General features: G+C 40.3%; 12 protein-coding genes across 21 annotated transcripts in view; 4 read left to right on the top strand and 8 right to left on the bottom strand.

The window, feature by feature from the left end:
• The first annotated feature begins 4,936 nt into the window (after nt 1–4,936).
• On the top strand, nt 4,937–9,078 carry LOC306927583 (uncharacterized protein). Of its 2 annotated transcripts, XM_079507379.1 has the most exons (5): nt 4,937–5,038; nt 5,474–5,570; nt 6,586–6,933; nt 7,016–7,138; nt 7,240–9,078. In XM_079507379.1, exons 2-4 carry the CDS (start codon nt 5,525–5,527, stop codon nt 7,120–7,122), a joined length of 501 nt encoding a protein of 166 aa, XP_079363505.1. In that variant the 5' UTR covers nt 4,937–5,038; nt 5,474–5,524; the 3' UTR covers nt 7,123–7,138; nt 7,240–9,078. The 2 variants fall into 2 exon arrangements, with proteins under 2 accessions (XP_079363505.1, XP_079363506.1); XM_079507380.1 differs by lacking the exon at nt 4,937–5,038 and having other exon boundaries at nt 5,405–5,570.
• A 5,198-nt stretch (nt 9,079–14,276) lies between these two features.
• LOC306927710 (forkhead box protein O1-A-like) lies at nt 14,277–31,673 on the bottom strand. Its single transcript, XM_079507542.1, has 3 exons — nt 30,739–31,673; nt 16,261–16,452; nt 14,277–15,922 (listed from the first exon to the last, which is right to left on the bottom strand). Exons 1-3 carry the CDS (start codon nt 31,327–31,329, stop codon nt 14,738–14,740), a joined length of 1,968 nt encoding a protein of 655 aa, XP_079363668.1. The 5' UTR covers nt 31,330–31,673; the 3' UTR covers nt 14,277–14,737.
• A 1,178-nt stretch (nt 31,674–32,851) lies between these two features.
• Nucleotides 32,852–38,700, bottom strand: LOC306927474 (uncharacterized protein). Its single transcript, XM_079507232.1, has 7 exons — nt 38,481–38,700; nt 35,723–37,954; nt 35,472–35,624; nt 34,986–35,123; nt 34,831–34,901; nt 34,357–34,497; nt 32,852–34,217 (listed from the first exon to the last, which is right to left on the bottom strand). Exons 1-7 carry the CDS (start codon nt 38,579–38,581, stop codon nt 33,982–33,984), a joined length of 3,072 nt encoding a protein of 1,023 aa, XP_079363358.1. The 5' UTR covers nt 38,582–38,700; the 3' UTR covers nt 32,852–33,981.
• A 100-nt stretch (nt 38,701–38,800) lies between these two features.
• On the top strand, nt 38,801–45,495 carry taf6 (TAF6 RNA polymerase II, TATA box binding protein (TBP)-associated factor). 2 transcript variants are annotated; one of them, XM_079507233.1, is made up of 15 exons: nt 38,801–38,973; nt 40,291–40,448; nt 40,579–40,665; nt 40,874–41,027; nt 41,140–41,196; nt 41,326–41,445; nt 41,532–41,647; nt 42,346–42,423; nt 42,582–42,683; nt 42,791–42,973; nt 43,205–43,279; nt 43,365–43,490; nt 43,671–43,844; nt 43,944–44,135; nt 44,981–45,495. In XM_079507233.1, exons 1-15 carry the CDS (start codon nt 38,898–38,900, stop codon nt 45,263–45,265), a joined length of 1,983 nt encoding a protein of 660 aa, XP_079363359.1. In that variant the 5' UTR covers nt 38,801–38,897; the 3' UTR covers nt 45,266–45,495. The 2 variants fall into 2 exon arrangements, with proteins under 2 accessions (XP_079363359.1, XP_079363360.1); XM_079507234.1 differs by lacking the exon at nt 38,801–38,973 and adding an exon at nt 39,294–39,476.
• Nucleotides 45,496–45,706: 211 nt separating this feature from the next.
• Nucleotides 45,707–56,800, top strand: sat2b (spermidine/spermine N1-acetyltransferase family member 2b). 3 transcript variants are annotated; one of them, XM_079507236.1, is made up of 7 exons: nt 45,707–45,892; nt 45,995–46,046; nt 47,762–47,845; nt 48,832–48,933; nt 49,133–49,173; nt 49,462–49,644; nt 56,683–56,800. In XM_079507236.1, the coding sequence occupies exons 1-6, from the start codon at nt 45,830–45,832 to the stop codon at nt 49,639–49,641; spliced, it is 522 nt and encodes a 173-aa protein (XP_079363362.1). In that variant the 5' UTR covers nt 45,707–45,829; the 3' UTR covers nt 49,642–49,644; nt 56,683–56,800. The 3 variants fall into 3 exon arrangements, with proteins under 3 accessions (XP_079363362.1, XP_079363363.1, XP_079363361.1); XM_079507235.1 differs by lacking the exon at nt 56,683–56,800 and having other exon boundaries at nt 45,712–45,892; nt 49,462–50,583; XM_079507237.1 differs by lacking the exons at nt 48,832–48,933; nt 56,683–56,800 and having other exon boundaries at nt 45,708–45,892; nt 49,462–50,583.
• LOC306928076 (claudin-15-like) lies at nt 51,320–59,723 on the bottom strand (the record flags this gene model as incomplete). Its single annotated transcript, XM_079507995.1, has 5 exons — nt 59,465–59,723; nt 56,676–56,840; nt 51,786–51,867; nt 51,571–51,681; nt 51,320–51,431 (listed from the first exon to the last, which is right to left on the bottom strand). The coding sequence occupies exons 1-5, from the start codon at nt 59,679–59,681 to the stop codon at nt 51,320–51,322; spliced, it is 687 nt and encodes a 228-aa protein (XP_079364121.1). The 5' UTR covers nt 59,682–59,723.
• Nucleotides 59,724–69,666: 9,943 nt separating this feature from the next.
• On the bottom strand, nt 69,667–74,362 carry grk1b (G protein-coupled receptor kinase 1 b; the record flags this gene model as incomplete). The annotated part of the gene is made up of 7 exons (XM_079507394.1): nt 69,667–69,950; nt 70,098–70,299; nt 71,513–71,637; nt 72,239–72,322; nt 72,444–72,601; nt 72,970–73,097; nt 73,664–74,362. 7 exons carry the CDS (start codon nt 74,360–74,362, stop codon nt 69,667–69,669), a joined length of 1,680 nt encoding a protein of 559 aa, XP_079363520.1.
• Nucleotides 74,363–84,492: 10,130 nt separating this feature from the next.
• slc25a35 (solute carrier family 25 member 35) lies at nt 84,493–92,379 on the bottom strand. The gene is made up of 5 exons (XM_079507435.1): nt 91,866–92,379; nt 91,459–91,524; nt 91,188–91,340; nt 88,502–88,636; nt 84,493–86,633 (listed from the first exon to the last, which is right to left on the bottom strand). The coding sequence occupies exons 1-5, from the start codon at nt 92,235–92,237 to the stop codon at nt 86,463–86,465; spliced, it is 897 nt and encodes a 298-aa protein (XP_079363561.1). The 5' UTR covers nt 92,238–92,379; the 3' UTR covers nt 84,493–86,462.
• Nucleotides 92,380–96,143: 3,764 nt separating this feature from the next.
• Nucleotides 96,144–101,361, bottom strand: LOC306927916 (mannose-P-dolichol utilization defect 1 protein-like). 4 transcript variants are annotated; one of them, XR_013790609.1, is made up of 8 exons: nt 101,074–101,361; nt 100,776–100,841; nt 100,188–100,320; nt 99,368–99,453; nt 98,193–98,311; nt 97,850–97,960; nt 96,401–97,615; nt 96,144–96,367 (listed from the first exon to the last, which is right to left on the bottom strand). XR_013790609.1 is itself a non-coding variant. In XM_079507800.1 (7 exons), the coding sequence occupies exons 1-7, from the start codon at nt 101,192–101,194 to the stop codon at nt 97,496–97,498; spliced, it is 756 nt and encodes a 251-aa protein (XP_079363926.1). In that variant the 5' UTR covers nt 101,195–101,361; the 3' UTR covers nt 96,144–97,495. The 4 variants fall into 4 exon arrangements, 2 of the variants coding, with proteins under 2 accessions (XP_079363926.1, XP_079363927.1); XR_013790610.1 differs by having other exon boundaries at nt 96,144–96,364; XM_079507800.1 differs by having other exon boundaries at nt 96,144–97,615.
• Nucleotides 101,362–103,263: 1,902 nt separating this feature from the next.
• On the top strand, nt 103,264–106,448 carry tm4sf21a (transmembrane 4 L six family member 21a). Its single transcript, XM_079507262.1, has 5 exons — nt 103,264–103,564; nt 104,899–104,964; nt 105,712–105,848; nt 105,965–106,151; nt 106,333–106,448. Exons 1-5 carry the CDS (start codon nt 103,388–103,390, stop codon nt 106,339–106,341), a joined length of 576 nt encoding a protein of 191 aa, XP_079363388.1. The 5' UTR covers nt 103,264–103,387; the 3' UTR covers nt 106,342–106,448.
• A 115-nt stretch (nt 106,449–106,563) lies between these two features.
• On the bottom strand, nt 106,564–115,215 carry slc25a15b (solute carrier family 25 member 15b). Of its 3 annotated transcripts, none has more exons than XM_079508209.1 (7): nt 115,111–115,215; nt 113,107–113,219; nt 112,436–112,694; nt 111,973–112,113; nt 111,311–111,486; nt 109,843–110,001; nt 106,564–109,284 (listed from the first exon to the last, which is right to left on the bottom strand). In XM_079508209.1, exons 2-7 carry the CDS (start codon nt 113,159–113,161, stop codon nt 109,166–109,168), a joined length of 909 nt encoding a protein of 302 aa, XP_079364335.1. In that variant the 5' UTR covers nt 113,162–113,219; nt 115,111–115,215; the 3' UTR covers nt 106,564–109,165. The 3 variants fall into 3 exon arrangements, with proteins under 3 accessions (XP_079364335.1, XP_079364333.1, XP_079364334.1); XM_079508207.1 differs by having other exon boundaries at nt 114,854–115,171; XM_079508208.1 differs by having other exon boundaries at nt 113,107–113,215; nt 114,854–115,171.
• Nucleotides 115,216–125,640: 10,425 nt separating this feature from the next.
• The window catches only part of LOC306927760 (insulin receptor substrate 1-B), a gene marked incomplete at both ends in the record, with an annotated part of 4,840 nt that continues 3,929 nt past the window's right edge, over nt 125,641–126,551 (bottom strand). The window contains one exon of the mRNA XM_079507607.1: nt 125,641–126,551. This exon is cut by the window's right edge and continues 2,259 nt beyond it. Within this exon, the coding sequence (XP_079363733.1) occupies nt 125,641–126,551 (911 nt within the window).

Below are 126,551 nucleotides of genomic sequence, written 5' to 3'. Positions count from 1 at the left end.
GGGAGCCGAGGTAACTCTATTTCAATAACAAACAAAAAAAATCTGCTGAGGCAATGAATAAAGCTCACAGAGGTAGAAACATAAATTGCTGCAGAGGTAGAGAGCCATCACTGATATTGCATTATAAAACAAAACAAACGAGATGTCTTCTAGTAGGGTGTTGGGGACCGAGTTGGTCAGCAAGAGAGACACCAGCAGACTTTTCTCTAAAATGTTTTCCAATATATATATATAATATATTATCATAAATATGATAATTAATAGTTCTATGCCCAAAACAAATAAGGACAAACAGAACTGAATTTAACACAACTGACCTAACCAAAAGGAGACATGAGGGGAACATACTGTATATAGTGGGTGATGACGATCAGTCCACTTTCTTCATTTTCTTCAAAATCGTAACAATAACAACAACAACAATAAATACATTCAAACTCATAAACCTTTGCCCCCCTCCCCATATGCAACATCGTTTCTTCTTTCTTTGGCTTCTTCTTCTTTCGTGTATCAACCTCAAATGTCCAACTCAGTATCGAGTAGCCACGCCCTTGTCTCTGGTCCCATGTGGAAGAGGCCGGCCTCCGAAGGAGGTCTGTACAGGGGGCAGGTGTTAATTATGTGTTCGGCAGACTGCTCAGTCTCGCCACACTCGCATACTGCACTGTCTGTCAAACCCCACTTCTTCATTGCTGATTTGAAGCAGCCGACTCCAGTGCGCAGGCGGTTCAGTAGAGTCCATAGTCGGCGTGGTAGGTCCTCTCCTTCAACGCCATCACCCGGGTCACAGATGTAGTGGTGCATACGTGAGGGCCCAGCAGACTCCCACTCCTGCTTCCAAGATGCCGCCAGCCATGCACTGGTGGATACCTTTTTGACATGTGGGCTCCTACACCAGACTGGGGCACAGTATTCAGCTGCAGAGAAGACCAGGGCTTGGGTGGAAATCCGCAATGTGTTGGCGGAAGCTCCCCAGGTCGTACCAGCGAGGCGACGGATATGTGAGACCCTTGATGTGACCTTTGCCCTCACGTCCTCAAGGTGTTGGTTGAATGACAGAGTTCTGTCCAAGCGCACCCCAAGGTATTTTGGGGATTGTTGGAACTCAAGGCGCTTGCTGTCAACGAACACATTGATTTCCCTCTTAGCCACTCTGTTGCCTCTCTGTTCTTTGGCCAGCCAATTAAACTCCAGCACTCATCCATTCCAAACTAACAAGTCAAAGAAAACAAAATAAACTTAACTACAAAATAAATGACTATATGAAGATGAAATGACCCTAACCAAAGTTAACTTACACTCCAGTCAGTGTTATGTTATAATCATGAGTTGCCCATGTACATCTAAGTCTATGTACTCGAACTTGAGATACAGTGTACTTATGTATGTATTGTGTACTGCCTGTACTGTAGAACACTTTATAGATAGGCTACGAGAGACATCTCAGCCTTGCTGCAGTAGGCACGTTATTCTCTTATCTTCTCTTATCTTATTGTCACGTCATTATGATCCAGCACTATATATGTTCCTGTTTGTGTAATAAACTTTGTGAACCTTTAGCGTGATATTGTCTCGTGTCGCGTTATTGTTCTCCCGGGCCCGCCGCCGCAGTCGCCGTACCGAAGGAATACTTCAACCGGATTATCACACACCACCCAGCCTGCACACACTACCTGTCTGTCAAACCAGACGAGGGTCCAGTATTTAGAGATTACAACAGTCAGTGACAGTAACTTTTCCATCAAACTTGCAATAAACAGTATGTCACTTAACCGCTTCTGTGTGTAGTCTTTTATGTTTGTAGTATGTACTGTGCATACAGGGAAAAAACAATGTTTATTTTTTTTCATTGGGTACTTCATTGTAGACAAGTGAGAAAGAAAGGCTACCTTACTGCAATTTATATACTCTACCAGTGGCAGATTAAAACAAAAGCCATCATATTAGCATTTGAATGCCTGTGCCCGTAAAGGTGCATGCATGACTACGTGACAAAACGACAGTCATGGGGGAGAGAAGCTCAGGGGTGCTAATTTGTGTTCCTATTTTCTTCATGGATGCTCAAGCACCGACGCACCCACATAGTCCACGCCACTGATTTATGATGATTTTGCTATCATACCATTTACATAGACTGAGTATGAGTCACAGCAATGACAGTGGGCCCGGGCGTCCTTGAGGAGGTTTCAGGAGGTTCCCTGCCAAATTAGTTAAATCTGCACTATATGTAAATTTCCTCTTCTAGCCCAGATTTGAACCCTGTTTCCTGTGCAAGTGCTGAATTTCTTACCATTGAGCTAATAGAGCCTGCCTGCTTGCTCAGAGGATAAATTGAATCATTAAAAAAAAGTTACATAGTGCCTCTGTTGTATGTAAACCATATATGCATTCAATTCAATGTATGCTGACGACACAATTCTGTATTCCTGTACCCAATCTCCTGATGTGGCAGTGTCAAACTTCGACTTTGTCTCCTTGCAGCATGGACTGCTAAATAGCAAACTGCTATTAAATGGCCAAAAAAACCAAGGCCATGCTATTTTCACCAAATAGCACAGTCATGGCCCCCACAAACATTACCATTTTGGACGGAGTTCGGAGTATCCATTGAAGAATGGATTGAATTGTATATATCTTAGGATCTGGTTGAACAACAAGTTACATTTCAAATACCACATTGACTCCTTGGCGAAGGAGTTTATTTGATGGCGATTCCATAGAATGAAGTCGTGCCTTTCCACTGCTTCTCGCAAAAAGCTGGTCACAGGCCTCTTCCTGTCGCAGCTCGACTATAGCGATACTGTCTATCGCTTTGCCTGTTCCTCAACACTATAGGCAAACTTGACCCCCTTTTTCATGCTGCATTGAGGTTCATTACCAATTCCCCTATAGGACACATCACTGTACTCTGTACGCCTTAGTGGGTTGGTCATCCTAAACGTCTTCAGGTTGCTACTCTGGTATATTCTTACTTACAAAGCCATTCTCTGTAACCTTCCTGCTCCAAATTCAAGCTTTTCCAAAACTCTCTCAATCTCAGATCAAATGCTTGGATATGCTATGTCGTACCCACAATCATATCTGACTGGCGTCTGTGATTCCACTAGTGAGTTTTAAAAGGATTGTCATGGGCACTTTTCCCAGACATTGCTCCTGCGCCTCGACATATAGGAAATGTTGTTGCTCTTGTCTTATATTAGTTTAGTAGCAAAAACGTTGTTAATTAGTCTTTATATTATGTTGTTACTGGCAGAGTTATTATTGTTTTCCTTTTCGCTTGGCCAGTTCACACTTGTAAAAGAGACTTTAGTCTCAACGTGTTTTTACTGGTTAAATAGGCCTAAAGGTTAAATGAAATAAAAATAGGCTCAAAATCTGTTTTAATACATAAACGCATTACATTATTGTAACACAAATCTGCAGTCCCTGGCACATTTTTTATTTCTCTTTTGTCTCATTTTGTCTTTGTGCAATGAAGTTGCCACTGCAAACCTGGCCTAAGTTATTATAGGGTCCATTTTTACACCCTATGATTTAGATTATCATTCAGGATTTTTCTGTAACAAAATGCACCAAGAGGTGTGGTAACAAGCAGCCCAAATCAAGTTATAAAGTTGGCATTTTACTGATGTTTCATTAAAATAAGTGCTGCTTGATCAAATGCCAAGTGGTCTGTAGTGGTTTGGAGGAAGTCTGACGTCATGTTAAGGGCAACATTACCTTTCCAAAGTTTGGCATTTGAAGTGACATTCTCACAAACTGAGAAAAGCACATAGCCATTAATGCTTTGCTCTCAATAGGTTTAGCATCATGAGACAACAGACTTGCTTAATAAGCTAGCAATATCATGGCTGCAAAGTGCTGCTGGTGTGTCCTCTTTTTTCAGTCATGAAATTTACCAGTTACTGGGGTGGCCTTTTTTCCGTCCCTTTATCTGCCTAATAATGTGATACGATTGTAATTTGTAATTCGACTCATGGTGGAATAATGCGGTGCATGTCGGTCAGGACAGTGTCAATATACTTTTCAGCTGTTTATTGCAGTTTGAAATGCACAGGACAGCAGAGGCGATATCAGGCATACTAATGCCTGTTATCACTGATGAGGTGGTAGTGTGTGTGTGTGTGCGTGTGTGTGTGTGTGTGCGCGCGTGTGTGCGTGCGCGTGTGTGTGCATGCATGCACAAATTAGATCCTACATGATTATCGACTCAAACTGCACCAGAATCTAACAATCAAATACAAATGTACAATTATAGCTAACCATGACGTGATATTTTTTAAATTATAATACACTGCCTATTTTATTTTTATTACACAGTATACAATGAGGAAAAACATATGCTCATTAAATTAAATATGTTATAGCAATACTTATACATGTTTATAGATACACACAAATTCCAACTGAAGAGCACCTTGTACAAGTTGTACTTGACATAATAGTTTACAACTTTTAAATATGCCATATATAGTGAGAAAAAGGAAATAGAACTATCATTTTGAACCTTATTATAAAATAATATATATAATAATAATAATATATATATATAAGCAGTGTTAACAATTATAAAATGGTACTAATTTAGGTCCAGAGTGAGGCATAATAGCCTAATCTTTATTATTATTATTATTGGTATGATATCGGCTAATGCTGATGATTTTTGTCATTATTAGCCTATACTTGTTTTTATTGATTGTTATCTTTTCGAGAGAAAAAAAGCTACTACTGCATGCATTACTTGTGCTGCAGTACAAGTTCTGCGTGTGTGTTCATCTGCAGCCTGCAGAAGGAATGTCTAAAATAAATGAATCAACCCAGATGTTCATCAAGGACACACTCCGGTCACAATCAGCTAGCTGTTAAAAAGAAACGGGATAGAATTGTGTTTTCATTATATTTTGCATGAGTTGCTGCAACCTGTTTTGGAGAAATGTTTCAGTTCAGTTTGACACAGCGATGCCACACAGCCGGTAATGGGTGAGATAGCTGTAGTATTAGCATTTGGACGGCACAAAGGATACGAATAAACAAACAGGTAAGAAGACAATGGGACATTTTGAATCCTGGGAAACGGGTTAAATATTTAGCTGGCATATAGATAGCTCATTTCGTTTTTATTTGTGTCTGCCATAGTCACACACTTCAGACGCACTGCTGTGCAGTTTGAGCTATGCTACACAGGAATGTGCGTGAGACGAGAGAAGGGATGCTTGGTGCAGTGGAGCCTACTGTAAGCACCGCAAGTCCGCAAGGGCGTAGTCTCCCGTTTAGAAGCCTTTAAAAAGTGCGATGCCAAGTAGGCTTGGTAGGCTCATCCAGAGTCCGGACTATCTATCTCGTTATAACTCTCATGGTAGGCCAAGGTTTACGCGACGATTCGTGACTAACCGACGGATTCTACGATTATCCAAATGATTGAGCGTGTGCAGGGATGTATAGTTGCCTAATGATGTCCCATGTTATCCTGCAGGTAGAAAGTCATTGAGCTGACCGGACAGAAAGCTGCACCAGTCGACTCGCAATGGAGCCGCATCTGTACTACGCCACGGCGACGTGCCTGTTGTTTGGTAGGCTATTCTGCCTTGCACTAGTCACACACGTCGTAGGTAGATATTCACCTGGTAAAGTTGATTTGATGTGAGATATTATAAAAACACTTCTACCTCGGCTTTTAACGATTGATCGTTCGTAACAAACCTTTTTAGGCTACTTTAAAATCCATTTTTAGGTTATCTGCAGTCTATTTGTGTTCAATCTTTCTAGCCTATATAGTCTTATATTGGACTGTAATTTAAATGATTTGACATTCATTTAAATCCTGTCATCGGTAGGCTAGCATTTACATTAGGCCTTCTACTATAGCAGGTTGCTCCAAATAGGCTATAGGCTATAATATGTTATGTGTGGGCTGGGAGGAATCAATGGAACTGAAATATAGCCTAAGTTACCGGTACTCACTTGCTTATTTGAGAAGCATAGCAATATAGCAATGTTGTGAATATTTTCCCAACCATTTGGCCTATACATCCATCATTATAATAGCAAAATAACCAAAAAGCACTGCAGTTTAATTTCTAATTTCTGAACAGCATTATTTTCAATAAAGATAAAACATTGTAGTACCATCCCCTAAAATAAATAGGTCTACTTATATTTCAGCCAATCAACCTTTATAGATCGCACTTAAATGCTGATGAAAAAAAAATCCAATATGAAATTGTCATATTGTTAACAGTCCAGCTGATTCAAGACTAATTATCCTATGTCACACATGTAGTGACAGTCTTTCATTGGTTGTCATTAAGCAGATCTGATTGTTATTGTCGTTAAACCGAGAAAGCATCCATGTCATTTTAGATTTTTGCACTGGCTATTCAAAAATAGCAGATGTACAAGCATGTCACTTTGACTTTGTGCCGCGGTGTGAGCTTGTACATCTGCTATTTTGGAACATTTTTGAATACTTATGAAAGTGTGAAGACTACTGATTTAGACGGCATTTGTAGAATCGGCCTCAGGTCTTAATGGGTTAAACAGCTCTACGGTACATTTTAGGCATCTTTCCTTTCTTGTGTGTTTTAGTCACCACAGTCTCCGGGTTCCTCTTCACTCCACGCGGCCCTCAGATGTATCCATGTATGACCTATCTGGAGAAGAATCTGAGGGTGGACTGTGACTTCCCACCCACCTATCAGCTGCCTGGACCTTACTGTGAGTACAGACAGGACAGCCGGCTGGTGGGAACCACATATCCCAACATGGTGACCTTTGTGTCCATAGACAACCGCAGGAGATCCAACGTAAGCCTGGTCACACCCTCCCTCTGTCGCCTCACCTGGGCCCCGCTGCTTGATGATAAGCCTTACACCTTCACCTGCAGGGTATATCAGGGCAGTGACTGGAAGGAGAACAGTATGGCTGTGCATCAGAGTGAGTATGGAAATGCAGTGTGAAATGTTTGTGGTCATGTGATTATGAATCAAAAGTTAAATCCATATTATTTTTTTTGCAGGGCTCCTGCCAATTTGCTCTGCAATCAGCGTGATGTTTCAATCTGCGCCGTGGTTTCTGTCGCTGGTGATGTCACTTCCTGTGGCTGTGGGTCTTTTGAGTCCATAACCTCTCAGTTGCACAGGTTAACACGCTTTTCACTCAAGTTAAGATTGACTTATGTTGTTGCTGCTATTATAGGCAGTCCAATCAGTGTTTGTAAATAATTTCAAATCCTCTCCCAAGGTTTTAGAAGCCAGAAAACCAAGCCCTTGACCAATGGTGCCATACTGAAGTACAGCCAAGAGCTGCTGCACTGACAAAATATGAGAGACTATCTTTATGGATTCAAAGACTGTTTACTTGTTCCTATACATCTGGACGAGTTTTAGTACAGTGGTGCTATCAGTTCAGAGCAGGATCATTCATCAATCATGTTATGCCAAAAGATCTTCCTGGGTACTGTTACAGTCATCGTTTTCCTTGGTGTTGTCCATGGAACTGTACATTGGTGTGACATCAGAAACGGTGGTGGGGCCGCAACTACACTGTCTCATGTTTGGCTTTAGGGAACAGTAGGGCTTACCAGTACAGCCCAAATTGGCTTTGAGCATAAAAAACACTAAATCTGGCTATTCCCTTCAAAATGCATTACGCTGTTATGCATGGTCAAGTGTTATAACTTATGGATTATATATTTTTAAAGACATACACATCTAAAAGATCAACATGAGTTAACACTGTGTTCTTTATCTTTGCCTCATCTCATAGCTAATTATACTGAAATTCAGGAAGATTATTATGACGATTATGAGCTAATTAATTATTTATTATTTCATGTTTCTTTTTACCTGTAATACTTTAAATTTGATCCTGAAGTAGGCATCCCATAGATAGAATACAACTTTGACATAATTTACACTGGCCAAGTAAATATTACAGACGAAAATAATACAATTCACTGAAATAAGTACGGAGCACTTAAATAGACTCCTGCACTCCTTTGCTGTCTTTTAGCATACAGTATACATCACATAATGTAGGCCTACACTGTGTGTAGTGTGAAGAGAAGAGTAGCCACAAATAATTGTAATCCTTTTTAACATGATCATTACGATGATCAAGGGAGAAACAGGCACAAATAATAGAATTTCTACAATATGCCCTCTAATGCTTTGTATTTTTTTTGACCTCTGCCATTAGGCCTACATAATATTATAGTCAGTATACTTTGACCCACAGTGTACCTTAACATCATGAAACAGGCTGTAGTGTAATAGCCAAATTGATGAAACAGATGAGTTACAGGGTGTTGTTCATCATATACACATTCCTTACATAATCAAGGGTCACACAATGTCCCATCATAACAATCTATATTTGAAAGATGCTTTCATTTTATGTCTTTCAGTTTTTTGCGCATATTCTCCCTATACAGAAAATGCTTGAAAGCTAATGTTAGGCTCTGCTAGCTCAGTTTTCACATCAAATATTCTTATTATTGCAACAATGCTATTTAATTTGACTACACGCAGCTGTCCCCAAACTTTTTTTGCCGTGCACCCCCTATTACCTCCTGACCTAGCTGACTCACCCCCCAACGCTAAGTCTCGTTGCATGCATTTGGCCGAAAATGATACATTTTTTAATATGATTTATGGCAAATAATCACAGAATGTCTACTACAGCAGCTGCTCTATACATCTTCCATCTCTGGTTTACTAGATTTTGCCAAAAATAACACCATAAAACCGCCATTACCCTTTTCATGTCACACACCCCCTAGAGGGCGTTCACGCACCACAAGGGGTGCACGCACCACGGTTTGGGAACCCCTGGACTACAGTACAAGTAAAATGTATCCAATTAGCTTGAGCATTTTTTGTTATGTTCTTACTTCCTATGTCATGTACTTAAGAGTATTACGTTCAGTATTATAGTATATCATATTTTATTTTTTTATGCTCATATTTGTGTGATGCTTTGGTTTTATTATTACCACCAAAGGCATAGTACAATGGCACCATAGTTATAGTATGATATTGCAAAGCAATAGTAAGAAATAAAGAGATACTTGTAAAATGACCTTTTCTTTCCTTTCTGCAATGGGTCATTTTTTCCTCTGAATTTATTCAGAAGTGTTCCATCAATGCCAAGTTTCAATAAAGTAATGACAAGTAAAATGAATTAATCTTTTGGATGTATTGACCACCTCAGTCTGAGGTGGGCAGTACATCCAGATGATGAATTCATTTTATTGTCTGAGGCTCAGACAGTAAGTGGAGTAGCCTACACTTTACCAGTACACTTCAGCTGGGCTTGAATCCAAGTGCACCAGTAGTCACTAACTCACTGTAACAACCTTCACAATTATTCAAACTTGTGCCAAGACCAACTTGGCTATGAATGTTGTTTGGACACAAACACTAATTATTGCTATATTTGTATGACTGGCAGATTTTGTTATCAACTTGGTGTGGATGGTTCAATGTAACTGAATTCACAATTAGTTGGAACTGAAGACAATTATCTCAGTTTTTACTTTTTGGAAATCAACAATTACATTTAAACATTTGTAGAAAACTAAATGATATGCACGAGGCCATTCATTGTGTGAACTGCTGAGGTAATCTTCCTTAAACACTAGATGTCACCAAAACATTGCAGTCTGATTGCCTCTTTTTTTTCTTCTTCAAATTTTACATCTAATTCAATCCAGGAGACAAACATTTAGTTTTCCCTGCAGGAAGATTGGATTGGATTTGACTCTCTTCTGACTCACTTGCACAGATTATGATGTAATGAGGAGAGTTTTACTTAATATACAATATTCATTCACATATTCACTGATGATAGATTACAGATTTATAATTATATTTACACCAGATGATCCATTTAATTGTGTGGAACAGGCTTCATCTGATAACCTGGCAGATAATATTTGAGAAAAACACTGACATTGGGGAGATAGACATTCAATTAAGGCTTTTTTATTTTCTATTTCATTCATCATCGACCCTATAGATTGGTTGTTTTCAGTGTAAATGTCTAATGGAAAGAACATTTAAATACAACGTTTGGTCTTCAGAAATAGCTCAAGTAGGCTACAGTATGTTTATATTAAGATTAAATAAGTGAAATTGTAACGGACAATATTAGTATGATATGATCGTTACAATCTGTAATCTTTGTCACATTGCGACACTTGAAGCTTGTAGATCTGCTATTTTGGGCAAATGTCACCCCCCAGAATGAGCATGCTGGGGTTCAAGTGGTTAATATATTATGCTGTCCCTCTCAAATGAATGAATACATGTAAACGTAAGCATTACAACACTGACTGGATGACCCCTGATCATCTGGCCCTGAACTCACCCTGTCTGTCCTGACATGACCCCAGAGGAATTGAGCCGGGCTGTATTGCTTTCATTTTGGGAGAGAACATATGGGCCACATGTGTGTGGCTGCTAGTGATGCGTGTCCATCCAGCAAGGACCAGCATGAGCCACATTCCTGAGTAAAGTGGTGGACAAAGTATATATTCAAGTAAATACTCAGGTATTCAAAAGTACAAATCAAGATACATTTTTTAATATCAGTGCATTGTTGTATTGCTCCCTGCCGATCAACAAGATTTGCTATTTTCACTATATGTTTGAAATAGGGATTAATGGCGCATTCATAATTTATTTGTGTACATCCCAACTAAGAGTCCATTCCTAGAAATGTAATGGAGTCAAAAGTAGGCCTACAATATTTGAAATGTACAGTATCTGAGTGAAAGTTATGAGCTTACAATCTTTTAAAGAATACTCCAGGCACGCACGCACACAAACACACACACACGCGCACACACACATACACATACACATACACACACAGACTGTTTGGCAGCATTACGTTGTCTCATAAGTCATAATATATCACAATACTTTGACCACATTCATTTATTTTATACAAATTTGAAGTCAATTTAATTATAAACAAAGTTCACATAGGAAAATAGATTTCACTCTAATCATATTGAAATGTACTGTAACAGCCTCAACACCTTTACATCTCTATGGATAACACCTAATTGCAGTAGAAGTAGTAGCAGATATACAAGGCATTCTCTGTTTTAAATTCATTTAAGAATCTGGATTTATTTTAAAATGTACAATTCCAGATAATATTGTCATATTGTTAATTATGTACAGTGATTTCACACAAAATGTATGAGAGAATACATGTACTGTCATTTTCTAGCACAACAAAACATAAAAGATAATAAAAAAAGATGGCCATATTTCACTTTGACCCTTTTTAAACCTAAACTGTTTGAGTTCAACAGATAATATAATAAAACATAATACATGAAGCTAATTTCCACACATATATAAGGAAAATGGCAGAAATGAAATTCCTTGAACAGTTGAGAGGTAAAACAATTTGAGGTATAAGTGTACATTCAGTGATAAAAGTTGTATTGCGATACAGTATGTAAACAGCAATATGATGCAAAGGTTGTACACACAGCTAAGACACAACTAATTATAATCAGGTATATCAAAGATCAGTAACATATCCTTCAGTAGGCGATCCCAACTTAAATTTACTACCATCAAAAATATCTAACAACTTGCTTACAACTTAATAGGTCACTGAAAACAAATGAATCTGCACACTTGTCTCAAAACGTTGGCAACTATAGATTAGATCACTCATTCATGGGTCAGGGGACCCCAGGGTCATGGGGTCCTCGAAAGGGTTCTGGGGGAAGCCAGCTAAATGACTAATGACTGATAGTTAGGAACCAAATGGAATGGACCCTGGGTCTGTAACTTTGAGAGTGGTGATTCATTGTACACAACACTGAGGATTTTGCATTGTTAAACAAAAATGGGGATCCGTGGCCTTATTATGTATATCAAACTGGGGGTCCTAGTCTAAATTAAAAAGGTTGAGAATCAGTTAAACTGTGTCAGTTAAACTGGATACAAGAAGAGTGGGCACAGAGTAATGTAAAGTGTACAGGATTTGAACATGCACGATACATCATAATCAGATTTACCGGTAAATTTAATTTACTTGTTTATGCCCAAAATGACTGGATGTCCAGGTTTTGTAGCAATTTATAGCAATTGTAAAAATATTAGACCATAATTGACAAATGTTCAATCATGTTCTAATCATGTATATTTTACATTGCTTAAGACCGTTTTCTATATATAGCTTTTCCAACTATACCTGTTACATTTACATCTGGATGTCCATATTTTCAACTTTAATATTTGTGGGCTATTGTTACTGACATTTTGATAGCTTGAGATTCTTCATATTGTAATATATTTCTTCCAACACAGACATCATACTCTATTGTAACTGATTTTACCTGAACTGCCACTGTTGTCAAGCAATGATTATATTAAAAATGACAATGCACATTTGAGAAACAGGGTAAACACTATCTCTAGCTTGAGGGTGGTAAATACCAGGCAGACTGGGCAGTGTTATGTAAGTATCGTGAGTCTAAATCGGCTGTTGTGTTCCTGATTTAAGTACGTCAGCAATAATCCATTGACTAATGGCAAATTATAATAATATTTAACTGGCACACCTTTTCCCCTTTATTTGCAGAACTACACAGACAAGGCGCATACAAGGTTGGCAAAATAGAGGACAATGATCCTGTGGTGGGTTAACTTGTCCATTTTCATTAGGCCATTACTGTACTGTACTGTACTGTACTGTACTGTACTGTACTGTACTGTACTGTACTGTACTGTACTGTACTGTACTGTACTGGTCAAACTTGCAAACCATTTATCTGTGTTGCCAATGAGGAGTAACGTTTGCTGTATTGAAACCAGAGGCTGAGAAGGTTTGAGTGACAATGACCCAGCTTCATTGCCAGCCTTCAAATATCAACTTTAACATTCATTTTCTGGACCCTGTGATTGGTCCCTGAACAAGAAAAACAAATCCAGTTTTTGGAAGGAAATAAAATAAAAAGATCCAGTCACTATACTGCCCCCAAGATGTTCAGGCCAAGTTTCAAATATTAATTGAATACGAGGCAACTGAAAAAAATGACAGTGGATGGAGAGAGGCTCTTTGTCAACCTACTGTAGCAACCAATGGGTGCAAGGGGCAGGGGCAGGACCATGGTCGAGACTTGTATTATCATTAAATATTTACAATGTATGCATGTATGTATTCTACTTCAAAGTTGTACAATACACATATAACAATATAGTTTTCTTTCTTTGAGAAATACTGCATTCTGTGAAAAAAAGAAAAGAAAGACAAGAAAAAAAAAAAATATATATATATACAGTATATATATATATTGTCATGCAAATGTAGACAGGGTTTATGTAGACCCAATTCATCGTCGTTGTTTTTTGCATGGACAAAATATAATAATAACAACAATAATTCACGATAATTCAGACACATAATAACATGATTTCCAGCATACTCGTATTGTCATTAAAGCCTTAAGGCAACGGTTCCATCTCTTGTTTTGTTTCAGGCTATACAGTAATAGGAACAGGTGAAATATCACCCTCTACTCGGAACAGCTACCATTCACCATTTTATGCTACAGCATCAATCAATGGGACAGTTATGTTGTAATTCATACTAGTCAAATTTGGGCTTTGCTTTGTGTCAGATATTCTGCATGTGGAGAATGATGGAGGTGGTTTTGTTGGATTGGTATTTACCTGGCTCTAATCTAAACACAATCTAAGGTGAGGGCAGCTTTGTGTTGTGAAAAGTTCACAATCCCGCCCGCCGCCCCAGGGAGGGGTATTGTTTTCTTCCAGTTTCCCTGTTCGTGAGCAACATAATGGGGAAACGACTGTATGGGATGATGTGAAACTTGATTCAACAGCACCACCGAAAGCATCGTTACGAGTAGGACCGTTGCCTGCCTCCTGTGAATTGTTTTATTTTTGTTTAATTTATTTTTATTTTGTTCTGCCCCTGACTGTAAAAGTATGGTAAAGAACCAAATGTTCTCCTTTAAAGAAGGAGTGCCGAGAACCCCCCCTCCCCCGGCCTAAAACAAGATCATCAGGTAATTGATTATACTAGGAGGAAGATGTTTTTCAAAAAAGTGTACAGAAAGTGTTAAAATTATGTTTTTATGTGGCCACACCCACCATTTCATTAAGTATACCTTTTCACCGTAGCACCACCCACCTGAACTTGCCACGCCCACAGCTGTTGTTGTATGATAATAATGGGAGGGGCTGATTTTAGTGTGCCACTAAAGCGGTGTATTTCGATTGGCCCAAAGGTTTTCAGCTTTCAGGAAGAAATCAAAAATACATAGGGAAGACATATTTGCATATTATAACCACACATGGGGTCTATTAGAGTAATGTTACCTCCATAGACACATACAAAACAGAAAAAGTACAAAACTATGTCATCTCATCTTTAAATATCTAAACTATAGGCTAATAAAGACTGATAGGGTTAAAAGTTTTGGTCAAAGTGACACATTTTCTACTATAATTAAAAAACGGTTAAAGATGAAGACCAGTTAACTATTATCGCCGAATAGGAAGTCACACATGGTCTTTCATTTGGAAACTACTTTGACAGCTCAAACTCAATGTCACCAAGCAGCTACTGTAGGAGAAAGGCCATGCTCTGTTTAAAGGGGGTCAAGGTTTGTTTGTTATGGTACTCTGGTACCCTCGTCTCCCTGGTGTCAGTCTGTGTTTATGTTCCAATGCACCCATGTGATCTAGCCAGACACCCAGCTATGTGAGCTCGTCTTCACCCTCTGAGCAAACCCCTGAGGGCCAGCTGCAGGGTCAAAGTTGAAGTCCAGAGCATCTCCATCCATGAGGGTGTCATGGAGGACAGATTCCAGATCACAGTCAAAGCTCTCAATGGGCATGTTGTCCAGGTCACTGGGCAGCCTTTCCTGGTGATGACTACGAGGGTTGACTGGGCCAGGGTTCCTGTGGCCATTGGTGTTTCCATAGCTTGACAGGGCCTCACTTGTGTGCACAGAGTGACCGCGGGGCAGCTGCATGTATGTCCTCAGGCTGGACAAGTGAGGAGGCCCCCCCACTGAACTAGGACTAGTTAGAGAGATCATGTTACTGCTATTCATGTCCTGTGAAGTAGAAGGGCCCCGGCTATGTATAGGCTGTGGATGTACGTGTGGAATTGTGTGAGGACGCTGCGGAGCGCTCATCATTTTCACCCCGTCACACCTGCCCATCTGGCTGCTGTATCTGGGTGGTAGTAGGCACCGGTCTCTGCCAGCCTGAGACATACCCGTCTCGAAAGGCACCATGTCCCTACAACGCTCTGCATCGGAAGTCAGCAGCTCCTTGAGGAGCCCTGCAGGGCAGTTATAATGGCTCTGGAAAGGCCCAAAGGCTGACTTAGAATTCGGAAGTGCCTGCATAGGGATAGGGGACAGAGGATGAATCCCTGGCTGGCCGTACAGGCACTTGTGGTAGTCTTGCTGTGGTTGGGGGGGCATGCCGGGGGAGCTGTAGGGGCTGTTCTGAAGCATGCCAGAGGGGGAGGAGTGAGAGGAGTCGGAGCCGAGTGGGTTACTCTTGGGGGACAGCAGATTTAGGTTGTCTAGGAGGCCGTCCATGACGTTATCCGTGCCATGTTGGCCCATGGATCCCCCCATCTCTGACAGGCTGGGGAGCGTGGACGCCATCTTGGTCCCTGCCGCTACGGGATACGCCATGTGGCCAACATCAGCCTCTCCCAGGTCGTCCTGTTCTGAGACGAATGGTGAATGGCGACCGCTCAGTGTGCTGGCATCGGAGCTGGCTCGAGTCCTGAACGTGCTCCAGGCTTCAAAGTCATCATTGCTGTGGGAGTTGGGACTTCCCAACCAATTGGAATACTGGGAACTTGGGCTTTCTACTCCGGCCTCTATACCTTCCTGTAGGGTCACCTGGGAATAGGATGCGCACGCACACACACACACACACACACACACACACACACACACACACACACACACACACACACACACACACACACACACACACACACACACACACACACACACACACACACACACACACACACACACACACACACACACACACACACACACACACACACACACACACACACACACACATAAAATACCTGTATATACTATGGACATAGGAAACGTAAGGAAAATATTTAATGGAAAATCATTTCATTTCATTTGAGTCCAAAAGCGTTTATGGAGTTTGAAAATTGCAGTGTAGGGACATGGTTATGACATTATGATCACAGTACCTTTTTCTTAGTGGCTCTCCCTCTGCTCTTGGTGAACTTGCTGTTGTTGTCCATGGAGGCAGCTCTACGTCGGGGAGACTTGCCATTCTTCCCGCCCTCTGGGTTCAGCATCCACCAGGAGCTTTTCCCTGTGCCCTCATTCTGTATGCGCACGAAACGACTGTGCAGAGACAGATTGTGTCTGATGGAGTTCTGGATGGGAAATACAATTAATCACTATTAATGATTCAATAAATCTTCAATGGAACAGTTAGTCTGGCATGGTAGGTACAGCTTCAGCGAGCTGCACCACTTGATGTGGGTCAGAGCACCAGGCACTGTGGTGTAATTTGGGGAATAGTAATATGTAAATTCTCTAGTCTAAATGTCTCCCCTTTTAAACTTCCATTACAAGATATGTGTATGAGCATTTATTCCTTTAAATAAATAAGCTTCTGCTGCTCTCCAAAGACTCAAACACAGCTGGTCTCACATTCAAATTATGCAATTAAAATGTCTTTTTCAAACGTGAATCCATTAGTCCAAAACTGTGACTCAAAATAGTATACCCTGCAAATGGTAATGTAAGTAAGATCAAGCAGAATGAAAGGTGATTCCCTGTCTTCCTCCTTAGTAGTGTAAAAAGTAATCTCACAAGTCATTGCAAGTGGGCTACATTGCAGTGTAGTGTGTACTAAGAGGCATGCCTCTAAGATGATCACAGCACAAGACCACTCATGCTCATGTGTTGTATGATTTGATTGATTAGTCTAATCTTTTTTCATTTTTTTATTCCAGCCTGGGAAAAAATACATTCCATTAAATTATAAATAGTTGAGCGATGCACAACTCCTGAAATGAGACCGTTTGTTTCTTTGTATGTTGCTGTCTGTCTACCAGAGGGTGCTGAAGCAGCTCAACTAGCCACAACTCTAGTTGTTATTTATGTTTTAGAAATAGTAGTATAGTAGCTAATCTTTAAAGGGTGACATCTTCCTCATCACATCACTTTAAAGTAATACCATGTCACTTTTTTTTTAAATAAAAAAATCATTACTTTTGATACAATCTTTCACTGGTATATCTTTCACAACAATCATTTTGACAACTTTACTAACAGTAAACACCATTAAGCAATCTTTTTATTCTGGAGTGTCTTTAAAATGTATTTATTTATATATTTTACAGTAATTAGTAATAGTTTCTGACAACTTATTGTAGCATTCCAAAATATCCTCAGGGCTAGGAAGTATTGCTCCAGAGGAATGCTGCAGGGCAGCATTCCTCTTGGAGCAATACTTCTGCATAGACAAATACCGTAATGACAACAGGTGTCGCAAAAAGACTACTAATATGAATGTTACACAGACAATAGACGTTCAATGCATTTTTATGCCTTTACATTAAATGCCCTATAGAACCTGCCTTGCTTGGTTCATACCTCAAGCATGTTGGTGACCTAGGCTGCTAGGCAAGTCTGTAGGCCACCCTGTCATTACATGTACATTCATTTAGAACATTTCTAAAGGTGTATTTTAGAAGGACTCCCCTTGTTTACAAGATGAGTTAAACTCTTCCTTCACTCACATAAACTCTACCTCAGTTTGTAGCTCGGACTAAAAATGTATCTGACAATTCATTGTACAGAATTAGACAGCATTTCTGGCGTGTATGTACCATCTCCTCAACATTATTTTACACATGTGTATGTACTCTATTGTATGTACTACTACTAACATTGATTCTTAACAAAGAACAAATAACAAAGACTGTATCAGAACAGAGAGCAAGGGGCTGAAGACAGAAAACAGATACATGGTCTAGTCTGTCTAGACTCTATACAAAATCTTCCCAACATATAAGTTCCAAGTCACTGTTGTGATGGATATTGAGTACAAAAAAGGACCAAAATGCAACATAAGACAGAAAACATAACCAGGGAATTTCCCCTAAATGCCCATGTGAACCCAACAGCAACTCCCTCCAGTTACTAAAGCCAGATGTCCCTAACCACAAGATTCTACAAGGATACATGGAGATAAAGCTGCTCACATAATGCAACAATAGTCTCTACTTTAGTTAGGGTTAAATCTCCAATAAATTAATTTGTTAATCTGCATTATTAAATAGAATAATAGTATTGGTAGTAGTAACTCTTTGGCTGGTAACTCACAAGTAATTTACTAATTTCACTATTATCAGGAAGTCACAGCTAATGAGTAATGAGTGAGTTTTGTCAGCTCTTGTGTTTCATACACTGCAGGGGAATTTGATTATTCTACACTTAAAATGTAAAGATAAAATCTTGATTTATCTTTGATCTAAATCTCGCACTCTCGCAATCTCTTTACAAATGTACTATAATACTACTACGCATACAATAATGTATAGGTAACATGGATATTCCCACATTGGTGTTTTCTATATATTCATTTCAGAGCATGTGACAATTTGAAATTGCCTACAGTTGCCTACAGTATTAAAAACATTTATCTCCCTTTGTTAATTAACTTGGGGGGGTTGATGAGTTCACTTTGAGCTATTTAAATTCATTCCGGTTGAAGACAAACGATAAAGTAGTTAGGCAGGCAACATATCCAATGTATTAACCAAAGGAAGAACTGGCTACTACTGCACACTTTACAAAAAGTGTAAAGCAGTGTAAATGTCTGGTGTAGCAGATTATAGCCCTGTCTGTAGCCCAGAAGCCTAACAACTCTGTTGGTCAGGGGGGGGGGGGGGGGGGGGGGGGGTTGTAGTAAAGTTTGTGGAGGCAACTTGGTTTTGCAAAGCAATTTGATTGTTTACTTTTGGTTTAACATTACAGCAGTCCCTCTTTGACACACCTAAAACAACTTTGTTTAGTATTAGGATGGCTGTTCTGATATCAGACAACCACAGAAAAGTGAACAAATACCGGTAATAGTGTATCAACAGCAGGCTTGTGAAGCTCAGGAGTGAGAGGGCAAAGGGGGTACATATGATATTTTATGGGAGGACAGAGGAGAGGTTAGGGAGTTCGAGGTGTGGATGGGGAGGGTGGCAAAATGACAGGAAAGTATTGGAAAGTAACTAAGTACATTTATCTAAGTACAAGTATTTCCAATACTTTTACTTCTACTCCACTAGATCTCGGATCCAAATATTGTACTTTTAATCCACTACATTTATTTGAAAACTTTAGTTACTACTAGTTACTTTGTAGATTTTGATTATTATTACAAAACATACATTAACCACTTCAGAAATTCATTTCGGCCATTTGAAAATAGCCGATCTACAAGCTCACAATGCGTCGCGATGTGGCACATTGTGAGCTTGCAGATCTGTTATTTTCAAAAGATTTGTATACATTTGAAAACTTGAAATGAGACATTCTGCATAATGAGTACTTTTACTTTTGGTTGCTGTACATTTTGATGCCAATACTTTTGTACTTTTACTCAAGTAAAATTTTAATTCCCGACTTTTAACGAAGTATTTCTATATTGCAGTATTGATACTTTTACTTAAGTAAAACATGCAAGTCCTTTTTCCACCACTGCAAAATGAGACGACAATGTTGTTGCTGTGAGTGCTGGGGTCGATGAGTTCACTTTGTGCTGAGCGTGGAGCCCCTCACCCATGCAGCCAGCGCTGACAGACACATGCACACAGGCTGGAGGGGAGAGTAGGAGGGAGAAAGGAAGCATCAGACATGACACGCTGGCTTGGACGGTCTGTTGTCTGAATCTACTGAAACAGAACCCTTGCTCCTCCTCAGCCTAACTCCTCCCTCTACCTCCTACAAACAAACTCCATTAAGAAAAGCCTTCCTGAGCCACACAGTGCATCCAGTCTCCATACTGTACTTGGACCAACACCATACGTTGGCAGAGACTACTACGCCTGAAGCCAGAGTTGTTCTACCACGTACGGCGGTGTCACGAGCCTAAAACAGCAGATATATAAGCCCATGGCGCAATGTGGATGTGATGCATTGTGTGCTTGGAAACACACTTAACTGCATGTTCAACGGCTACAGTTCATAATATGATGCATGTTCTTTTGTATCAGAATCTTTTTTAGAAGGGTGTTTCCCTCCTTCCTGTAACTGTTGCCCTCTCTGCCACAAAAATACGTCTGTTCTCTTTTGTTTTTACATACTCTCAGCAAGTGAACATTTAAGAGGAAATGAGTCATTAGCAGAAGACTAGAGACGTGAGAAGCACGGCATTCTAATTCTCACATCTACCTAAAAGAACCCTACTAGTAACCAATCTGCATGCTTGATCCATTGCTAGTGATATGGAAATTCCGGAGGGATATGATAAGAACCAACAAAAGATCATGGATCGCATGACTGGGCTGTGGATGCAGGCATTCTCCTAGTCCGTCCGTGTGGCATAATCTTCGTCTCAGACAGACCTTACCTCAGTTCAAAGAGAACAAAAGACATCCTCTGCTCCACTGACTCAGGAGGCGCCCCCTGCACGCAATCACCCTAAAGATCCAAGCTGCAAGATGCAACCCTGACAAGACATCCAACTTCCAAGTTCCTTCCAAAATCCAATCCTCCAATGCTTCTGAGAAGGCTTTACACCAATAAACTAATGCTAGGAAATAAGAACTGGTTTCCCATCTTGGGCTTGTCTGGATCTGATACAGTTTTTTACTAGAATACATCAGTAATACTGTCTGTGCCAGTCCTGTTTGTCAAGAGAGGTGCAATATACGTAAGCAGTAGTAGTATCTGCTATTGGAAGGTATCAACATAGGGGAGCAGGGAGTTTTATTCTCCACACAATTTCTATATGTTCATACTTATGTGTGCAGTCAGTTTATTGTTAATGAAATGTTACTGAAACCAAACCAACTGCTATGCTAGCTATAGACAATTTGCTGTGGTGATCTGAGCTGCTACTGGGCTTATGTAAAACTAGTGTAGGTATGCATTTGAAGGTCTTTCAATATTCAATCGTTCAGCGGTTTTCACATCTAAATCTAATCACCTCAATATTTTCTATGAACAACAATATCAACATAAATAACAAGAAACATGGATCTCATAATGGTGTTTCTGTTGCATTCATCTAGGATCAGCGTTCTCTTGAGAATGGTTCCACGATCACCCTCCTCTTTCCAAAACGTCAAAACAAACTAATTGACACAGCTGCTATGCCTGGTTTAGTGAAGCGTTAAGGCTTGCAATAACGGTCACAGGTTAAGTAAACAAACAAGGCCCAGTTAGAGGGACAGGTGCAGCCAAAGTGAGAGTTGCTTGACTGTCTGTTAATTTTCTAGAAGATGCTTTTACTGTACATGTGGCATGAGGCACAACCACACACAGGAGCCCCAAGAGACTGACTATACGGAGGAGGGAAACTGATATTCAAATCAGTAACTGTTTTATTTCAGTGTCAATGTGGTTTGTGGATTTCTATCCCTTGTTAGCAAAAGGTGGTGGACACGTACTTAAGGTATGAATATAGGTCATACTCGCACAATGTCAGGTTCTACAGTGAATCACCACCTCCCAATAAGTCACATGTCAGGTGTCCGGTGTCTGGGTTGTAAATAACAATTAGTCATGTGTAAAGAATGGAAAGTCGCTGACTAAACTCAACTAGACTAAAAACTAAACTACAAGTTTTAAATATGGCGATTTTATATTTTATATTTTCTTCATCATATACAGTTAGTAGGTTCAACTTTAACAGGAGTGGACCAGATGGACCAGGAGTGGACCTGTGCTCCTTTAGATGTGAAAACCACGATTGAATGGTGAAAGACATTCAAATAAATGCATAAACCTACCCTAGTTTTACTTAAGCCCAGTAGCAGCTCAGATCACCACAGAAAATTGTCTATAGCTAGCACAGCCAGGCTAGGTTGCCTACTCAGAGCCCGTAAACTTTGGTCATAGTATAGCCACTTGGACTGGGATCTGAAAAATCTAACTTACATATACATCTCGATCACATGACTCCAGAGATAATGCAAAGCAAAGCAAAGTTCTTTGTTTACCCAGGGTGAATGGACTAAGCTCGAGATGCTTGTTTACAGCCAGACCCTGCTCATAGAACATTTCATGGTAGGGGTTCAATGCCTTGCTCAAGGGCACTTCAGCGGTGGTAATTTTAACGTGCCGGTCCGGGGATTCGAACTGGCGACCTTTCGATAACAAGACCGCTCCGCAAACCGTTCGGCCACCACTGCCCCTTGTGTACTGATGAGTCTTGGAATAGGGTTAGTAAATAAAACAATAAAACACACTGGTAGAAAGTGTAATCTGGCACAAACCGGGCCTATAAATTGCGTCATGGTCCAAGGAATCTAGGGGGAAAATAATTTGATTGTACGACCTACGGTTCAAGAGTTATAGGCCAAAACATCAAGTGGGCTGTTGTAGGTTGCATTAACAATTTGTAATTGGTAATACATTACAGATATAATCACTATTGTCAGCAACAGTATGTGGAGGGGTGTTGTCCATTGGGGTTTTTCTTTTTTGACTGCTAGTAGTGTTTTGTTTTTTGTTTGTTTTTCTTGTCTCTTTCTTTTGTGTAAGTCATGTGTATTTTGTATGCTTTATTGTAAAATCAATAAAAAACTTTGATGACAAAAAAAAAGTGGGCTGTTGTAGCACAACGAGGAGATTTGAAAAAAAATTGGCTTAGTGGAAATGTGCGTGCAAAGACAATCATCATAGCCAATCGGAATGGAATATGAGAAATGTGACAGATACGTCTTGATCACATGACTACAGAGATAATGTATAGCGATTTGCGATTCGATCGTTCCAGCGGTGCTTGTAGAAAGTAGTAGGCTAATCACTTGATAGCCTACTATCAATAAAGGCAGAAAAGCAAAAAAAAGAATCTTAAAAAAAAAGAATGTCATGCCAAACTGGACCCACCAGCAAACTTTGAAAGCAAATCGTAGGCAATCAGAATAGAATCTGAAGAATCTGACGCATACATATTGATCACGTTTCAGTAGTAGCAAAAAGCATTTCAGTGGGAATGTGCATGCAAGGTTTCACTGCAATCAGTTAATGAGTTATATTATTATATCATTTCGTTCAAAACGGGCCACTATAATTTCGTTCAAAACGGACTATAGAGGTAGGCTAATGAGGTAATGTGTGGTAACCGATTTGAGTGATGTTTGGACAAAATCTGTAGGAGTAATATCAAAAACGTTGTTTTGTAAAATTTGACCTCCTGGTGTCGCTATAACAGGCCGATGTCAGAACTTTGGGGCAAATGTTTTTATTTGTTCTCCACGGAGTATGTGTGCACAGTTTCATGCCGATCGGCCCAACAGTGCCGGGGCTGCATTCACACATAGGCCTCACTCACACCTAGGCCCTGTACACACATATCAGACGAACATGCTCTGTGCTGTCCGTGTTTCATGGCTGCCTCAATGCTCACTGCTTTTCCAATGGAAGTCACGTGGTTATAGGCCCTGTACACACATATCAGACGAACATGCTCTGTGCTGTCCGTGTTTCATGGCCGCCTCAATGCTTTTCCAATGGAAGTCACGTGGTTTGACCAAACAGTTGTGTGTGATGGGGGGAGGGGGGCAATCAAACAAGGTTCAAGGTTTCTTTATTTTGTCTCCCGAGGGAGAAATTTGTCTTGGACCCCAAGGACCCGCCCTGCAGCATACAGATACAATACAATACAACACACAATACAAGACAAAAAAGGCACACAGTGACCCGTACAACATTATAATACCACACACCACCATACCTAGTGCAAAAGAGCAAAAGAGGGGAAGAACATCACCTCAAATCCTTCGACCCCTACCCTGTCTGCCCTCTGCAAGGACTCTGTCATGATTGACAGAGGGACAAAGGAATGCTTGTACATATTATACTTGCACGCATGGACCTCGTACCTCCTACCTGATGGCATTAGCCGATACTCAGGGTATAGTACATGGGAGGGGCAATTAAACACGGACAAGACACAAGACACGGACAAGACAGCCGTGTCAATAGTGTGATTGAGGCCAGGCCTCATTCACACCTAAAAGACACCGGTCTTGTCCGTGTCTTGTGTCTTGTCCGTGTTTAATTGCCGCCCCAATGCATTTCCAATGGAAGTCTGAGGCTTCGTACACCCCCCTCCCCCCAATCAAACACAAGTCTTTGGTCAAACCATGTGACTTCCATTGGAAAAGCATTGGGGCGGCCATCAAACACAGGCAGAGCACAGAACATTTGTTCTTTATGTGTGTACGAAGCCAAAGACAGTCTTGTTTGGTGGCTGTGTTCTGCCCCCCTCCCCCCATCAAACAAGACTGGTCAAACCATGTGACTTCCATTGGAAATGCATTGGGGCGGCCATTAAACACGGACAATACACCAGACAGACACAAGATTAACTGCTCGCAGACAGACGGACGGACGGACGGACGGACGGACGGACACACACGGACACACACACACACACACACACACACACACACACACACACACACACACACACACACACACACACACACACACACACACACACACACCCACACACACACACACACACACACACACACACACGGACGGACGGACTACGGTAGTCTCGGCCACTAGACTAGGCCAGTAGACCTACAGTATAGGACTTGTGACAGAGTGCAGAGTTTACGCACAGCTATTTGGCTAACCACTTCCTGATGCTTTCTTCCTGCACACATGTATGCGGAATTTAAGCAGTCTGTAATTCTAGCTGATAAAACAAAAAATAAATGGTAAAAATGTGCATCTGCCCTGTAAATATATATCATATTTATAATATCAGCAAGTGGATTCCAGGTATGCAAAACATTCAACGTGTGAATCCTCATCTGACATATCAGACTTCAAAGACAACAACAAAGGTTGAGACAGAGATTGGGATCTTTATCTGAAACGTTTCTGCACTTAATCTAAAGAATGACTCAAATTCCTTGCACAATTCACACAGTTTAAAGGGCAAGTAGCATTTAAAGGATTGACCCTTAGTCTGGATTACTTTTGAATCTGCTTCTTTTTTCCCCCTCCCCTCCAGCATATCTCTGGAGGAGTACCCATGCCATTTATCATTTGCATAAAGTTTTCTGAGGCCAGGTTTTTGTGTGCCCATAATCTATAGGGGGACCATTATCCTGCTGAGGCTGGAGGACAATGCGTCAACTTTACATACCACACATTCCACAGTTCACATACGTAGACACTGGACTTTACTCAGCCTTCAACCCATAGACCTCGCAGCCGGGCCAGTCAGCTGACTGCCCCCCACCACCCGGCTGCTTGTCTCCTTCCTTCCCTCTACGACGAAGGCCCCTAAACCAAGGCTCCCTCTCTTCAAGGGGTTCCTTCGACATTTCGGTGGGGCCTCTAATGTTCATGGGTCTCTTTGTAGCCTCGTGATCTCAAGACAAATAGCGGATGCTCATTCAATCTTTTCTCAGATTCTTTCAGTGGCTCCTTTCTTTTCCCAGGAATGTGTCCCGAAACGGTGTGCAAACAGTTGGTACATACAGTATACTGTCAAAATAAAACAAACGTTTATGCATGCTACTCAAACAAATTAGGTAAAATTCTAAACATTATCCTTTAATATTGCACAAATGACCAAACTAATTAGATGCCTTGGCCTACAGTTTTATGGTGTGGCTCTGTAACCTGTAACCTGCCGTTTTTTTCTACTTTCTAATTCTTTGTTTGGCCCAAAACATTGTGTTTATTGTCATGATTTGTCACGACAAGAGTTGGCTTTGTCCGCGGCGTAAACGTCTTTAAATAAATACTTTCAGAAAAGTCTATGAGGAAAATGAACAGGGATTTCTTTTCCGGGTCTCTCGAGGGGGCGGGACCTTAGAGTATATATGAATAGAGACGGCACCCGGATGAAACCCTGAGGCGAAATGGACATAGTGGCCAAATTTGATATTGCAGCGTGGGCCCAAACACATGAACGCAATGATAGTCAGCGGCAGCGCGTTTATGTGTTTGGGCCCAATCCATCCCAGAATGCACTCTGTTCCTACCCAGAATGCACAGTGAAATCGCCTCATGCGCTTTTGAGCAACTTAATGCAAGTGGATGGGAGGAGAACTCGGGTGCCGTCTCTATTCATATATACTCTAAGGGCGGGACTGCAACGCTCTATAGGTGAACCATCTAAAAATGAGTGTTTATATTTGTGGTATAATATCGCAATCCGGTGGGGCATTCAGCACCAATGTCTCGTGCACCCTGCAGTAGACCATGGAAGTAACTCTCCTATCTCTTCATACATTTTGTAACGCTTATTCATGTTGTTAATTTGCTGCTGCAACTCCGCACCGTCCTGTATTCCCTTATGTTTTATACCTTGTGCTATAAATTGTAACTCTTCACAGCAGGGTGCCTAGTATGCCACTTACTTTGCTGCACCTGTTTCAGTTCATTGAGAAACATGCTGAGTTCCAGTTGAAAAAAACAAACAAACTGCTGTTTCTCCAGTCTGTGACACTCTGAGGCTGATGGCCTCACCACCACCGCCCCAGGGGGACCTAGGCAGAGTCCCCCTGGCTGGCAAGGATATTCGCTGTTGAGCCAAACAGCTTGAGCTCTCAGATGCCACATGCGTTCTGGCAAGCCATGAATAACAGCAATATAAGGAAGACAGGATGTCGCTGCAGCATCCTCCGTCCTTATCTTCTCCTACATCCACTTCTAGTGTTCTTGGTGGAGTTTTATTTTCACAGCAGGTTTAACTGAACACCCTCCACCCACTATGGGTTTCAATCTTATCACCATGCCATGCCAACATCAGTATATGGAGGGATGCCCAAACATGTAGAGTTTCAAATGAATGACTTTTCCGATGATGTGCAGACTCAGCGTTAATTTACTTTGAGAGTGTACTAAGGTAACCAAATGGTACAGTTTCAGAGTTACAACACAGTGTGGTTTCTCTCCTTTATGATTACAAGATTACGGACTTCTTTTTAACAAGTACTAGGTTTGCTGAATTAGAGAAATTATAGTATACCATCCTGCCCATGCCTGTGAGTCTGACCTGTTCCTCAGTTTTTTTCCCCCCAGCCCTGACCCTTGTGTTTTTCAGGGCGTAGATGTTAACACATGGCCCTGTTTTCCATCCAGCCAACGGGAAATGCATCATGGCTCATTGTGGGGGGCTGTGCTGCTTTTTTGTTAACAGGAAAGTGTAAAAATAACTAACAGCCAGTAGTTCTAAGGCCCAGTAAAGGGCTTGATATTCTTTGTTGCATGCAGTGTCGTGCACAGAAATTATTAGGTCTATACAAGCTCACAATGCATCATTCTGCAATGCATTATGAGCTTGTAGATCGGCTATTTTCGGTGCAGAACACCAGCACAATTATAAATCTGGCTTAACAATGCCAAAAAGTGAAAAACTGATACATCATGGGAATGTATGTAAGGTTGAGTTTGAAGTAGGATGGAATGTGTGTATTGTTGTTAGCTATTGTTAAAGCTGCAAGCCATAACCCTTTTTGTCCTAACCGGGATTTGAACCCCAGGCATGAGAGACCAAATTTCACTAGGCCACTAATATACTAGGATACCCAAAATCCGATGTTGTTAATGTTATGACAGTTATTTACTTACTACTTACTTATACATGCAGGATCACATGGCTCCATTCCATATCCCCAAACTAAAGTCACAGGGACGTAATGTTTGTATTGTATTGCCTTCTGTTATAATAAAAGATGAAGAGAGGTCAACTATTTGAGTTATTCTCATTTGTAGATGTCCATGTAACATGAATGCACCAGCATGTATTAATGAAAAGTTATCTCAAAGAGCTGGGGGGGAAAAATATGAATCAAATCAATGTAAAATGTGGAATGTTTCAACACTCCCAACCTCAACTAATTTCCCTTCGACAATGCACAATGTCAGCTTAAGAAAAATTCATAACAGCAGAAATGGATTTGATAGAACAGAGGATAACAATCCATTTCTCCATGCTGTGGCATCCGCTGCGGAAATTCTAGAAGACAGGGACACAAAGATATGAGCACAGAACTTTGGAATGGAGGATGTTTGACGTGGTTCCTAACATCCCCCCACCCCCCTTCACTCCCACCCTCAATCCTCAACATTGATTGAGATGTTTGTGCTGCCTCCTGTTATTGTCAAGGGAACTAAGAACATTTACGGAGTGCTGCTTTCTGGCAAAAATATATAGGTATTTTCTGGTATTCCCAGATTTCCCACCACCCTATGCACATACAATTTTATATATACCGGTGTATACACAAGATACGTACATATATTGGTCCTCTAATGTTCATTATGAGATTGCAACAAGTTTACTTGCTCTGAGCCTCAGAGAGAGATGGGTTTTTGACAGTTCAGAAACCTAACCTACCATGGCATCATGGATGGAGATTCCAAGTTTACCACAGCTTTTAAATTCCTTCAAAGTTTAGCATGCTGAAACAGAAGCCATTCTTCTAGCATCAATACAAAATAAAAATACGTTTTTCCACTGATGATGTTATTGGTATATTGGTTGGTTGGTTATTGGCTATATAAATGCACCATTTACCATTTATTGGTAGGCAGGTGAGGAGACACAGAGTGAAAAGTGCCATCTTATAATTGAGTAGTGAGGACCAATTATATGAAGACACGGTTGAAATGTGTGAAGTGCTCCTTTAAAATGTTTTTCACAATTATCTCCAAAAGGAGTGAAATTATTATCTGAATAATCGATCAAGGCAAAATGTATCATAGTGAAAGTTTGCAATTTAGCCTGAATCTTCATCTTTGCTCCTTTTATATAATGGAATTGAGGATTTTTCCCCATGTCACTCATTGTACTGTATTACCTTTTTTATTACCATAATTGTACCATCATGGTTTCATGCTCATAGTTGACAGGCCCACAATAGAGAAGAGATACTTTATCTGTGACAGTTTTGTCTTGCCTTAACCCTATGAACGACTCATAGGGCATATAGTTTCAGTATGTTCCAATAACATTTGTGTCCAATCTGTTCACTAGCAACTAATTGATTATTTTTTGTTGTAAATTATTTCCAGGTCATGGACCAGAGGCAGTAACCAATTCAGTCCCATCTAAGGCATGTTTGCAATCAGATAACCTTGCACTATTCTGCTGCTCAAGAATTGTCTGGCAGCAGAAAGGCACGTGCTACAGCAGGCAGAGGAAACCACGCAAAGACTTCAAAGGTAACTTAGCTACAAAGGTATCTAGACACCTAGCCTACATACACTACAGGATTCAATATTTTCACAAACAGACACCCTCTCAATCATAAAGTATATTGCGTGTTGTGGGAACATGCACACAGGCCATGCAGTCAGTGCACACATACACAGTCACATTCTGTGCCTACACTTTTAGATGTAATTAAAGTAACAGTGGATTTTGCTGTGTATTCTGTATAGTATATATAGGCTACACTGTGTGTCAATCATTTCAAATGGTCAAAAATGTTTAATACCGACAGTTCCCAAATAAATGACAAACTTATACTTTATACTCCTATGCGCACGCATGTCACACAATGTCATGGGTAAATGTGGCCTGTTGTTGGCAAACATCTACAACCGCACAGCAATCATAAATGCTGAAATCACAGCACACCCTTTGCAACAACACTATTGAAAAATGGTTGTATGCACCCATTTTTGTTGTTACATAATAAATAACCAAAGGACATCCTAAAGAAATTGTTGACTATTCTTCAGTGAGGAATGTGTCAATAGCAACATCACTCCTGGGGATTAATGGGTCAGAATTATTAAAAACATTCCCCAATAATAAAATCCCATGCAAATCACAATGGAATGATTGGACCTGATAGCCAAGTGGTTAGCGAATGTACCACATATAGGTTCTAATGCCTGACACAACGAGTCCTCGGTTCGATTCCCGGACCAGCTGGATCTGCATGTCATTTTCCTATACTCTCCCAGCTTTCCTGTCTCTCTCTACACTGATCTAAAGCAGAAAAAAACTCTTGGCAACTATCAGCAATTTAGAAGTGACCTGTTGCTTGCTTTCAGTCTTTGCTGTTGCACAGCATTATCTTGCACAAAATGCTAATGAGCATATAGCGTACCGTTATGAACTTGAACAATAATCAAAGCTCTTATAATATACACTAAAGCCTCCTCAATTAAAACAAAAAGGAAAAACACAAACACACTCAAATCATTGGCTAATAACAATGTAATACCAGACTGGCCTAAAAAAATGCAGGTTACAAACATGCTTGACATATTTTATGATAAATCAAAACTGCTAGTTTTGTCACCATCAGTTTAGCACCAGACAAGTAGGGCAACGCGAGATTGTAATTTGTAACTATATAATATTAGGCTATATCATCAACATAAATTAATGCTTGTGCGCGCGCGCGTGTGTGTGTATGTGTATGTGCGCGCGCGCGCCCCGCACAGTGTGGCACGCACGTGGGTCACATAGGCTATTATGTGCAAGACAGGGAGCTCACCTTCCAGCCTGCGGAGCTATTACTGTCTCCTTTATCTTTGAAGTATGGCACACTCTTGACCATCCACTCGTAAATCTGGGACAGAGTGAGCCGCTTCTCAGGTGAGCTTTCAATCGCCCTTGTGATGAGGTCAGCGTAGGACATGTTCCCCCAGGCGTTCCGACGGGACGAAGTGCTTTTCCTCTGGATAGCGGCCAGGGGACCGCTGGCACTACAGGTAACGTTAGGTGAAGCGAGCGCAGACACCTGCAGCTGCTGCAGCTGAGAACTTGGGTGCTGCTGCTGCTGATGTGGTCGTGATGGCTGCTGATGATGTGCACAGTTCTCCTGACATTGAAAGTCACTGCTACACATTTGAAGGGGTTTCTGATCACTGTAGTCTCCGGTCTCTTCCAGTAGACCGAGGTTGGTGCCGACATATTCCGCATTTGACTCCCGTTTAATAGAGGGCGCCGGAGAAGGAGATGTGTCGGAGCTGGCAGGTGCGATGAACTCGGGTCGAGGTAGGGGCCAAGTGCATGATCGCGGACGGGAGAGTGGTTCAAAGTCCGGGTCTATTTCAACCAAGTGCTGTGGCGGTAATTCAGCCATAACAATAATAACCTGGTAGACGGTCACGTCCAACAACAAAAATCTCCCACTCACACGAATACAATTTGCGGCGGTTAATCACGCCATTAACTCCATTAGACAAGGCTGAATAGTCTCAGAGCTGAGATTTGTCCAAAGTGACTGTTAACTTGCAACAGCGCCACTGCACTGAAAAGTTCCATACTAGCTGCAGTAACCAACAGACTTGAGTATGGCGCTCTGTCAATCACTGTTTTATGGCCCAACGCCTTCTACGAAGACGGTAGACACCCACTGGGGCTTTGACTGACAGGTTCAAGCCACCAATGATAATGCTGTCTATGAAAACATTTAATTGATGCATACTGTAAAAGTGTTGTTTCTTTTCCCCTTTCTACATATATTTTCTTTAGGATTTTTTGGTTGACTTTACATACATGTACTCAGTTTTATTTTATGTTGCTTCCATTAGTTTATGAAGACAAATATGAGATAATTTAAATAAATAAAAGGTAAGCAGTAGGCTATAGACAACGTTTTTCCATGTAGTCAGCCAGCAAACTGTCAACTTTTCAAACATTAGGAGATATTTAATCTTCTGATTTGTTTTTAAGCAACTAATAGGCTATTGTCAAGGGTTGAATGCAGCAACTCTATAACACCAGTAATACAATATTGCTGCCATCTTGTGGACTGTTTACTTCAGAGCAAGCCATCTGCAATTCTGAGAATCTGTTAAGGACAGGACAGGTTAGAAAAGGATTCATTTATACAATAAAAACACAGATCCATTGGGGGTCCCTTGGCTGAGTGGTTATGGTGCAATGCCACAACACACAGGCTTTAATGCCTGCATGACATTGAGTCCACGGTTTGATTCCTGTGCTGGCCGGACCATTTGCTGCATGTCACTCCCCTACTCTGTCCATTTCCTGTCTCTCTACTAAAGCCAACGCACGCACACACACAGCTACTGTATATACAGGTTCAGGGTTGAGGAATGCCCTCAGGAAGTTGGCTACTTTCCACTGACGTGCAGCAAGCTCCGTTTCCACAACTGCTCATACAATAGATTTCTAAGTGTGTTTTTAGAACAAGTGTGTAATCAAATAGGATCTGTATAGTGTTAGTTTTTCACCCTTAAAAACACTCTTCCTGAAAATGTAGGAGGTTCAGGCTAAACACAGGACCATTGTGGATTAATGTTTTACTGCAATTTGGCATCAGGAGTGTTGGACATTAGTGTGACCTCATTATTGGCTTGTGGAAAACCACCATCAATCATAATCTCAGAACAGGGAACTAAAACTGTTTATATGAACTCTCTGACACAAGAAATATACAAGTAGTGTTTTCACACACTCAACCTTGCTAAGTGTAAAAGCCAGCTATGCCACTCAACAAAGGATCCCCACTATCCTGTTTTTGTTACAAGTAAAATATACCATAACATGAGGCCGGTTTAAATAGGGACATGGACACAATCCCAAACAACCAATAATAGACCATGTTGTGATTTCAGAAAGTCAGTTCAGCAAAAACATTGAGAACAAATATATTTATTTTTCAATTTTGTTATTCAGTGTGTTCCCTGCTGCATATCTGTTGAATAAATTGGGTAGTTTCCTTAGCAAACATCTTATCTGTTTTACAAATACATATTCTGACCTCACTGTTCCATTTGCCTGCAGCAGAATTAACCACTCCTCCCCTATTTTCACTAATGGCATGCCATGTTTTTGAAAATAATATTATACTACTAAGCATCACGGAGTGACACATTGTTGTGAGCCGTTTAAAAAAAAAAATCAGACCCGTCTGAAGTGAGTGGTGCTGTACTGTACTTGTACTGTACTAGCCCTCCTCCCTGGCCTGTGTCTGTGTTAGGCTGTGCAACAGTGACACTTGGTTGTGAACAAACGCTATAAAGCTATTTTCGTGCTTGGACAGGACAGACAGACCCAGGGACAGACTATAGGAGTGGTTGTACCACTCAAAAAGAAAAGACAAAACATGTGCTACAATGACTGTCCAAAATAGAGAGAAGTGATCCTAGAAAAGTTATGATTATTTACAAAAGGTGTTATGGTCAACTTGGGATCGGCTCAGTCTACAGACTCTAGTCTACATGTATGTAAATGTTTACACTGATCTTAACTATTGTTAAGTTATCGTCAAACAAGTGCAATAGGTGGACACAAGTAGCAGCAAGGCTATCACAATTTAAGTTTAAAACGGCTAATAAAATGCCTCGCTTGGAGCATGTTTTAGATGCAGTGTTAGCACATAGAGAGCTATTGTAATTCAACATTTCTGCTAAGACAATGGATGGGCAAAATATAAATTAGATAATTGCATTGATTCTATAATGCACAGGGACCTACATTTACTCAACTTTCAGTACTGTACACTCTTATCCCAAAACAGATCTTTGACTATAAAGCCCAGACTATACTGAAGGTCGGATAACCCATCTCTAATGGGTCACCTGGAAATGTAAAGAAACTCGAGCCATGGTGATAAGCATCCTTTACTTTACACTCAGTGGACATCGTTGCACTCAGTGGACAAAGATGACCATATAATGCAAAGATACATTCACAAAACCAGGCCGTTCTTGTGTGTCTAAACACTAACACTTAGTTCTTGAGATCTTATCTTAAGTAACCCAGGTCAGTTGAGGTAAACATCTGCCTCCTTTAGGACATCCTCTTTTTGGTGAAAGTAGTCTCTGAACCATGAAATGTGATCCTTCTTCTGTTGGACTGTCAGATGAGCATTCCTGGCCAGACCAGCCACCACAAGCTCCATGAAGTGACGCACCGGCCCTTGTTGGGGAAAGCCTTCCACCAGGTGTTTCTCCAGGAAAATATGCTCATGGAATGGGACACTCATTTCCTCTTCCAGGCCTGAGGAAGAGTGACACCAGCATTGTAAGAAAGTATAATACCAGACAGACAGTGTATTGTAGTGTGCCTTAGACAAATTCATGTTTGGCTTTCCCATTCCCTGTGTGTTATTCTAGGCTAGCATGCAACAATTACCTACCAGCTTCATTGTTTATTGGATACTCCCACAGTTTTCCTTCTTTGGTCCACTGAACCATTTCTTCTAAGGCATTGCGGGGTGATTGGTTGATTGACAGAACTATCTGATTAGTAAAGTCAATGTCCCATAGGGTTGGCCTCGCTGAAAACATAACAACAGTCGTGACGTAAACACATCCTTTTTCTAAACTATCTGTTAACAGGCAGCATAAATTGAGTTTCATTTTATTGAAAATAAATGTAATCATTCAAGAGGTGTTTGAATACAATGGCAGCAAAGATCTGGTGAAAATAATGAATCCAACTACACAAAAAATTATTGTTTTGGTGTCTCATAAATATAAATCTCAATATGCATCTCTTCATGCCAAGATTTAAACGTTTTAGTACACAGACTGACATCTATGTGGGTAAAAGTGTGTAAAATCGGTTTAAATCAAGACAAATGCAGTAGTACTGTATATCCATTCCTTACCTAATGCGGACTCAGCTTCTTCTACAGTGGGGGAAAAGATGCCAAGTCTTTTCCCTGAAAACAGGGCCCTCCTATCAACAAAGCAGGGGCATTAGACATCAAGTCGACTGTACACCTCAAACAAACATGGACACAAATATAAAAAAATAACTTGCCTTCTCTGTGATGGGATCGCTGTGATGCCTCTGTCATGTATGTACCCTCGCCCATCATCATCAAAGTTGATCTGATTAGATGTCGTAGCATGCTGTCTGTTTGGCCCTCTCCCCACTTTCATGTCAGCAATGATTACACTGAGAAACATTGATAGATATTATTTGGGAAATAGGAACTGGGATTTGTGTTTTCCATTTCACAGAATTTTTTTATTCAGGCATAAACCCTTTCGGACAAAAGTAAATTTGTATCATTAGAAATACATGGCAACAAACTCATTTGGTTTTCATTATAATAAATGGCACATAACTGTGTGAGAAAATATCTGAAATTGTGTCATGTGTCACTCACCTAAATTCCAATACATTTTAGTAGTAGTTTAGTCATTTTCTAAGAACATTCATTTCATACAAACTTGCTCTTTAATACAGCTCTATATTAACAACATTCATGTCTCTCATTCAGAGAGGGAACAGTACACATACCCTAGGCTGTTAACTTCCCCTTTCTTCTGGGACTCATCGACTGCCTCATGTTTCCTCAGTTGTCTGAGAAGCTCAGATGCAGCCTGGCTTCGGTTCGGTAGAGTGGCAGCAGCGGCTGAGGCAGCAGCAATCAGCTCAGGATTCAGTGTGTCACTGACAATGGAAAATGTTATCAATCAATGTTGTAATGGCATTGGCATCACACAAATCCGTTAATAATATCTTTGTTTAACACAGAACTACCGTCTCACCTCTGGACTGATGCATCCTCTGTGGCCTTCTGAAACATACTCTCCGTGCTCTCCATAGCTGCTGGCTTGGGGGTCGGTGTGGAACTTTCAAGGATTTCAAGGATTTTCATGTTTTTAAACTTCCTCTTGCTGGTGACATCCACCTTCATGGCACCCAAGAGATCCAGCAGACTCGCCTTGCTGCTCTTTGATGAGTCACTGTTTTTCTCACTGTGTTCTGTGTTCTTTAGTACTTCTGGTGTGCTAACACCATGTTTGGTACTATCTGCCTCTGCCTGAACCTCTCCAACCTCCACCAAACCCTCCCCATCTTTGGCCTCTTCTAGCCTTTCCTCGCTTGTAGATTCTTTTGACTTTTGTACTTCCGGCATACTAATAATATCCACCTGTTGTATGGTATTATCTGCCTCGGTCTGAACTGCTCCAATCTCCACCATACCCTCCCCTTCTGTTCCTTCTTCTAGCCTAACCTTAAGCCTTTCCTCAGAATCCTCACTTTTGCTGGTGACATCCACCTTCATGGCCCCCAAGAGATCCAGCAGACTCGCCTTGCTGCTCTTTGATGAGTCACTGTTTTTCTCACTGTGTTCTGTGTTCTTTAGTACTTCTGGTGTGCTAACACCATGTTTGGTACTATCTGCCTCTGCCTGAACCTCTCCAACCTCCACCAAACCCTCCCCATCTTTGGCCTCTTCTAGCCTTTCCTCACTTGTAGATTCTTTTGACTTTTGTACTTCCGGCATACTAATAATATCCACCTGTTGTATGGTATTATCTGCCTCGGTCTGAACTGCTCCAATCTCCACCATACCCTCCCCTTCTGTTCCTTCTTCTAGCCTAACCTTAAGCCTTTCCTCAGAATCCTCACTTTTGCTGGTGACATCCACCTTCATGGCCCCCAGGAGATCCAGCTGACTCTCCTTCCTGCTCTTTGATGGGTCACTGTGTTCTGTGTTCTTTAGTACTTCTGGTGTGCTAACACCATCCATATGATGTTTGGTACTATCTGCCTCTGCCTGAACCTCTCCAACCTCCACCAAACCCTCCCCATCTTTGGCCTCTTCTAGCCTTTCCTCGCTTGTAGATTCTTTTGACTTTTGTACTTCCGGCATACTAATAATATCCACCTGTTGTATGGTATTATCTGCCTCGGTCTGAACTGCTCCAATCTCCACCATACCCTCCCCTTCTGTTCCTTCTTCTAGCCTAACCTTAAGCCTTTCCTCAGAATCCTCACTTTTGCTGGTGACATCCACCTTCATGGCCCCCAAGAGATCCAGCAGACTCGCCTTGCTGCTCTTTGATGAGTCACTGTTTTTCTCACTGTGTTCTGTGTTCTTTAGTACTTCTGGTGTGCTAACACCATGTTTGGTACTATCTGCCTCTGCCTGAACCTCTCCAACCTCCACCAAACCCTCCCCATCTTTGGCCTCTTCTAGCCTTTCCTCGCTTGTAGATTCTTTTGACTTTTGTACTTCCGGCATACTAATAATATCCACCTGTTGTATGGTATTATCTGCCTCGGTCTGAACTGCTCCAATCTCCACCATACCCTCCCCTTCTGTTCCTTCTTCTAGCCTAACCTTAAGCCTTTCCTCAGAATCCTCACTTTTGCTGGTGACATCCACCTTCATGGCCCCCAGGAGATCCAGCTGACTCTCCTTCCTGCTCTTTGATGGGTCACTGTGTTCTGTGTTCTTTAGTACTTCTGGTGTGCTAACACCATCCATATGATGTTTGGTACTATCTGCCTCTGCCTGAACCTCTCCAACCTCCACCAAACCCTCCCCATCTTTGGCCTCTTCTAGCCTTTCCTCGCTTGTAGATTCTTTTGGCTTTTGTACTTCTGGCATGCTAATAACATCCATCTGTTGTATGGCACTATCAGCCTCTGTCTGAACCAATCCTACATCCACCATACTCTCCCCTTCTTTCCCCTTTTCTAGCCTAACCTCAAGCCTTTCCTCACTTGTAGATTTGTTTGACTTTTGTTCTTCCAGCATGGTAATATCATGCATCTGCTCAATGGTACTTGTTGCCTCAGGCTCGGACTTAACCACTCCAACCACCGACACTTGTTGGGACATCTCTGTAACTTTGTTTTCCAAGTTATCAACCTCTCCTTCCATAGACGTGGAGGATTTGCCATCTTGCTTAGGAGGGAGAGAATCATTCTTTTCACAGTACTTGACTGGACTTGTGCTAAGGGCTTTGACTCCTCCATTAACAACCCTGTTTGAAAAGGTAAAAAGAAGAGCTAATGGTTAATAGTTAATACAGTTTGTTAATATTGACTAAACTTATCGAGAAAACCAGGACTCTACAGTACACACTATTAAATATTTGTATTTTCATTTAATAGTTTCAAGCGAAAACAAGAACCCAATAATGTTACGTCGAAGTGTGAAGCAGGTAACTAACAAATGTTAACAGCAGTACACAAGGATCAAACTGGCTGTGGCATAGTCTCTTCAAGTTCAAAGGCATAACCTGAGAGGGGCTAAGGCATAACCCTGAATCAATGAACGCCTGCCCTGCCCAACTGTGAACTTGTGTGAAGACACAGTGGAAGCATCTAACGTTACACGTCACACACAAAATACATAATAAGCGCAAGTATGGGAACGTATACACAAGGAACATGTACATGTGTCTCTAAAAGGAACTATTTTATTTCATGTGGTATGCTGAATGAGAACCTGAATGTTATTACATTCAATGCTAGCAAAGAATCTCGTATCCTACGATTCCTACCTACCTGAAAACGGTCAGTGCAGGTATGTCGCATTTCGTTAACACACATGCCTCAGCTGCACGATGTCGAGCTCGATATAACGAATAAAACACTCTTCTATACATTGTTTTTGATCAAGAAAGAAGAAAGTTCGTCCTTGCAGTAAGCATGGGGTCAGTCCATAGAGTATATAAAAGGATCAGTCGCTTCCCTTTGTTGTTACATTCATATGGCACCGCCGTGGAACTGAATCACAAAGATAGTTCCGCCGTAGCAGAGCTCTGCGACGTAGAAATGTGGACTTTTCTATATCGCGAAAGTAGTTATTTGAAGTTCTTGGACTATAACAACATATATTATTACAAATATTTCCGATTATGCATTCTAATTAATATTGGTTTTACAAGACGATAAGAACACTTTTTTTCACCCGGGCAAAACATGAAATGTAAAAAAGATTATCTACATAAATCTATTATACTAATCCTACCTTTCGGTGTCATCCTTTCCCACTCCGGTATGTGTTTTTAATTATTGGTAAAAACAAAGAACAAACAAAAACAAACAGTGTGATGATCCTACAGGACCTTTGGCACTAGACTCGCACTGGACCAGGGCTACAGGACCTTAGGCAGTGGCACTGCAAAATCACGACCGGGGGGGGGGGGTCTTTCACGACATTAAATTATTTAAATAAATCCCGTAAAATGTATGGTCTTCGTTTATTTCAATGTTACAAAAAAAGTAACCCAGTCATTTATTATTATTATTCATTTAATTTGATCTGTTAGGACCTTAACGACGCACTCGCAGTCGCGTTACGTAGTCTAGCGTGAATCAAAATGGCGATATTTCAAAAAAAGAGGTCGGAGCTGCGATTCATGGAATAATGAAATCAAGAAATGGATATCTACCTCGATAAATTAGCTCGAAAAAATAATCCTAACAGTGGATGCTTTTAATATATAATTTCCTGTGAAAAACCGGAAAGATTATAGCGTTAGATCAACTTGTACACAGGTAAGAACAATAACATTGGCTAAGTTATTAGCTTTGCAGGCTAAGGTAGTTCACAACCAAGCTAACTGGCTAGCTACACCAATGAAAAGTAGTATGCTTTGAATAACAATCATATACTATGAAATAAGTGATGAGTGCGTTTCTAACATTGCATTTAGTTTAATATAAACACAAAATGCAACATGAACATGCATGCACCGCTGTGATAAACCAGCATTGAATGAGACTGCTGTTTACATAGGTCGATCTGTGATGACTGTATGTAATCATAACAGTAAGTAAAGTTTAATATAGCGCCATGCACTCTTTATAAAGATAATTATCTTTATAAAAACAGGAAAAGGTAATAAATCTCCAATAAAACAATACAATAATTACAGAGATTACTTGCTTAGATACTAGATAGATGTGCTTACTCAGAGAAAGAATAATACAAAAATACACCTTAAGGTGATTGTTCTCCTCGGACACGCAGGGCATACCAGAGCATAACGGTGATCTTTTACCTTCATAACTTGCAACGGTGCTTTGTCTGAGGACCTCATCACCTCAAGCTGTGCTGTGGCTTTAGGGAAGAGTAGTTCAGAAATATATTGTTGAGAGTTGCTGGTATGACAGGGAGCCAGGAATCTAGTTTAAATTAACTGTGACTTGTCCTTGTCCACAACATGTATGCTCAACTTCTCAAGGGGCTTAAGCACAGTGTTTCTAATAAGGTCTAAATTACAATAATAGCCTAACTGCAAGTATTATGTGATTGTAATTTTGGGAGGGATCTGGCCTATGGTGTTCATTGGGTTGTGTGTTTCAACAGCCATGGCAGAGGAGCGGCGGCAGAACAAGTGCTCCGTAGTCCTGCCTACAGAATCCATGAAGGCAATTGCTGAGTCTATAGGAGTGGGGCAGATGCAGGAGGAAAGCTCTGCAGCCCTAAGTGAAGAGGCCAGCTTCAGAATAAAGGAAATATTTCAGGTAAGGGTCAGTGGATTCTGGCAGGTAAATGTTTGTGAATCTGCTTTGAATTTTATAGTGCATTTGTTGACAAATAATGGTAAGCAATCCCATCCCTTGGAAATGTAGTATATTTTCTCCCTGTCTACAGGATGCTCTGAAGTTTATGCACCATGGGAAGAGACGTAAATTGACAACCAATGACATTGACAATGCTCTGAAACTGAGAAATGTGGAGGTGAGTGCCATTGCCATTTGAACTCCTAAATACGTTTGATTCCGATTGTACTTTTGAGATTGTACTTCATGGATGTCATCTATTGAAAATAAGTGCACATGGTGAATCCTCCAGAAAAAAAATATTTTGTATTATTGCACTGTGCAATAAATACTTTCAGGGCTGTCCTGGCCTTTGTTTATGAAATAATTAAATGTTATTTCTATAGCCCCTTTATGGGTTCCAGTCCCAGGAGTTCATTCCCTTTCGCTTTGCAAGTGGTGGTGGAAGGGAGCTTCATTTCTATGAGGAAAAGGAAGTGGACCTCAGTGACATCATCAACACGCCCCTCCCCAGAGTTCCACTAGACGTTTCTCTTAAAGGTAATACAATAAATAATGTTGCATGTCATCAGTTAAATTCCATCCTTATTCTGCTTTTCAATGTGTGTAGTCTGAACTAAAACATCCCATCTATTTTCGTTTTAATGTGCAGCACATTGGTTAAGTATTGAGGGTGTGCAGCCTGCTATTCCAGAAAATCCACCTCCAGGTGAGAGCTCAACCTACTTTGTATTTTAACCTATCAGAAAAAACACAGTAAAATGTTAATGCAAAATCAAACATGCTTCTATTAAATGGATTAAAATATAAATACTCTCTCAATTACTCTTATTTGTAGCACCAAAAGAGCAGCAAAAGGCTGAGTCTACAGAACCCCTGAAAGTTGCCAAGCCAGGTCAGGAGGAGGATGGACCCATTCAAAACAAGGGACAGGGGGCAACCTCTGCAGAGGGCAAAGGTAAGCATCTTATATTTTATGGCACAGTACATTGCAATCACCCACAAGAGAGTTATTTCCAAATCCCCTTAATCTCTATCTTTCAGGAAAAGACAAGATGAGGATGAAGCCACGCAGCACTCATGAACTATCTGTGGAACAGCAGCTCTACTACAAGGAAATCACAGAGGCCTGTGTTGGCTCATGTGAAGCCAAAAGGGCTGTAAGTTGTGCCTCCCACATTATAGGATCCGTAAGGCTTAATTATAGCTTGTCACATGACAAAACCATGTATTTTTGTCGAGTATAAATTAAGCCATATGCTGTATTCACACTAGCAGCGTCAAAAATGTAGTCAACTACACTGTCGGCAAGTTGTCAACAACGAGCTTGTTGCTCATCATATTGACGTCATCAAGCGGGCGTCTGTGGGAATGAAGAAAAATATAAAGGCTAAGTTGGGTTAAAAAGTACTGGGAAGTGGCTCGGGGAAAGGATTTGTTCTTCCCTATTATAAGCAGGAATTGCGTGGAGAGAAAAGGGGAGTGGAAATAAAATAAAATATAACAAACAAAATCTTCAATGCATCATTGGAGTGCTGAAAGAAGCCAGCTCACCTTTTTAATGTAACTTTTGTAGCTCGTCACACACTGACATGTTTCAGTTTGTATCTTCATGTTGCTGGTTTACACGAAAATGACCTAGCCTGTCAATTTGTCGCTGCTAGTGTGAATGCAGCATAACAAATATAATAATATAATTACTGACACATTGGTTTGTCAAGTAGTGTACAGTTACAAATTGGCTTGGCCAATCTTGAAACGGTTGATATTGCCGATATTGCCCCTTCCAAAGCGTACTTTTACACATTATGTAAAACAAAAAGAGAGTAAACCGTGTGTTTTCTTTTGTCTTGCTCAGGAGGCTTTGCAGAGTATTGCCACAGACCCTGGGCTGTATCAGATGCTACCACGGTTCAGCACATTCATCTCTGAGGGGGTGAGCATCTAATATCTATTCCCATTCCTTCAACATCTGTGTAACAGTTTGACTTCACAAACTGCACTGTAACAGTTTGACTTCACTACACATTGATAGCAGTTACAGTACCCAGGCATCTTGCTGTTGAAGGTACTAACTTAATGATCTTTTCAAAGGTGCGCGTAAATGTGGTACAAAACAATCTGGCTCTGCTGATTTACCTAATGAGAATGGTCAAAGCTCTAATGGACAACCCCACACTATACCTGGAGAAATATGTAAGCATTTGACACAACACAAAATTCAGGACTTTTTTTTACACAGGGGAGAAAAAATATTTCAACAATATTGTGTTTTTTCCTCCCCCTCTATGACTTTTGTGTAGTTACATGAGCTGATTCCAGCTGTGGTGACGTGTATTGTGAGTAAGCAGCTGTGTTTGAGGCCTGATGTTGACAATCACTGGGCACTAAGGGACTTTGCTGCTCGCCTCATGGCCCAAAGTTGTAAAACCTTCAGTACCACGACCAACAACATCCAGTCACGCATTACCAAGACCTTTACTAAGGTGTGTTTTGATTTTTCTCATTTTTCATGTTACAGTACAGACTAAGCATACTATAGCTATAAATAATAGTGCACTAGTTTTTACAAACAAGCTTGTATTCATTTTGAGGCAACAAGTACAAGTGTGTAAAATGGCTTTGCTATATAATATGCAGTGATTATTGGTAGAAAAAGAGAAGGATTTCACCCCTGTTGTACTATTCTCTAACTATCTGTTGCTGTTCACCCTCAGAGTTGGTTGGATGAAAAAACCCAGTGGACAACACGTTACGGCTGCATAGCAGGACTTTCTGAACTTGGATCTGATGTGAGTGTGATTCTTATTTAGTTATTTTGTTTTATTTTATTGTCTTTCTTGTGTTGTCATTAACATCTGACTTCATCTTCTGTAGGTGATTAAGACATTGATTCTTCCCCGGCTTGCTGTAGAGGGTGCTCGCATCAAAGCAGTGATGGAAGGACCAGTGGTGTCTAATATTGATAAGATAGGAGCTGACCATGTTCAAAGCCTCTTATTGGTAAAACTAAAAGTTCCATGACTTTAAAGACATTTTATTGTATGAATTGATTAAGTTGTAATATTATATCACACACACACAAACTCAAATTGAATGATGAGACTTTGTTTGCAACTTCTAAAATTGCTTACATTCCATATTCTAAAACAAAACTGGTTATTTTTTAAATTTTCCCTCAAGAAACATTGTGCCAGTGTTATTGCCAAGACCCGACCTTTACCGGATATTGTGGAGCAGTACCGGGCAGACTACGGTTACCTAGGACCCATGCTTTGTTCCCACGTGGTGAAGGCCAGGACACAAGCTGCATTACAAGCTCACCAAGTCAATAGAACCACCTTAACAATCACACAGGTACCTGAATCCCTCAAAGCTTCATGAAAGAAAAGGGATTGTTACATTGTTAGTGTGGGAATAACTCATTGTAAATGTAACACTCTCTTTTTTTTTCAGCCTCGTCCCACTCTCACAATGTCACAGAGTGGGTTGAGTGGATCTTCAGGGTCTCGCACTCCTAGCATCATTAAAGTTCCCACCTCCCTCACCCTCATGTCTCCTCGCCCAGGGACACCATCTCAGCCTTCTCCCCCTGCAACAAAATACATTGTCATGGCAACAAGTGCAGGAGCTTCCTCAACTCAGCAGGTACATTGAGATGCAGCCATTACTCAAGGAAATGGTCACCACCACTGGGTATAGTGTAGATGGCAAAAATAATTCAATATTTGGTTCAGTGCTAGACATTTGGCATGCTGCAGCTAGAGACTTGACACCATTAAGGATGTAGGTATTATACGGTATGGTACATTATGTAATGTGTATTACTCTTGTTACAAATATCGCATTAGCCCACTGGACGCAGTAGTTTCAGTCCAATCCAGTACATGATATCACTGACACCTGTAAGTTGTCATAACTAAAGTTTAATAAGTACCATCTTATGAAACCAATTATACACACAAGGTTACATAAGGCATTCTATAAAATCAGCACAAAAAAAGCTAAAATAAACCCAACTCTAGTCTTAAAGGAGAATTCCATGCTAGGCTTTTTTACCTTTCTTTGTAGTCGTTACGTCCCCACCAAAGAGATCCAGGTGTTTTTTTGTGCAAAAACTCCTTATTGGCTATTTCCCCTACCATAAGCTCTCAATGAATTGCATTGAATTGAATGGGGCTATGGGGTTATTTCCATCGAAATAAGTAGTAAAGTGTGCCGCTTGGGATATTATTTACATTATGAAGAGAGGATATATACAAACAAATTTGTAGCACAACACCCCATAGCCCCATTCAATTCCCATTCACTTCAATGCAATTCATTTAGCGCTTATGGTAGGGGAAATAGCCAATAAGGAGCTTTTGCACAAAATAACACCTGGACCTCTTTGGTGGGGACGTAACAACTACAAAGAAGGGTAAGAAAGCCTTTTAATATGGAATTCTCCTTTAAAACATGGTTTAATATCTGTTTTATTTGTACTCTCTCAGGTTATCACCCTCAGCTCTTCCCAGTCAGCCTCTCCAGTCACAAGCACTGTTCAAAGTGCCACTTCCACCTTGCAACCACTGGTAAAACTGGAGCCGGGAGGGGGGGCTGGTTTATCGGGGTCCCGGCCTCTCCAGAAGTACATAGTGGTGTCTCTACCCACTTCTGCCTCCTCATCCTTGGAGAGTAAGAGCTCCATGCTTCCCACCTCCATATCTTCATTAGAAGCAGGAATGAAGATGGAGCGCTCAGAATCTCCTGGAGCCAGCACCCAGTCCCCTCATTGAGACAGTCCAGTGCCACAGAGAAATTTTACTGGAGCTGCTCCCACATAAACTTTCTGAAAGCAAACACCATATGACTGAGAAAGCATGGATGTTACCAGATATTGTATATATGTTCATGCCTAATGAAAACTGGGAGGTTAATCTGTGGCATTTGTAATGGTTCAAGTGATATTCTAACTGATTTTGTTTTCTTTTTTTTTACTCCAAAATAAATCAGATTTTGTAAGGATCTCTGTGTGAACATACAATGTTATGTTAATTGGGCATAATAGTATATAATTGTTTCTAAGAAATTGTGTTTAATTCGAGGCATGTGGCTCCTTTTATAAAAGAGAAAAAGGTAAACTATAGAGGAAGCAACAGTAGTGGGCTGAACGCTTTATTATAATTTGCCATGAGAACCCATATTTTGAAAATCACACCGGAAGTTAAGGTAAGAGCTGTGGGTAGTTGCGTTCATATATATATATCTATGGTTGCGTTCGCGTATCTAGAATCTAGATTGTAAACTGCGCGTGCAACGACTTGCAATATTGTGGGAATATATATATATTTGTAGACAATATGAATTTCAGAGTACGTGCTGCAACAAAAGATGACTGCAAGCATATAGAAAGGATGATAATGGTAAGGCCAGCTTACCTAAACCATACTGGATAGTCTACACAGCATGTTCACTTGTTTCGTTCCACTTTTAAAATGTATTCATGAATAATGTCTTAATTGCAGGAGTTGGCTGTTTATGAGAAAATGCCCGAACAAGTGAAGATATCGTATAAAGGTAATCTTGTCTTTTGCGACCATGAACGGGACGCCACAGAGACAGATCCTGCGCTTTATAGACTAAAAGAAGAGACTCATGTGATTGTTGAAGCGTGACTGAAGTGAAGTCCTTGCGGTGGTCTAATGAATGATTTGCTAGGTTTCAAGACTTCACGTGTTGGTCGCTTGACGATAATTAAACACCGAGTCAACCAATCAACAATACAAATCAATCTAAATCAATATTCCAAATAGCCTATGGTGAAATCTGTGCATTGATATAACGTTGATACATTGCATAATTTATATTGGGGATGGGGGAGCATGGTTCATGTCATGGGTAGATCTTGTAATGTCGAGAGATAGCCTAATACAAGGTACTTACCCTGATGCCTCAAATGTTAGAGAGGCACACGGGGTGCTTGTGCAATGTATCAGGCCATAGTTTTCGATACAGAAGTGTTTTAATCCCGTCTGTGGCCGATTCTGTCGGACGTTCCCAATGGCCATTTGGTGAAAGCCAAACGAGGGGGGGAATGGCGTTCGGCTACAAACGGGATTTAACACTAATTTGTTGAGAACTACGGACTAATAGATTGCACAAGCACCCCGCGGGCGTCTCAAACATTTGGGGCATGAAGGTAAACACCTTATATTTTGCATTTATACATGTTCGGAGGCTGCTCTAGGGGGGCAGCTGGTGCCGTTCTCCCCCAGGGAATTGAACACTAGACTCGTAGATTGTCAAAATTGATAAAATACCGGTACATCTACGAGATTCTAAATCAAGCCATAACGTGGAGTTTCAATAGACATGATTTCTTATTAGCCCGTTAGCAACTTCAGTAAGCTTCAATAAAATAGGCCTATAAGTCATTCAGTAGTAGTATTTGCTTTGTTTGCTGTAGGCTATGTTACCTTGTCACTAATTTACAAGGTCATCTGCTCAATTAGATCTTTTTTAGATAACTTGTTTTGAAAACTTTGGCCTAAGGGTGGCACTAGAGGAAAAGCCATGTTTCATTGCAATTATCTGCCCATAGACTTAATATATTGCGAATTTGCGTGTGCAGTTGTGAATTGGAAATTGTGGCTTAATGGTGGCACTAGTAGACATATCCTTTTGGTGTCACCAAAATCAGTAAGGTTCATGAAGGTGAACCTTCATGAACAATAATAGTCCTTGATGTAGTCCAGGAAGTAAGTGAGTCCAGTGTCCATGACATCAGAGCTCACTGCTAAAATATCTAAAACCACATATTACACACATAAAGACCCCCAGGAAAGTGTTCTAAATCTTCTAAACGTCATTAACATATATTTTTTTTGCAAAAAGGGTGAAGTTTCCCTTTAAGGATCTTCTCTGGTACCTTGCATTATTGTAGCTGCTTGAGGTGGTACAGGCATTGCGTCACTTTCTTTGCCACATCCTCCGGGTGCATTCTCCAAGACAGGTTTTTGTACTGTTTAACACTGGTTCCCCGAATCCCTGTTGATGAGGGGTGTGTAAGACGGTAGACCTCTGCTTACAGAAGTCCATGATCATCTCGTCTTTCTGATGTTTGGAAAGAGGCAGTTGTCCTGGCACCACTGCAATAGGCCTGCCACCTCATCCACAAATTTATCCTTGGTTAAATAGACCCTAAGATGAGTTATTGACTGTGTGTCCTAAGTTCTGTGAGAGTTTTTAAAGAGGAAACTAATTCATGTGATTGTCTTTTTGCTATGCCTTAGAATTGGAGCGTGATGGGTTTGGGCCAAATCCCTTCTTTGAATGCCTTGTCGCTGAAGTAACTGAGGACCTCAAGTCCAAAGAAGGTAAAATGTGATTCTGGAATCTGGAACAAATGTTTTCAAGTCTACCCCTTTTTATCAGTACATGGAGATGTTTGGAAGATTCAGTGGGACAGATCTTTTAGTTTAGGGATGAGGAAGTGGCAGCTGGCAGGCCACATCTTGCCCTCATACAAACTCTTTCCGTGCTGCGCATGCGCACAACATATATTGCGTTCTGTGCCCAGCCCCCTGCACTCGAAACACCATAGAAACACGAGGCGCTTGCAGAATCCTAACCGTGGGGCACCGAAGATTTTTCATCGATGTCCAAATATCGCCTAATTGACAATCCACGCGCGGATGGAGAAAAGATTCAGAGAAATACGGTGATAAAGATAGTGGTTATAACAGGAGTGAATGGAGGGGACATTTTTGGATCGCCCACCATTGCGAAATTAAATTGTCTCCTACGGAAACAACAGGGCCTACGGTTAGTAATAATCGAGGGTCGTCTGTACTAAAAAAAAAGCACAAAAAGTTGTGAAAGTCGTCAAGGGCACAGATTGACACTTTAAAATAAGTTGTGAAAGGCGTCATGGGCACGGAAAGAGTAGAGTAAACCCCCATATTAGTCTGTCAAATATGTTGTTTGACTCTCTCACCAACCACAAATTTGCCTTAAAGGGGAAAACCACCCATTTTCAACATTTTACTATGTCATTAATATACCTTAGAGCTGTTGTGTGGAAATAATAAAAAAGTCCCCCTATTCTGAGTTTCCTAGAACTGTAATTATGAAAAAAATCATTAACATGGTGAAACACATCTTGATGATGTCATCAAGATGTGTTTCACCATGTTAATGATTTTTTTCAGACCTCTAGTTCTAGGAAACACAGAATGGGGGGACTTTTTTATTATTTCCACACAACAGCTCTAAGGTATATTAATGACAATAAAATGTTGAAAATGAGTGGAATGCCCCTTTAATCCCTGCTGACACTTGATTGTTTCTTTATGACATATAGGATACACAATCGTCGGGTATGCCCTTTACTTTTACACTTACAGTACATGGAAGGGACCGTCAGTGTACATGGAAGACCTCTATGTGATGCCTGATTTCCGAGGTAAAACTTTATTTTAGCAGTATTTCCCCTCATCATAGTTTTGTGGTTGACAGTCTACTTCACATTCTAAAGTTGAAAAGAATATGTTGACTCTAGATGACATGTTTCCCCCTGTTGTAAATAACATGTCGACTATTATAAGTCATTTCAACTTCATGTTTATGTTTTCTTTTTCTTTTTAACATGTTTTCTGTAACAGGTAATGGCATTGGCAAGGGTTTAATGAGCAAAGTAGCACAGGTGAGTCACAAGCTCTTGTTAATGCTTTTCATTGGCTAAATAATTATACAACCCACTGACAGACCTAACCACTTTAACTTAATTATTATTTTAAATAGCAACCTCACAATGCGTTGCATCATGACACACTGTGTATGTATATAATCCATAGATTTCCCCCCTACTTTTGCACTGTATGACAAAGTAGATAATTAATTTACAAAAAACACAAGTTGAAATATGGAGATGCAAGTCTTCTGCCTGACAGCAATGTTAATGTATATATTATGTATAATTTTCTTTACTTAGGTGGGTAAAGAGAAACGGTGTGTGAGGCTACAGTTATCAGTCTTAGATTGGAACACTCCATCTTTAGACTTCTATGTTGCAAAGGGAGCTCAAGACCTGACTGCCAGTGAAGGTTGGCACTACCTTCGTTTTGACGGAGATGCTCTGGACAGATTAGCAAACGAAGCTCCAAAAGATTAGAAGGTTTACTGCTTTTATCTTACATGTCCAATCTACCATAAGCCCTTTGTCAATGCATTGCATTTGTCACTTTTGCGAAAAAGTATAAATTAGGCTTAATCAACCATTTAATTGGTGCCAGACCCAAGCTCTTGTGGTCTGTCTATGTTGAATGAACAGCTTACTAATTAGTTATCCTGATTTGTAACTCATTCAAGGAAGGGATTTTTCTAATTGCATTCAAACAATTGGAGTAAACAAAGGGCCTGTGCATAATGTAATAGTCTATTTATTACATGATGCACAGATTCTTTCATTCCTTCAGTGTTTGAAGTCACTTATTTGTCATTTAAGGTCCTTGCAGACTGTTTTTATTTAATTTCATTTAATTTCATTTTTTTTGCAACCACTGTAAGGACAAATCTATTAACATCTGTGACACTGGTTACCTTGATGGTATTGACAGTCAAAGTTTACATCTAGCAGTTACAATGTGAAGTAATGCTCATACTCTAGTCTGTACAGTGAGTGATAGTAAGATTTTTGCTGATGACTAGCACACATTAACTTATGTAACTCTGTACATTACATGCTGATGACTAGCAAACATTAATTCGTGTAACTCTGTGATTGGTTTGAAAATAGACAGGCAGTCAGGCACCAAAATCAAAGTGACAAATATTTTATTTAAATACATGCAACACAGGTGAGATAATAACATATGTTTTCAAACAGTCATTGTAATAAATATAAATAAATGGATTTCCAAGTTAATGATTAATTTTTATGTTGTAAGAATTTTCAATAGATCCTTGACAAAAGTAGCTGAAATGCAAGATTTAAAAAGCAGTGTTTTCTTTCAACATAAACATTTGTTGTATGTTGTCACTGTTATAATTTCATTTTACACCATTGATTAAAGTGTTCAAATTGTTTCTTGAATATTTTGTTGATTAATCAATAATGTGCTGTATACACTGAATTGTAGTCATTAAAAAAAGTTTCAAAACAAGCGATTCAAAATATTAAAAATATAGTATAAAATGCATGAAAATACAAAAGAATACATATGACCTATGCCTATCTGAAATGCATGTTGCCTTCAACCCTTCGACAGTATTATGGATAATCGTATTTTGTTTCTTATAGCATAATATAATTATTACGAGAAATACATTTTCAGAAATCCACCAGATACGGTGCAGACGAATCCAGGGGAATATAACTATTTTTTTCCTTTTTCTTTTTTAATCATCAATTATCAAATTCATGTGTAGAACATTGCTCTCTTATTTAGAAAGGTACATCAGTATTTGCAGTTTTACAGTTGCAGTTGCAGCTCGCCTCAAACACAGTCACAGCCGGCAGAATTGCTTTGCCTGGTATTCCTAAACGTAACCGAAGTAAATTATGCTTAAATGCTTAATCGTAACCTTAACCTCAGTAAAATCATGGTTCCAAAACCTAACCATATTCCTAAACTTAACCTCAGTAAAACTATGACTAACCCTAAACTTATTTCTAACATTATTCTCGGTAAAACAAAAAGAACCACCCCACCGAGCGGTCAGCGTGAGGTTGGTGGGAAAAAAAACGAGGGAAAGTGTGGTTGAAGGTGAGCATTCCGGATACCCTTAGACATAATAATTTCTTCCATAGTGGCTGGGTACATAGACTACAGGCTGAGTTGTTGTTCCTCTTAGACATAGGCATTTCTTCCATAGTGGCTGGGTACAGAGAATACAGACTGAGACTGAGTTGGCACAGCAGAGTGCACAATTCCTCTTGTTGGTGGTTGGTAAGGATACGGTCTAAAGCAGAGCATTTGTACCATTCAGAGGCGGGGAGGGGGGGGGGGGGGGGGGGGGTAGAAGAAGTACAACAGTTAATAAATAGATTATTAAAAAAAAGAACATATAAGAACATAAACGGAGTAGAATAGATACTCACATTTTCTCAGTAGATGTGCCCAGTTTACAACCACACATCAGACATGAACCGCCACAAAGTGCAAGCGTAGCTGAAGCCCAGCCTATATACAGGGCCTCGCCAATCTCATACCTACAATATGATTGAAAGAATATGCAATCAACATACTGCACATACTATGAAAATGTATAAATTAATCACTTAAAGAAAAGCTGGTTCAGTTTGACTTGACTTACTTTGTCCCTGGATAGAATTCATCAAAGAACTGCTGTGTTATGTTGGCTGCATACCAAGACACAGCAATCATTGTGCATAGTCCTGCAGCATAAAGCAAACAAATGAATAATACTAGTCCATACCTATTTGGGGATCAATACCCATTTGGCGATATGACGATATTCATTTTTTCTTTCTTTTGCTGAATGCAGTGTGCATTGTGAGTACATTTAGGTGAATAGCGTCCGGGCTCTGTCCTTTTATCATCTTTCCTCTGTCAGTAAAACCTACTTGAGTAAGTTAATAGATACATTAACCTACTTACACATTTCGGCACCAATTCCATCCTCAAATTTTGACAATGGAATGTCTGCCACTTGGTCAGAATTTGGTCAGAATTTTATTGAAAGGATAGCCCCTTGAGATGTGGCATCTCATTTTAGAGGGGGTCCCGTACACAGGTAAAAAACATTACATACAGTACAGTGCAGTTACACAAATAGACAGTGCACAATAGACAATAGACATGTACAGATACAGTTAGCTTGCTCATCCTCCCTCACCCACTCCCCCATCCCCCCAACTTTTTCTGGTCAAGCATATTGAGGGTACAGTACAGTGACTTGAAACAGGGGTCAGAAGTAAACAGTAGTACGGGCAGTGTTAGTAGCATGAACAGGTTGTTTTGAGGTGTGAATACAGGGAAGTCCTGAAGCAGCCAGGGGAGGTCACAGATCTTATGGAAAGAGGAAGATTGTTCCAGTCAAATGGAGCTTTGTAATGGAATGACCTACGTCCGGATTCAGAGAATATTCTTCTGGGAATAGCAAAATATACTTACAGTATATATAACGGGTGTCCCATGTGGCACTCCCGTTATGCTAAGCTAATCACATCTGCTTTTTTGTTAATATTACTTATTCTAAATACTTATTTCTTTTCTTTTTTTTTAAGATATTTTTTTTGCGGCTTACGCCTTTTATTGGTTTTTGAAGGGACAGACAGTAGGCTGACAGGAAACGGGAGAGAGATGGGGGAAGACATGCAGTAAAGGCCGTGTCGGGCTCGGGAGTCGAACCCGCGGCACACTGCGACTGGATTACCAGTCGGGTGCCCAGACGGTTACGCCACCGCCTGGGCCTAAATACTTATTTCAAAGCACTTGCCTTTACATAGATTTAAGCAATATTGCTCATTGCTGCAACGCACAACCCTTGAGTGTAATATTGCGATTGTTACCCTAAAAAAAAGTTCATTATAACTAAGATATTCGCTAAAACATCATACTTTTTTAATGACCGATGTAGCCGCTAGACTAAAAAAAATCCAAGAAAATCGATAACATAGCAACCCAGTCAGCACAGCTGATTTTTATGTTTTGATTAGTTGTTCCATTATGCTTGTCTAAGCACAACTAGATGCGGCTACTTCAACCAATCAGATTGCTTCCTTGAAATTACCTGTTGTATAATCAACCATTCACATCAGCAGGTGCAACTGCTCCTTTCATCAGGAGCAATTAGGGGTTTAGGGTCTTGCTCAAGGACACTTCAACACTAAGGCCCTCATTTATCAACCGTGCGTACGCCAAAATATGGGTGTACGCCGAAATTACCGCAATTTTCGGCATTTACCATTTGCGCCAACGTTTGATTTTGAACTTGAGCCAAGACAAAAACCACGTCTGGTCGGGAGCTGTCGTACGCTTTGTCCTCACCTGTTTTTCTGTCGTAGAACAGCGGAGCAGCATTGTTTGACCAGCTGAGAGGCTGTCACAGGCATCTAAACATATGTATTCACTCCTAAAATGTTTATATAAAACTGTATAGGTATATATGGGCTAAATACATATAAGATGTGTCTTTGTGTCATATGAAATTAGGAGATTTCCAACTTTACAAGTAATTAAAATCGCGCAATTAAAAACAATGTTGCAAGTTAGATGCTTAAGCCATTTAAACAGTGTTTTGCATGAGCGCATACATGCGAGGATTTGGGCTGTCTGTGCTGAAATATTTCCATGACGGGACGTTGGAGAGTACTATAGGCTAGTGCAGTGCTGCAGCTGCGGAGAGTCCCAACGTGGGTAGCCTACTGTAGCCTATAATCTACAGCAGGCCGATGTCTTTCTGGAGTTACGGTATGTGCAATCTCCTCCTCGTTTAATAAACCCGACGCGTCGCTCGAATGCCAAATGTGTCGTGCCAGCGCAAGTGGGAACGCATCGGAGATAGTATAGGCTAACCCAGCCTGCAGCCCACCACCACCACCACCACTGTCCAGTGCATGCCACATGAGGCTACGGTTTTGGCTTCAATATTCATATAATTGATTTGACAGTTGACAGTCCAACCACTGCAGCGACTGCGAGGCAATTTAAATCGTCGAACGTGCTGGTCAGTTGATCACGGTGTCACGGACGGACCACAGTGATAGAGAGAGACAGACAGGACAGGAGGAGCACCTATGCAAAACAGCAGCGTGTGTGTGCCTATTTGTTATTTAATTCATGGTTCACAGGTTCAGGTTTTCGTTCACTAATATTTCTTGTTGTATATTAAATTAAAAATACTTTAATAATTGAATATACAACTAACAACAAACAGTGACAGTTGCTTGCAAATTGCGATATGTGCGTGCATGCGTGCGGGGGGGGTGAGGCGGACAGGGGGAAGCGAAGCGAGAGGAGAAACAGACAGGGTAGGCTACAGCTTTATTTAATTCATGCAGGTTTATTTATTTAAGATACAACAAGTTGCGTGTGCGTGCGTGCGTCTGTGTGTGTGTGTGTGTGTGTGTGTGTGTGTGTGTGTGTGTGTGTGTGTGTGTGTGTGTGTGTGTGTGTTTGTGTGTATGAGAGGGGGCAGAAAGGCAACTTATGCAAGCGAGGGGAACTTTATTTTTCCTGTAACCATGGTTTCCAGGTCGTATTGCAGTTGTTCATGTCGCAAAAACGAGGGCGAGGCTTGATTTCATAGGGCGTGCCAGATAGATTTCAGCCGTCACATTTATTAACGTCGGAACGAAATTAAGGAAGAAACAGCTGTCTGCGATCACTTTGTAAATGCCGACCCGACGTGGGTGTACTACGAATCCTACACTCGAATTTGGGGCAGATTTTACACTCGATTGATAAATGAGGGCCTAAGGCCCTCATTTATCAACCGTGCGTACGCCAAAATATGGGCGTACGCCGAAATTACCGCAATTTTCGGCATTTATGATTTGCGCCAACGTTTGATTTTGAACTTGAGCCAAGACAAGAACCACGTCTGGTCGGGAGCTGTCGTACGCTTTGTCCTCACCTGTTTTTCTGTCGTAGAACAGCGGAGCAGCATTGTTTGACCAGCTAAGAGGCTGTCACAGGCATCTAAACATATGTAGGCTGTTTATATAAAACTGTATAGGTATGGGCTAAATGTAAAAAATAAAAATAAAAAAGTAAAAGAATACATCCACGATGTGTCTTTGTGTCATATGAAATTAGTAGGAGATTTCCAACTTTACAAGCAAGCAATTAAAATCGCGCAATTAAAAACAATATTGCAAGGTATGCTAAGCCATTTAAACAGTGTTTTGCATGAGCTCATACATGCGAGGATTTGGGCTGAAATATTTGTGCTGAAATATTTCCATGACGGGACGTTGGAGAGTACTATAGTGCAGTGGTGCAGCTGCGGAGAGTCCCAGCGTGGGTAGCCTACTGTTACTGTAGCCTAATCTACAGCAGGCCGATGTCTTTCTGGAGTTTGGTATGTGCAATCTCCTCCTCGTTTAATAAACCCGACGCGTCGCTCGAATGCCAAATGTACCGTGCCAGCGCAAGTGGGAACCGCATCGGAGATAGGTAGACTACCCAGCCAGCCCACCACCACCACCAGTTCCAGCCACATGAGGCTATACGGTTTTGGCTGCACATTCATATATTGACAGTTGACAGCCCCCCCACTGCAGCGACTAGCGACTGCGAGGCAATCTAAAGACTCTCGAACGTGCGGTGCATGGTCAGTTGGTCACGGTGTCACGGACGGACCACAGTGATAGAGAGACAGACAGACAGGACAGGAGGAGCACCTATGCAAAACAGCAGCGTGTGTGTGCCTATTTGTTATTTAATTCATGGTTCACAGGTTCAGGTTTTCGTTCACTAATATATCTTGTTGTATATTAAATTAAAAAGACTTTAATAATTTAATATACAACTAACAACACACAGTGACAGTTGCTTGCAAATTGCTATATGTGCGTGCGTGCGTGCGTGCGGGGGGGTGAAGCGGGCAGCAAGGGAAGCGAAGCGAGAGGAGAAACAGACAGGGTAGTCCTACAGCTTTATTTAATTCATGCAGGTTTATTTATTTAAGATACAACAAGTTGCGTGTGCGTGCGTGCGTCTGTGTGTGTGTGTGTGTGTGTGTATGGGAGGGGGCAGCAGAAACTTTTTTTCCCCTGTAACCATGGTTTCCAGGTCGTATTGCAGTTGTTCATGTCGCAAAACCGAGGGCGCGGCTAGATTTTATAGGGCGTGCCAGATTGATTTCAGCCGTCACATTTATCACTGCTAGGACTGAAATTAGGAAGGAACAGCTGTCTGCGATCACTTTGTAAATGCCGACCCGACGTGGGTGTACTACGAATCCTACACTCGAATTTGGGGCAGAATTTCCACTCGATTGATAAATGAGGGCCTAACTCTGGGGGAGCCCTGGATCGAACTGGGAACCTACTGTTCCCATCCGGCTGCTCTACCCCTGAGCCACTGGCCACTGCTGCCCATATATTATGTAAGGATCTACACGTGTGACTCAATGACGTGCTGTTTATCCCATTCATTCCAAGTTTCCATTGTAGTTTAAATTAATTCCTGTCTGAGGATTACATGGTCACTTTATTATCTAATATTATGCATTTACCTTGTAGGACGAAGAAAACTCCTCCAATTCCAGCCACCCTCCGCTTCATGATGTAGTTCTCCCCTCCTATCTTGGAACACTGCATTCCTATGAGAGTAGCTGCAATGCCAAACGTTCCAAACACAATCGATGCAATCATCAGTGCACGGGAAGCCTGTATATACCCTGGGAGCAGGAAACATGAATGAATACAATTAAAACAATGTATAAACAATGATATAGATCAAATTTATGGAATAGTTGTTTTATATCTAGAATATCTCTTAGAATGTGCAACATGAGGAAAAGGCCAGCAAGCTCCAGTATAACAAACAATATTGTAATGGATCCATACTGTAATGGATCCATGGATCCATATCTGATCAGATTCTCATACCTTTTTTCAAGTTTTTTGTGTTATAGTTTGTAGATGTTGGAAATGGCTGTGACCTATATGGGGATCGAGTTCATCATGATCCTAGGAATCCAGGGAGACATTTTGATTGTATGACCAATGGTTCAAGGCCAAAACAAAGTGGACTGGAGTGGCCAATTTGTAAAAATTGTCTTTCTTACAGTGCTCCCAGACAATAGCGGAAAGAAGCTGCAAGATGCCGCCTAGAGCAGGCGTCTCTTCCGGGTTTTAAACAGCTGGTGGATGGAAATTATGCTCGTGTGTGGCTGCAACTTGACCAAGTTGCAGCTGCGCGCGAGTGTCATTTCCACCCACCAGGCATCTTGCTGTCTAGGTGCACTGTTAGCCTACTGTCTGCCTGCATGACAAGTTTGATACTGATTCGTCCAGCGGGTTGCTAAAAACGAACTCACTCACTCACACATGGGTGTGTTAGTCTGTATCCAGAGCCGTGGGTCCTGCTGTGTACAGTATGTCAATGTGCATGCACATTGCCACACCTCTAACCCACCCATTGTTCATTTGATTAACTGCTGCCGTGTTGCTTCACAGTGCACTATAATATAAGTCTCATGCAATCTGCCATTTTTGACCTAGTTTTTAACCTGAACAAACAACTAAATCAGCTTAGGGTTTACTCTCCCTTCTACTATATTGTAGGCCTACTCATTAGGATTTACAATATAAAACAGTATAAATATAGGCTAAACATCCTTCTACCCATGTGGGTGTTTATATTCTAAACTACAGATCCAGTCAATGTGAAGGCCATCATGATCAAAATAGTGCTTTTTATGTTTCGTTTGAGCACTTAAAAATGTACACCTAAAGCAGGTTTGGTTTAAACCAGAAGTGGACAACTATTTTTAAACATATTTAGCCTACAGTACCTATGTGTACCCCTGTAAAAGGAGAAGCATTTATTTTGAAAGTGACCAAAGAGAGCATGCCTCTAACCCTCCCAAAAGAGTTAATGTTATCCTTGCTTGCATTTCCTAGTATCAACCGCAAGCTGTGAAACAGCTGTGAAACACCTGTGAAACAGTTGAATTCTGTCCTGCAGCTCCTGCAACGGTTACGTGAAATTGGCAAACATTATTAATAGTATTAATAACTAACGTATTACTAATGGGAGCTGTTGTGCCATATATAGCCCTCTGTCAATACATGTGGGCAAATAAGGCCCAAATAAGAGCACATCATTTGATCATCATTTAAAGCTAATCTACACAGTCACACAGCCGCATTGCATGGCGGAAATAACACATTTTCAACTGAAATGCACTTCATTGCACATCCGCAACACTGTGTCTCTTGACAAAAAAGAAAAGATTTGTTGACTTTTGTCGATCTGCTAAACTCGTTTCTGAACATTAACTCTATATATAGCCTGGTTCACATTATTGTTTTAGGAAAATCAGCAGCACTTCAGCTACATTGACTTGACAGCCATATACCCATATTCAGCTCTGTCAGGTTTATCTCTCCCAGCGAAATCATTCAGAAATCCCAATGCGACATTTTCTGTTACAGGCTACAAGTTACTGCATGAATGATCATGTCAAACTGGTTTTCAGTTGTAAATCAATTAATTTCTCTGATTGACACTTATAAATTAGGCTTAATTCTTCTACTGCACCACTTGGGCATTAGCCAATCCAATTACGGTCATTTATTTTTTGTGACCAGTGCACCCTCACCTCAATATATGGTAGACCAAACCAGATGCCAATTAGGCTCCTGTACAACGAGTTTAAGGCGTCAATAACAAAATAAACAATACAATCTTGTTTTTACATGCAAATCTCTTCAAAGTGTTTTATAGTTTTATGATGTGTAGATTTAGAATTTAGGTGAGGTGGTATGCTTATCTTATCTAAGAGTATTTTATAATACCCATCTTCATATCTTGTATTGCCCAAATTCACTTGAGATAGATTATAGGACAGTAGAAAGCTGATAGGGCGGTTTACAGGTAAGCTAAGGTGATGTTCATTGGCAACCACTGAGAGAGACAGGACACTTAAGGATAGCGCTTTTCATAGCGGAATTTGATTAGTTGAACTAAAGCATCAAATATGAGCTATACTGTACGTTTAACACAACAAAACAATGACAATCTGTATACTCTGTAAACATTTATTCTTGACAAATGGCATACAGCGAAGTTTTGATAAAGCTGTTGCAGTAACTTAAAGAAAGCTGACTACACACCAAGGTGTTTGGTCATTTCATCTAGTACATTTGCTAGAACCGTAAGAGTAATGGAAAAGGTTATCTCTTGGTGCACAAAGTCCTTAGTGAGTAGCTGAGTGACTAGATTGGACTTAAACCTCATCATTAGCCAAGTTATAAAAATAAAAATAAACAGTTATTCCTGTTGTAAGCCACATACCATTAAGGGCAAGCAAAGATGGAAAGTCACGGCAATTGCTAACCCCAGTGGAGTCAGTTGCGCAGGACTTCCATAGGTTTTCATAGATGGTTGAGGTGGTGATAACGTTCCCATCCACTGAGGATTCTTTCCAATTTTGATGTGGAAGGGCGACACCAACCATCACCCAGCCCAGAAACCCCAGGAATAGAGCAAAACCTTCCACTATCGCATTCATTATATCCTTGTTTGTTGCTTTTTTTATCCAGTGAGAGAAACAACCTAATGCAAGCACATTGATAAGCGTTGCCTCCAAGCGCTCTTTGTCTACAAATGAGGGGATTTGTGTTGGTTGCGCGGTCTCAGGACCAATTCTCGGCAATCCATCTCACAAACCATACTGTTGATGACACAGGAACTTGTGAAATCAATGACTAATTGTGAATGGGCCACTTGTCATTTTCCTTTTATTCTCCTATCTATTGAAACTGAAAAGTGTTTATCTAAGGGACAACAGAAAGGAGGTCCAATGTTCAAACCTGACAACTACGTCTATACACACTGGTTATTTGTTACCTTGTGATGTTTACTGAACACTGCATCAATAAAATCAAAGCAATTGAAGTAAGTCACGTTCTGACTCTCCTTTAACAAGGCTCTTTAGGCTGATGTCTGTATTTTCACCACTGAATGTATAGCATACATTACACACCATGGGCGGTCTTGCTTGTTATGTACTGGGTAATGGGTATACATAAAAGATTTATCTTCATTAGTCTATAAAGGTATGATATTGAGTTTGACTTACAGTATATCTTACTCAACATTACCTTCTCTTCCAAGCAAAGCCCATCTCCCAAAACCAATTATTTAATCCAAAATGGCATTCAACATATGGAATGAATTTCCTTACTGGCCATATATGTAGCGTGTCTTGAGTGTACAGGGTTTGATGAGGTCAGATCAACATATAGAATGTCAGAACAGGTCAGCTCCATATATGGAGATCTAAGGGTGGCAGCGGGGGCATGTCTTGAGTGTACAGGGTTTGATGAGGGCCCAGGTAGGGCTGGGCCTTAATGTTCGGACCCGTTGAGAACTCTAGTTTTTGCCGGCTGCCGGGTGCGGCTGCACTAATAACTTTGGGGCAGGCCCGTCTAGAGTTGAAATGGACAGGTACCAGTCAAAACGGAGACATCGAAGAGGAAGGATTGGATGGGGAAGGTTCACCTTTGGAATGTCAGAACAGGTCAGCTCCATATATGGAGATCTAAGGGTTTGAGGTTTGAGGTCAGATGTAGAGTTGCTGGCCAATATTGATGAGATCAGGGATCTCCATATATGGGCTTAATATTGATGACATTACCACGTGATGTCACAAGGCATGACCTGCCTGGGGTGACCAACTGACTGACGGGAAATGCACGATTTCATAGTAAATGTGACCAGCGGTCGCAATAACTACAGTATATTTCTATAAAAGTGTATAAATAGATGTAACTACTGATAGAAATATCCTGTATGAGTTATCTCTCCTGATATTTTGCAGGAGGCCAAACATGCAACATCCAACAACTGAGGCACAAATGGTCTCGTGAGTCAAGTGACTATAACCGTCAAACAGATTTTTGATCCTCCATCTACAGAGTTAGTGTCGAAGTGTCCTAATTGCTCCCGATGAGCAGGTTGGTGCCTTGCACGGTTTACTCTGTCATCGGTGTATGAATGTGTGTGTGTGTGTGTGTGTGTGTGTGTGTGTGTGTGTGTGTGTGTGTGTGTGTGTGTGTGTGTGTGTGTGTGTGTGTGTGTGTGTGTGTGTGTGTGTGTGTGTGTGTGTGTGTGTGTGTGTGTGTGTGTGTGTGTGTGTGGGTGGGTGTGTGTGTGTGTGGGTGAATGGGTGAATGTAATGCACAGTCTATGTAAAGTGCCTTGCACCATTTATCATATACCATTTGCCTTAAAAAATGTATGGGCTGAGACTATTTCTCACAACAAACACCATATACATATATCATGAACGCAGCATCCAATCATACCCAAATTGGACATTGCACATGTTGAATAGAGCATATAAAGCACACCTCCAAAACCAATTCAATTCTGCACATAGGGGGGATGCCATAGCCCCCCCCCCCCCCAGATGCCCAGACCTGGCGTTGATGCACTTCTCTAGATTACTAAAGAGCTGGAGAGACGAGGAGACCACTGTTGCTGGTCAAACACTTCAGTCTATAGCAATGTTTGCTGTCGGGATATGGAGCTATTTAACACTTATTTTAACAAAGAAACGTAGGGGGGAAGAAAAAAATCACTAACATCATCTTTAAATAGCCAAACGGTTATGACAAAGGAAGTATGTTTTAGAAAGGGCTCTTATCTGATGTCACAGTTAGGTGTAGATAATTATTTCTACAATGAAAGAGATGATCATAAAGGAGTTTGTCATATTAGGACATATATTAGATTAGATATGACCGTATCAGATGAGAGTGACTTCTATAAAACATACCAGCACAATATGGCTGCACAATGATTCAAAAGTAATACAAAATTATGATTCTACCTTTCACAATTCTATACTGTCCTTAAACTTAAAATTAATCAGCTGTTGCATCTTGCCCTCATCTTCTGAACATTACATCTGGATTCATAACCAGAACACTGTACAACACATCTCCCCATCCAGCAGGCTTATGGACGGACAATAAAATCACAGAGACAATTTACATACTGTTCTATTTGACCAGAGACATTACACCAAGAACCACAGTTCTGATTATAAAATCACATTCTTTCCAATTAAAATCATTATCAATACTCATTATTAATACTGATAGCAATATTCATTTAAATCAGGATTATCATTTCAGTCATAATCATGCAGCCCTATACCAGTGTATATATGTTACTTACCTGGGAGTGCAAAAAGTGATGGAAAATCACGACAATTATAGATCCCTGTTGAGTCATCAGCACAAGACATCCAGAGATTTTCATAGATTGTTGAGGTTGTAATCACACTGCCCTCCGTCGTGGATTCTTTCCAATACTGATCTTGTAATGATATACTAACCATTATCCAGCCTGCAAAACCTAGGAAAAGTGCTACAACCTCAATGATCCCATTCATCTCAAATGGAATATTCTATTAATTATTAGCAAACTAAATAGTTATTGCCTCTGCGAGGAGATGTATGCTCGGCTTCTGTATCAGACATACATTTTATGAGTGTGAGAAGTGACTCGCCGATTTTTTTTCTCATGCACTCAACCGGGACTAATTGAAACATTGAATTTGTAGGCCGCAGCTTCATTATAAGTCTGCTATTCCCGCCCAAAAGTGGTGACCTTGCATGCACCAGAGCGGCATGCACCAGCAAGCTACTGTGGCATTGTACAGTATAGTATGTAAGTACATACATACGTATATAATGCACTGTTTCTACTGTTGAATGGCATCGCATCACATTGTACTAGATAACAAGTAGTATCTTATCAGGTACATAAAGCTTTAAATATGTCCTCGGAGGTTCAGATTTTAAACCAAAAAGTCAAAAATGTATGTTCAGTGATTATATATTGTTATGTGCCCCCTGTAGCTTTGTAAAGTTAATTACACAATTTCTTCACGGAAATAAAGGAAATGAGACTGCTAAATAAGTAGTAATACAGTAGTGTAGTGATGTTCTAATCACCTTGTCTGGAGACAGACCCTTATGGTGATGTAGGTCTACTCTAGTGTGTGTGTGTGTGTGTGTGTGTGTGTGTGTGTGTGTGTGTGTGTGTGTGTGTGTGTGTGTGTGTGTGTGTGTGTGTGTGTGTGTGTGTGTGTGTGTGTGTGTGTGTGTGTGTGTGTGTGTGTGTGTGTGTGTGTGTGTGTGTGTGTGTGTGTGTTTGTGTTTCACGTGCATGTGTCTTGCTCTTTTTAAAGTTCACATTCTTGCATGTATCTGCAGGTGTAGAATTGGTAGCATATGGTTTTAGGAGGTCATTTTAAGGTCTGTTAGTAAATACTGAGCATTGGGCAAAGCAAAAGCTTGAAGATAGAAAGTGTCTATATTAGTAGTGGTTACACATTAACAAGTTGAAGTGAAACAAAGGATGCTTTCTTTTGCTCTGTTTAAGCACATTCACCATTTGTGGGTATGGATTTAACAATGATGACTGTTCTTTGTGAAACCTTTTGTTGAAAACGTAAACTCTGTTTAAATTATTTTCAGAGTTGATGAATATGATTCCTTTATTGAAGTCACGTGATTTTTTTTTACAATATACTTACAACTCAGCATGTTACAGATAGTATTTGATCAAACGTGAATTCAGTATAGACAGCCGGTAAGAACGGTTCAAAGTTCTATCATGTACTTAAAGTATAAGACAAACATTCAGCTCTAACCCATAATCTTTTGTCGGTTAATATTTTATTTGCCTGGCCTTCTCACAGTCAATCAATATGTCTATTGTCGTTGTCCGCATTGACCTCGCTACTTAAAGGTAAAGTCAACCCCAAACTGAGGCAAGGTGTTTGATTTTACAGTTCAGCATGTATACCTCTATATTAATTAATAAAGTTGACTTCTGACAGTAGCTCCGACATTAAATCACTGCACCTACTTTGAATTCAGACCTTTTTACATATCTATGGATAATTACATCATTTTAACCACAGAAAATAACCATTTAAAACATAATGAGGATCCACACTTTTTGAAAACTAAAAAATATATAAATCATTTTTTAAATAGCCATCCTGTGTGGCACATTGAGATTGTAGATCTGCTCTTTTCGAATGTATTTATTTGCTAATAATGACATTCCCAAAATAAGGACACTATGGTTAAATGGTTTAACAGTATTTCACAGTTGTCTTAATTTACAATTTACATCCTTCCCAGTGTAATGTCCTCAGCTATGGATATGGATGATATGCTCATGCTGCCTATCCCCTCCACTGTACCAATTGCAAATCCCCTCCCTGTGTAATTGCTAGATTTGATTGAAACTTAATGAGAATGCATCTCTTTACAGAGAAAAGTGTACTTTCTTTGTGTCACTCTTTGGTTGGTGTATGTTCTTTGTCTCTTTCATGATCGTCAGTTGGCCAGCTCAACATTGTGAGGCCACGTCATCTCTGTTCCTACGTCAAAGAGGCCGGCTTCTGAAGGTGGTCTGTATAGGGGGCAGGTGGTACATACTGTACTGTATGTTCGGCAGTCTGCTCTGATTTGCCACACTTGCATGCTGCGCTGTCTGCCAAGTCTCATTTCTTCATAGATGATTTGATGTGGCCGACCCCAGTACGTAGGCGGTTGTGCAGGGTCCATTGATATAGGTCTTCACCTTTTTTTTTTTTTAAAGATGATTTATTTTGGCTTTTATTGATAGTTATTAGTGAAGACAGACAGGAAAGTGAGAGGGAGAGAAGGGGAGAGACATGCACCAAAGGTCGTCATGAACAGGACTCGAACACGCAACACACTGTCAGGCCAGAGCCTGTATGTGGCATGCGCCTGGACCACTAGGCCAGCGGGTGCCCCGATAGGGCTTCACCTTTGATGCCATCTCCCGGTGGATTTGTGAGGGCCCAGCTGTCCCCCACTCCTGCTTCCAAGATGCCATGCGTTAATATGTCCTCAGGGATAGACCATAACCATCTGCTGTGCCACCTTATTATAGGGATGGCGGGTCTTGACTCTTGAGTCATATTTCTGAGCTTTCTTTGCCAGGGAGAGGGTAGCAGCCTCCCGTCAGAGGCCGGTTGGAGTGATTACCAATTGGACTGGCAGCCATCTATGATCCGGAAGGCACAGTTCATGGAGACATCAACCTTTTTCATGTGTGGGCTTCTACTCCAGACAGGGGCGCAGTATTTGGCTGCAGAGAGAAAGAAGACCAGGGCTTGCATTGATATATTGACAGGGCCCCTGCCCCCTGCCCAGGCTCCATATATGGAGCTGGCCTGTTTTGAGATTACAACACTCCATATTTGGGCATGCCTGACACAGAACTCCATATATAGGAATAAAGGGACACAGAGAGATAGATACAGAAATCTCATAAAAGGGACACAGACAGATGGGTGGAACGGGTACTCTGACACGGGTATAGCCGGGTGGGGCATGGATCTCCAACTTCCATCGTTACCGAATCGGTGCTCTACAGTCGGGCACCGGTCTAGTTTCACTAAAATCATTAATTTGATAGGCTAATAAAATATTTTTCTTCAAACAATGATACTTTAAGGGGCACTAGCCCCTTCTATAAACAGCTTTTGTCCCCGCACGTCTCAAGATTTTCCATTGACCACAGTAAGAGAATTCCGGTCAAATGTCCGCTAAATTTTGTCCGCTAAAGTTTTGCCCTTGACAATGAACGGAGAAATTACGTCAGAATTCCGTTTTATGATGTCAATTAAACGCCATTGACATTGAAGGGAAAATGTATGTAAACGAGCAAATCAGCTAACCAATCACAGGCAACAGGCAGTATGAGATGACGCATGATGATGTACGATGATTTGTTTTTGATGGGCCCTAATAGTTAAAATTAAAATATATGATATAAATCATATAAATACCTGCCAACCCCATCCAATAATCTATTAATGTTTAGTCCTAAAATAACAGATGATCTATAGATAATCCTGCAGTCAAGGTATCTCCAAGAGAAATTGCTGATTTGCCATCTAGAGTTCATATAGCCCAATCTTTGTCCAGAATGAGGGACAGTTGACATTGTGTTGTAAGGTTAGATTTCTTTTTTTTATCATTACAAGGCCTACTGGGGGAAACTCCCCCCGTCAGGTGATAAGAAGCGGCCTGCTCACTCCTCATGCATTGAACGAAACATGAGCTCAGTTCGGGGGTCTCCCCAGATTGGCAGGAGGGAGAGTAGAGTCCAGGATTACAGTTTAGGCAATTGGCACCAGGTTACAAAAATTGTGAGGAAAATACTTTCTTAACAAAAATTGCTATTTAAAAAAAAAAAAGAACTCTCAAAACATGTATTTCTTTCTAATCAGATCTTTGGGTATTTGATTACGTACCTGCACCAACCCAGACACAAAGCTTTTCTCTGTCAAATCTCAAGTCTCGCTCCCCCTTTGCTTAATTAGGGACAAATAGGATCTATCTATCTATTTGTCTTTCCATCCTACTGTATCTAACTATATCTATCTGGGTAGAATGGGTAGAATATACTTTCCGTAAAAGCCATTAATGTATGAATGCTAAAGTTTGCTTAGCCTTCAACAGTCAGGTTGTGTATACATGCAGTATAATGTAGTTTCAGTGGAGTCACTGCCTCAATACTTATCTCATCAATCAACATAACTGATTGGGCTAAGTCAAGTTTATTTAATGTCCATTATCACACTTTCAATACACTTTACAGAAATAATCGATATAATAAAGTAAAATAATAAAAGGTCACTTAATGTATGATTGATTGATGTTTTTATTGGCAAAAATACATATACATGAACATAATGTACTTATAAAGATGCTGTCTGTATTGTCTATTAAATTGGACATAAAGTGGATATGGTATTTGCCTTTGTCACACTGTCAGTATACAACAATAAAAACATCATTACATAAAATACAGTACACAAATGCGTTAAAATAATATATAAAATTCCCATAACGCAGCAACAGTGATCATGGGCTGATAGGGATTAGGTGGTAGAGCTACTTAAACATTTTCTTATTTAATATGTCCACTGGCACTATAACTTCTTTTTTTGTTAAGCCTCCTGCCTTATGGTAAGAGATAAAATTCAGGGCGAAGAGGGTGGGTAGATCCATTGTAAATCTGAATATGTCCTGAAGTTGCAATTGTTTGTCTCCAATGATCTTACGAGCCTAGTTGACTATACCTTGGTGACCCTGCCTTACCTTTTTATAAATGTTATCTGCATTGTTCTGAAAGGTGAGTTTATTGTCTATAGTTGTTCCCATATATTTAAAGACACTGACCTGCTTCACTTCCTCCCCACTCATAATAACAGGCCTAAAGATGGACCCTGAGCCCTCTGCTTCCGTCCCCCCCTCCCAAACACAGCTCCTTGGTCTTAGTGACATTAAGGTCAAGGAAGCTGCCCTCAAACCAGGTGGCAATATGGTCGATGTGCTGGGAGTAGGAGGGGGAAACACCCTGCAGGCGGGCAACCATGGCCATGTCATCATCAGCATACTTTATGAGAGAGAACTCTCACACCCCTGTAGAACGCCAGTATTCAAGACAAGGCAGACAGAAAGTGTGTTAATAAAGACGTGTTGAGGTCTCTCTCTCAGAAACTCCCTGATCCACAAAATTAAGTTACTAGTAGGCCTACTTTTGTTCAGGTCAGAAGAGGCTTGTTTCCACACACATAAATACAGACAGACAGATATTTACATTTCATAGCACAATTCTGGAGATATAAGGCAGCCACTGGTAATGAACTGATAATTGATCAGTTCTTGTTTATATTAGTCCTTCAGATTTTATCCAAATATCAATCCTGGTGGATAAAAATGCGGCCAGGGGGGCGGGCCGTTTCCGGCGAGCCGCCCCGCGTCCGAAACGGTCGACACACATACGGTCGACACACACACAACGGGACACACATAGCTGTGTAATGGAGTGGTTGCACCACTCAAAAACCTGAAAGACATTGATCAGATTGTTACAACTTGAACTTACTTGACAGAAAAGTAATTAGAATTACCAAGGCCTTTGATATTTGACTAGAAGGAAAGGTTTAAAATAGTTGCTCTGGGTAAGTGTCAGCTAAATGCCTAAATTGCCTATTTTCTTTTGTGGCACTATGGGCAGAAGTGAAAGCCGTTTTGGAGGTACACTCTCAACATGCAATTTAGGTGTGATTGTTGGATGTTGCGTTCATGATATAGCCTATGGTGGTTTTATTGTAAGAAATAGGCCCCAGCCACACATTTCTGAAGGCAATTAGCAATTACAAGCAATGTTACAGTATGCAGTATTGAAAACAGAGTGCCAGCTGAACATCCAGGTTCCAGAATAGCACGCATCCTGAAGTTCTCCGCCTTCACTCTCCAAACGCAGCACTGCACTGACTGCAGGCAACTCAGGTTAAATCATTGTGCAATAGGGCAGATGTTTTTAAGCTTCTGAAGCACTTTATCTATAGTGGGTAGATTGATGTTGCTGCTACTCTCCTTTCTGAAATGTTTACTCCAAAGATGGCCTCCAGTATGCTTTGTACTGTACAGTAAGGATTGCTGTTAAAATAATTAATTCTGTAGGTCAACTTCTCCTTTATCAGTGTTGCACATTGTAATGTTTTTGATAATGAATTGATATGGTTCACATCACACACAGTATATGTGGCCTATGGCGGTTTTAAACACACTTTATGCTTTGCAAATTTTTATTTATTGCATTTAACTATTGTGAAAATTACATTTCTTTTCCCAGATATAAATATAAAGCACTATTGTAACATACAGTACATACTGAGGGATTTAAACTTATTTACATTGTTTTCCATTACATGTTCTTTGGTGAGAAAAATAACTTCATATGAACAGAGCTTGTGGTTTCTATACAAAAATATATTTTTATTTTACAATTTTTAACTGAAGTGACTAATCAAACAATATTAAGGTTACTGCATTATTTATGCAAATGTATATTTACATTTTGGGGATATTCATCCCCATGGGATATTTAATCATTCTGTAGATTAATACACATATTATTATTACAGATTCTCCTTTTATAATAATCATAAAACAAAAACTTAATGTACATAATACTGTACATTACACACATTACACATATACACATTACATGTGTATATGACAATAATTACAGGCTCATTACAGATGAAAAAGTATAGTAAGTGTTACCAAATGAGAACAATTTTAGTAGAGGTTTCTCTTAAGAGGCTCAATAAATGCTACAGAATGTCAATAAACATATAGCTAGAATGCTTGTTCTTCCTATCAATCCCGTTGGTTCTATTTACTGCTCTGCCCAATCCTTCCATGTATTACGACTTTGGGCTTGTTTCTCTGTAAAGTCGCTTGCAAATATTGTTAGTTACTTATTTTGGCCTGCTTTCTAATGTGATTCTCAAACATTTTCATGTCTAGGACCCCCAGATGTAGGTGTATATTGCTTATGTGGACTAGTTGCTTATTTTCATATAGACCTGGTTGCTTATTTCTCTCGCAAAATCTGGCAACACTGGCTTTGACTCAAAGTAGCACACATCCTCCACCTTTAGCTGCAACATAATTAGGGTCAAGGTCATTGGGCAGCTTTCCACCCTCCCCCCAGATATTCAGCTCTCCAAACACCCCCGTCTCAATCATCTCCTCCTGCCAAGGGATGGCGACATTTCCAGAAGAAAAGTCATCGTAGAACTCAGTGTCCTTGGCATCCAGGAGCACACCTTTAATTGTGCTGAAGGCGCCCACATCATCAATGTCTTTGGCATAAACTGCCTTAGGGTCAGGAACAAACGGAGGAGGCAACATGCCTGTGGACAAACAGAACATAAATTAAGCGTATACTAAATTCATACAGACCTGGAGGCAGTGTGTTATACTCTTGTACTTATGTTAAGTAAGTTATTGTCGTAGAACTGGTAACAGTGTATTATTTTGGAATTGTATACATTGCACACCTGCTTCCAGACGTCCCCAATTAAGCTCCTTGAAGAATGGCTGAGACTTGAGCTCTGAGCATTCATTGTTTTTGAACCCCAGACGTTTCTGTGGGTCCTTCTCCAACAGAACTTCACAAAAATCCTTGCAGTCTTTGCTGAATTTGGCTGAATAGGGAGCTGGATCGTTCAAGATTCTGCGTGCAACCTCAGTATTCTCAACCTGAAAACAAGGTATCACAAATGCTCCAAAGTTGTAAGACAGAGCATCATCATCATCATAATTTTGTCGAGATCATGGATTCCACAATGCTACGCCAGACTTCCCGGTCCTTCATTGCCACCCCCAGTTCCTGCCTACTGAAGCACCGGTCCTTCATTGCCACCCCCAGTTCCTGCCTACTGAAGCACCGGTCCTTCATTGCCCCCCCCAGTTCCTGCCTACTGAAGCACCGGTCCTTCATTGCCACCCCCAGTTCCTGCCTACTGAAGCACCGGTCCTTCATTGCCACCCCCAGTTCCTGCCTACTGAAGCACCGGTCCTTCATTGCCACCCCCAGTTCCTGCCTACTGAAGCACCGGTCCTTCATTGCCACCCCCAGTTCCTGCCTACTGAAGCACCGGTCCTTCATTGCCACCCCCAGTTCCTGCCTACTGAAGCATGTGTCCCTAGCGATGACATCATGGAACGACAGCTTCCAGACAGAGCAAGCAGTCGCAAATTCAACATATTTCCCCTTAAAGGGGAATACCACTCATTTTCAACATTACACTATGTTATGATGTTTCTAAATGAATGTTATCAAACCGAATAAGAGTATTTATGTCACAGAGGGGTTTCCTACTTTAGTGTATCCATGTGTAGGAATGAATAATCACTGAGCAAGCAAATCTTAGTTCATTAATTATAGCATATGGATATACCGGTATATTCCTTTTCACAAGATATAGCTCTTGTAGATAAAATAACTAAATTGTCTGAAAATGTGCTAACAAGTCTGAGGTAAAATTCCCTATTCTAGAGCAGTGGTTCCCAAACTATTTTGGGGGTCCCCATGTGATTAGCTTAATAATCATCTGTGGAAAATTAATATATAAACGCTTGCACTGATGCGACAGATACACAAAAAAAGCTGTGACATTTCAAACTAAAAACAAAATACTAGATAGAGGCAAACAAGAGCTCGCAAACAAGAGCTCACAATACCTCTCACTCTCAGTGCTATTTTCATATACCTGTATGTATCTGAGGAACCGTGTCAAACTAAATGTAATGCCTACAATTTCATGTGCTTGTCAGGGTAGGGGCCCTAGGGGGTCCTCAGTTTAAAAACATTTTTTTGGGGGGGATAGATGTTTTGTGAGCTTTGCATCACACTATGACTGACAATGTGTAAGTGTGGTTAAAATGAACATTCTCTCATTGTGTTTTGCACCTTCTCTCCTCGAGTTCTAAAGGGTCCTTTGGCTTCGATCATCTCATACACTGTGACTCCAAGCGTAAAGTAGTCCACTGAGTAGTCGTACTCCTTCTTCTCCAGGAGCTCTGGAGCCATGAAGCCTATATTTATAGACAAAGATACAGAAACAATATTATGCAGAAAAGCTCTACAACACTAGCATAGATTAAGCTCTAAAAACGGCCTGCACCCATCTGACATTAACACAGCAGCCAAATGGCTGTCGTGTTAAGTGGTCAGATGGGTGGGCAGCAAACTCTTCCCAGATTTCCAAGTGGGCCCTGATCCAGAAAGGGTTGGCAACCATTGATTGATTGATTGATTCATTCATTAATTGATTGTGGGCTCGCTCCAGCGAGCACACACTAGTTCTCTACAGCCAACCTTCAATATGTTCAGCTTTATGCAGTTATTTATGCTTGTATGGTTGCTATAACAAGTTAACAATGCATTCAAACCTCTGCCGCTTCCGTCACCATCCATCATCACGGCTCCGGGCCAATGGTCCATTTTTGTTGTAATTCTTTTAAACTTTTTCTTCAGCTTTAATACATTTTCTACTGTACATCATATACATTGCGAGTTTTCAGCGAGCCCACGCTGTTTCTGCTTTTCTAGTTTATTTATTTATGCTCACAGTATCAGATTAGTATTTTTTTGTTCCATTTGCAAATTAATATGTTCACCCAACTTATCATGTACCTGGAGTTCCTGCATATCCCTTAGTTTTGTCTTTTCCTGGTGGTAGTTCCACAGCGAGACCCAAGTCTGAGAGACGCACATTTCCTGAGTAAAAAAGGTTTTTAGACGTAGAAAAACATATTGTCAGCCATGTGATTGGATGCTGTAGTACCACATCAAGCTCAGATCTGGTACAACATAGGCTACTTTTAGAGGAATCATTCACCTGAATCATCCAGCAGTACATTCTCTGGTTTTAGGTCCCTGTAGATGATCCTGTGCTGGTGGAGGTGCTCCATCCCACAGATGATCTGAGCAGCGTAGAAGCAAGTTCTTTTCTCATTGAAACCTGGATTTTTCTCATCCACATTGTACATGTGAAACCTAAAGTAACAATAACTCAAATTAGACGAAAGGACAAGGGAAAGGCATTCTGGTGAATTTTAAGGAAAACTCGTGTTTTGAGCAGTAGAGGCTATGTGGACGAGGGAGCTGTGAGAGAAAATAATCTATTTGGGACAGGTTATTCTCTGACGTACAGTATTACGCACCTCAGGGCCTAGTCTGTATATTAGCCATGAGCTTGATCTACCTTAGGCTGATTAGGAGAGATGAGAAGGAGCACATTGTTCCCACACTGTCAAACACTTAGACTGACACCACTTTATACTAAGGCTGGGAAGTTCTGCCAGACTGAGGATTGGACAGCTTCCAAGTATGTGTGCATATGTGTGTTTAGAAATGTATGCTACCTGAGGTCTCCTCCGTTCATGATGGTCATAACTAGACAGAGGTCTAGCTTGGTCTGGAAGGCGTATGCCAATGACACAATGAAGCGACTGTGAACTTTTGCCAGAATGCGTTTCTCCACAATTGCTCCCTAAAAACAAGTCAAGTAGTATTAGTCTCCATCAATGTATGCATGTTGAACATAAACACAATGCAGTGAGGTTATTGAAAGTGTCCTATACATTTGAGGGACATCAAAGACTCCGTCTAGCTTGGGCAGGGACATCAGTCGGTTTTCATGATGTTGTCCTTTTCATGTGATGTGATGTGCATCATGTACCTTAGCTGTTCTTTACCTCTACAATGATAATGTTGCTAATTCAGTTTTGCTCCTGTGGACCAAAATGTAAGCAAAAGGTAAATCTCCATTAACCACTAATGATTTTACAAGCAGGGGGCTTGAACCTGGGGCATTTTATCTATGCCTGGTTCTGAGCCGATTAGCGAGGTCTTGCAAGCTGCTTTTCATTGAGCCATTGTGGCTCTGATTAGGGTTAAACTAAGTCTCTGGACTCACTGGGTAATCTTTTCAAACAACTCTACCCCTTTGGTTTTGAGGTTTTGAAGGGAAAGTGTTAACTTTGTGTCACAATGCTTTTTATACGATTCTAATGGCTCTGGGAGCAATGTTGGGGTGGGGCAGCATGAACCCTTTACCTCATAGCCTTTGCGTTTCTTCAGCCTCTTCTTGCAAAGCTTCTTATTGGCATACATCTTCCCTGTCGCCTTGGCCTGACAAGCATGCACTTCCCCAAAGCCTCCTTTGCCAAGCACTCTAAAGTCCATGAACCAGTCCTCATTAATATTCTGACTTTCCAGCCATTTGAACTGAACAAAGCGCAAGAAGTACATGCTGTTCTTGAAGCCCACAAGGGCTTCCTTCTCCAGGTGTTTGAGGAGCTGCTGCTCGCTTTCTTTGAACAGGTCATTAGGGACGTTCTTGAGATCTGCTTTCACTCGAGCAATTGCCTTCTCATCAAGGAATTTGCAAAAGGTTTTGGATGCAGACTCAAAGTACTTATTGATAACCTTTTGTGCCTTCTGTGCTCTGTCTTTCTCTTGGGAAGAGTTGTAGTCTCCTATATCCTTCCACAGCTGTCCAGCATTCTTGTGAGCGGCCTCGCTGTCCAAGTATTCCTGGAACAGGCGCATGCCGATGGACTGTTGGACACACATGCTGTCAAACTTTGAGTCCACTTTTGCCTTCATCTGCTCACAGTCTCTAATGTGTGGGAGGTTTAGTTTAGCACGGTACTTCTTGTCACGCAGGGCAGCTGGTGAGGTACCATCCAGACTGCCACGGGCTGACACATAGGCAGAGTTAGCCACCACTGTTGTCAGACCACCGATATCCATGGTTACACTTCACCTGGAATACACAAGACAGAGAAATACACTAATGAGAAGTATAGCCTAGAATTTGTCATCCGATGCCATTGCTTGCTGAAAATAACTTATTTTAATCTGTTACCTTCGGTGAGCAACTTAGGCTACACACTCTCTCTCTTGCACAGTACAAAATTAATTTGCAGTATCGAGCTTGAGGCACCTAATATAACATGGCACCACTTGTCCATTGAACTTCAATGGAACGCAGACGTCATGTTATTTTCTGTCACCCTATTACTTTGAATAGTGTGCTCGTTATTGATAGTAGGCTACAGTATGAGTGATGATGTATCATTTATGATTATTACTGTACTACAGAAGTGCTTCTAGAGGTCTTTCAAAAATGGCTATGAAATGCCTGCAGATGTTCCAATTTTCTTTTTTCTCGAATACAGTTTTATCCCTAGTGTTGTTACTGTAACTTGGCTTTCAATGTATGATTATAGCCTTAAAGTTTAAACCTGCAGTGTTGCAGGGTAGCCAACTAGGGTTGTCATGATCGAATCGGGTGATCGGAAATCGGGGCCGTTCACGTAATTTTCAAATGATCAGAATCGGATCGGGAGTCGGGACATCCATAGTATCAATATTATATCCATATCATGATATTAGACTGGAAATTTTCTGTGATTTGGGATATTCTACTATTGTGATATGGCATAAACGTGTTCTATAAAATATAAATATCGGATCGGGAAAAATCAGTATCGGCAGATGCTCAAAATCAAATTATCGGAATCAGGAGCAAAAAAAACGTGATCGGGACATCCCTATAGATCCCAAAGATCCTATGTTTTTACAGTAGGCCTATGTCTAATTGTTCTGTTTTAAATGTTGTTGCATTGTTGCATTCTTAATTTATTGTGGATTTATAGCTTTTCATGAAACTTGGTATATAGGAATGATAGGCTGCCTTGAAGAGATGGTTAACTCAAGGTCAACATCACTCAGTATATGTCATAACATAATAGGTAAAATCTCAGGAACAGATAACAAGAGATGTTGGGGTGGGCACTGTTTGCACCTCAGGCTGAAAGACAGGGATGGAAATCCCAGTCTGCAAATCACCCCAGTTTGCAATCTTAGAAACTGCTATGGGATTTTACAAGAAATGCCAGAAACACATCATCCAATCAAGTCTAAATGATTTGAATCACATACTGAGGGAGCTCTGCGCAACACAAAACCAAAAATTAATTCACTTAGACCTATTAGGAGCGTAACAAATGTTACAAATGTCACTGTTTGTTTCAAAGATATGATTTGTGTCCAAATTAGGTACACGTGATCTTGAGAGTCATCTGAAATGAGCATTAAACATATTTTATTTATATTCCATGCTGTTTACGGGAGGCTCTATTTTAAAAAAGAGGGGAAAAATACAAATATCACAAACACATCTAACAATTGAAATCACATGTTGAGAGGTCACTTCACTATAGAGTGCACCTCCAAAAGCACTTTCACTTCTACCCATAATGGCGGTCACAAATTAAAACCGTGTGTTGTACAAACAATTTCCCCCCGCAGCCTCATCAGGTCCCAACGGCTTCAACCCATGACGTATGCAGTCTTGCTTATTAGGCCACCCAGCCTTGTGGAGATATGCACTCCGCAGAGCACAACTTTCTAGTTAATACTGTATTACAGGTATTTGGTTTGTTGATTGATTTTTGTTACGCTTGTATATTTTGCTAGCGATAAAAGCGATAAAAAAGGGTAATTATGACAAGTGGCAAGGCATTTATATGCAAACATTTTTTCCCTAACGACATCATCTACTGTAGTGGTTCTCAACATTTTCTGGATCATGATCTGCTTAAAAATCTCAACAGATGGGCCTCCCACCCATCTTATACCACTTAAGTGGTCACATGTATTTCCAGAGCATCGATTGTGTTCTGGCTCGGATCAATGGAACTAATGCAGTATACTATATTCCTTCCTTGTTCCTATTTTCTTATTAAAAGTGAAAAAAAGGTTTTCATGGTTTTAAAGATTTTTAACTTATTTAAGTTTCTTACTACAGTAATCTGTCTAGAAGTAACATTTAAGTACTGAAAGCGATACTATGGGTTCTATAGCTCCTTCTTGCATGATTATCCATAATCCAGTTAATGCTGACCATTAACAGCATGAACTACAAACACTGACACTGACAATACTTATTTGTATTATTTATTTTTTCAATTTTTTCTATTTCTTCATGTACATTTTAGTAATGTAAGCTGTGTTTTACAATGTACATAAAGCTCAAAGTAAGGTTTTTATGATCCTCACGTGTTTCTACAACAAATTCATGTCTTTTGAATGTGGCAAATTATGCACATGTGAAAGTTCCTTAAAGTATAACTGTTATTTGGATTTAGTATTTTATCAATACAAGATGAGCATTAACAATGACACCACAGTTTTTTAAAACCTTTCAAACTCTTAATTTCTCCCATACATTGTCAACCACAAAAAAAGGGAACTAAAAAGACCTTTCTTGTTTGACTCTGACATTAAATATTTAAACTTTTAAACAATGAAACACTTTTAGCTTGCATGTTAAATGTTGATAAATGAATGTTGAACATTGTTACCTACCTTACTTTTCCCGCGTAACGATGAATAAGGTTTTAAAGGCAATTAATCAATTGACCACCATGTAGTTCCTTTAGATCTTTTCCACTGAACTCTGTTAAAATGAAGGTATCATCATCGCTGTACTGTCGACATCTGTGATGCTTTTGCTCTTGAGTCTCTGACTCTCCCCTCGTTCACAGTGGTAGCTTGACCATGACATGTTGAAAAGGTAGGTGGTTCAGGTCTAGGTCTACACTGCATGTAAAATCCTGCTTGATAGGTTCATTAGCTGGCAGGGATTACACTACGACATTATCAGGGAAAGCTGCTTGTCAGGGGCTATTAGCATATATCAGCAGCGGGAGGGATTACTGTTGAAGACAGCTTCATCCACTCTGAAATTTTAGAAGATGGCCTTCCTGTTCTCTTTACTAATTTGTATTATTATTTTTATATGATGTTGACCCAATTATTAATCTCGCCGGGGAAAGTCACTTAGAGCTTGACCCAGATGATGGCTGTTCCGATGCTCATGATGAGGTCTTTGGGGCAGTTAGGGTCAAGTGTCTTGCTTGATTGAATATTTATTTGTCAGAAATGTAAACAGCACGTTATACAGTCAGACACAAAAGGCTAAAAGGATAACACAAAAAAGGCTTGGGGAATTGTTTCCATTGTGGTCCTATGTATTATTTATTCTTTATTCATTCGGATCCCCATTAGCTGCCACCAAAGTATAGCAGCTACTCTTCAACAACACAATAAAATGTATGCAATTCATCAACACAGTATAAAAGAAATCAGGTGGCAGTAGCAAAACAATGTTTGTGTTTACACAAACCCTCAAAACTGGACATAGGAGCGGCTAGCGCCCCTCAAAAACAATAATACCGGTAGATGTCATCAACAAATCATTACATGTAGGCCTACTGTACAAAGGCAAAAAAGGAAAAACAGTGGCAGTGAAATATATACTTTCTATGGGAATTTGCATTTACCTCTGGGTCAAATACTGGTGCACACTTCTTTGTACCGGTATGTTTTACTTGCTGTAGTAGTAAGCCTCAATGAGAAAATATCTGAAAAGTAAAACAATTGTATCTAGGCTTATTGATGTAGTGTAATTGATTTGACTGTTGTCCATAACTGCTATTTAGAAATGGAATGATAAACTGTGCAACTGGTGTAATTTGATAGGCAATTTATTAAACATGGTTTACAATAGTGGTCTAGCTGTGAGAGAAAAGCCCAAACGGAAATGGGCAACAGATCACAAGCACCAATTGGATTAGTAGTCTGACACTAAACATGACACATAAGCACTAATCTCTGAACTAGGTCATTTCACACAAAGGGATGGTGGAAGGAACATATACCTTTTATATTGATAGTACATGTATTTAAAATTTGAGCTCCATCTTCAGTTTGGTTTATTTCTTAAAGTTTAATATTTGCTATGTCTAACATATGCTACTTTGAGTTAAAATGAGACAAAATGTCTAAACGGGTAGCCTACATTTCAGCGGATGACACCACAGCCTGTTCTCACATGGCACAAATACAGAGCACAACTGAGATCTATCCAGGCACAATTAACATTTCACCAAACCTAATTCACTGAGTAATGTATTCAATACTTTCTATGTCTCTGACTTTGTTTGACTGTGGTTGGTCAAAAGAACTGGACCTTGGAATCCAATTTAAAGAGTTAAAACAATTAACCACACTAAACACTTCTAATCCAGTTAGCTGGCTGGAACCACGAGGAGACCAGGCTGTTGCATTAAAAATAATAATGATCCCATAATTCCACTCACTCTGCACTAGTCGTCGCTCTGTTATTTGATGGCTGATAGATGACAAACAATGATTCAAACGAGATGGAAAAATAACCTGTGTGTGGTCGTGGAACCTGGATAGGGAAAGACACAAGTTGGTTATTGCAAGAAAAGTGCGCAATTTACGTAGTCAGGAACTCAAATCACAGTGCAATGAGGTGAGAGTTAGAGAGCAAGTGATACAGAGGGGGAGCGAGAGTGAGTCATTTATCTTTCCATTCCCACAATAATAGAGAGAAAATGGTCTATAACTGTGACAACAGAGCCCATAACCCTGGATGCGCAGTAACTCTGAAACACCACTGCTTACAGTACAGAGTTCACAAAAACGCTAATAAATAGCTTAAGTTTGGGATAAGTGAAAACACAGCTTTCTTAAAAATGGAATCACACAGACAGAGGTTTCATCATTTTATAGTAGGATGTGTGTGTGTGTGTGTGTGTGTGTGTTTAAATAATCATTTGTTCCATGCTGGATGCATATCTGATGGATGTCGATGAAAGGAAGTATCTATCCATTTATCCATTTGTTTATCTAAGGACTTGAATGAGTAGTGATTACAAAAACAAATTAGTTTTTACTCATCTGGATAATAATAATAATTTTTTTACTCTTAAATGGTTTCCAAGTAGCTCAGTTAAGCCATGCAGTAAGTACTGGGAGGGAGCTGATGTTAGCCTGTCCACCTCCCGAGTTCTTGGCTGATACTACCATCTATTCTTAAATAATACAATACATGTCATTCACAGAACACACATTTTGGCTGTTCAATTTTTGAGGGGCGCTAGCCCCTCCGATGCACAGCTTTGTGCACGGAATGTGACGATTTGATTGGCTGATGTATGTTGATAAAAGTGCCCCTCACTTCACACAAGTGTGATTTTTAATTATGTCAAGGATTACATAGTCATTTTAGATTACGCTCTCTTCAGCTGATTAAACAGAGATGTGGTTAAACATGCCATTGTTAGCCACTATGCAGCTGTTCTTCCTCAGACAATTACCCAAGATTAACTACAACTACTTGATACATATGCACTACCATGCAAGCAAAGCCTTAGAAGCCTCATACTGTATATACAGCCAGCCAGCCAGCCAGGCAGGCATGGCAAATGACTGTCTAGTGTCTTCACAGAAGATCCAAGCAGAGCTCTCAACACCCTTTATTGCCAGCTATACATAACAAAACTTATTAACTTGATTTTGCCAGCTTTGAAAATTAAAGTTACATGTAAGGGTAAGGGACGGGTTAGGTCCATGTTTCAGAGTAGCAGTATGTTTCTGTCCAGAGACTTTGCAGGGACCATTACTGTGTGAGCTCAGGTCCTCAGGATGATGATGGCTGTAGATGCAAAAGAATTACAGTAACATCTAGTGGCCATAAGTGGAAATTGTCACTACACTCCCTGATAGATACACATACAACACAGCATTTTATTTTATTAGTCAGCCTTTACACCAACTTTGATACAATGATTTTGAACTGAACAGCGCTCTTCACCACCATCATCAAAATACCTAGTGAGGGAATATCTTTTGTAAAAATGGTGTTCCATCATCGCTGATCTGGTGGGTCATGGTGGCCAAACACATGCAACACATGCATGAACATTTTATGTTCTTGAGATAGATAGATATATATATATATACACACATATACACACACATTATGTATAGGGTCAACATTCCAGAGCAATGGAGAGTGTGGAAAAGAGATGATGAAACATGTGGAAGTGGTGTGGATAAAAAAAAAGTGAGTTTCTCTTTGGGAGTGACAAGGGTGGATAGGACCAGGAACGCGTACATCAGAGGGACAGAGACTATAGTATGTCGTTCTTTCATGATTTTCATATTTTTTTCAAATCCTCCAAAATCAAGAAAAACGACATGCTATATGTAACACCTGTGTCGTATAGGTAGTGTAGAACAGTTACCAAATTACATTGAAGGGTTAGTCGTTGGACTAGTTAGGTTCGTCTACTGGAGCCAGAGGGGTAAATAATGAGACCAGATGCAAGTCATTGAGTTGGCCGGCTCAAATATTTTATATAAATTGAAATAGACAACAAAGATAAAACATTACGCACAAACATACAGTATGACAGTAAACAATAAATGAAATAGGTACCTTGGTATCAATATCTGAATCTTAGGGTTTTAAACCTTAGGGTTTTTGAATCTGTGGGTGCACCCAACTACTCTGACTGACCAATACCATATGCAATTCAATTGCAGTATTTAAAACCAGGTCAGTTAGTATTAATCCAAATTTCACAATCAATCGCTCTTTGAATTTGAATCCAAAAATAATCACTTCACATTCACAATAACCAAGACAATAAATAAAAACACATTGACAGTAAACCCATGCACCACTAAGTGGCTATAGAGTAGTCCAAAAGACACAAAGTGTCTACACCTTAGTGTGAGTATACCGTTACAGCCTGCACTGCTCCTTGCAGGGCAGAGAGTTGGTGTGTGTTATTCTTAATTGTCCAGTCCTGCACTGTTCCTCACAGGGCAGAGGGTGTGTGGAGTATGCGTATGACAATGTCCAGTTCTAGTGTGTGTAGTCTGTGTGTATCACCGCCCAATACTGCACTGCTCCTTGCAGGGCAGTGTATGTGTGACAATTTCCTACCACACTGGGGGGAACAAGGCTACGGCTCTGGGTCTGTCCCAAGGAGAATTCAGCAGGGTCTGGGTTCTTCCAATCACGGGTAGCTCGCCATCCTTGGGCCGACCAGAGTCGGGCTGAATCAGAACAAACGTATCCAAACCAAAAAAACCTGACCTGCATAAAGCAAGGCTCCTATGCCACCAAAATGTGGAACACCCTACCAACAGTCATTAAGACATGCGAATCCCTTGACTCCTTCAAAACCGCTCTCAAAGGGCACCTACGGATGGCTGCAATTCGAAACTGGCCCCCGTAAAATCTGAATCCCCCCCCCCTTTTCCCCTCACTGTATATGTTTCTTTTCCCTTTTTACCTCCATTATGATGAATTCCTGTTCTGTTCTTTGTCTATATAGAAGTGTCTATTTGTACGTCTCTAAATGTTTTGATGAATTGAACATGGTGGACCCTGTTGTAAACAAGTGTAATGCTTAATTGGGTCGTCCACTCACAGTTAACAGCCTTTGTATTGAGTTTGTGCTTGAAATGTACTGTAATTCTGCAAACTGTTAATAAAATGTTCAATCAATCAATCAGAGGCATCTCTGTGTTAATGTCTAAAACAATACCTTCATTTACACAATTCTGTATAAGGTTTCACTTCAAATACTTATTGGAAATAAATAGTCAACCTTTCAAATACACATTAGTAGTTCAAACAAAACAAAAACAAAATAAAATAAATCTTCCTCTCACCGATGGTGGTTGTATTCCTTACACTCAAAGTTAGTAACTGCAGGGTCCAGCAATTGTGAGTGAGACACTACAAATAAAATGAATGACATTGAGTAAACATTCTTTTTACCAAAAGAAATTATAATACATCTTAATGCAAAAACGTTTTTGGCTGAACACCAAACAAAGTTTAAATTACAGTTTCATTACTCAATTCTTCATTGAACAAACAAACTAGCCACCAGTAGTGCTGGGGCTTCCCTCATGTTAGCCACCTAGCAGCTAATGCACCAAACACTGTTTGTCACTCACCAGGGTTTGCAAAGGAAATCAGCACATCAGTGCTGCTTTAGATGACTCAACACATTATTATTCTATATTTTCTTAAACAGAAGTTTAGCTTTTCACTCTGTCTGCAGCTGTCCTCTGTTCTCACTCTGCTGTCCCTCCTCTGCTCTCTCTCATTGATTAGGACTCGTTTCACCTGCTGTCCCTGCACACAGGCAACAGGCTCAATTGACACTCGTTCAGACCAGTTTGGGCAATGTCTTTCATCTAATAAGGATGAACTGATCTGAGGGGGGTTTCTGTGTACATTTCAGTGTAGTGAGGGGATATGACTGAATTAATTAATTGTCACTTGAGGACTGCTGTTTATTATTGGTACCTACTGGGTGCTACTACTAACACATTATGATTACTTTTGTACTGCATTGGAGTGATGCCAACAGATCAATTTCGTTGTACATGTGTGTAAACAGTGTTCAATGATAAAATAAAATCCATCCCATCCCATAACTATAAACTGCGTTTTGGGACGCAAAACACACCCTATATTAATCTCTGCCCGGGGCAGCTGCATAGCACCTAGCTTTGGTAGTGTATCCTGCCGCAGTGCAGCGGCGCGGCAGCACTATGGTGTTCTATGCGGCGCAGTGATACTGAACACAAAGAAAATAGTACCATGTGACAGAGGGGTCAAAGTTGAACGAAGGTTGGTCTATAATGGTAGATATAGGTCAACAATACGAATGACGCTAGTTTTGTAGATTGGTTTATTTATAATGCGTGGCCCCCAGTGACCCTGGGAACTACTTGATATTCCCCCAAACAGGAGCAGCACTCCCAGCACAGGACTCGGCCAGTCAATTAATACCTTTGCAACCGCGATATTTATGGTAAGCATTTCATACAGCTTTATGTCCAAAAATCCGAACCAACCCTTTAATGTGCTATTACACTATTACACTTATTGCACTATTACACATATTCCACTTATTCCACTATTACCTTATTACACTATTACCTTATTACACTATTACACTATTACCTTATTACACTATTACCTTATTACACTATTACCTTATTACACTATTACCTTATTACACTATTACCTTATTACCTTAGTACACTATTACCTTATTACACTATTACCTTATTACCTTAGTACACTATTACCTTATTACCTTATTACACTATTACCTTATTACCCTATTACCCTATTACCCTATTACCCTATTTCACTATTTCACTATATTTCATTACCATATTAAAAAAAAAAGTCTCCAAAAAATATATACCCACCCTGACAAAATTTCTTTTTTCACACCCCTTTCTTTTTTTTTACCACCTAAAAAAAATCTACCCACATGTCCCCTTAGGGGCACTATTTCAAAGTAGACTTTGAAATAGTCGACTTTTAAATTTCAAAGTCGACTTTGAAAGTTCAAAGTCAGAGACAGTCAGAGACAGTGACGCAGAGACAGTGACGCAGAGACAGTGACGCAGAGAGTGACGCAGAGAGAGTGACGCAGAGACAGTGACGCAGAGAGTGACGCAGAGAGTGACGCAGAGACAGTGACGCAGAGAGAGTGACGCAGAGACAGTGACGCAGAGACAGTGACGCAGTGACAGTGACGCAGAGAGAGTGACGCAGAGAAAGAGAGAGAGAGACGGCATACTATAGCATGCCGTTTTTTCATCATTTTTGAGGATTTGAAAAAAAGACGAAAATCACTCCGAGACCATGGACTATATATAGCCCATGGACTTGCACGTGCGCACACACATACACAGGGCACAGCAGCACGGTACAGAACAGTATGCTACAGTACAGTACAGTACAGTACAGTATGGTAAAGCACAGTACAGTATGGGACAATATATTACTAATCAATCTATTTTGAATGGCAAAGAAAGTAGACAAGATTAGCATTTGATTTTCATGTATTAAAAACAAAACCACACCAACAAGTCACTTCAATGTCAATACATTTTCTTTTCGTCTCACAATTCTCAAACAAGTGGTACTTTCCAATGGGAAATGAGAAAGTATCATAAGTGAGTTGCGAGCCCCTGCTTTCTTTTCATTGTTACTCTTACCCTGAAATGAGAAAGTACCACATTTGAACTTTCACATTTATATCACGTGTAAGTGTAAGGGAGTATAACAAGTGGGAGTCTAATCAAAATGTGTTTAGCTGTTGCTCAACTACTGGGGAGACCTTTGTTAACCCACAGAGGAAATTAATTTGCTGTTGGGGGTCGTCTTTCAGCCAGGGACACTTAAGTAGACAATAAGTAGAGTTGAACCAGTGTCCTTCTGATGACCTATCCACTAAGCTACAGCCCTCTGTTCTGATTGCACGTCTTTTCTATCCAACTGAATGCAAAAAAAATGAAAACTCATACAGTATCAGTGAGGACAGGCAGAAACCTTGTATCTTCATATTTCATCAGTTAAGCGATAAATCACTTTTCTTTTGTAGGCTAATACCCTACTGACTCCTACTTCATCTTTGCAAGACAGCCTGTAGAACGGCTATTTTGGTTATTTTGGAAACAAACTGTGAGTTTTAACCAAAGAAAAGTATTAACAAGAGCTTGTAACTAAATAACTACATTGGATAGATTGGAACACAGGTTCCTTTTTTCAGACAAGGATTTCATCCGACAGTGACGATATAAAACCTACCCATGAGGTAATGCACCCCAAACATTACAAAGAGTTGCATATGGAGTGGATGGGGTGCCAGTATCTTAATAGTACTCCAAGATATTGGGATCAGTATACAGAAACATAATAATACAAATAAAGAAAAATACAAAAAAGGGCAAAGCAGTTTTAGCGCCAAACAACATACGATAAATATAGTATGGTTGGTACTTCCATCAAATTATGCAGTTATTACAAAATCACTTTCTTGTACCCCAACAAACATTTCTAGATGCAATTGAGGTTTTTAGCACTGTGTTGTTTGGTTATGGTTATGTAAAGTTGACCCCATGATGATTGGCAAATAGAACTTGGCAGCAGTGAACCATTTTCACTCATCATACCAACATAGTTTGAAATGTCAACGTTTTTAGTATAGCCTTAATGAAACATTACATTCTGTGCCCTTTTGTTGTTGTTGCATAGCAGAGGCCAAGATTGAATCAACTTTCAAATCACAGATTATGTGGAAAGTCTTTAAGGACACTGTGGTAGGTGATTTGCAAATAACACACACAAACACACAGAATATTCACAAAACTATGACATCGGTTTCTACCAAAAGACATGCATGACTGTATATTCCTGCCATTGACCTTGACCAATGTCCTGGTATTACAATTGGTCCCCGGGCGCTGAACTGTGGCTGTTAACTGCTCCTAAGTCATTAGAATGGGTCAAATGCAGAGGACAAATTTCCTGAAGGGGATAATAAAGCATGTCTTACCATAATACATTATATACAATATTTAGCTTTTGGAATGGCATGTACAGTAGTTAGGTATTATTATTATTATTATTAATATATTAGGTATTACAGTACATGATGCTATAAGATGTTTCTTCTTTTAAATATTGCTTAAATTCCCATAAATTAAAAACAAGTTAATACATCGATTCCTGTGAGGAAATGTCAACATGTATTGTAAAAATGCAATGTTTCTGCACGAATGACACCAATATAAATTCATATACAACTCTTCCTGTCCACAATGAATAAAGTAACTCTGATTCTGGAGTGTTACAGTAACTGCAGTTTAACTTACATTTAGCCCCGTTGCATTTTCGTTATTTTCGTTAGCAGAAAGATTGAGCCAACGTGCAACTTAGTATGTACATTCTATGCATTATCTGCTGAAGTGCTTCAATGTCTTTTGTAGATCGTCACCTCTACTCTTTCCCATAAGGACAATACAGCAGCTTCTAGTTTGCCATTACCTCTTTAAAACGAGCTCATTAAATGAACACTCATTTACCTGTGAACGGAGTGCTTAATAATACATAATCCATTAAAACCTTGTCTGTCTGGTGCTATCTGTACTGCTTGTAGAGCTTGCGCAGTTCGTCCCAGAACAGCAAAGACAGAATGGTGTGTGGACCGATACGGAAATAGGAGGCTCCCAAGCCTTTGTAGAGTCCTGTAAAGCCCTCCTTCTTCAGTGTTTTTGAGAAGCAGTCAATGTATCCTCTATAAAGTTGACCCTAGATGAGAAATGTACAACTTGTGAAAGTTTTGCAGGGTGTAGTGCTGCACAATTGAAAAAAGATTGAGATCCAGATTCAGCCGCCTATGCGATCTCATTTCTAAATTTGAGCAAGAATCGTGCTGCATTAGTTGGCTGTCCAATTCATTTTAGTCGCAAATTACTGTGAAAACCTGCAAAAACTGTCAGTCCGTCCGTCGTTCTGTCCGTCACGCCACCATATATGGCCATCAGTCCCTTACGCCTCGTGACGTCACGCCACCATATATGGCCGTCAGTCCCTCACGCCTCGTGACACGTCACGCCACCATATATGAAGATCACGACACTGACCTCATCAAGCCCATACATGGAGAAGACTAGTTCATCACCTAGATCTGCATATATGTAGCCGGCCAGCAATTCTACATCTGACCTCAAACCTCAAACCTTTAGATCTCCATATATGGAGCTGGCCTGTTCTGACATCCACATGTTGATCCTTTCCCACCCGTCTTCGATCCCTCTTCGATGTCTCCCTTTTGACTGATAATAAAGCACGCACATCCACTAACCTAAAACGCCAGGTGCTGGGCCGAGGTAAATAATAGAAAAGAAAATAAGGTCCGCACACTGGACTGAGCTCCAAAGCTTAAATATTTATTATTTACACCACAGTGGACATGACGTTTCGAGCCTCACGGATCTTCATCAGACGGTCTGATGAAGACCCTTTCTTTTCTTCCCTTTTGACTGATACCTGTCCATTCAAACTCTAGACGGGCTCGCCCCAAAGTTATTAGTGCAGCTGTACCCGGCAGCCGGTGAAAACTAGAGTTCTTAACAGGCCCGAAAATGAAGGCCCGGCCCTACCTTGGCCCTCATCAAACCCTGTACACTCAAGACACTGCCCCCGCTGCGATCCTTAGATCTCCATATATGGAGCTGACCTGTTATTGATCTGTCCTCAGGGCGTCTTACTGGTATTAGAGACTTTAAGACTTTAAGCACTTTGTTGTTGTCTGTTTAAAGCCACTGTAGTTTGCCACATTTTGAATGTGGTTCAGCAACTACAGACTGAAGACAATTAATATTTTCATGGAAAAAATGAGAATCATATGAGAATCGTGATCTCAATACTTATCTCAATACGTAATAATAATAATTTTAGCAAGAATCGTGCAGCACTAGCAGGGTGACTCTCTCACTGTATCATTTAAGGGAATGAAACAAGAAAACAAATGATTCTTCAGAAAGTGTCTGTGTCCTTAGAACACATTTAGAACACATTTTTGGAGCTGCCAGCTATAGCTTTACTTACAAAGCAATGTGAGGAGCGGTGCATCTCTGCACTTTGACTGACGACATACCGGTAGATAAAATAACCCTTTATTGATCCCCATGGGGAGAAATTCAGATGTCAGCACAGAAGTAAGAGTCAATAAATTAAAATAAATAAATAGACTTAGACACGAGACATCTTCACTGCGTTTCTTAATGACCAAGTTAAGATATGTACAGGCTTGTAGTATGGATGAATACAATACTGTATACATTTATCACTTATACAGTATATATGGCTATCAAAAGCATGAATACAAGTAGTTTCAACAGTGAATATGTGGTACATGTTATCTTTTTGGTATGTTCTGTATGGGTGTGTCACATATATTGTTATGTTATCGGATTTACTGTATACCCTGAAATCTTGAATAAACAAAACTGTGGGGGGAAAAAAACAGTGAATATGTGAATGAATACAGTATGTACAGTCTATCAAGGAATATAATAGGAAGGTGAATATGTAAGTAGGTCTCTCATCAGTACATCATAATAGAATCAAGTGTCAGCTGAGTATTGGGCTGACAGTAGTCATGTATTGCTTACCTTGCCTAGATGATCCACAGGCTGGTTATAGAGTCGTGTGCTCACCACATCAAAAGGCGTCATAGCCAACACCACAACCACACTGCTGATCATGCCTGCAGTCAATGCCACAAGCCAGCTGCCTCTCGGAAATACCTGGGAAGTTGAGAGAGTACAGTGACGTACCTGCTATGCTCTGAGAAATTCAAAGAAAGCATATTTGCTAGATTTCAAAAGGTGCCCCAAAAAAATGATTTAGTGCCTTTATTATTGTACTTATCTTGTGTTTGTGTTTTTCCTAATAAAGTTTTCTTCTCCCCCCTTATTGTAAAGCGATGATGACTTTGATGACTAACATGATTAATAATAATAATAATAACTTAGATTTACTGTATGTAGCGCTTTTCTAAGTACTCATTTACCTTTAAATTAAATGTCACATTGTACATAGCCTTGATTCAGAAGCACTTCATTTAGTATGTTATAAAAAGTATACAGAAAGAGTGTTAATTGAACTATTATGGGTCAATTTTTACACTCTGGATTTTACTGTATATGGTTTTCAATAAGTGAACCTGCACATAATGCAAATATTTCATCTTAAATTATTCTAAACTGGCAAAGGCTCTGCCGCGTTCTCTGCAGTGAAACCTAATTCTGTTGTGAGCCTGTTGTTGTAATGCCAGTATGAATGAGATTTTTGTTTTTCCCCTCACCACACCAAGTTGTGTAAGCTGCATGTGCTTACTGAGGGGGTGATGGTAAGAATGGTGTCGAGTTTCCATTCCAAAATTGTGCAAAAGGATAGTGCTCTGTCCAAGCTCCTCTGAGATGAGAAAAGGCTGGGAATAAGGCTAAACCGGTTGGTTTTGTGAGCAGTACACAAAGTCTGACTACAAAGTAGACCAGCCATATTTCTTGAAACTGTATTGTCAAAATAAAAGCTGAATAGTTTTGTGGTCAAAAGAGATTATATTACTGCCGGTAGCCTATTTATTTATACATTTATAAATGGCTGTGCATCAAACAGAGTGAGAACAAGTGGTTCTGTAACGTGTGAGACCAGTGAAACAAACAAACAACTGAATGTAAACCACTTAGAAAAAAACCATTACTGTATGAATAAGAGTAGTAGACCGACTATCAGAGTAGTAGACCGACTATCAACTACGCAATCCATCACTACCTATTTATAACAAAAGAAGAACTTAACAGGGGACTGAAAGTAAACGCTAATGCAAATGGTTTCATTTCCTGTTTAGTTAGTTTAGTTAACATACATTACAGGGCTACAAAAAATAAAATTATGATGCTTATGCTTACCACTCAGTCTGATACAATGCACCCTGGAACAGCTTACATCACACACAAAATGCATTTCTACAAGTTTCAGGTGGAGGCATTATATGATTTAGTGGTCAACCACAGACCTACAAACTTTAATAATGGCGCTCACAGACAGTCACAATGTTAGATTACAATTGGATAATATTAATGTGTCCTGATTCAAAGAACCAAAGAACAAGATTCATGTACACTGTACAGGATCTCCTCACTGTTCAGAAAACATACTTAAAGCCCCCAACAGGAACCCTCATACACGGTTTCTTCGACTATGCATGCACCTCATGGTACCTCAAAGCAAAGGCCCTAAAACAATGCTCCAATGCTTTCAGATTCAGATTCCTTTTTTTGCCATTGTGTAAAACACATAGGAATTTGTTTTGACATTTGCGTGTGTGCATTCCTTATTCCTTTTTTCACACACACAAAAATAACAAACAATACAAATACAACACCGTGCAAGAAGTATAAATATAAAGTGCAACAGCACAGGACAGACAAAACACAGCACACACCAACACCACAGCAGTCCTAGACCACCTAGTCAGCCCTAGCCATCTTGACTATACTCCACTAGGACGGCGGAAAAAATATTGTAGTCCAGACTACACTACAATATTCGGGTGGGTGTAACCCTAGCAAAATTCAGCTGTTAGGTACCTCTGAGATGTTGTGACTATCCAAACCCATTTCGGCTGTTCCGCATTGTTTCCTCATTCATTCAGCCCAGCTTCAAGTTCATTCTATCAGCACTAGCACTAGTGATAAGCAGCATTAGTTTGGGAGAGACATGAACCAACTTCCAGGAGGTACAACCACCTCTGAAATATCATAAACACAGCTTGATACTAGATAGGTCTGAAAATCTACCTATTTATGAATGATCTTGATATATCTGCCATCATATCATATTTCAGCATGCCATCTTGGCCTAACTCAATAATGTCAAGTTATTGATAATGTCAATATGGTTGGAACTGTGTGCCCACTATAGCAGTACTGCCTGATAATCGGGGTCTCGTCTTTGCTTCCCAACTCCTCTCTGGGAGTCATTGTTTTAACTATTTGTATTTTGCCACCCGAAAGTTAGATAAGGTAGCACATGTTTACAGTAACAGGTCATCACCAACTTTGGGTTACCATAAAAGCGCCTGATTAAAACCGTATTCTGAAGGAAGGTGACGACATCAGATGAAGAACTTGTCATAGTGACGCCACGTTACTATACCACCCCCCAGAGATTTTCCATCTCTGTGTCTCTATTTGGGGTAATATGTCCTGCACTGATGTCAATGTGAATTACCCTCCTGGCCTGGGGATTAATAAAATACAGTATATCATTATCATACAGTTTCATCCTAACCTGTAGGTCGATCACAAGTTCCTTCGAGACAGAGTATGTGGAGAGTTGAGCAGCCGATCCCACGCTGACCCTTGGTATTGCAGCAGTGGAGCCCCTCCATAGTCCCAGAATGCCATGTTGCCTGTAGATGGCCACCAGCGCATGGATCATTCCCTGACATGGACAATAACATTAGTTAACAACAACACAAGTTACAGTAAAGTAACACAAATAGTTGCTGCCTGCATTGTCACCAATGTAAGGTGGCATCATTTCGGTACCACGATGTTACCTGGTGTTTATGCTGGTGTCCAACGGCGATGGAGGAGGTTGCCTGACTCTGAAGATGGGTCTTCACCTATCAGTCACAGACAAGCCGTCAGGAAATCAGCTCACCTTGAGATGACACAGGCAGCAGCCTACTATAACGTTTTAAACCGTAGTAACAGCTGTGTTTACGTTTACTCAATACAATCCTCAGTGTTCATTAACCATTTGCATATTTGTAACTTTGACAGTGTAGGCTATACTGAGTGTAGCTACTGCAAATGGAATGGAACGGGTCAATTTGTTATTGGTTCCAACTTCCATCTTAGGCTATAGCTCTGGTACTGTAGGCTAGCCTAAAACTATGTGCACAAACAGGTCAGACATGTTTGTGCACTAATTACATAACACCTATTACCTAATGCTACTAACCAAATATACGGGACTGCCCATCACGGCACCGACAACTCCAGCAACCGCCCCTGCCATCGTTGTTTTGGCAGCGCTGACCCTTCCATCGGTGTGGATGTAACCGGAGGAGTCCATGATCGCGTACGAGCCCAGCCTCACTCCATTCATTAAGAACTGGTACACGAGTCCAGGCACCAGCCCCTTCTGTAAGCCGGCCAGTCCCTCCACTCTGCCGATCGTGTAGAACGCATGGAAAACGTTCCTATAGTAAACCTGGTATGTGCCCCGGCTCTTGAGTTCTCCCTGCAGTTGCATGCGCGTTTTCACGACCTCCATTGGGTTCGTGAACAGACACGCAGCGCACGCGGCCGTCCCGCTGAGAAAGAAATCCATCGCAGCAGCAGATCAAGGTCAACTTCTCTCTGTGCGGTCAGCCGGTCACATCAGAGGACCAGCACATCGGGCATTGCAACAGCAGCTCCGTGACAGTCCATATTCCTTCCTTTTCTATCGATTCTTGGTACAACAACCACGGCTACCAGTACCACGCACGGGCACGTTCACGCTCCTCCTCTCATTGAGCATCTCCTCGTGCGCTCGTGTTTAACCAATGAAAACGCTGCCTGAGCCCTGCCCATGCACTGTCATCAATATGAGCCCGCCGGCGGACTAACGGTCGGCTAACGGTCGTGCCCCCTGTCCTGTGTGTGCTTTCTGCTGGGGGCTATGGGTTCTGCTGCAGCATGCCGAGCCGCCAGGCAGCAGTGCTGGCCTGCAGGCACTGAGGCAGCCCTCAGCCCTGGGACTCCTCCATACATACGTGATTTCCGAACAGCACCCTTTCAAAAAAACGTTTGGTCATTTTATCATCTACTCAGTCTTATGTGAACACCTCAGACGGTTTTTAAGTTACTTAGTAATTAGATTTGATATTCATTTTAGCTGCCCCACCCCCTTCCTATACAGACCCATTATTTATAACTTCAAAATTTTAACCATGATAGATTAATCGAAAACATCCAACCTTTTTTCTGGTGACTGATAGCGTCCTTCTAATACGTGATGCTTTTTCATTTACTGTTCTTATTTATTTTGAATAATTATTTTGTAAAATATCCTCCTCCAGAGACTAAAATTGTTAAAAATAAATAAAAACAGTAAATGAAAAACCATGGCCCCTCACGTATTGGAAGGACAATTATCAGTCACCAGAAAAAAGGTCAGGTATTCACTGAACTTGTTTTTTCTGTGTAATGTAATGTTATTGTGGTATTTGTTGTTATTCTGTGTTGTTGTGTGGTATTGCGATCGAACAGCTGTGAAATTTCAGAGCCTCAATAAAAATACATTGAAAAGTAGTAGCCGTAGTGTAGTGATGTTGCACAGTTTACAAATCACCTTGTCTGGTGGCGCAAGCGTGCGCGCGTGTGTGTGCGCATGTGTGCGTGCGTGCGTGTGCTAGCCAATCAATTTACGAATGTCCCACTGCAGAACTAACAGAACCACATCTTTGTCTCCACCATGCAGGCCGAAGGCATGGGGAGAGAGTATGTTTTGCACTCCGTCCGTCCGTCCGTCCGTCCGTCCGTGTGTATGTCCGTCCTTCCGTCTGTGAACAGCTAATCTCCGGCACCGTTAACCCGGTCGATGCCAAAAAATTCCAGAATGGCCTGTTCTGGTCCACAAGATTCGATACACCACCAAGATACCCATGTACCTGTCTAGATACTTCCTTAATGTTAACGAAGTCCACACCCACAACACCAGAGGGAGTGCAACGAACCATGTACAACCCAGATTCGGCACAAACAAGGGACTAAATTATTTTCGCTCCTATGCCACCAAAATGTGGAACGCCCTACCAACTGTCATTAAGACATGCGAATCCCTTGACTCTTTCAAAACCGCTCTCAAAGGGCACCTACGGACGGCTGCAATTCGAAACTGGCCCCTGTAAAATCGGAATCCCTCAAACACGAACGCAAGGACAACACAAGAGACGGTCGCGGCCACACAGCCAACTCAAGGTATGGCCACTGAGCCAACTTGGGGACCCAACGCAAGGACAACACAAGAGACGGTCACGGCCACACAGCCAACTCAAGGTACGGCCACGGAGCCGACTTGGGGACCCAACGCAGCTCCTCCAAGGAAAACAAACAAATTAACGGAGCTGAACGTGAATCCCCCCCACCGCCCACCCCTTTTTTTCCCCTCACTGTATATGTTTCTTTTCCCTTTTTACCCTTTTTACCTCCTTTATGATGAATTCCTGTTCTGTCTATAGAAGTGTCTATTTGTACGTCTCTAAATGTTTTGATGATTTGAACATGGTGGACCCTATTGGAAACAAGTGTAATGCTTAATTGGGTCGTCCACTCACAGTTAACAGCCTTTGTATTGAGTTTGTGCTTGAAATGTACTGTAATTCTGCAAACTGTTAATAAATTCTTCAATCAATCAATCAATAGCGCCACCAGGAGGCCGCTTTGTGCAAAACAGGTTTTTGGACAGTACACCTACAGATTTTGTCCAAACATCACGCAAATTGGTACACAGTCTCTCTAGAGCCATTCAACGAAACGGGTCTTTCAGATTTCTCAGACTCCATCCTGATTGGCTAAGATTGGCTTCCAAAGTTCGCAGGAGTGCTCAGTTTCAAACAAAATGCTGCAAATCATGAACACATAGTGTGATTTCCGTGAAATTGTGCACGCACATTCCCACTAGGCCGAGGAAGAAATGCCACATGAACATTTTCAACTCAGCCTCATGGTGGCGCTATAACTGGCCGAAAAGTGTTTTTACCTCGAACTGCACGGATCTGTGGATAACTTTGTATGCCAACTCCCTAGAGGCCAAGGAAAAACCTTTGCCTGGAATTTTTCACATCTGCTCTTTATAGCGCCACCAGGAGGCCGACATATGTAAAACACATTTTCTAATATTACTCCTTCAGATTTTATCCAAATTTCACGCAAATCGGTACACATGCTCTCCATAGTCATGTGATCAAGACGGGTTTGTTTGATTTCTCATAATCCACCCTCATTGGCTACAATAAAATTCTAAACTTTTCAGGAGTAGCCCGCTTTGTACCCGTTTTGTACAGTAGTGTACTGTACTGTATTCCACTGTACTGTGCACCACTCTACTCTACTCTACTGTACTGTACTGTACTGTACTGTACTGTACTGTACCGTACTCCACTGTGCTGTACTCCACTGTGCTGTACTCCACTGTGCTGTACCGTACTCCACTGTACTTACTCCACTGTACTGTACTTCACTGTACTGTACTTCACTGTACTGTACTGTACTCCACTGTGCTCCTGTTCTGCCCTCTTCTCTTCTGCACTGTACCGTACTGAACTGTGCCATACTGTACTATACGGTACAATACTGTACAGTAGTATTAGTAACTCCCACAATAACAAATTAATCAGTCACAAATATCTCATTCTGAACACAACTACAAATGAAGCCGAGTGACTGACGCACATAAGTGTATATACACAGCCACAACCCTCCAGCAAGGGCGAAATCCATTTGACCCGACGGCTGCGTCGGTCGCCCTCCCTCCACAATTGAGGTAACGTGAGGCTGAAATCAAGATTACAGATACCGTAGGTAAATGTACTGTACACACAGTTAACATGCAGGTGAGGTGTGCGTGAGGAACACTGCTCTTTAATAATTTAGAAAATGCATTTCTGATGTAAAGCCTAATTACAGGAAGGTTAAAGCTCTGAACGTACCGGTTATGTTTTAAAGATGGAGTTTTTTCCACCCTAAAACATGATCATCAGGTCTTACATTGATAATGTGATGTCACTATATTACTGTTTTTTTCATTGGCACGTTTGACTGTCAAGGGTTCAGCCTCCAGGAAGAAACCCTAAATACAAAGGGAATACATCATTGCACATAAAAACGACTCCAGGGTGTCTATTGAAGTACTGTCACCTCATAGACACATGAAAAACACAAAAATTGTGGCACCCAATCTTTAAAGATTTTCTGGCTTTTGCCTTTTTTTTATTTTATAGAGGGATAGATGAAAGTAGGCTGACAGGAAATGGGGAGAGAGATGGGGGTGTTACGCGCAGTTAAGGCCATCAGGATCGGCAGTTGAACCCGTAGTACACTTTCAGACTGGATCAGCCAAGGTGCCCAGACAGCTATGCCAGCCGCCCGGGCCAACATGTTATGTTTTGATTCATTGAATACTTTATTATGTGAATGTAAGCTACACGGAATGACGGAAGTACAGTAAAACACAAAAGGAGACTTGTTTCCATTGTGGTACCATATGTGTATTAGAAATGTATCAAAACCACAAAAAAGATCATAAACATTCACAGTACTGTTCAATAAACATTGTGATACTTGTTTTGCTTTACTGACATTAAAATAAAAAAGGACAATATGAGAGTATAACTAAATAAAAATGTGTCAATAGAATACTTGTGACACACTGCAGGACAATCAAATACAAATACTGAAATGCCCATGGTATTCCTGCTGGGCAGAAATGCCCAGCAGGAATACCATCACCTGTATCTGATATGTTCTATACATCATACATATGAACCCACAGAGCAGATGAACAGCCCTTTGCATATATTGTGCAAGTGTGAGGAATTCTAATATACTGTAGTGTAGATGATCCAGTTCAAAGTAAACTCACAAAACCAGTTCAGAGTCCAGTCCAAATGATCTGCATCTCCTCCCTATTGGTTCCTTTTGAGTTTCAGACCCTTAAACAGCCAGCCTATTTATCTCTATGGAGTTAGCTTCTGCCGGTAGAATTTGAGCTTGTATTCTAGCTGGATGCAGACTTCATGGGGGTTAGTAATAGATCAACTCTTAAAAAACAAAACAAAAAACGAATAAAGCCAAAAGGGGTTGATGGCTGTGAACGGTAATGAAACCGAAAGCCCCTATAGGGGTCGATCGCTGTCAAGGGTGCATTTGGTCCCTAACTGAATCATTTAGCTGGGCACCCCTATACCCCTCAAGGAACCCTGATGGTCCCCAGACTCATCTTTGAGAAGCAGTGGTCTATAGACCACCCTTAGTAAGAAAGTGTTTTAAGAGCAGTGTTTTCAATTTACATTGTTTATGCTTATTGTGTTGTTGAGTTCATTATTTCTGTCAAAGTAATCTTAATCGAGTGGTTTAGAGCTTTTCTCCTGAAAACACGTTTTGAGTGTATTCTTTTCATTTATATTTCTTTCCCTTAAATAAAAAAAAGGTATGGTATGGAATATGTTTTCGGTTAAAACAATGTTTTTGTTAACAAGTTAAAGCTCTATATTCTGACCATAATTACTGCTGTAGTGTTTTTTAACAGAGTTTTCATTCCCCTGCTGAGTGTAAATGTTTCCCATCACTCCTCATTTCTTCTTGCACTTCATAGTTTTAATACATGACACCCTATGTTTTGTTTATCTTGTGGAAAACGTAAAAAAAAAAGGAATAAGAAGCTATTCTTAGTTACATCACTAGGGGGCAATATCACACATTGTTTAAGAAAATGGATTACCATACCATAGTATGTTCAGGGTGGCAACAGCAGGACTTAATTCTCTGACTCACAGACTGCCCTTGTTTAATTATATTTCTGACTAGTTGTTGTCACATTGACCATTACTCACTCTTCTGTTTCACAGAGGCGCTGTTGTTTCTGCAGACGACCTGCACTAGCAGGATACAGCTGAGACAGGCTGACAGTACATGGGCGAGTGTGGTGAGAGACTTCCCTGTGTTCTAAAATAGGAGGATAACAAGTGAAAATTGAAATAAAATTAAGTTACATGAAATGAGGTAATAGGTAATAATGAGAAATTACAATAGACGTAGAAATGTTCAGCTTGTGTGTGGCCATGAATCTACGTATATATATATATTCGGTTATTTGTGTGTATGCACTCACACGCACTCAACACGTACTGTATGCACTCACACAAGTGTGCAAATGAAGCAGGGTTATCGTTAACATACCTGTAGAGAAACAAAGATACTTGCTGCAGAGCCTGCCCAGACAAGAAACACGGACAGACTGGAGAGTTGTCCAGTATGACCATTGCAGTTGTTAGTCCCAGCCTGGATAGTCTGTAGTACAATACATAACAGTTGATTTGATTCAATTTGACTTAAACCCAGGATAAACACATACAACCGTAATGACACACTTGTTTCCAATGTGGTCCTGTAAAACGTAGTTGCCTCATCGTGAATACATAGACATACATGTTCATAAACTATAATAGGACCCATCTCATGAGAATAAAGTATCCTCCAAATATGCATACTATAAAGTTAATCCTTCACGTTGCTACAGTACCTTGCTTGCAATTACTGCTGGCATGCTGGATGCCTGCATTGTAGAGATGACAGCTGTAGAGGATGTTGAAGAGCCCAGCAGTAGCATAGCAACATTGTAGGCCAAGATCATCGACATTCCTGCAACATAAACCCTGGGATATAAACCCTGACAGAGAAGACTCTTCCGTGCTAAAAGCTATTTAGTTTGACCAGCCAATTGTGGTGTAACCTGGATGTGTGTGATACTTTCGCTTTCTCATTCCTTTAGATACAGACATACAGTACATGACAGTCATAAACTACAGGGTTGGGTAGCTGTAAAAAGCTATGGTGAAAAGTATCTTCCATGTGAGCCTAAATCCACTCACTCTATACTAGCAATCCTTGGCTGGGCCTAGGTTTGCTAACGTGAGTGGATTTGTATGTGATGTGTATTAAACTGCTGGATATAGTAAATTGTACAGGTACTTGATTTTTACAAAGTTGGATACAATACACTCAGTATAGTACTCAGTATAGCGTGTACCATATACAAAGCTCAAAAACTGAATTCTTATGACCACAGTCAGTCACATCAGTACATATCAAAGCGAGCAGTGGACCAATAATCAAGTATGTACAGAATGTATACTAAAAACCTTTATTTTCATTTTATGAAATTAAATGTGGTGATTTATAGGCAAATAATAAATTGCACAGATTGTAGTGTGAGTCACGTATTGTTAGCAGGAAACTTTTATTATTTTATTTGAAAATATGTATGCAGTATGAACAGTGAAAGACAAAGACAACTTGACCATGAGCCAAGTATTATCTGCAAGTGGCCTCCAGGGACCCCCAGGGTTCCTTGAAGTGTTTCCAGGGGGTCTCCAGCTGTAAACCTACATACTTCGGCTATTTGAAAATACAAATCTACAAGCTCACGAGTCACAACACATCACATTGTGAGCTTGTAGATCTATCTTCAAATAAATATTTTTAATTTATAAATGTGTTTTAAAATTACATTTTAAAACACAAATCTTGTATCGTGGGGGGTTCCTGACTTATTTTCAGATGGGGGTCCGTGGCCAAATACATCAAATCATTTGAGGGTCCTTGACATGTGACCCATGTGTGTCCTTGACATGAAAAGGTTGTGAATCTACAGTACCTGACTTGAATACACACAGATTGTTGAGCGTGTGAGCAAACCTTTGAGGCTGTGACCGCGGTAATGCAGGATGAGGAAGCCAATCAATGCAGTCAGAATCAACATGAGGAGCCTCTCGCCCCAGGCACTGTTTTAAGATAAGATTAAAAAAAAATCTTAGCACAAACTATATGGTACTTAACTCTTCTGAAACAGAATCCTAAAATAGGATGAAAACTGTGGGTAAAATCTCGGAAGATGTAAAATCTCAGCGGACTCAGCAGGTGTGCAGTGTTTTTCACACCACCAAATCTTATGTTGGTTGTTGTTTGTGCATATAAATACACATTATAATAGGCTACATGCTGTAGTGTAGATAGTTTGCTGCACAAACATTGGTGACTGAACTATCATTAATGATCAGCTAAGATTTTTGATACAAGGTGCCAAATAGTGCCTCCAGGGACGGATTAACCCACACGAGGGCCCCTGGGCCGGTAATGTTTGCAGGGCCCCCTAGCGCGCATGCGTGCAACATTTTTGTGTTTTTATCATGTTTTTGACCTAAATTTAACGAAATCAATGGCCAATGAAGGACCCCAGGAGTCCTTTTCAGGGCGTCAAACCTAGTACTGCGCGGCGAAGGGCCCCTGAGAGCCAAGGGCCCCTGGGCCACGGCCCCACTGGCCCAATGGCTAATTTGTCCCTGCCTACACCAGTGGTTTCCAAATGTTTTAGCTCAAGACCCACCCCAAACAATTTGACATTTGCCCGGGACCCAAACTAGTGAAAATAGCAGATCTACAAGCTCACAACGCGCTTTCCTTTAGCATTCTACTCGTATGGCATGGATTTGTGACACAATTGCCAGTTGTATTGTACCTGAGGGGGAAGTCCTTGGCCATGAGGAACAGCACGGGTCCTGAGCCAGAATACAGCTGCAGTAGAACAGATGTCAGGCTCAGACCATCTGCATTCCTCCCTTTTATTATCTTCAACACTTGAGCTAGAGGTGCTGAGAAGACGACAAATACATGTATACCGGTATCGGTATATGAGGTTGGCAATGGAGACATCACAATTCAGAGCGATTCTTTAAACCAAACAGACTACATCAAATAATTTCATTATGGGGCGATATTGGCTCAGGCTGACATGATGTTGTTGATATAGTACGGTATGTGGATTTCAAAATGTGTCCTCCTCTGTAGGCCTATAAACCACAATTTATTGTCTAGACTAGACATTGACAGGTAGTATTTAGGCTGCAGGCTTTTCAATATGTGTGCGCATAAATTAGCTGTTTGCAGTAGTCTACAAAACATTGTACCACAAATAGTGGTTTATTATTTTTTATATTTAAGTGGCGTGGGTTACATTCAAAAGTCCAAGGAAATGTAGGCCTACAGTATCTATGTTAAGCCTGATATACGTACAGTAACTATTGGTAGACAATGTGAAATTTCTCACCTATGACAATCTCCAGTAAAATCCACAGCCCTACTGTTTTGCTCAGTACAATCTTCAAGCAAGGCACTAAAACATGACAATGACTTTAGTACAGTGGTCGCCTGCGGTTGGAAAGTTATTTCCCATGAATATAAATAGGCTATATAGGATAATTAGCTAATTTATCTTTTAACGTTAATAATAATTAGATTAAGACCAAATATGAGACATATATGAGATCATCAGAGTAAACGTAAACACTGGAATCGCCCTGCCCCACAAACTGCTGCATGCATAATGCTTTCAAAACATTACTCACCGTGCATAAAGTTAAAATTGACGAAAAAGTAATCGTAACATTTCTCTGGCATCAAATAAGTAAGGAGGAATTCTTTAACAGGAGTCAGTGAGTTCTCTTCCAACGTGTCCATGATCGTCATCAGGAATGCTGCTGTTGTTTCCCTGGGCTGGGAATGGGGGTGGCGCTGAGGCGCTCCCCAAAATGTAGACCTCTATAGGCGATAGGCGACCTTAGGAGACACCATAGGCAAGAAAGAGTATATGGAGACACCCTGAAGATGAAGTTGAAGATCCGGTTTGGCAGAGCGGAAACGGAAAAAGGTGCGTGCAAAAATACAGGATCCAGTAGGTGAGCTTTAAACTGACTGACTGACTGATTGATTGATTGATTGATTGAAAATCTTGACAGTTTGCAGAATGGGTAGGCTACAGTTCAAGGAAAGTAGGTCAATACAAAAACAAGAGGATAAAACCAGAACATTTAAAGACATACAAATATACACTTCTATCTATGCAAAAAATAAAGCATCATATACACAGTTAGAAAAAAGTATAGAAACATACGGACTTTAACTTTTTTACAGAGGCCAGTTTTGAATTGCAGCTGCGCCCGCCCGTCAGTGCTCTTTGAGAGTGGTTTTGAAGGAGTCTATAGGAATTCACATTTCTTAACAGCTGTTTGAGCTGTTGGTATGGCATTCCACATTTTAGTGGCATATAGGAGCGAAATGAGCCGAATCTGGGTTGAATGTGGTTTGTGGATGTGAATCATCTGATGTGAACACACTGACTGAATAGAGATAAGTAGCTCCGCCCTAGCCTCGGTATACCCAGGCTTTTATTTTCGTTCTCTAGCTGTTTCCAGACCTGGGCAGACAGGCGCGGCCGTTTTCCGCTGTCTGCCGGTGTCTCTTCCGGGTTTGTAGACAGCTGGCTGGTGGATGGAAATGAAGCTCCACCCACCCAGAATGCCGATTTGGACACCGAATTTCGATTTGGACACCAAAACTTTGTGTCCAAAATGTGGAAGTGCTCAATGTTAAACCCCAGCTGCACAGGGTTTCCTTGTGCTAAATGCACGGGCCCACCTGCAGTCCCAGCTCTGACCAGTAGGGCCATTCTGGGGGCTTAGCCCTTCTGGGGGCTTGGGGAGGGGAAGAGGTGGACGGGGGCAGGTGCTCGGATCAGTGAACCAATAGGATCCACCGCCTGTTTTCGACCGGCACAACCTTAATAACCTAGTAGTTAGTACCATGGTCATTAAATATATGGTCAGCAGCACCATAGTCAGTATAGGCTACTAGTCATACCAAGTGTTTTGTGATTATAAAGCAATGTGATGTGTTGTGGGCTGCAATTTTTGAAATATTTTGAGCATTCTCAAGTTACAGCCTTTAAAGATTTTTATTTCAATTGCTATGGGGTAGAGTGGCTGGATGGTAACCGCAAGGTTGCCAGTTCGAACCCGGGCTCCCCCAGAGTTAGTGTCGAAGTGTCCTTGGGCAAGACACTGAACCCCTATTGCTCCTGATGTGCTGGTTGGTGCCTTGCATGGTTTCCGCCGCCATCGGTGTATGAATGTGTGTGTGTGAATGGGTGAATGTAATGCACAATCTATGTAAAGCGCCTTGGATAAAGGTGCTATAAAATGCACCATTTACCATGCCTGCTTACCACTTATACATGTATTGGTCATGTTAATGTTGGTCATGTTATCACATTCACTAAATAATGAGACTGTTTAAATACAGTAACAGTGACTCATGTTTAACCATCAACAAACGTTGCCATGTATTAATGTTTTACAGTTGAAGTCAAACAGTGCTGAGATTGGTCTAAAGTCCAACCCTGGTCCTGGTGTGGCTGTGTAAATATAACAGTGAACACATGGGGCTACAGTATAGTGTTGTAGCCTACTGTTGAGCTTACCGGAAATCCTCTTCCTGTTTTAAAATACACTCACCGTAGTCACTATCATTACATTTAATACGATTACACTGTCTGAGTCAGAAGACACCTCTATTTACCACAGAACAAATTGTTTTCTCTCAATACAACAAAGAAGAGGCCATGTTACTTTCTGCAGCAGCCCATCCCAGCCTTATGACTTGAGATACACCTCCCACACAAAAGCACCCACCCCACCCTTTTAGTATATATCTCCATTCCTCTGAATTAGTCTTAGTTGAGAGACGGGGGAAAAGGCTATTTTTCAACAGCATTTGTTCGTCTAACTTACAGGAAACATCAGCCAAACACAGTCAAGGATCTCCCTGATCAGAAAAGCACGCTGAAGTGCACAGATCAGAGTATTTTAGTTAAAGCAAGTGACAATGTGCACTGGAAGATGCGCACGTTGCGTTGGAGGGAGCCTGTTCCCACTTGCAGTCATCTCCATCCTCTGCAACATATTGCTGTTTTTCCCCGGCTGGGATGTCAAATATGTTAAAGATGGACACATTACTGAAGAGGTCAAATACATGGGAGGGCTGGTTGGAGGCGGCTTAATGGTAAGTACTGTATACCTTATTACATTACTTTTTTTTTATTTCAAGGACCCCCATAACTCTGAGACCGTACAAATGGGACCAAATGGACCCATTTGTACGCTCTCTGAGTATACACTTTGAGAACCACAGCCTTCATCATATAATTTAGTATGTGTTATTATTTGGTATTTTCACAGGAGTAGGCCACAATATAAAGTAAGTTTATTTAGTTGGTGTTTTTTTCTGTATAACATAATAATGATAGACATGATTTGCCAAAGCCACAAAATATGTGCACGATGAAATGGTTAAGAATCTCAAGCTTGCATACTGTGGAAGAGTCATCTAATTAGAGCCGTGATGGATTTCATTATACATGACTTTAGTAGCATCATTGTATTGCACATAATGCATGACTCTGTCATGAGCTGTGTCCGACGATGGCTGCGGAAAGGTCTTCTATCAAAACATCCATAAAAAATGTGATTCATTTCAAGGACCCCAGTTTCATATGCAATGACCCAATTTGATTTTACAGTGTAAATCGGGGTCCCAATCTACACTAAAATCTACCTCTGAGTATACACATGGAACTAAATGGATCAGTAAGAGTTAATAATAATAATAATAATAATAATAATATCTGGGACTTATATAGCGCTTTTCATGACACTCAAATACGCTTTACATGTGTGGGGGCCAGGGGTGGAACAAGGAAAACGACAACTTTATTAGAAAAAAAACTATTAAAAGAGTAAAACCAATGAAACAGTGCATATAAGTTTAAAAACACATAAGCTTGGAAATGCGATTCTGAACAGGTGGGTTTCCAGATTTGAAGGTAGGAAGTGAGTTGGTTGGTTCCATGTGTACACTCATGTGTTGTGATCTAGAAGGCCCTCGGTCTGCACCTAACAGTCTGGGTGATGTGTGACAATTCAGTTGAAGTATTCCTTTGGTAAAGCGACGGGCCGGAAGAACAAGATGACACAGAGACAATATCACGCGCCGCGAAGTTCACAAAGTGCCATCTAAGATCATTAGATGGCATATGACGTGACGTGACGTGACGTGACGTTACTGTGTCTCGTATCATAGACTTCATTAGAAGGCCATGGAGGCATGGACAAATCATAACACTCACTTTTGATCATTTAGTTGGGAACCGCCTACAACCCCCTCAAGGACCCATTGAGAACCTTGATCTAAAATACTATCCTTATTTTTGGTGGAATTCAACATGAATGGGCAGAATTACAGATTGAAATATTAATCAATGATTTCAGTCTAATTTAGACAATGCTTTGCACAGATTGTGTATTGTGTTCTCAAACTGTTAATTTCTCCCTCCTTAGGTGTTGGTGCCAGCACTTTACATCCATTTGACAGGAAAACAGGGGTGCTGTGGAAACCGTTGTGGGGTGAGCTTTTCATAGCAACAAATATACTTATATTTGTATATATTATATACCAGTAAGACACCCTAAAGGGCGAGGTCGCGTGTGCGCACCCGCCTGGGTGACGGCAGACTGCTGGGCGAGCGTTGGAGCTTTCCACTTTGGCATGGGGGATCAGATCAACATATGAAATTAATTCTGTACTGGCCATATATGGAGCATGTCTTGAGTGTACAGGGTTTGATGATGGAATGTCAGAACAGGAAGGACGGGTGTAGAGTTGCTGGCCGGCTCCATATACAGTATGCAGATATGGAGATCTAGGGTCTCCATCATGTCACGTGATGTCACAAGACGTCACGAGGCATGACCATATATGTAGGCGTGATGTCACGAGGCATGACCATATATGGAGACGTGATGTCCCGAGGAGTGACCATATATGGAGGCATGGGTGACTAACGGACGGACGGACGGACGGACGGGAGATGCAGGTTTTCATAGTAAATGCGACCTACAGTCGCAACATTTTATGCCATGTCTTCTGGAGCTTCTTGCTAACTTGCTGCTTGTATGAATTTAGTAAATAGCGAACCCTGCCACAAACAATGACTATGAATATACACATGGAATGGAATGTGGTAATTACTTCCACCATTGAGCACTGGAATCTGGAATGCCACACAAGCTCCAATATTTGATAGAAAACATTTCCTCCAATTATTTCCTATCATATGCTAATAAATATTATTTTTTAATTTACTTCTGCAGATGTTCCTCTCCATTGCATTTTCTGCAGTTGGGGTGGCTGGCGCCCTCTACAGTTTTGTTGTGGCAGTGCTTGGACTGCAGAATGGACCACTCTGTAAAACTATCTTGATTTGGACAACACCTTTTAAAGACAGCAGGTGACAAACAAGTGACTTGCAAATGACATCCATGAAAACTATCAATTTGTTGTTGTGAAAACAAATGCATATGTTTGCACAGCGTTGTCTCATATACTGTATTCCACTTTTTGTAGGGGTAGTAGCTATCTGACAGATCATACATGGTGGGGAACATGCAGGGAGCCCAAGAATGTGGTACAATTCAACACTGGTTTATTCTCTACCCTGCTGGTGGCAAGCGGTGTGCAACTGGTGCTGTGTGCCATTCAGATGATCAATGGCTTCTTTGGTTGCCTGTGTGGAACCTGCCGCAGTAAGGGGGTAAGCAGATTCAAGAAAACCAGAATCAATCCAGTTTATTATCGTGAAAATTAGTGAATTAAATACAGTATATAACATGTCAGTATTTTCCACATCTAACTATACAACCAGAAGTTTTGATTCCCAGAGTTTTATCATATTTTCTAATTTGGGACAATGATATCTGGTGTTTTTGTTACAGCCTCTGTAAATCCTGAATGAAGACTCCTGGACTGGTGTCCTTTGTGGTTAGAAAGATAAAAGCCGGGGTAAATGTGCATGACTTACATCATCACAAATCTTCCAAATGATGGACATTATTACCATTTTGCTCTGATGTCAGACCTGTATGATGAAGTATGCTGTAGGAGCTAATGGCTGCCGTGTGAATGTGATCAGTTGCTATGGGGCGGGGGGGGGGGGGGGTCTATATTGAATGCTAAAGCTAAATTATTTTAACACTGTAAACATAGAAAACCAATGCAAAATGAGTCTTGTACAATGTATTTTATACTTATTGTCCTTTAAGCTATAGCCTATACTGTGGAATTTCTTAATGTATACAACTATACATAGTATTGCTATATTGAGAATTGAACACATACAACATATTGCATTAAACTAATTAAGCTTACTATAGCACTGTGTGTTTCATTATTTAAAAACATTAAGTACACAAAAAAGCATGTCCACTGCACTACAATGCAATAGATCAAATTGTTTCCATCCAATGACAAAAGCATAACAGGTTATTCTTCAATGGCACATTTTAATGCAGATTATACCATCTATATAATCACATCTAGTCCTGCATAAGGATACATATATCCAAATATATTGATGTAATTTGAGCTAGTTAAGATTTGTTTTTAATAGAAAAACACATTTGTCTTCACTCTTCAGTACTTGAATGAAGTCTTCATGTTAAGCATTGAAATGAAGCCTGCAAGTTTGACAGTTAGTAAATGTCAACTTCATGCAGACAATGTTATATAAAAAATAAAACATAAATAAAAGAAGTAGCCTGCTGTGCTAGCTTGGCAATACAGAAACACGGTCTCAGTCATTCATAATATTCTGAGGAAAAACATTTGTACCATTTTGGCACGTATTAGGCCTACTGTATATAGTACCAAAAGGATAACTTTGTAGTCGCAGGAGCAAATAATCATGTTGATATTATAAAATCATAGTATGGACACAGTCACCAAAGATGAGCAATGCCCCAAAAGGCAAGAGCTGCTTATGTTTAAAGGAGGCAGGTTTGTAGTGCCTTGCATTACTTTTACGTTGTAAATTAAAAACATAGTAAAATATTTGACAAACATTACAAATTACAATTATTTTTTGTTATATGCACATTATGTTATAATACCTATATTTATATTTAACCACGTTTTAACAAATGTAATAAATTGTGCCTCAACAGTATTTGTCTATTATAGTAAAAAAGAAAACACAAAACTAATATTTGCATCAAGCTCTGATTTGTGCACTATTCCATCACCAAAACAACACTCATGTCTGATGGTGATGATCAAAGCTGCTTACTTGTTAGCCATCACAGAGGAATAAGTCTTTCTTTCTGAAACGAGTCAACGACCCTAACAAACAAGAGTATCAGGTACGGTCGCCCATAATCCATCTCGCCCTTGATTTTTTTCCACCGACCGCTCGGTGCCGCGGGCGGTTCTTGTATTACTGTGAATAAGGTTAGAAATAATTTTAAGGTTAGGCATAGTTTTACTGGGGTTAAGTTTAGGTATAGGGTTAGGTTTAGGCATAGTTTTACTGAGGTTAAGGTTAGGAATACGGTTAGGTTTAACCGTTTAAGCATAATTTACTTAGGTTACTTTAGGAATACCAAGCCGCGCAGTTCCGCCGGCTGTACGCCCGGGGCGATTTGGTAAATGGGCGACTCGTCTGGTATTCCAATCAAGGAGTGCTTTTCTTTATAAAGAGCAAGTGAAGTTTACCAGCACACACATACATAATTGCATACATAATTCCAATGCAGTTCATATCCGAGGAGAATCACAGTATTAATCAACTGAGGTAGACAGAGAAACATTGGAATCAGGAGTGTTCACAATACTTAAATGAGACTAATGCTGTTTAAGAGAATGCCATGTATGTACATGGCTTGTCCAAACATATAAACCTAATATAATATGAAAATATGAATAAATATAAGTTTTCATTTAAAAGATGTAAACACAGGGCCCCATCTTGCATGCTGCCTTAACCATTATTCCTGAACTTTTTAGGCATTTTTGTCTCCACCAGGCCGAAGGCATGGGGAGAGAGTATGTTTTGCACTCCGTCCGTGTGTGTGTGTGTGTGTGTGTGTGTCCGTCCTTCCGTCCGTCCGTTACCAGCTAATCTCCGGCACCGTTAACCCGGTCGATGCCAAACTCTGCACACACACTCCCTGGATGCCAACGATGAACCTCTGCCCCACATCTTCCAGAACGGCCTGTTATAGCACCACCATGAGGCAGCTTTTCACATTTTTTACCCAAAACTCAAATCATCCAATTGCCATCAAAGGCGTATGAAGAAATGGCACCCTTTTCACATTGGCCTATTATAGCGCCACCAGGAGGCCACAACCTGACCTGCCCTGGTGGAGACCTGTGCCCCGAGGGGCACTTTTTCTAGTTTTTAATATTTTGAAATAGTTCAAATAGCTCTACTCACAACGTGTCTGTCAATGTAGATCGGCTATTCTCACTATTTTAAAATGTTTTTCAAAATAGTAAAAAAAATCCAAAAGTGTTAAGGCACGCAAGATAGGGTCTTGATTCTACAGACTCAAAAGAAATGGAGTGTAGCAATGTTAAATAGATCTAACAACAGTATGACATGTAAGATACCCAGGCCAGCACACATAAAACTTCTACAAGCAGAATACTGCTCAGGTCCCATCAATGGCTACAAAACTTCACTTTGACTTAAAATGTTAACCATTGGCAGAGCAGCACTCCTTCTCTACGGTATTTTATGTATACAGGCTGTTGTGAAGGAGAAACCACTTAGTCAAACTGTTTCATCATGAACTTCCGGCTGACTTCATAACCAAGGAACAATGCTCCGTTGGCTGGGAAGGTGCGAATCATGGTGGGGGTAAGGCCGGAGTAGAGTGCCCTCACTCCTAAACATGGAAACAACAGAGGCAGGGTAGTTTACAAACTGAGATGTGGCTACTATTTGAAGGAGGAAAAATCTGCACGGTACTACTAGGCTTGTCACTTGTAACTAGAGATGTCCCGATACTGTATCGGTATCGGGAAAAGTATCGGATCGGCCCTTATTTGTCATATCGGTGAATATGCCAGTCTAACCACCGATCCGACATAGGGGTAAGGGTTTGACACTATAGCAGGTAAATCAAATGTTGGGACATGTGGAGTTTGCTTTGGAGTTGCCCAAACTGCAAGTGCACATTTGAGTGAGGAGTCTGCTATAAACACAACACGAGATATATACAGTAGCTAGATAGCTATAAACACAACATGAGATTACGACACTGGTATCGGTATTCGGTATCAGCTAACACAGAAACTGATCGGGATCGGAAACGAAAAAAGTGTATCGGGACAGCCCTACTTGTAACCATTTGCTTTTTAAATAACTTAAGATTAGAACAATGTTATTGCAAATGAAAACCTTGGTGGATGTTAACACAAAACAAGTTAGTTATTCTTCCTACCTTCAGTGCGTGCGATGGTCATGAATGTTTTGAAGAATCCCGCCTGTTTGCCTGTCATGGACATTACTTGTATCCGAGACTTGACACAGTCCATAGGGTAGACCACCAGCCAAAGACATGCCCCTCCAAAACCCCCACTGAACACAATCGGTGCCACACCTGTTACATTTGTACCGCACACACACACACACACACACACACACGCACACGCACACGCACACGCACACGCACACGCACACGCACACGCACACACACACACACACACACACACACACACAGTTTAAAATACACTACGTTTATAATAACACACATACTCGTTCAAGCCTATAAAAATAAGTGAATTGAATGCTGCATTATATATATCACTAAGTTTGACATGAGCAATCAAAACACAAAGTATGTTCATGGGTTAATGAAAACAATAATCCAGGAACAGGATTATGATATAATTATCCTCTGCTTATAACTTGCTCTATTTAATGTCAAAGTTACTTTGTCAGCAAAATCACAGCAAACACACCTTTATTGCGGTTATAGCAATGATTTTGGTAGTTGCCCTGCCTACCTACACCCTCAAGACTAGTACCACCATTAAAGGGGGTGTAAGTGATATTCTTTTGTTAAAATAAGTTAAATAGGTCTATATCATAGTAATCATTGATATATAACTAGGTATAGGTGATATAACTCTCCCCATCTTTCCAGCTCTTTAGTATACAGAAAATAAATGTTCCGGTCAGGATACTAAATCAGAAGAGAGAACTCATACGGGAGTAACGGGACGCAGGATAAACAATTGGAAGTAATGAAACATGCGATGCGAGAGTGCAGTCTAGCCCAGGGGTTCTCAACCCCTCGGGGGGGTCGCCAAATTATTTTAGGGGGTCCCCAAATTATTAAAAACATAGTTGAAAAATAGCAGACCTACAAGCTCGTAGCGCGCCACTCGGTGGCGCGCTATGAGCTTGTAGATCTGCTATTTTTCAATAGCTAAATTATAACAATGCTTAAAACACCAAAAGGGGTTCCCGCCCAAAATGGTTTAAGGTTATTGTAGCAGTCAATTTATATTGGGGGGCGGGGCGGGGGTCCCGAGACATTGCCAAAGCATTTCCGGGGGTCCCCGGCCAAAAACGTTGAGAACCCCTGGTCTAGCCAACACCAACTCAGGACTCTTGAATCACTGTCCTCCACACTCTCCTATCTAGCATCAGTGTCTTGACTTGAGCTATACACTGTTAGCTAAGCTGTTGCGCCGCAGTGCATCTACATAGGTGATGCGCTTCTAGAGAGACAGGGAGACCCATGTAATAAAACTATATAGCAATGATTAATATAAGAATTTAGAGCTTTAAAAAAAACGTTAACAACAAAATGTATGTACAAAACAGATACTAATGGGAAAAGAAGGCTCTCCAGTGTGTAGACTAGCACAAGTAGTTATTTGACAGAAGTTCAAGAACTGTACCTATTTCATCCTTGTCACATTTCCAGTGGTCTGCAAATGTGGTGCGACAGAGTTCATAGGCGCCGAAGAAGCAAAAGTAACCAGGAACCTCTCTGGCAATGGTGGTGGTCAAGCCCTGGAAGAAGCCCAGTGGTCCATCATTCCTCATCACTGTCTTCACCACCGACCACACTGTGCTTCAACCAGAGCAGAACAAGTTTAGCTTGAGGCTGATATACTTTGTCAAATGACTGGACATTTTTGTTTAGTTTTTCTGTTGAAAATACAGATTTGTTTTTTTGATGAATTCTAACTTAAGCTTTCATTTAAGCTAGTCTACAGTGACTACATTTGCATGCTGAATCTCATGGGAATATTTTACTATAGTAATCATGTATGATCAAACATGTAGGCTATGAGGTCTATGAAACAAATTGATCACAAACAGCAGAATTCTTATGAATATCAAAATAATTCTATTTGTACATTTTGTTTATCTGGCTGGTAACTATGATAGCCCATTCCCGCCACTGCATAAAAATAAAAAGGGACTACATTTTGAGGCTTTTGTTGAACTTCTGCCTTTATAGCTCAGAATTCTACAGTTCAGTTTTTGTTACTTGCTCAAATAAATTAAAAATAGTGGCATAACAATGTTAAAGTAAACAAAAACAAATACACACTTTTGGCCACTTTTGGCGATCTTGCCGGAAGCTTCCATTTCATACATAGCTTGGAGACGGCACTTCACAAGCTCAGTGGGGCATAATACAAAAGAGGAGAAGATGGATGCCACTGAACCAGCACAGGCTTTTTGCATGTCACTGAAAGACAGACAGAAGAGACAAACTCTTTCAGACAAATCACAAAAACACCATTCTAAAGGTGGCCTTACACTAGCCGATTTTTTTCAATCTGAAATCTGATAGCACCACACACTACAGGATAATCGGAGCGGGGCAGAGCAAATATCAAACATTCTTGATGTTGATCGGGCCGATCCCGATCGCACTTTGAGCGGTCGGGCACCCCCCGAGCGTCAAAAATGCCCGATTATCGGCTAGTGTAAGGCCACCTTTAGAGCAACTCTCAGTCTCCAGTTTTCTTTGCATGTAAACCAGACAACCATCCTGGGATTCTCCCTACCTGAGTACTACGTCGTTGTTTAGTCCAGCAATGAGACGAATAACCTGCTGGCAGAAGCCATAGCTCATGAAGAGCACAGAGTTCTCTGCGACGTTGGCCATTAAAGCTGGGGTGGTGCCTTGGTAGAGGCCACGTAGACCCACTTGTCTGTAGGTAGATGTAAAACAGTGGACAAAGCCCCGATACATAGTAGGAAATGTCTGCATTTTTACTTTGGCAGTGTCTAATGGTTGCCCACTCATGACACATGCTGCACCTCCTAGGACAAATAACAGAAGGAAACAGAGAAAGACAGACCCAGTTAAGAGAACAATGTGTTCTACTGAACATACATTTCTATGGCTATCATAAGCATCACAGGAGAGCTGAGCATGTATGTATGATGATGACCATTCATTGACAGCAGACTCACACATTGAATGTGTCAAGACAGATAAGGATCAGACTGATCAGGCTTGTGCAGTTTGTGCGCCATGGAGCAGTGCATACAATCCATGGCAGCACAAAGAGACCGGGTGAATAAAAAACTGAAGTCAGCAAAAATATATCGTGAGGTCAGACAAAGGTCTCTCAATATTGCACACTTGTTGGCTATTGTTGCCAACCACTGCTGATAAGTAATTTACAAGTAAGTCAAAGCACCAGAATGTTTTGTGGACTCTGGTATTTACCTATAGCTCCTGCAGAAAGGTCGATCATGGCCTGGATCACTGGATGTGGGGCCATAATGTCTGAGAAGTTGGCAATGTTCGCTCTTCTTGAATCAGCTAGCTAAAGCTCCTGGCTGCAACAAAGGTTCCAAAGATTAAGACTGAAACATCTACAGTCTGAGGCCTGTAGTGGAAGAAATTATACTAACACAAGAATACTTAGACTAAAATATAAGGTGAGGACAAGATGTGATGAGGCATTCAGTTCAATTTAATAGAGATCTCTAGAGCACAACCATCTTCCAGCATGTCAGATGACTGAACTCCAGAACAATACATGTGTGTGAATTTTATACAGTCTCACTCAGAAAAGGAGGAGTAACTGTTGGTCACATGACCAGACAGTTAGCCTCTACATCAGACAATGGGATAAATCTAAAAGTGGTCCAAGTCTAGAACCGTTGGGTGGGTTTGAAGAAACTGCGATGATGGTAGCAATCTCACACCAACACTTTGGTCATAACAAAAGCCTATTGATGTGCGTAAATGGTTAATTACGACGAGAGAGGCCTATTACTTACAGTGTAGACCACACCCAGCTAGACTAGACAATCAAGATTTTTATCAGTTTTAAGAATTATCAGTTATCAGTTTTAAGAATTAGTAGTGTGAGTGCAGATTCAAACAATTATGTTTGAATGCACAATTTCATATTTTCCATTACAGGCCACACACACACACACACACTATCCTATTAAACTACAAGTAAGATGTGTAGAGAAGCGAACAAAGCTGTTGTGGCAGTCTGACACACACACACACACCTCTGTATGTTCCAATTTCAGTTGCCCTCTGGTGGCGGGCGTGACACACACACAGACTGACACACAGACAGTTTTGGTCAGCTTCTATAGTTAGTGCTCACTTCGTTCATAATTAGCTCTCTGTAACTAACACACACACACACACACACACACACACACACACACACACACACACACACACACACACACACACACACACACACACACACACACACACACACACACACACACACACACACACACACACACACACACACACACACACACACACACACACACTTCCAATTTCAGTTCGTAGTTGCTCTGGTGGCGGGCGGGTGGTGTTACAGCGTGACACACAGACTGACAGACAGACACACAGTTTTGGCCATCTTCTATAGTTAGTGCTCACTTTCCAATGTCAGTTTGTAGTTGCCCTCTGGTGGCGGGCGGGTGGTGTTACAGCGTGACACACAGACCGACACAGACAGACAGACAGTTTTGGCCATCTTCTATGGTTAGTGCTCACTTCGTTCGCAATCTCTTCGTTCGCAATCACTAACTGTCAAATGGTTATTAAATGGCTATTCACTCAAGAAGCGAAGCTGATCTTTGAACGCACCTTGAGAGGGCGACGTGACCTAAACATTGCCCTGGCCAGGCTGGCCTAATGCAACATCCTCAGTCCAATGAAGTAAAGTCGAGTATGTAACGTTACGTTATCCATGTTGTAAAATGCACTGATTCCGTATGACCGGTTAGGTGACTACTGCGTAAACTACATTTTAAACGTCAAGGTAATTTGTCCACAGTTTGCTGTGAATATTTCACTTTAATTCAGAATGCCAAAACTTTATATAAAATTAGCCAACATTTCGTTACTATTGCAAATATGCACATGCATTTAAGCCGGTCACAGAACAACAGATATCGAGTTTTCTTCATAGTACGAAGTTCATACAAACCTTTTTTAGAACATCAAAGATGAACTTGTTATTGTGGCATCAAATGTCAAGGCAGTTGTCTTTGACAATAGGTGCTGCAACCAGCTAAACACGTCCGACTCCGAACAGAGGGAGAATGCATGCTACATGCGAGTCGATATCGATATGAAAGCTCAACAAAACATGGACTTTCTCTGCAAAGCATCTAATCTTTTTCTAACGATTATCAATGAATGGAGGAGGCCAGGAGGGATCGAGTTCGGTACATAACGTCTTACCTGCATAACAAAATAAACGATAAAGGCGAAGCACTAGTTGTTTCATTCATACGCAAGACAGTGTCGCTGGTCGGAAGTAACAGATGTACAAGCCCACAACGCGTCGCATCCGCGACGCGCTGTGAGCTTGTAGATCTGCCATATTCGGAGCACAATTTAGGCTTTATTTCCGGTTCACGATGTTTCGCTGCATAATAAAGTCGGATGTTTCATGTTTGAAAGCACAACTAACATGTTGGAAAACACAATTTTAAATAAAGAAGTTTAATTTGAAGCCAGGCGACGCAACCGCGTCATATTACAAATACAATTAATATAAAGTCTATAATTTGCCAACATTGAGCAGAACACCCACAGAACGTCACTTCCGCGTTTTAGGACTACAAACGGTATAGGACTACAAACGATGCTGCAACTGAACAATGAAAGAAAACGCTGTTATGCTATACCATGTGACTCAAGTAATCATAAAGTAGGAATATCCATACTCGTGAGTCGTGGCATGGTTCTTGCCTCTGTGTAACTTATTTTCAGAAGAGATTTAAATGTCCTCTGTCACATATTTCTCTCCAAACATTCGGATCAGTAGCCTAATAGACTGATTTAATCATGATTCTCTTCCCAAAAAGCAGACCCACACAATTTCAATATTTTAATTTTTTTGCCTTTTATAATAATAAAAAAAAACATTGTCTACATCACAGACAAGAAATAATCAACATTTCATTTTGATCTATTTTCGATGAACAGAAATGTACCCCATGCCCATCCCTCCCCTAGAACAAACTCCTTTATACATAGTATACTTTACATACCTATAGTTCCTGTTCATTCTCTTTACATTATACCACATTATCAAAGTATTACCAATAGCTTTAAAATAAATACACTGGTCTCTCCATTGTAATTATAATCACTATCCTGATTGTACATACAGTAGCGTACCCATTTCCCACAATTAGAGGCAAATGAGTGATTTATGTGCCTCGTTTCAACAAAACCAAATCAATAAATAACATATTTAAAAATGTTCAGTCAGGATTTAGATTCAAACAGCACCACAGTACAGAGACTGCACTTATAAGAGTCACAAAGACACAAACGATCTTTGAATGAATGCTGACATTGGTGAGTGGTGAGGGTTCCATACTTGTTTTGTTTGACTTGAGTGCAGTATGTGACACCATTGTGTCACATACAATCATAATCGTCTTATCAATAGATCAGTATAGTTGCCAACTTTTATGGATCAGGGCCCACGTAAAAATATCGAAAGCGTTCATAGCCCACCCATCGCTGGTGTGTGAAATGATCAAGGGTGGGCTGTGTGCTTTATCAGAGCATACAAGATCAAAAAATCTTAGTGTTTTGGCAATTACTTGGAGTACCCTCACAGCCCAGGTTGGGAATCGCTGCAGTAAAGCAGTGGGTTGACCAATGCCTTTATGGTCAGGGCCACTCAGCCCTGGAACGACCTGCCTGACAAGGCTTGCTAAATCAGTATCTTCTTAAGATGTACTTTTATGAAAATGTCTTTCCATTAAAAAAAAATGTGATTAAAAAAAATATTGTTTGATTCTCGTGTTTTATTTCTCACGGTACTTTATATTTTATTTTATTTTATTTTATTTTATTTTTATTCTGTATTCTGTATTTGATCTCTTCACTTTTATGTAAATAAGTTTGCAACGTTGTTTTGATAAGTGCTTTATAAATTATGGTTATATTAAATACTTTGTATCTCAATATTCTGAAGGGATATGGAGTCTGCATTTTAGAAAAGTAAAATCTTTACACTTGACAGAATCCTCATAACTCAAGTATTTTAAACTAATAAATTAAAGACTAATAAATTATGTGGCAGTAAAAGTAGTTTTGAAGAACAAGAAAAATAATACAATTTGAATAATCCATTGGATTCTTAAAAAAAAAAAAAAAAAGCGTCTGCTTGGATTTGAAATGATGAGGTAAGAGAATCCAAATAATGGAAATAGCAAATTCACAATAACAACTTTTAAGGAATAACAAATACATTATAAAAATGGTATTAAGACATCAAGTAAAGTAGTGTACCATTAGTCATGAAAGTATGACTAGTCCATTTAGTATATGCACTGTGTAACAGGTTGTTAAGAGACTTGCAATAGTATTTTTGTAATGAGCACAAGCTACTGGCAGTAATGAGGTATGCTCAATCCATGTAGCCTCCATTTCATGGAACCGAATGCATGAATGTAAAAAAGAAAGAAAGAAAAATATATATCAAAATAAATGCGTACAACTAAGGTCAATAAAAAAATTAACCACATGAACCCTAGCGTCTGGACACGTCATAATAGGCAGACATTCGGCAAAAATGAGCAAACATTTGTCGAAAATAGTCGAACATTTGATGAAAATAGCAGATCTCCACACGTTGTGAGCTTGAAGATCGACTATTATCACTATTTGTTGTATGGCAAACTAGTTCACCCCCAAAAATATTTATTTTATAATGATTTTTGTTTTTGTCACATTCCTAAGCCAATTATTTGATGACCGGCAGAGTAACTCAAACAATCTCCTACGGAGTCTCCTATCGACCACTGAGCCGCTCATCAAATTATTGGCTCAGGAATGTGACAAAAACTAAAACATGAATTCAAGCCTTCATGGGGTGTGTATTTGATACAAAAGTCAAAATTTGACCAAAAAGCCAGATTCAAACAAATCAAGACATCCAACTGATCAGTGCTTCTCCAACACTGTATTATCTTTCTGTCCAATCCTGCATGCTCACAGGTCTCAAATGTGAAGCTCTGAGGTCAAGGAAACATAATACTTTGGGTGCCAGATGAAAATAAATCCATGGAAATGTTGGTTGGATTCTATTCTACAATGTATACAGTATTTAAAATGCATGGAAGACTTGTGTTTTTTTAGGAGCTGGTTTGAATTATTGTATACCGTGAGCATGAAATCTGAAGTGTCTTAAGATAAGTAGTTCATTATCAGACCAGTAATCACACAGACAGGCACTTGAATGTCCCTTCAGATGTATTTTAGTGGGAGTATATTTGATTTGTAAATCTGTCCATAATAGTAGAGTGAGGTATGGTGTAGCCATGTAAATGAAACCATACCAATAACATAACATGAAGCCCTGTAGTGCGTGTCAAATAATCTTTAAGATGTTTGGCATTTCACTATAGAAATATTATATATTTCAATTAATTTGGGAGGCAGTAACAGTGCTATAGCAGATAGGTAATATCAGGCAAAAGATGTTCAAATCAATAGAAAATTACTCGATAACTATTTTGTCATTGAATAAACTTTTTTAACTAAAATTGGTCCGTTTGGCTTACCATTGCAAAGGGGGAAAAAGTGCAAACTTTCTGCAAACCAACTTCTGAGGATTATTTCAATACAAGACCGCCATTGGTGTCTACTCTTTGATTAGTAGTCCTTTGAATTAGCCTAATAATATGTTGGTGATTTCACAACAGTGATATATCCATGGTAATTTAAATGTATAGGCCTATACCTAATGGGTCTTACAGTTTGGGGTGTTTTGCTTGTAACCATTACAAAGTAGGGAGGGAGATAGACAGAGAGAGAGTGGGCTAAGTTTCAGCTATATGAAGCCTAATGAAAGACCAAAGCAGTGCTAACAATGCGGCTGAAGTGTTAGGCACAGCACCAAAAAAACATTTAAATATTTCTGACAAACACAGTAAGGCAATTTGATTATGGTTTACTGATAGCAATATAAGTTATGTCTCCGGTAAATTTAAACATATTCACAATTTAAAGTAAAGAGAGAAACAATACTCCCCCCCCCTGCCCCCCATTTTCACAGACCATTATCTGTGTAAAAACAGCTACAATCAGAAATGAGGCACTTTATAAAAGAGTATATACTGTAAATATCTAGGCTATATTGTATCAACCATTATATGTATACTGTTTATCTTTTTATGTATATTGTATAATGTATAATATTTCACAATTGTTGAAATAACAGGTAAATGAAATAAAACGTAACTATAGTATATGCTATCATTTTTGTTCTACTTATACTTTATAGACAGTATATACTATAGTATTTTATACTGGTATAGCAAACTGTATAATTACAGTTGCTCAAAAAGTGTTTATACTCATTGACCTTTTGTTGATTTTGTTGTGCTACAAAATTTGAAAAATGCATTTCAAAAGTTTTCTTCAAAATGTATTCAACTGGGACCTTTTTTTATTTTATTTCTTTTTTCAACAAGTAGGTAAATCGAGTTTAAAGTTATTACAGGGATTTTTGTCTTGTTTTATAATCTGTCTTGTCTCCATTGGCATATGTTTTTGTGTAATTTGCGTTAGTAGTTAGTAGCACTAGTAGGCTGTAGTTAGGTGTTTTAAACTTTCTTTCACATTTATTTTAGTTCCAACCCAATGTCATCTAATTCAGCGGTTCCCAACCTTCTTTGGATCAGGCCCACTTGAAAATCTGGAACGCATTTGCGTGCATTTTTAGAGCATGTTTATTTTAATGTGTTTGGCTTGGATCAATGGAACTATTTTAGTATCACAATAAAAAACTTATTTTTCAAGGTTGCATAGAAAAAAATACTGTAATGTTTTACATATTGTATTTTTATATGAATGATATATCATCACTAAAATCTGTGTGTTTTGCCTATGATTTTCCCTCACAGCCTACCAGTGAGCCCCTGTCCACAGGTTGAGAACCAAATCAAATGTCAATTCATGTTCTGTTGGTAACTTGGTCATAATAACAATGTGTACTGTGCTTGTTGAGTCAATGCACAGCTATCATTTATATATTGCTAGATTGTCACTGCAATTTGATTTGTTACTGAAAATGACTTTCATAACATAAGCTTATTCAAGTGTTAAACATGAGTCCACATTTGAAATAACAGCCACATTAAATTGTGTCAAATTCACATTCGTTATCTTGTGTGAACTCATGAAATAGTTCCCTGCGATCCTGATATAGGCCTAATACAAATTGTATGTGTAATAGACTATTACACATCAAAATTTGAAAAATGCATTTCAAAGGTTTTCTTCAAAATGTATTCAACTGGGATCTGTTTCTTTCTTTTAAGTAGGCCTAAAGTACAGTAAATCAAGTTTAAAGTTATTACAAGGATTTGTGTCTTGTTTTATTATGCACAACCATGTCTTCATTGGCAATTTTGTTTGTGTGTTTGTGCGTTATTTAGGCTGTTTTAAACCCGGTGTCCGGATAGCTCAGTCAGTATAGAGCACTTGCCTTTCGACTGAAACGTCATGGGTTCAATCCTGGGCACTGCCAACTCAGCGTATGAGAAGCATGGCTTGATGTTGTGTGGTAAGAATTGGGAGTACTGCGCTCCACCTCAGCATTCCATCTCCCAGAGGTCTAGCAGATTGAAAGTTTAAACGGGGATATAGACTCCTGCACCCTGGCTGATACCGACAATAAGCCTCTCTTACTGAATTATACATCATTTACACATTCATATTATTTTGTGCTCTATTAGATAGGTGGCAATTCATACAAATTAATCAACATTCAATTCCCTTTTTGGCACAATAATGCATAAAATAGTATAGGGCATAGCAGTAACATTTTGTGCATTGTTCCCATAGAGATTTCCAAAAATATTTATATAAATTATTTTAAGCCTGGAACCAAACCATCCAGGCTCCTGGTGAATCATGATTCATGACCATAAAACATTTGATTGTGTAAATACATTTTTAAATCTTTAAATATATTATACACTATATTTAATATACATTTCTTTTGCTGTTTTTAAATATGTTTTGACACAAAATCAAATTGCTTTATGGTCATGATTCACCAGGAGCCTGGATGGTTCCAGGCTAAAATAATTCGGAAATCTCTATGGGAAAAATGAATTGGCTTTCTATCTGTGGAATTACAAAATGGGCACCACTGCTATGCCCTGGCCTATAGTATACACATACTATATTATTATTATTATTGCCATGTGCATTTTCTACACTACAAATTCCTTAAGGATTGAGTGCATGGGCGGAGACATCTTTAAGTTATATAAAATCTATTTAATTGCCACTTCATGAGAAACCGTTTTGTGTATGTCTCAGAAACTAAATGTACTTTGAAATCCTTTTGTAGCACAAGAAAATATGATTATGAATATAAGGCCTTTTTGAGCAATCATATTAGGACAGTCAATCTAAGCTAAAAAAAAGGGGGGTGACCCAAAATAAATTGCAATTGTAATCGTTCAAGGTCTTTTTTATGATTATTAGGGTCATCCAAATAACATTAAAAATTGATTCTTATATAAATTGTGGGATTGAACATTGGGGTACCATTGAAAACCTATATAAGGTAACATTTTAAAATTAAAATTATGCTTTAGCATGTGACATGTCAAACTAGGGGTTATTCATGATTCTGAATCAATTATAAGCATTAGTTTTGCACGAAAAACATTCCTTGGGCTAACTTCGGCCATAGCCAAATGTGATGACCTCATCACGTTTGTGAAGACGGCTATGGACATATCATAAAAATCATAAAAAAACGATTACTATTGCAATTTCTTTTGGGTCAAATCTTAGATTGACTGGCCTATATGCACTATATGAGTTAATAGAGCGACAAGGTATGAATCCTCTGACCAATGTTTTTTCGTCTTATTTTAAGCCAGTCTTTACTCTTGTTTAACTTAAAATATGGATAAAGGATGACTTGGCATACAGCATACATTTTATTAAACTATTTAGTATTTATATACCCTGTTGTCCGGGCAAAAAAACTATATTGGAGCATTACTGTCAAAATCAAATTTATGCTATTTATACGGTCTTTGCTTGAAAATCTCTTATTTTCCATGAGTGATGTGCTGATACGATGAAATATAATACGGGATTGATGATCTGGCTGATCAAGTGGGCTGGTTTCTACAAGTTCATGCATCTAACTCTATACCAATGCCTATCCTAAAGTTTGGGGTAGATAGATTGATCTATCAAAAATGGCATAGGAAAATACTTAATTTCCAAATATTTGAAAAGAGAAGAAAATATTAATAACCATATGTAAACATTGTACCTGAATTACAACAGCTTAATGACAATGTGTATGTGTGTATGTACGCACGCAGGCACGCACGCACGCAGGCACGCACGTGCACACGCACACGCACACACACACACACACACACACACACACACACACACACACACACACACACACACACACTTATACTTAATGTATAATAATGTCTGTAGCATAAATTAAGTGTATCCTTTTTGTCATATCAAAACATCCTTTATCAATATTAAAAGTTATATAAGGGTCAAACATAAATTTTAATCAAAACAAGACAAACTCACCTGCCAGTGTGTGTGTGTGTGTGTGTGTGTGTGATGTGTGTGTGTGCGCGTGCTTGCGTGCATGTGTGTGTATCTCATTGGCTACATGTTAGGACTCAAGTAGTCCCTTTTAAATGGCTGGAGGACGATTTTTTCTTTCTCACTTTAACAAACCCTGTTTGATGAGACCTGTGAACGTTTGGCACATATTAAGCTAACAGCAAGTGTATGGAAATGACTTATCTATGCGGTTTAAAAGTCATTCAAATTCAAACCCCAGTTAGAGGTGTGGTTTGTTCCATTCCATCGCAGGCTGTGTGGTGCTATCAGGCAGCTACCAGTGTCATGTTCCATTCCAGAATCAAAATTAGCAATCTGAAAGAGAATGAGAATAATATTTAAAATCTACTGTATGAATAACATACTGTAATAGGAAGAAACACAGACAAATCCTAAGTGTTAATTTACTTAATTAATTGGAATGGACCTGACAGGCCTTAATTTCTTGTCAAAGTTACAGCATGTTAACAAAGCCCTTTAATGCGATATTTAAACACGTGGATTGCTTTTAAAAACGTTTAAAGATTGAATTACAAATTGAATTTAAACACAAATGACTTCTTAAATGCACACTGTTTACTCAACATTGACTAAATTGATTATTCAGGTTTCAAGGTTGTTTAATGACTACGGAGAAAATATGAACAAAGGTCAAATATAAAAATTAAACAATTAAACGTAGGGGGGTTATGTTTATAGCTAGCAGGGGTTGGCTGCAATTTTACAAGTTTACAAAAAGGTGATACAATGTTGACATTTTAGAATGGAAATATTCTGTCACGCTCAAGCTTAGGGGCAAAGTGCAAAGTTAATAACAGTTATTACCTTTGAACTTTTTGCCAGTAATGGGCTTATCATGTCAATAAAATAACCCCAAATGTCCTAAACCAGTGGTTTTCAACTGATTGTGAATGAGGGACCACCACCCTGACTTAGAATCAACCTGGGGACCACTGTTGTGTTGGGTGGGGATATGGGCTAAGATTAGTGCTTTTGTATCACTTGCTATGCATCCCATGTGTATACAGCATCCCACTGTGTCTCAACTCTCCCTGACCTAAACCATCATATGATACATGTTACTGCAAGTGTTTAAACCCTCAGTTTATCCATAAGGCTTCCAGAGGGAGGTCTCCAAAAACAAGGGGCTGTGCATGTTGGTGGCCCAGGGGCCCTTTATCTCTAGATCCGCCCATGGTTGTGCTACTTCATCCTGCAGAGACCAACATTTATAATATCATATTTGTCTTTGCTTACTATAATTATAAGAACTAGGAAAAAGCGCCCTTCGGAGTTTGGCCCCTTCCTACCTGAAAGCCTCCATCTTTCAAGCAATTCATACCTGAAAGCCCCCCACAGATATGAGGAGTGAATGTAATTCTATATCAATAGATCAAAGTATGTTGGTCAAGCGTTGCATCCTGTAAAACCTGATGGACATACTTGCTCAGTAGCATCGTGTTTACATGCCTAAGTCGTTATCAAACTTTTATTGTTACTATGATCTAATTTATGTAATAAAATGTGTTACTGTATGATCAATGTTTAATTAATATCCAGTACTCATGTAATCATCATATTTACATTCAAATGTTGTAGTGTACCTTAAGCTTAATTTATGAACTCCTTTGTACGGTGGTATCGTATCGCACACCAAAAATATCTTGTTGATCTACAAGATCACCACGAACAGGCTTTAACCACTAAACCCTATGTATTTTGTTGACTGGGGTCCCCAGGGGTCTATCCTTGGCCCCCTCATTTTTCCCAACTTGTACATCTGGTAATTTCAGCGAATGTTCACCTATTCTCACCAAATGTCCGGCTAATATGGCCGTGCACAGAATAGGGATGATATGGTTCAAGTGTTTAATGTAGCTAGTCCCATTTTAAACCCCCACTGATCCCAAGCATCGATCTGTTCTGCTGAAACATCCTTGATCAAAATATAGCTGCACTGAGGCTCAGTGTAGGTAAATCCACCTTGAAGTCAAATTTCCACATTCAGCAAATTCCATAGAATAATAGGTAAAACACTTCATCCTTCTCGTGTAGAAAACCTCAAATAGCAGCTGTCACGAGAAATCCTCTGGGCACTAGCACATCCGCATAAAAACATAAACACCTGTCTTTTGTTCTATCCCCTCTATCTCCATTTATATGAAATATCTCATAAGTAGCAGACAAATCAATTGGCTTTGCTCTCTGAGCACCCACTTGTGATAATATTAAATAAGAGACAGCCCACACACTGGTATAGAACTGCTCACCATTTTGGAGCTAAAGGATAGGCCCAGGCTGTAACGACTGTCAACCTGGCATCCCTATTTTGGGCATGTCATTATAGAAGAAAATTCTCACAGATTTTGACCATTATTTTTAAAAACAGCATAAATTGTGTTGTGCGCTTGTAGATCAGATATTTCTGCTGTGTCAAGCCGTGACACCATAAGTATAAAATAGGGTGGTTAAAGCAGTATATCAGTTTTGTCTATAGATTATGTGTGTAACATCCAGTTTCTTGAATGTAATCAATCTAATGTCCATGTTGTTGTTTTAAATAGAGATGTGCCGTTCATCATCATACAAGTATAGGTTATTGTTATTGTTATTGTAAGTTCCATACTTCATTATACACCATAGGTTTGTAGTTACACAGACAAACAACATCTCCTCCGTTGGGCCTAATTATCTATGACGGTTTGGACCCTTGACCCTTGACCCTTGGTCTTAATGGACTAATGTACTTTATCCTCCCTCATCTCACTTGAATGGACTTTAAATGGACAAGAACAGACAGTCACATGTAACCTTTACTGCTATGAGTAGCATGTTACTCTTCACACATTTTCAGTTACAGTATGTGCACTCAGAGACTACTGCCAAATTAATGTTGTTCTCCAAACATTAAGACTACTTTACATACAGTAAGAACAGCTGTCTACAGGTATGACATGAAGTCACATGTCAGTTGGACCCAGCACACATTCAAAGCAGCTAATAATGGTGTGTGTTTAATATATTTTCTATCTCCTTCCCATAGGAGCCTATTAATGGTCTACTAGCACACCCAATTGTTCACCACAACCTCAGAAAAATTATGATTTTACAATCTCAGCAGCCCTTACCTTGACCATCTTTCCTGCTGTTCTGGTGTGTTCTTCGATCTTCTGACTTATAGAAATCAATACTGGCATAACTGTTGAGACTGGACACGGCACTGCTGCCCACACCAGCTGCTCCAGTGTCGGCTGTACGTTCCCCTCCAGTTTGAGGGTTCTCTTTAATGGCCAGGTCAAGGTCAATGTAATTAAGGCCTAGTACAGCAGATGCAGAGGACACTTGAGGTGGCAGTGTGGCAGAAGTCTGTCCATTCTCCCACAGAGGACGTTCCAACCCATGTCGATGGCCTGCTACCTGGCTGCCCTCTGGGAAGAGGGAGGTAGTGGAGGGTTGGTGGTGTTGTAGAGAAGCCTCTGAGCGGTGGGATCGGCGTCCCTGCTGGTCGCCTCGGACCATTCTGCTGCCTCTTTCGGGTGACGAGAAGGATTTGGTTGGCGAAAAGCCTGCATCTGTCTCCTGAGCCATAGATGAGGGCTGGCCAGAATGGATCGCGGGTCGTGCTGTAATGTTGGAGCTGTGTGGGAGAGGATCTAAACCTGTGTTGGTGCTGTTTGTAAATGCGGTAGGATTATCTATTGGTGTTATGTTCGTTCTATACCCTGTGTTGCCCTCTGTCGCCAGAGGAGAGGATCTACTACGTTCTTCCCGGGTCTTAGGGGCAACAGCTGGTGGGCACTGTGGGGCGGCGCTGAGCGTGGATCTAACTGGAGTCAGGGGGGATGGTGACTTCCCAAAGTCCATGCTGACGTATTCGGCAGAGGTGGACAGTGGAGCGGAGTAGCTACGGGGAAGGTTGGTGGAGCCGTTATAACCAAGGGCCGATTGGTGCAATGGCCTGAGTGTTGCGTGGATCACTGAGCGGCCGTGTGCTTCACCTAACAGCCTCCCTCTGCTGTACTCGC

The sequence above is a fragment of the Electrona antarctica genome (genome assembly GCF_951216825.1).
Source record: "Electrona antarctica genome assembly, chromosome: 8".
Classification (NCBI taxonomy): Eukaryota; Metazoa; Chordata; class Actinopteri; order Myctophiformes; family Myctophidae; genus Electrona; species Electrona antarctica.
Note: the sequence above shows the minus strand (reverse complement) of the source record. Positions and strands in the feature narration are given on the sequence as shown.

What these genes read in the sequence shown, in the direction of transcription:
- LOC306927583 (XM_079507379.1), top strand. Translation starts at nt 5,525, where the DNA reads ATGGAGCCGCATCTGTACTACGCCACGGCGACGTGCCTGTTGTTTG. An exon ending in GGCGACGTGCCTGTTGTTTG is followed by an intron (nt 5,571 to 6,585) that starts GTAGGCTATTCT and finishes TGTGTGTTTTAG; the next exon opens with TCACCACAGTCTCCGGGTTC. An exon ending in CAGTATGGCTGTGCATCAGA is followed by an intron (nt 6,934 to 7,015) that starts GTGAGTATGGAA and finishes TTTTTTTTGCAG; the next exon opens with GGCTCCTGCCAATTTGCTCT.
- LOC306927710 (XM_079507542.1), bottom strand. Translation starts at nt 31,329, where the DNA reads ATGGCTGAATTACCGCCACAGCACTTGGTTGAAATAGACCCGGACTTT. An exon ending in ATAGCTCCGCAGGCTGGAAG is followed by an intron (nt 16,453 to 30,738) that starts GTGAGCTCCCTG and finishes TTTCCCATCCAG; the next exon opens with AACTCCATCAGACACAATCT. An exon ending in GGAGAGCCACTAAGAAAAAG is followed by an intron (nt 15,923 to 16,260) that starts GTACTGTGATCA and finishes TCCTATTCCCAG; the next exon opens with GTGACCCTACAGGAAGGTAT.
- LOC306927474 (XM_079507232.1), bottom strand. Translation starts at nt 38,581, where the DNA reads ATGTATAGAAGAGTGTTTTATTCGTTATATCGAGCTCGACATCGTGCA. An exon ending in GAGGATGCATCAGTCCAGAG is followed by an intron (nt 35,625 to 35,722) that starts GTGAGACGGTAG and finishes TTCCATTGTCAG; the next exon opens with TGACACACTGAATCCTGAGC. An exon ending in GCGATCCCATCACAGAGAAG is followed by an intron (nt 34,902 to 34,985) that starts GCAAGTTATTTT and finishes CTTTGTTGATAG; the next exon opens with GAGGGCCCTGTTTTCAGGGA.
- taf6 (XM_079507233.1), top strand. Translation starts at nt 38,898, where the DNA reads ATGAAATGTAAAAAAGATTATCTACATAAATCTATTATACTAATCCTA. An exon ending in TTTCTGAACTTGGATCTGAT is followed by an intron (nt 43,280 to 43,364) that starts GTGAGTGTGATT and finishes CATCTTCTGTAG; the next exon opens with GTGATTAAGACATTGATTCT. An exon ending in CCACCTTAACAATCACACAG is followed by an intron (nt 43,845 to 43,943) that starts GTACCTGAATCC and finishes TTTTTTTTTCAG; the next exon opens with CCTCGTCCCACTCTCACAAT.
- sat2b (XM_079507236.1), top strand. Translation starts at nt 45,830, where the DNA reads ATGAATTTCAGAGTACGTGCTGCAACAAAAGATGACTGCAAGCATATA. An exon ending in AGTGAAGATATCGTATAAAG is followed by an intron (nt 46,047 to 47,761) that starts GTAATCTTGTCT and finishes GCTATGCCTTAG; the next exon opens with AATTGGAGCGTGATGGGTTT. An exon ending in TGTGATGCCTGATTTCCGAG is followed by an intron (nt 48,934 to 49,132) that starts GTAAAACTTTAT and finishes TTTCTGTAACAG; the next exon opens with GTAATGGCATTGGCAAGGGT.
- slc25a35 (XM_079507435.1), bottom strand. Translation starts at nt 92,237, where the DNA reads ATGGATTTCTTTCTCAGCGGGACGGCCGCGTGCGCTGCGTGTCTGTTC. An exon ending in TGGGCAGTCCCGTATATTTG is followed by an intron (nt 91,525 to 91,865) that starts GTTAGTAGCATT and finishes TGTGACTGATAG; the next exon opens with GTGAAGACCCATCTTCAGAG. An exon ending in AACTTGTGATCGACCTACAG is followed by an intron (nt 88,637 to 91,187) that starts GTTAGGATGAAA and finishes TCAACTTCCCAG; the next exon opens with GTATTTCCGAGAGGCAGCTG.
- LOC306927916 (XM_079507800.1), bottom strand. Translation starts at nt 101,194, where the DNA reads ATGACGATCATGGACACGTTGGAAGAGAACTCACTGACTCCTGTTAAA. An exon ending in CAATTTTAACTTTATGCACG is followed by an intron (nt 100,842 to 101,073) that starts GTGAGTAATGTT and finishes GTCATGTTTTAG; the next exon opens with TGCCTTGCTTGAAGATTGTA. An exon ending in CCGCGGTCACAGCCTCAAAG is followed by an intron (nt 98,312 to 99,367) that starts GTTTGCTCACAC and finishes TTTATGTTGCAG; the next exon opens with GAATGTCGATGATCTTGGCC.
- tm4sf21a (XM_079507262.1), top strand. Translation starts at nt 103,388, where the DNA reads ATGTGCACTGGAAGATGCGCACGTTGCGTTGGAGGGAGCCTGTTCCCA. An exon ending in TGGTTGGAGGCGGCTTAATG is followed by an intron (nt 103,565 to 104,898) that starts GTAAGTACTGTA and finishes CTCCCTCCTTAG; the next exon opens with GTGTTGGTGCCAGCACTTTA. An exon ending in GCTGTGGAAACCGTTGTGGG is followed by an intron (nt 104,965 to 105,711) that starts GTGAGCTTTTCA and finishes TTACTTCTGCAG; the next exon opens with ATGTTCCTCTCCATTGCATT.
- slc25a15b (XM_079508209.1), bottom strand. Translation starts at nt 113,161, where the DNA reads ATGGCCCCACATCCAGTGATCCAGGCCATGATCGACCTTTCTGCAGGA. An exon ending in AACAACGACGTAGTACTCAG is followed by an intron (nt 112,114 to 112,435) that starts GTAGGGAGAATC and finishes TCTGTCTTTCAG; the next exon opens with TGACATGCAAAAAGCCTGTG. An exon ending in ATGTGACAAGGATGAAATAG is followed by an intron (nt 110,002 to 111,310) that starts GTACAGTTCTTG and finishes CAAATGTAACAG; the next exon opens with GTGTGGCACCGATTGTGTTC.